General features: G+C 34.1%; 3 protein-coding genes across 6 annotated transcripts; all 3 read left to right on the top strand.

The window, feature by feature from the left end:
• The first annotated feature begins 25,153 nt into the window (after positions 1–25,153).
• LOC121981435 (probable polygalacturonase At1g80170) lies at positions 25,154–30,834 on the top strand. 2 transcript variants are annotated; one of them, XM_042533951.1, is made up of 10 exons: positions 25,154–25,292; positions 25,541–25,680; positions 26,390–26,518; positions 27,516–27,686; positions 27,767–27,787; positions 28,395–28,602; positions 28,963–29,044; positions 29,131–29,239; positions 29,359–29,475; positions 30,215–30,833. In XM_042533951.1, exons 2-10 carry the CDS (start codon positions 25,579–25,581, stop codon positions 30,512–30,514), a joined length of 1,239 nt encoding a protein of 412 aa, XP_042389885.1. In that variant the 5' UTR covers positions 25,154–25,292; positions 25,541–25,578; the 3' UTR covers positions 30,515–30,833. The 2 variants fall into 2 exon arrangements, with proteins under 2 accessions (XP_042389885.1, XP_042389884.1); XM_042533950.1 differs by lacking the exon at positions 25,154–25,292 and having other exon boundaries at positions 25,309–25,680; positions 30,215–30,834.
• Positions 30,835–37,134: 6,300 nt separating this feature from the next.
• LOC121981434 (mitochondrial intermediate peptidase, mitochondrial-like) lies at positions 37,135–72,129 on the top strand. Of its 3 annotated transcripts, none has more exons than XR_006111814.1 (14): positions 37,135–37,466; positions 37,544–37,625; positions 37,716–37,768; positions 37,851–37,905; positions 46,246–46,384; positions 46,470–46,524; positions 48,635–48,851; positions 54,078–54,173; positions 55,026–55,145; positions 55,223–55,348; positions 56,401–56,556; positions 60,461–60,558; positions 71,840–71,965; positions 72,058–72,108. XR_006111814.1 is itself a non-coding variant. In XM_042533949.1 (14 exons), the coding sequence occupies exons 1-14, from the start codon at positions 37,270–37,272 to the stop codon at positions 72,127–72,129; spliced, it is 1,611 nt and encodes a 536-aa protein (XP_042389883.1). In that variant the 5' UTR covers positions 37,136–37,269. The 3 variants fall into 3 exon arrangements, 1 of the variants encoding a protein (XP_042389883.1); XR_006111813.1 differs by having other exon boundaries at positions 37,136–37,466; positions 60,461–60,577; positions 71,868–71,965; positions 72,058–72,128; XM_042533949.1 differs by having other exon boundaries at positions 37,136–37,466; positions 60,461–60,577; positions 72,058–72,129.
• Positions 72,130–82,390: 10,261 nt separating this feature from the next.
• On the top strand, positions 82,391–118,007 carry LOC121981433 (ubiquitin carboxyl-terminal hydrolase 9-like). Its single transcript, XM_042533948.1, has 13 exons — positions 82,391–82,769; positions 84,844–85,068; positions 86,019–86,163; positions 94,677–94,736; positions 94,831–94,926; positions 96,176–96,574; positions 96,683–96,823; positions 100,386–100,556; positions 113,915–114,172; positions 114,251–114,399; positions 116,156–116,722; positions 116,804–117,080; positions 117,454–118,007. The coding sequence occupies exons 1-13, from the start codon at positions 82,621–82,623 to the stop codon at positions 117,598–117,600; spliced, it is 2,784 nt and encodes a 927-aa protein (XP_042389882.1). The 5' UTR covers positions 82,391–82,620; the 3' UTR covers positions 117,601–118,007.
• The last annotated feature ends 8,288 nt before the right edge of the window (positions 118,008–126,295 follow it).

Here is a 126,295-nt window from a genome sequence, read left to right as displayed (position 1 = left end):
CACTTTAGAGGGAAAGTCAGAGGGCGCCAACGTCTTTCGGCAAAGCTCTTAAGATGTTTAAATTGAAAGCAAAAGCAAAGTAACGATTATCATTACGAGTGGGAGAGATTCCAAACCTATAGATGATGCATTGATGCTCATATATAAATTTTTATAGATGCAAGCGAAGTAAGAAAACGGTGAAGATCGTGACTGGATCTTATGTGAAAATTGGGGATGTTCTAATTGTTTCAGTTATTTTTCAATCTAATTATCATTAATGATGATACCACTCACTGCTTGAAAATTGTTGGCATAAGCATAGAGCTCAAAAGACCGAGCTATATGGAGGGCTCAGGAGACTGAGCCAGACAGAGAGCTCGGATGGTTGAGCCAGATAAGGAGCTTGAGAGGTCAAGTTGGTCGAAGAGTTTAAGAATTAATCCCCAAGTAGAGAGTTGTACTGAACTAATCCAAAACGTCATGAAGTAAATAATTATATTAAAAAAGTGATTATATTCATCCCAATATCTCTTACAGTCCATCTTCAAATTATGTGAAAGAAGATAAATTATAATATCAACTTTATAATCGACCGTCAAATGATTAAGGGGTGAAAAAAAAATTTTCCTGAGGGCATATCCGTCGGAAATTGATCACTACCTCAAGGACAAATGCAGGAATGAAGGTGGGTTGGGCTGATATTTAATTCCTATACATTAGAAATTTAGAGATCATAGTGAAAGACTTGGCCATTGACATGGTGTTAAAGAGAGTGATGCCAATGGTGAGGTAGAGGCAGTCGATCCACAAGCACGACGTGAGGTCGTGCTCGAGCATCTCGCGCAGGATATCAAGCCATAGTTGCTTGTCTCCAACATATATGTAACTTGTAATGATACGCCGATGTGGAGGATACGTTGATTCGATCATGACAGCCACAACCGAAGGTGGCCATGTCGATGACTATGCCTATGAGGGAGAGGGTCTGGCCACGAAGAGAGTGGTCCCGTGCAGTGAGATGGTGGGAGCAATACTACGTAGTATGTGGAAGAGAATAAAAAGAAAAGAGAGAAGTAAATAAAATTTTTTATATAAAATTTTCAACTCATTTTAAATATATTGAATCAAACTTAATTTGTTTTAGTCATAACCATCAAATAAAGTCTAAATTAATCCAGATTTGAACTAACATAATCTTTATCTATGCACTTACTCAATAGATTTTATTTGATCACAATTTAATTTTAATTCAACACCTTCACTTCCTATTCGATTTATACTTAACAAAATTTATATAGATGATAATACAAAAGGGTTGGATTATAGTTTTGGATAGCCATACACATGCATCCATCCCCATGAAAGGACAATATCAGAAGAAGTTCGAAGAGGCTACCCACTTGGAAGGAAATAAAAATAAAAGAGTGGAGAAAATATATTTTCTTAAAACGTTATTAACTCGTATTAAATCAATGGAACCGATTTAATTCAATTAAATTGGGTCGGCCATAACTTTGTTAAAACAAATTCAAATCAACTTTGATTTGAGCCAACATACTTCTTATCTTTGCACCTACTCAATGAATTATATTTAACCCTAATTCAACTTTAAAGCAGTATTTTCATTTTGTGTTCGGTGATTCAATTTATTTATTAAATACGATATTTGATTAATAGTTAACAATAAATAATTATGAAAATTTTAAAAAATAATTTTAATAATGATCTCATATTAGAATTCAATATCTATTATTTAATTATTAATTTAAATTTTGATTAAATTTCTAACAGCTTGCCACGTGAGGGCTAACCTATAGCCTAGGACAACCCTCATGTGGCTTCATCTCTACCCTGCCTTATCCTAGTAAATCTGTCACCATCTGACCAACTAGACATCCCGTGAAAACTCTTGAATTAAACAATGTAAGTATGACTTGCTTGCTTAGAATGAATTAATTAATATCATGGGGTATCATTAGTCCCCCCACTCCTCCTCGTGTCAAGTACTAGATTCAACTTGCCCTCGAGGCAATGGTGCAGTGACAGTGTATTTTCATAGTTTTCTAGGTATCTAACGATCGAGTTCCAAGCTTGGTGAATTAACAAATGAATTTTTCTTAATGGACGGTTGACTTAACGCTGGTGGACTAATGGGTTATCCATTGTGAGTATTTCTCAATTTATTCTAGTGATCGATGACAAACTTCTATGGAATTGGATCAATCATCTTAGGATTAGTCGGCGTAAACTGGATACCTGATGCTAACTACCTTGATTCAATTGCCCCAGGGCTACATTGTAGCGATTAGGCTTTTCAAGTGGTTAATTAGATATCCAAGGTTTGAATCTTAACTAAGGCGCACTGTAGGGATTTCTCTCTAGTGGGATGACAAACTTAAGAAAGTTTGCCATTTGGATGAACATCCGCGAGTTGGTCATAGATCATTCTACCTTAATTCTCTTTGCTTTACTCAGTATCATCCATGGCTATGGTGGCTACCATAGGATGGTCATGGTTCTTGCTACTTGCTCCAATTGATGCTCCACTGACAAATTTAACTTCTTGGATGATCCATGGTCATGGAACTCTCCATGAGCTAGCAATAGATCATTATGTCATGTGTTTCCTCAAATTTGTCATCTCCAAGCATGTGTCAATGTTAAGATCTTCACTTTTTGTCAATATAAACCACATACTGCAATTTTCCAAATTAAAAAGATAAAATGAATACAAATGCTAAAATTTTACATAAAATATGCTCATGAAATGCAATAAATATATGCTAAATAAAATAAAAAAATATGTGCATAGTTCAGACACATCATACACCTAAGGGATCGTAAAGGATGAGGGGCATTAGAGACAACGATACCTTGGTAGAAGATGCAAGCAAGCGAGAAGATGACATGGGAAGAGAGCTGACCGACTTGATACATCCAAGATACGAGGAGCTACAAAAGAATACTCTGGTGGAGTGAAGACACATGGATAGTGAGCTGGAAGAGTTTAGTGCATCCGAAAGATGAAAACCCATGAGGAAACGTAGAGGTAAGCTGGTGAGATGAGTTGAGCAACTTGAACTCGGGATGGGAGTAGACTCAACCATAGGCTGACTTAAGCATAGTCGTCTGAGTCAGAAGGTTTAGGCGATCAAAATAAGAGTTTCGGTAGATCTGATCTTCTAGTTGATCGAACTAGTCGGTTTGGTCAACCTATTCACAATTTATCCATTATCTATTTAGCATGATATCATTGGATTCAGATTGAGCGATCGAAAGCCACATGGAAGCTGATCCAACAACGTAGATCAGATGTAAGCAATATCAGACGACCGGTGTGCAAGATCAAGTGATCAGATGCCACATAGGATGCAATCTAGAATAGTGATCCTAACTTTTCAGGTTTCAGTCGATATAAAGGGTAATCAGGCAATAAGAAATATGCCATGTCAGCAACAAGGCTAAGTGAAGACCTCCTCGTGGAAGAGATCAACCTACCATGTTAGTTGTTTTTGATCAATCAATAAGACTTTTCGATCGATCGAACATGCCACGTCAATACTTGACCAGAGACTATAAAAAGGAGGCGAGGAGCTCGTGATCTCAACACCACACAACTACGATAAAAGTTGCATTCAAAGTTTATTATTTTTCTTTCCTCCGTGTATCTTGTTCTTAAATATCATAAGAAGTTTCTCTACCTCTAGCAAAGAGGAGAAGGATAGTGAACAAGCAACATGTACATAATGTTGATAGTTCTAAAGCATGAAAAATACATAAACACAACAACTATAAACTCACAGTGATCTCCCGTAGTAGATCTTGATCTTCACTTTTCGTACAAAGATGAAAAAAACTTATAGTGATGTTTGGAGTGTTAGGATGTATACTAAAAGCCTAGCTTTTGGTATAAACATTTATCTAGAAATAAGAATCACATTGGTCAAATGTCTACATTTATGATAAATGTAGTTGTTCAATTAATTTATATTGTAGATAACATGGTGTGTGGTGTCACACACAGAAGATCATGTTATTGGTTCCTTATAAATTATAAACAGTAGCTCACGACCAAGATGGAAAGGAACAAACCATTGGAAGGTCGTAGTGTAATTAGGTATTAGTTTATCTTAACTATATAATTACACTAGTACACTTAGAGTGTATTGAGTAGGACCATTTGAGGTCGTTCCTTTTATACTGACTTTATGAAGGAACAAAGACCTCAGTTATTATGGAAGTGTGTGCTCTTAATCCTAATATAATAACAAGCACATATATTTGATATTTATTTCTTTAATTTATCAATGGGTGAGATTTAGTTCGATGAATCAATAAGCCCGATAAGTTGGGAAATGATATCACTTATAGTGTGCGTTGTTGATTATAGAAGGAAACTGTGTCCTAGTGATCTAGGTTGAGAATGTCCCCAAGAGGAGCTCATAAGGATTGTCATGTTAAACCTTGCAGGTGGACTTAGTCCGACATGACGATGAAGTTGAATGGTACTACTCTTGGATCTAGATATTAATTAAGTGAGTTGTCAGTAACTTACTTAATTAGTGGACATTTGTTATCTTAAACACAGGGAGACTAACACACTCATAATAAGAAGGAGCCCAAAATGTAATTTGGGATTGGTGCGGTAGTTCAATAATAGTTCTTTAGTGGAATGAATTATTATTGATGAAATTAAGTTGTGTGTTCGGGGCGAACACGGGATGCTTAATTTCATCGGGAGACCAAAACCAATTCCTCCTCTCGGTCCCTATCGTAGCCTCTTAATTATAGAGTACTATACCCACCTATACCCACCTTCTTACCCATCCTATAGGGGCCGGCCAAGCTAGCTTGGAGACCAAGCTAGGGCCGGCCATGGGTATGTTCATGGGTGAATTCATGTGGCTGTCCCTATTAAAATAAAAGGAATTTTAATTTTAAAATTTTTCTTATGTGGATAATATAATTTAAAAGAGAGTTTAAAAATTTAAATCCTTCCTTTTATAAGATTCTACAAAAGATTAAGAGAAGAGTTAAAATCTCTTTCCTTATTTGTAGATTAAAAGGTTGATTTTAATTTTGGTAAAAACTTTCCTTTTAATTATATTCATGATTTAAAAGAAAGTTTAAAAATTAAAAATTCTCTTTTATTAGTTTCTACAAAAGATTAAGAAAAGATTTAATATCTTTCCTTATTTGTAGATTGAAAGGAGATTTTAATTTTTAGAGATAACTTTCCTTTTTGGAAATTATCCACATGTTTAAAAGAAAGATTTTAATTTATAAAATTTCTTTTTATTAACCAATCATGAAGGGATTAAAATTATTGGAAAATTTTTTATAAATTTCTAGAAACAAATTAGGAAGTTTTAATTTTTGTTTTAATTAAAACTCTCCTTGTTTTGGGGAGAAGAGTGGCCGGCCATTATTTTAATGAGAAGAAAATTATTTTTTAATTAAAATAAATTTTCCTTTTCATGGCAAAAGAATTAAGGAAGTTTTTATTAAAATTTCCTTATTTGCCAAGACCAAGGATTATAAAAGAGGGGGTAGAGGTGCCTTCATGGAGTACAACTCTATTATTTTTCTCCCTCTTTTCTTCCTTGGTGTGGCCGACCCTTCCCTTTCTCTTCTCTCCATCTTTGTGGCCGAAACCTTCTTTTCTCTTGGAGATCAAGTGGTGGCCGGATCTTAGCTTGGAGAAGAAGGAGAGAAAGCTTGCATCCCTTGGAGCTTGGTTGGTGGAAAAGGATCTTCTTCCTTTGAAAGTCTTGCTTGGCCGAAACTTGAAGGAAAGAAGAAGAAGGTGGTTTGGTGGTTCTCGTCTCGGAAGATCGTTGCCCACACAACGTCCGGGATTAGAAGAGGAATACGGTAGAAGATCAAGAGGTTTTTCTAAAAGATATAACTAGTATTTTTCCTTTCCGCATCATACTAGTTATTTTTGGAAATAAATACCAAATACAAGAGGCTTACGATTCTAGTATTTCGAATATATTTTTTTCGATGTTGTGTTCTTTTGTTTTTTTTTTCTTTTCCTTGTGATTTGATTGTTCTTTTCGGTTAACCTAAATTTATTTTAGGAAATTAAATATTAGCTTTCTATAAAAGGTTTTGTCTAGTCGGTGGTGGTTGCTCCCATATCCAAGAAGGCCATGTGCCTCGCCACGTCAGTACTGGGAACCAATTATGGAAATTAATATTTAATGGAATTAATAACTTAAGGTGATTTGGGTCGAACGTGTTAAGTTCCGCAGGAGATCCAAGTCAAAACCTAAAAGAACAAATAGATTAAGTTTTGGATCAAACGTGTAAAGTTCCGCAGGCGATCCAAAATTTAATTTAAAAGAACACGTGGTAGCTAGGAAAAAGTTCAGACCTTTGTACAAAATTTTTGTACAGTGGAACCTCTAGGCTTTCCGAGTAGCAACCAACATGGAGAAGAAGATCAGAGAAGATATCAAAGAATAACTTGCCATCGGAAGAACGATCACGAACGAATAGGAAAGCTCTTCAAGATTCCACGAGCCAAATCCTTTTCTATTGGATGTTCTCCTCTTACATCTTGTACACACGGACTAACCCTGCACAAAGACCTTTCATGTATAGGACAAACTCTTTCTCTTAGACTTTGCGCAAACCTTGCACACAGCAAGCCCCCCTTTTCTTTTTTGGATTGGATGCATATATATTAGAGGAAGGTGACTCTTCCTCTTATTTTATTAATAAAGGAATTAAATGGGCTAGAAGATGAAGGGGAAGGGGTGCCCTTTCATCTTCTTAACTCCAACATCTTCAACTTATCCAAGTTAATTTATAAAGGTCATCTAGTCACAAAGACCATATAAATCACATAGACTATATTGTAATCAAGTCACAAAGACCAGAGCAAAACACTAGTTAATCACAAAGACCAAATAAGAACTAGTTAGTCACAAAGACCAAATAAAAACATCCAATCCATAGTTTAGGGAAAATGGTTCGTGCGACAACAAGCACATTGAACAATTATTATTAAGAAGATTGTTACACCTTACACAGATGCTCTATAGAATGAATCAGAGAATTCTCATAATGGCACATAGCCTCTCTCCTGACGGTACATATCCATTATCGAGGAAACATCCAATCTCTCAATGACACACAACTACTATCTTAGAGATATCTATGTTTTACTAGTTACTCAGATTAAATAATTTTATTTACATCAATATAAGCATCTCTAATCCTTCATAATGACTATTATGTCAAGAACATATTATGTTGGGACCGAAAGATGTCCATATATTTCCACAATGACATGATATTGTCCACTATAGGCCTAAACCCTTATACCTTTGCTCTTGGGCTCTCCCCAAAGGCCTCATGCCAATGGAGATATCTTACATCCTTTTAACCCCATGATCTTTCCCAAATTTTTTTAATGTGGGACTTTGATTGAACCCCCAACAATCCTCCCCTTAAACGAAAGACCACAATGACTCTCATGGTTCGGGACTCCTCGCGAGCATCTGATCACCTGACTTGCTCTGGGCTTCCTCGCAAGCATCCGCACCCGGTCACCTTGACCTACTCCAGGTCTCCCCGCGAGCATTCGATCACCTTGACCTTCTTCGGGCCTTCCTGCGAGCATCCGGTCACCTTGACCTACTCGCCTCCCCGAAAGTATTTTGTCACCTTGACCTGCTCCAAGCCTCCCTGCAAGCATCCAGTCATACTGACATGCTCCGGGCCTCCCCGCAACCCCAACATATTCCATATTCAATATTCACAATCATTTCTATACATAACAAAAATGGGTCGGTCATTGAATAACATCAAAAGATCTAAATATATTTAATTTTTCTTTTTAGTTAGAATTTATTCATTCTAATCAGTTGTTTTCCTAATTATGCTCTATAGACTGAATCATCCATAGCCAATAGAAATCATGCTAAAGTAGCTGACACTAATTATAACTTCAAATAGACAGCTAAATAGTCACTTAGGGTAAAATTGAGATTAACTTATAATCTCAAGGGTCTCACACAGTAAAGAAGCAGAGATCCATTCTCCTACTGTCTTTCTTGTCATCATAGCACATATGGTATGAATCACATGTTATGATGTTATTCTCTTTACTAAAAAGAGTGCATATTTTTTTCAAATTTTAACATCGTACATATTTCAATCTAGACATATCTAATATCTAATCCTAAATTCAACATATGAATTCTAATATGACCTTAAGCAGATTCAGTAAATAGTGGATGCATTTACTCCGATCATTATATAAATGATCTCATCTTGACACAATTATCAAAGCGATCTTAACTTATATGTATGTTTCTATTCACAGCTACATAAGCTATCCCATAAGTAACAGTCTTACCTCTATTTATACTTAACAAATAGAGATGATTACTCAAATGAGTGGACTAATCCCAACCTGCCAGCATGTTCATCGAGACTTTAATCAAAATATAACAACATATACACCGAATAGATCATGACATTTTACAACATGCTACATTTTACGAAGTCACAAAGACTTCTCATATCCTTGAAATGACTCTTTAATTAATGACTTAGTAAAAGAATCTGCAAGCATAGTATGTGCAGGGATATACTCAAGAATTATCATTTTCTTATCCACAATTTCCCTTACAAAATTATACTTAATTCTATATACTTGCCTTTGCTGTGATATTTGGGATCCTCAGCTTGACTGTTATAGTACACTGTAAAAGAACTCCCACTGTCCTCAGTAATTTTCAAATGCTTCAGGAACTTTTTCAACTAGACAGATTCTTGCACAACTGATGCCTAAGCCACACAACTTCCATTGTCAATAAGGCTACACAAGCCTAGCCATATAGCTTCTATTATCGACAAGGCTACACAAGCCAAGCCACACAACTTTCATTGTCGACAAGGCTACATAAGCCTGCCTTTTGCTATTCCATGAGATGGCGCCACCATTCGGCTAGAAGGTATATCCAGATGTGGATTTTTTGTCATCAAAGTCTCCTAGCCAAACTGTATTTATGTAGTCACTCCGGCTTATCTTAGATCCTTAAAAACAGATACATAATCTATTGTCATTTTAAGGTATTTTAATATCCTCTTCACTGCTTTCCAGTGTCTCGATCTTGGATTTAACTAGAAATGTCTAACCAAGCCAACACCATAGCTTATATCAGAACGAGCACACAACAGAGTGTACATCAAACTACCAATAAAACGGGCATATGGTATTAACTTTATTTTGGCTATTTCTTCAGGAGTTTTGGAATACAATGTTGCAATCCGACATATTAAAGTATTGTAGCATCTTAGCGATATAAGTCTCTTGAGACAAACCCAAAAGTCTTTTTGATCGATCTTTCATGATCTTCACTCTTAAGATGTACTCAGCTTCTCTTTAAAAATAATACCCTTCATTTAGGTATATCCTTTTACAACTAGTTGATCTTTGTATCGATTAATCGATCTATTTATTTTCCTCTTGATTTTGAGAATCAACTTATTCCCAATAGTCCTTCGGCCCAAAAGAAGATCGACTAAATCCAAAACTTAATTCTTTTTTATTGACTTCATTTTCTCATCCATTACAACTAATATTTTTTCTCTAACTGAACATCCTAATGCTTCCTTAACCATTCGAGGTTCATTGCATTAACTGAGAGTGTTATTAATGCCTTTATTTTTAATATCAAACTATTTTTGAGGTTTAATCTTATAAACACTTCTTCGTAAGTTGGGTTGTTGAGAAGTCAACTTATGACTTGGCAAATCACTCACACAGACTAGACTCAGGAATCTCGTTTGACACCTTTCTTGTTGATAATATCTCATCCTCCTAAAAAAAATGAACACTTTTATCAACATCATCTCTGGTTGAGAACTCTATTTCGAGAAAAGTCGCATCTAGCAAATCTATTTCGGAGAAGGTTCCATCTAGTTGCTCACATATGAAAACATAATCTTTGGAGGTCTCATGATATCTAATAAAGATATATTTCTTACCCCTAGATATCAATTTTCCATACTTGTGAGAACTATCATGAACATAAGCAGTTGACCCACAGGGTCTCAGATTGCTTAATCTGATTTTTTTGCCTATCCAACATTCATATGGGGTGGATGGAACTGACTTTAAATGTATTTTGTTAAGTATATAGGCCGCAACTAATAATGCATTTCTCCAATAGGAGATCGACAAATTACTCTACGTCATCATAGACCTAACCATATCTAGAAGAGTTATATTTCTTCTTTCGGCAACCTCATTTTGCTGTAGAGTTCCTAGGATTGTTAGTTTTCTAATAATCCCTTAATCATTATATATTGTCTTGAACTAATCAGACAAATATTCTCTTTTACGATCAGTACATAAGGTTTTAACCTTATGTTCCAATTGATTCTCAATCTTATTCAAATAATGATTAAAGCAATCTAATGCTTTTGATTTATGAGAAATCAAATACACATGACCAAAATGAAAGAAATCATCAATAAATCTAATAAAATAGGAAGTTCTATGTCTAGCATTCAAATTCATTGGACAACAAATATCCGAATGAATGAATTATAATGATGATTTAGCTCTTATAGTCTTACCAAATGATTTCCTAGTTATTTTTCAACAAGACAATACCTACATATAGACAAGTAAATCTTAGCCCGAGTGTCCAATAGACCCTTTCTAGCCAATCGATTTATACATTCTTGCCCTATGTGTCCTAATCTAACATGTCAAACCTCATTAGTTATATCTACATTACTAGTTAAAGTAATATTTAAAAAATAACCCTTAATAGTACAATTGACAGTTGGTTTTACATTACGAACCATAAAATTATTTGATAAAAAAAAACATATCCGATTGACACTGAGTCAATCTTAAGTTCAACACTCTGCTATAAAAATTAATATAGTACCCTAAATCAAGAAGACCTGTAATGAAAATAAAATTTTATTGAATATAAGGAGCATATTGGACATCATGTAGAAATAAAATATTACCAACACGAAGGTTGAGTTTGCAAGTGTTAACTCCTTTGACTTTAACTCTTGCATTGTTTTCTACATAGATCCATTTATTGCCAGTTGGTACCCATCGATACTCTATAAATATAACTCATTCCTGAGCTACATGGTTGGTTGCTCCCGAATGTATAATCCACAAAGGATAAGAATCAGCTAACAATATTGAGCTAGCAACAAAATACTTAGGAAAAGAAGACACACTTGCATTATTTTAATCTGGTCTTCTTTTCTTTCTTCTTGATTGGGCCTTGTCCCACAATAATAATTTCTTTCTTATTTCCCTTCCTCTTCTTGAACCATTTCTTTTTCTTGGATCTAGATGATCCAATAGAACCAATAACACATAGGTCAGTCCAGAAATCCTTGCGGATTCAACTCTCTCCGCCTCCAATTTTACACGGAGTGAGACGTTAATAAAAGTCAATACTCTCACTGTGAGTTAGGGTCTGCTTCATGATCTCCCTAAAACCTAGAAGGGAACGAATAATTGCTTGAATATATTGTTTATCAGTCAACTCATGACCAACAGTTTTAAGCTCCCGAATCATGTTCGACATCTCCCTGAGGTATTAAACCATTGAAAGATTTGGATGCTTCTTATAGTTGTCAAACTTAATCATCAACTGTCGAAACTTGCTCAAACTTACTCCACTGTATTTCTCCTTAAGGACTACCTAGACTGCATAAGCCGTAAGATATGATTCATATTCAAAAACTAGGTCACCACCATTGAACTAATCAATATTCCCTTAGCAGTGGAGTCCTTCTTCTTCCATGCCTTATAGGCATCAAGATCTTGTCTGTTTTGTGTAGTGGGACCATCTACAAGTTCTTTCATAACCTATTTTATAGCTTCAAGAACTTCTTTTTCCTCAAGAACATATTATATCTTGAGCTGCTAGATTTTGTAATTATCCTCATATAATTTCTCTCTATTATTAAATCTAGCTATGATGTTCTTATTTGCCATGATCTAACATAAACAAACATATTATTTAATATTTAGTGTAATTCATATGCATGTAATTTATGATTAACTAAATGTTAATTTGAGTTTGTTTACCAAATCAAGTGATAACTATGTTTCCACTCATCATTTGTATGATCCAATCAAATCAACATTGATCAATATTATTACATACATTCCAACAAATGAACTAATTATTATTCTATCATAATTTCTTTAATTAAATAAACTAATCATTTAATAAAATAAATTAATCATTTATCATGTATCATGTAGAGCAATTAGCATATAAATGAACATATCATTCACATAAACATACTGTATATTGTTAACATATAGCAAATTGACATGAACTAAATGGACTAATAATGTTCATACATAATGACAGAAATAATAACAGAACTCTAACAAACTAGATAGGTTAACACCACTCCCACTAGGATAAACACTAGTGCAGTGGCCAATATAATCCCCTTTAATCTGGACTCATTTAAGGCAATCTCAGACAGACCAATTTTAAGATTTTTAATTTGATCTATCATCAAAACTGTTAGAGTGTATACTAAAAGTCTAGCTTTTTGTATAAACATTTAAGAATCACATTGGTCAAATTATCTACATTTACTGCTAAGTGTAGTTGTTCAATTAATTTATATTGTAGATAACATGGTGTGTGGTGTCACACACAAAAGATCGTGTTATCGCTTCTTTGTAAATTATAAACAGTAGCTCACGACTAAGATGGAAAGGAACAAACCATTGGAATAGTCGTAGTGTAATTAGGTATTAGTTTATCTTGACTAATAAATTACACTAAGTACACTCCAAGTGTATTGAGTAGGACCATTTAAGGTAAGTTCTTTTTATACTGATTTAATAAAAGAACAAGACCTTAGTTATTATGGAAGTGTGTGCTCTTAATCATAATATAATAACAAGCACATATATTTAGTATTTATTTCTTTGACTTATCAATGGGTGAGATTTAGCTCGATAAATCAATAAGCCCGATAAGTTGGAAATGATATTACTTATAGTGTGTGTTGTTACTTATAGTGTGTGTTGTTGATTATAGAAGGAAATTGTGTCCTAGTAATCTAGGTTGAGAATGTCCCCAAGAGGAGCTCATAAGGATTGTCATGTTAAACCCTACAGGTGGACTCAGTCCGACATGACGATGAGGTTGAGTGGTACTATTCTTGGACTAAGATATTAATTAAGTTGTCAGTAACTCATTTAATTAGTGGACATTAGACATCTTAAACACAGGGAGACTAACACACTCATAATAAGAAGGAGCCCAAAAATATAATTTGGGATTGGTGCGGTAGTTCAATAATAATTCTTTAGTGGTATGCATTATTATTGATAAAATTAAGTTGAGTGTTCAGGGCAAACACGGGAAGCTTAATTTCATCAGGAGACCAAAATCAATTCCTCCTCTCGGTCCCTATCGTAGCCTCTTGTATATAGAGATTTATACTCACCCATACCTACCTTTTTACCCACCTTAAGGTGGTCGGCCAAGCCTAGCTTGGAGCCCAAGCTAGGGCCGGCCAAACCAAGGTGTGAGGTGGTCGGCCCTAGCTTGAGTCCAAGCTTGGTGTGGCCGGCCATAATTAATTAAAAGGATTTTATTTTTAAAAAATTTCTTATGTGGATTCCATGGTTTTAAAAGAGAGTTTAAAATTTAAATCTTTCCTTTTATATCTTTCTACAAAGGATTAAGAAAAGACTTGATATCTTTCCTTATTTGTAGATTGATAGGAAGATTTTAATTTTGATAAAACTTTCTTTTTTTGTAACCATGTTCATGATTTAAAAAGAGAGTTTAAAATTAAATATTTTCTTTTATAAGTTTCTACAAAAGATTAAGAAAAGATTTGATATTTTCCTTATTTGTAGATTGTAAGGAGATTTTAATTTTAAAGATAACTTTCCTTTTTGAAAATCATCCACATGTTTTAATAGAGAAATTTTAATTTATATATTTCATTTTATAACTAACCATGAAGGGATAAATTATTAGAGAAAATTTTATTTTAAAATTTCTGGAAACAAATTAGAAAGTTTTAATTCTTGTTAAAACTTTCCTTGATTGGGATTGTGAGGTGGCCGTCCATATGATTTAAGAAAAGAAATTTGATTTTAATTAATTAAATTTTCCTTTTCATGGCAAAGAAATTAAGGAAGGTTTTATTTAAATTTTCCTAATTTGCCAAGACCAAGGATTATAAAAGAGAGGGTAGGGTGCCTTCATGACTAACAACTCTATTCTATTTCTTCCTCTCTTTTCCTCCTTGGTGGTGGCCGACCCTATTGCTTTTCCCTCTTCCTTTTCTTTCTTCTTTATTGGCCGAACCTCATCATCTCTTAGAGCTTGAAGGTCGCCAGATTCTAGCTTGGGGAAGAAGGAGAGAAAGGAAGCATCCCTTGGAGCTTGGTGGTGGTGGTCGAATCTCATCTATCCTTGGAGTACTTGAGGTGGCCGGATTCTAGCTTGGAGAAGGAGAGAAAGGAAGCATCCCTTGAAGCTTGGTGGTGGTGGTCAAACCTCATCTATTCTTGGAGTACTTGAGGTGGCCGGATTCTAGCTTGGAGAAGAAGGAGAGAAAGGAAGCATCCCTTGGAGCTTGGTGGTGGTGGTCGAACCTCATCTATTCTTGGAGTACTTGTGGTGGCCGAACCTTGCATGGAGAAGAAGGCTTTGGATGGTTCTCATCTCGGTAGATCATTGCCCACACAACGTCCGGGATAAGAAGAGGAATAAGGTAGAAGATCAAGAGGTCGTTGCATACAAAGGAAGGTATAACTAGTAATTATTTTCTGCATCATACTAGTTTTTCTTTGTATGAATTCCAAACACAAGAGGCATTAGATTCTAGTTTTTTGAATTGTAATTCGAGTTTGTGTTTTTCTTTGTTTTTCGAATTTGTGATTCGATTGTTCTTTTTGGTTAAACCTAGAGTTATATAAGGAAATTAAATATTAGCTTTCCTTAAAAGGCTTTGTCTAGGCGGTGGTGGATGCTCCCATACCCAAGAAGGCCATGTGCCTTGCCATGCAGTCCTGGAAGCCAATTTTGGAAATTAATATTTAATTGAATTTATAACATAGGTTGATTTGGATCAATAGTGTTAAGTTCCGCTTGCGATCTAAGTCTAAACCATTAAGAACAAATAAGTTAAATTTGAAATCAATAATGTTAAGTTTCATTTGCTATTCTTAATTTAACTTCTAAAGAATACAATAGGTTGTTTAGGAAAAGGTTCGACACTTGTACAAAATTTTTGTACAGTGGAACCGGTACGATCCTCCTAGGACCAACTAGGGCTGTGCAAAAAAATCGACAAACCGAAAATCGAACCGGAATCGGTAGCTTACCGGTTCTGGTTTACCGGTTAATCGGTTAACCGGTTTTAACCGATTTTAACCGGTTCCGGTTAACCGATTTACCGATTGGTTCTCGGTTTTGGATTTTTTTTATCGGTTTAATCGGTAAATCGATAAAACTGGAATACTCGTGAGGATTACATAGCGAGCCATGAACTAAACTATGTGCAATGTTGTCCATAGCCTCAGCCTTAGTCATCAGACACACTACTATGTGTCAACATGGATGCCAATCAACATTACGTTGGTTACTCAGTATGAGATAACAGCAGTAATCATTGTTTTCAACATTATTCACACAATTGATATTATCTAGTTATATGATTTCAACTATACAGTGATAATAATAATTTAAATTTGCATGTGTAAAACTAAACATCAGCAATATCTCTAGTATGCCAATGATGACGACTGAAGCATAAAAAAAAGCTAAAAATATATAATACGATTGAAGAAAGCATCAGGAGTTTCAGAGGGAGGAGACTGGTGCAAATAAAGTGGTGTTTGAAACAAGTTGCATGGATCTTCACTAAGTACACTTACCCAAGCCCAATAGCCCAATAGTCTTTATCGATTCTCGGTTGGAACCGGTTAACCGACCGGAACCGGTTCAACCGAAACCGGTAGAACCGGTAAGATACCGGTCGGTTAATCGGTTTTAAATAAATCATAGTAAACCGAAATTAATCGGAACCGATAAATCGGTTAACTGACCGGTTGAACAGGCCTGGGACCAACCAACAAAAACTTCTTCAGAATCCTCCTCAGATTCTTTAGAATTCTCCTCTGGATTCTTCTCAAATTCTTCAAGATCTTTCTCTAGGAACTCATGGTGAAATAGTTCCACACACAACTATGTATATAAGATTTTCCCTTCGGAGAGCCTCTATATCTGGTGTACTACCACCTTTGGATTCTTCGATAGTAAATGAATCAAACGTCCAGATCCTGTAATTATTCAGGATTAGAAACTCTTCTTGTTTGAGTTTCCAGGACTGGTAATCATCCATCTCATCTATAAATTGAAATTAAATAAGTTAGTATAAAACCGGCTTAATTCAATTTATACAGGCATAGAATAAATATTATTAATCAAGAAAAATAAATCTTCTTGATTTTCAGGAGTCTAAATAAACTGACCCATTTGATCGGTCAATTGAGAATCCATATCTTGAGCTTTGTCCATTGTCCTTATTAGAACTAATCTAATGGGATTGGGTTATCTTATCTATATTCTGTTATTGTTTAATCTAAGTCCATTTAAGCCAATCTCAGACTTATTGATCAAACTCTAGTTCATTTGATCAAACCAATTCCAATGGATTAAGTCTGACCTATTAGAATAAATCTAATATATTTGATCAAAGCTAACCCAATAAAATAATCTGGTCATTTGATTTTATTTGGTCCAAGCCCAATAATCAACCCAAATTGATTCTGATTTGGATCAAACTGGTTTGTTTAAACGAACTAATGGTTTGAACTAAATATGTGCCTATTTTGAACTATAATTGTCTGATTAAATTAAACCAACATGGTCAGTCCAGTTCAGTGAACTAGATCCAATATAAGTCTGACCAAAAAAATTAAACTCATCCCAATTTGATTAGCTGGGGCCTATTTAATCAAACCGGTCCATTTTATTCAATCTAAAAATCAAACTGGATTGATTTAGACCAAACATTGGTTAAACCAACCAATGGTTTGAACTAAACTCGATCCAATTCATGTGAACTAAACCCATTATTACCCATGATCAAATTTGGCCCAATCGTGCTTTCAATCCAAGCCCAAAGCCTAATTAATTGAAACATTATTGTATAAAGTTCAATTCCAATTAATTGAACCTTATTTCCAATTAATTGTAACATGTATTAATTAACAAAAACTAATATTTTTTTTTTACATGTGTTACCTTCATTTATAAAAGAAACGCTAACAATCATTTATTTTTGTTTGCATGTAGGTAGAGAAAACAAAAAATAACTCTCGGATTCTTTTTGTTTTCTTTACTTATGCTAAACCTCACCCTTTTCTGTTCTTCTCCACCGCCATCACCTCCATTTCATTCGTCGACCCATAATCGAAGGACTAACCCCCCTGATCATACACGAATCAAAACAGAGACAAACTTTGTGGGTATATGCTGTTGGGCTCAGGGTTCAGCGATGATGGTAGATCGCGACACATTCGCAATCTTGCCTTTTGATGGCAGCTCCGTCAACGATTTCTTTGGGGATAAACATGTGCATTCTATTCAAACAAATCTAAGGTATATTTGCACAAATTTCTTGGCTTATCATTTTAGGCATTTCAATTTAACAGATCTACGTGTACACTGCCTACATGCACAGATCTATATTTGTGATCTTTATGCTTTCAAGGTAAGAGATCATATAGCAAGCAAAAAGATTCATCATGCATTCTTAGAACTAAGGCAACACTCTGATACCAATGTTGATAGTTCTAAAGCATGAAAAATACATAAATATAAAAACTGTAAAATTCACAGTGATCTCCCGTAGTAGATCTTGATCTTCGCTTTTCATACAAAAATGGAAAAAAAAAACTTATAGTGATGTTCGGAGAAGAAGATTGGAGAAGATATCAAAGAATAACTTGACATTGAAAGAATGATCATAAACGAATTGGAAAGCTCTTCAAGATTCCACGAGCCAAATCCCTCTCTAATAGATGTTCTCCTCTTACAATCTTGTGCACACGGACAAACCTTGCACAGAGATCTTTCATGTATGGGGCGAACACTTTCTCTTAGACTTTGCACAAACCTTGCACACAGCAAGCACCCGCAAGCCCCTTTTCTTCTTTGGCTTGGACACATATATATTAGAGGAAGTAGGAGTGTTAAAAATGAACTCGACCCCGACGACCCAACCCGAGTCGACCCGAAAAAAATCAGGTTCGGGTTAGGCATTTTCGGGTTCGGGTCGGGTTCGGGTTCTAGTTGGAGGGTTGGAGAGTTAAAAAATTTCGGGTTGGGTTGGGTTGGGTTCGGGTTGACACGGATTGACTTAAATATAGGGTTTTGTGGGTTTTTTTGGGATTAAATCAAATTTTATTTTAAAAATTTAGATATTTTTATGTATATTAATATCATGTTTGTATGATAATGAAGAAGTATTGAGATAAAAGTGAAGAATTATAGGGAAAATAGCCCAAAAAAGTCATTTTGAATCGGTTTTTTGGGTTATATGAGTCGGGTTCGGGTTGATCGGGTTCGGGTTTAGGTGTTTTGGGTTGAACTCGGGTTCAGGTCGAGTTCGGGTTGGGTTAAAAAAAAATTAACCCGACCCAATCAGACTCAATCCACCCGAATTGACACCCCTAAGAGGAAAAATTAAATGGGCTAAAAGATGAAGGAGAAAGGGTGCCCTTTCATCTTCTTAATTCCAACACGTAAGCTTTGGGTGCAACACCCTAAAGGTTGTGAACCAAGAAAATAATCATGTTCATCTTTCTTTATATTTGTTATTTATTCTACTTAATGCGTGTCTTTACTAAGCAATTATCAAATGATAAAAAAATCATTTTATTTACATGTATTCCCCTTTCTAGCGTGTTTGTCGTACTCTTGAAATAGTATTTTGAAATGTAGGCTTTATACTAGTTATACAATCATCTATGATCCACTTGAAAATATTAAAGCAGGTAATACTGAATCTGGGGCGACAACCTACCTTGTAGAAGTTTTTCACTAGTCGTCAGGGTAAATCGAGAAGTGCTCACGATCAACGGCCCAGAAACCTAGCATTTCGTGGTTGCACGTACCATTTGGAGGAAAAACCCCGCAAATGTTGTAAGTCCCTTGCGGCCGGTAAGAGGAGGGTAAATTGCCTTGCACAATATAAAACAGCAAACACCTTTGTCAACGAATAGGGCCTTTTTAATTACACACTTAAACAAAATATAAAGGAATTAAAGAAAGGTACGAGACACAAATTTTTACTTAATTTGCAATCAGAGGATTGATATTCCAAGGAAAGTCGGCTTAGTAGAAAAATCTCCTTCTCGAACAAAACGTTGAAGGCGAAGAAGCCTCGTACATGAAAATGACACTCGAAAATGAAAGACAGAAAGAATACTTGAAGTACAAAGTGTGTCATTCGAAAAGGAAAAGACCAGGGCTCTATTTATAGTCCACTGGTCGAAAACAACCGTTTGTTAACGTGGCACATTCCGAGTGCCCCCGATGTGGCAAATCTCATCTTCTCACAAATGGCTACGCACTAGGTGCAGGATAAAATTTTATCCTACTCCGGGCGCCCAGACCCTTGTTGATCTGATCCACAACGCTGAAGAGGTCGAGGCGCCCCAGATGACACCAAACTGGTCTGAGCGCCCGGACTAGAGTCAACTCAAGGTTGACTTTCTGTTTGGGCTTTCGTTATAGCTCTGTGTTGCTTGGGTGATTTTGACCATCCGAAATAGGGCTTACCCGAACTCCTTTTTCGGTCTTCTCGAGCAATCTTCCATTCCGTCTTCTCATCCCTCGGAAATGTTGCGTCTTTTCTTCTTGTCTGCCAGCGTACTCTTTTGCAGCACCTCATCTATTGGAAGCACTGAGCCATTTAACTCTCTCCCATGTCATCCTTCTCGCTAGCTGCGCCTTTCTCTCGACTTCCTAGCCTCCTAAATTCCTTCACACTTAAACACAAGGCATTAAAAGACAAAAAAAACTTAACTTGACTTGATTGATCGCATCAAAACTACCACGGGGCACTTATAATATTTTCCTTTTTGATGTGTGTAACCCAAGTTAAGTTAGGGTAAATCAAAACAAATAACATTAAAATAATAAGTACATAATAACATTTAAAAAAAATATACCCTCCCCCTAGACTTAATCTCTAATTCTTCCCCTTAGATCACATTAAAAGTAGAGGAAATCTTGAAAAATAAATTTAAAATAAATCTGAAATAATTTCTAAGGAGAAAATTTACTAAGAATCAGAAAAAATTATGAACTCTTAAATTTTGAAAATATGAACTTTTATGATAACTTAACTTGACTTGATTGATCGCATCAAAACTACCACGGGGCACTTATAATATTTTCCTTTTTGATGTGTGTAACCCAAGTTAAGTTAGGGTAAATCAAAACAAATAACATTAAAATAATAAGTACATAATAACATTTAAAAAAAATATACCCTCCCCCTAGACTTAATCTCTAATTCTTCCCCTTAGATCACATTAAAAGTAGAGGAAATCTTGAAAAATAAATTTAAAATAAATCTGAAATAATTTCTAAGGAGAAAATTTACTAAGAATCAGAAAAAATTATGAACTCTTAAATTTTGAAAATATGAACTTTTATGATTTATACGGCAATTTTTTAAGAAATTATTTAAAATTATTTAAAATTTCTAAAAAATTTTATAGCAGTTAAACAGACATATCCAAAGCTGTGATAAATTGTTTTCAAAAATTAAAAATAATTTAAGCGGTAATAGATTATTTTCTACAACAAGATGTAGTTTCTTAAAAAAATACTTACAAATATTTTCTAAGCTCAAAATATCTTATAGATTTTTTAAGAATGTAATAGAGCAAGTATTTTTGTAAAAAAAATTAAAAATTAAACCTTCGAGAATTTTGAATATTAAAATTAGTATTTTTATAAAAAAATTCATAGAAAATTCAATAATGGTAAAATAAATCTGAAAATATTTTATTGGACAGAGAACATGATAAATTTTCACATAAAAATAAAGTTTATAAAAATACTCTGAAAAAGTATTTTTAAATTGAAAAAATATAATTTTTGTTTAAAAAAATCATAAAAATTAATTAAACTGTCAAAAAAAATTAAAATTTTTTCTACAAAGAAGTAATGAACTCTTCTTTCTAAAAAAAAATTAAGATCAGATTAATTTCAACTAGAAATTAACTACACAATATATTAGACAATTCTAAGCAAAAATAATATTAAATCAAATTAAAAGTAAGACATGCATAAAAATTTAATTTAAACATGATTTTAGAACTCAATATAGGTTCCTATCTATTGGATTAATTAGAAATTTTTTGAAACATATTTTGGTGATAATTTTCTAATTTAGCCCTTATTATATCTAAAATACCAATTAAGTACTTGATAATTTCTAAAAGTAATAAAATTCGAACATGTAAAATTCTTGAAATTTTCTATTTGTTCTTTCAATTTTGTATTTTCTATTTTTATTTTATCGAAATCTTCTAGCCGATATGATTTTGCTAAAGTTCCTTTTAGCTCTTTATTTTCTATTAATACTTTTTTATTGTCATTTTCTAATTGACAGGAATTTTTGGATAATATTTTAATAAACTTATAAAGCTGGTCAGGAGGTAGAGACCATATTTGATTTATCTCGTCGATCCTTTTATCTAAAGCTTCCCCTGTAGTGATGTTTCCTTCAACGTTGTTCCCCCTTCTTCGATGCCCTTGATGCTCTTCTCGGATGAGCGTGCTTCATCATCTCCTTTGTGATTTGCCATAAGCGCAAGTCCGGCGTAGGCTTCAATCTTTGATTCTGATGACTTTTCGTCTCATGTTACTTTTAGGTTCTTGTGGTTTTTTTGGGTCGGTCTTTTTTTCTTGTTCTTGTCCTTGTTCTTCAGTTTTGGGCAGTTGTCTTTGACATGCCCTTCTTCATTACAATGATAACACTTCACTTTCCTTTTTCTTCTTTTGGCATGCACTTGATTGAACTTATTAGCTTTAAAAAATCTTTTAAACCTCCTTACCATGAATGTCGTTTCGTCATCATTGAGAGATGTTTCAGAGTCTGGTTTGTCCATTTTTGCTTTTAATGCAATATTTTACTTTGGTTTTTTCTTTGGATCTGCACATCTAGACTCATGAATTTCAAATGTAGAAAATAGCTCTTTTAAATTATTTACTTCTAAATCTCTAGGGATGTGATATGCATCTACTAGAGTTGACCATTCAGGTATTCTAGGAAATGCGTTAAGCGCATACCTTAGTAAATCTCGGTTGGTTTCCTTTTCTCCGAGATTCGTGAGTTCGGTGACTAGCTCCCTTAGTTTGGCGTGCAGTTGAGGAACTATTTCACCTCCCTTTAGTCACAGATTCGTCAGTTGATTTTGAAGAAGATCTCTTCTAGCAAGCTTGGCTTCGGAGGATCCTTCGTGAAGCTCCAAGAATTTTTTCCAGAGGTCTTTTGCAGACTTGTAGACTTCGATTATATTTACCTCTTGTGATGACAGCACACTTAGCAGATGGAATTCTGCTTTCCTATTGGCCATAAACACAGTTTGTTCCTTCTTTGTCCAGCTTTCTTCTTTCTTTAACTTGTCGTTGCTGTCGGTAGGTACTACAAAACCATTTTTTAAGATAAGAAATATATCAAAATCAGTTTTGAAATAAACCTCCATTTTCTTCTTCCAGTGTACGAAGTCTCCTTCGAACTTCGGTGGGTGGATGATTGTTCCAGTCATCGTCTTTTGTGCTTTATTCGACGGTTAGTTATTCTAAAGCGATTGAGCTCTGATACCAATTGTAGATCCCTTATCGTCGATAAGAGGGGGGGGGGGGGGGGGGGGGGGAATTGCCCTACACAATATAAAACATCAAACACCTTTCTCAACCAATAAGATTTTTTCAATTATACACTTAAACAAAATATAAAGGAATTAAAAAAAGTTACGAGACATACAAATTTTTACTTGGTTTGTAATCAGAGGATTGTTATTCTAAGAAAAGTGGGCTCAATAGAAAAATCTCCTTCTCGAACAAAACGTCGGAGGCGGAGAAACCTCGTACACGAAAATGATACTCGGAAATGAAAGACAGAAAGAATACTGGAAGTACAAAGTGTGTTACTCGAAAAGGAGAAGATCAGGGCTATATTTATAATCCACTAACTGAAAATGACCGTTTGCTAACATGGCAAAGTCTGGGCGCCCCCAAGTGGAAAATCTCATCTTCTCGCAAACGACTACGCAATGGGTGAGGGATAAAATTTTATCTCGCTCCGAGTGCTCGGACCCGCTCCGGGTGCTCAAATCCGCTTCGGGCGCCCGAACCCTTGCTGATCTGATCCACAACACCGAAGAGGTCGAGGCACCCCGGATGGCACCAAACTGGTTTGGGCACCCGGAATAGCTCTAGGCGATCGGACCAAAGTCAACTTAAGGTTGACTTTCTGTCCGGGTTTCCACTCCGGCTCAGCTCACTTGGGTGATCTCGACCATCTGGAATATGGCTCACCCGAATCCATATTCCGACATTCTCGAGCAATTTTCTGCTTCGGCTTCTCGTCACTCGAAAACACCACAAGTTCCTTCTCGTCCGCTAGCATACTCTTCCGCAGCATCTTGTCCTTCGGACGCACCGAGCCCGTCGACTCTCTCCCATGTCGTTCTTCTCGTTAATTGCGTTTTTCGCTCGACTTCCTGTGCTCCTAAGTTCTTATACACTTAGACACAAGACATCAAAAGATAACAAGATCTAACTTGACTTGGTTGATTACATCAAAACTACCATGGAGTACTTACAAATGCGTCGTAGCTGGGGATCAAACTGCGGGTACATGAGTGATAACTTGACACCCTCTCGCTGCATTGTAGCCCCAGGTAAAAAAAAAAATTGAACCAGGTAACACCAAACTTAGGGAGACCGACTCAACCCTAAGGAAGTTTCTCACCTGCTATTAGAGTAAATCGGGAAGCGCTCGCAACAGGCAACCCAGAAGCTTAGCATCCTGTGATTGTGTCCCATAAGGAAAAATTCATACAAATACATAGTAGTTGAGGATCGAATCACGAGTATCCGAGTGATAATTTGGCACCCCTCCACTACACCGTAACCTCGGGGCTTCACACAAATCTATAATGCACTTGACCTCAATTGGAAGAAGGATGAATAATGTCCCAAGGGGTGCTAATTTTAAGACCAGGGGTCAATTATCTCTCTTCACATAATCAATCTAAGAATGAACAATGGAAAAATCTGAAATAAACATAATCAATTTTTTCCCGCAGGGAAAGAGGAGGGATGAATAATTGGGTCAGATGATTTTTTTTTTAATTAAAAAAATAAACAATGAAGGTATATCTTTGCATAAATGTTAAAGAGTACGCAAAGACATAAAAATTAATGCTAATATAATTATTTAACTTGCTTCAACCTCTATTCTAAAAATTATTTAGCAAATGTATTTTTTTCCAATTTATATATCTATTCTTTAAATTATTTACAACTATAAATACATAGTATATGTTTTCTATCATTGAATTGGACCATTAAGCTTGCACACTGTTCGGACGTTGAGTCAGGTTTCAGGCGGTTGGGACTAACTAGGAAACCCAAAATTGACCCTTCGTCTTAAACACTGATCAACATTCACTCTGACATGGCGCATCGGAAGCGCGGCTTTTCCGCCGTCTCTCCTCTTCGTCTACTTCATCTTACACACTCTTCCATTAGGGCACGAAATGCGTGGTGTCGGAGTTCCTATGGTGTCGACTGTGCCATTCGTTTGCGCTGCCGCCTGCCGCTCCTTTGGTTCATCGCCACCGACATCTTTTCCGACGACACCTCAAGCCCCCAACCATCTGTCGCCGCCTTATACTCCTCCATCGCAAGGTACCGGAGTAAAGAAGAAGGAAGCCATGACAGCTATGGCTATGAATCTACGATTGACGCCAAAAAGTGGTGCAAGAGGAAACCACACCTGTATCCCATTATTACCGGGAAAACATATCATGGATCTTTGCTTATCCTGGAGCAGGAGGTGGTGGAGGAGGAGTAAAGCATACATTTGAGGTGTGGAATGTCAGCCGCTAATTCTCTTATACTTCAAGTCACAAGGAGACCGCCATCATGATTGTCTTCCAACCTTCGAAGCCAAGCCAAGATTTTTTTCTACTGCGAAGGCATGAGAGCTCTTCCATGGTTTGCCTTTTTTCTTGAAAGTAACTTTCTCTTTTTGCCTCGTATGGTCTCTTGGTTTATATTAGACCACTAAACTCCAGTTATTTATTGCGTGGTTTGAATTGCCGATCAAATTCCTAAGAGCATGGAGAAAATACTAGGCTTATTTACTCTTCTAATTATTCCTTTGTTGATAATAAATGTGAGCTGTAGCGGAGAGGAGAGTTCCTCTCCTCAGAGCATCAACCTTTGGTTTGATGGTTATGCAGAAGAAGAGCAGGAATATGGAGGAGAACTTCAGGATGAAATGGATTCATTTCTGATGCTCAAAAGTGAAAAGGGGGCACGCATTCCTGTGAACGTTGATAGCTTTGGAGCTGTTGGTGATGGACTAGCAGATGACACTCAGGTGGAGCTGCACCAGCTAGTAAAACTAGTTCTTGCATTAGCATCTTTCGCTTGAAAAATTACTTTGACATCCGGTTGATATATTCTGGGGCAAAAACTGGACATTTTTATTCTATTTTTTGAGCATTCTACATACTTAGTTTGCATCATTTTTGGAAATCTATTTTTATCATTGGAATGCATCTATAATTTATACTTCTCATAGGAACTTCTCAATAATTGAAACTGTTTAAAGTCACCACTATCTAATTTGATGTTTAATGCTGCGATTTTGTCTATCATTTGGCATAAGTTCCCACGGCTCTATGAATATTTCCAATAATTTTCTAGATTTAGTAACTAACCAATTTAAAAGGTCATTTTCAAACTTGTTTATGCACATATTGTCACTATTACAAAAAAAAAAAAAAAAATTGTGAGAGATCTATCATATTAACATAGCATCTGCTTGATAGATTTGTCCGGCTAAATTCATTTCCCAATGTGGTTAAAGATTTTCATTAATGGGTTATAGAAATTGTAGGTTCAGCGCTTCAGCAACTATATTTTCACTTTGAATTCTGCAGATTTCAAGACTCAGTGATATTCAGTGCAACTGATTTTGGAAGTCCCTCTACTGTTCTAGCATAATATAATATTATTTGATTGTTGCACCATTGATTCGGTTTCCTTGCATTTAATATCTTTTTTATTTCTAAAACTTATGCTAGGCATTTCAAAATGCTTGGGATGTGGCATGCTCTTTGAAGGATGCAGTTTTCCTAGTGCCAGAGAACCGTCGTTATAAGGTTAATGCCACAAAATTTGTAGGACCTTGTGAGAGAAATCTAATTATCCAGGTACTAATTCTACTTCTATTTGGCACCTGGCAAGGCATACATAATATTATACTTAAGTCTATATTTTCACATTAGTACTGAATGGTACTAGATGAACTAACCAAACATATTTACAATAAACCTGTTAATCGATTATATTCACATGTTAAATTGTAGTGAAAAATTTTAAAAACTGAAGGTTTTAAGATAATAGGACTAAAACTAAATTGATGATGAAACAATATAGTTTAGTAACAAGAAAAAAAATTAATGAAATAATAAAGATGGATGGACTTAAAATTCATGTAACTAAGAGCTTTAGATATCTTAGGACTATTGTTCATTGTAAAAGAGATATTGATGAAATTTTTATTAATGTGATAAAGAGTAGGTGGTCTAAATCAAGAGGAGCTTTTGGAGTCATGTCATCATCATGTTCCCTTACGCTAAAAGTAAAATTTTATATATAATTGTGGTATGACACACCATACTTTATGGATGTTTGTGTTGAGTTGTTAAGAGTCAACACGATGCTAAAATAAATATGTGGATTTAGTAGATAGGATAAAGGAAAAAACATTAATATTCAAGAACAATTGGGTATAGCTTCAATAGATGATCAAAAGTGAAAATATGTTGACATCGTCTTGTTATGTCCAAAGGCGACATAAATTATATCGTTAAAAGAGTAGAATCAACTAGAGTGGAAGATATATAAGATAGAAAGGGACAAAAGAAATCAATAATCCAGGAAATAAAAATAGCTTAATAAATTTTAATATTTCTAATATAATTGCATAGAGTTTAATGAAGGGATGAGATTCGTGTAGCTAACTCCAAATAGTTGTGACAAGCATGGCTTGATGATGATGATGTGAATTTCCAAAACATAGACTTTTTGTTTTTGTAATTTCTATCATGCTGTATGAACAATTAACTTTTATTTCTAAAGTCATTTAAAATGTATGACGTACAACTTATCTGCCTGAGATATCATGGCATATATATAATTGATCAGGTGAGTGGGATAATAGTAGCACCAGAAGAGCCCGATGATTGGAATCCCAAATACTCAAAAATTTGGCTTTCTTTCTCCAAGCTAAATGGAGTCAAGATTCAGGGAGGTGGCATAATTGATGGTTCTGGTAGCAAATGGTGGGCCACTTCCTGCAAAATCAACAAAAAAAATGTATGAATATCTAATATGTCTGAATATTTTGTCTTTTACTTTATCCTCAAATCTCATTTAAGTTTTTTCTCTATTTGCAGCCATGCAAAGGGGCTCCTACGGTAAGATTTATGTGTATGCAAATATTTACTAGCTTGATATTTCATCAAAATAAGATGCAGACCTAGGACATATATTGTTAGTAAAGCCTTTTATTGGCCAAGGGTCTTGTCGACCAAGATGTTTTCATCAAAAACTCACTAGAGGTTAAATGGTTTACCGTATTCCTCAATACCTTTACTATTTTCAAGTCAGATTCTGATGAATGATTGATCAACCTTTAGGCAGCGATGAGTGGGTTATGGAGTATGTGTTATGGGAATCTTCAGTTCAGGATATCTTTAACATCCCAACTTAATTATGCTTGCAATTGAACTACACAAACTAATTATCATTTATACATTTCAAAATTTTCAAATTAGTAATACAAGAAAAAAAAATTGTGATATGGTAACATTTTAGAAATACCATCAACAAGGCAAACAATATCATGAATTTTAATTCCTGATATTCATTGCAAGTCTTGTCATGGCCCATGCTGGGAAAAATATTTAGCAATGCTTTCTTTGACGACTATGAAAATGTGACAAACAAGTTCATTTTGCTAACTTCCGTAAAAAGATACATTTGTGTACTTGTTTATCATATTGATAATTGCTGATGTTACAGGCAGTTACAATTGATTCAAGCTCTGGGATAAGGGTGAAAGACCTCACTATCCAGTTTGCTCAGCAGATGCACTTCACAATATCCCGTTCTGAAGCCATAAGAATATCTGGAGTGCACATAAACGCCCCATCAGATAGCCCCAATACAGATGGTATTCACATTACTGATTCAACTAACGTTGCCATCCAGAATTGCCACATTGGAACAGGTACATGACTAATATATGAAATAGATGTACATTAATCATCCTTCAGAAGTAACAGGCATATTTGCATTCATTTTTGTTTCTTGAGAAGGAGTTATTGAGAAAGGTTTACTAAGGAGAAGAATAAGAGACAAAACAAATATTTCTAAATGTCAAACTCATTGAAGATCAATTATATATCTTGTTTATTCAATGAGAAAATTAATGAAGAGATAGAGGAAAGAAGAGTATTCTATATGACATTTTTTGACAAAAAATGCTTATGAAACGTCACTATCATTGTGGTGGTTTTAGAGAAGAAAAGAACAGTGAAGTACATGTAGGATAATGCACTTACTATTGATCATTCTATTGGTCAAATAGGGGATGATTGTATTTCAATTGTGAACGCCAGCAAAAATATCAAGATGAAAAGCATTCAATGTGGGCCAGGGCATGGAATCAGGTACCTCAAGTATCAGGCATTTTAAGAATCATCTGCATGTTTGTAAGAACAATGTGAGATTTCTTTCTGTTGAATGCCTTTGTTAGCATAGGAAGCCTTGGGAAGGACAATTCAACGGGCATAGTTACAGGTGTTGTCTTGGACATGGCAAAACTTACTGGCACTAAAAATGGTGTAAGAATAAAGACCTGGCAAGTAAGTACCTTTGAAATTTCCTTGATGTTCAGTGTGACCTTTTTCTTCAAATAAAGGTTACCTAGAAAGGACATGGATACTCTGGAAAGTTGATTGAAATATGTGATATTTTTGTACAGGGAGGATCAGGATATGTTAAGGCAGTACGCTTTGAAAACGTGGAGATGATTGATGTTGAGAATCCAATAATCATAGACCAGTTCTACTGTGATTCACCAACCACTTGCATGAATCATGTAAGAAGCTTTTTTCTATTTTACAGTTTTGTGCATTAGAAAATTTTCAAATGAAGAAAGAATGATTTTCAACACTTGGCTGTAGCATTTTCGGCAGCTATGTAGTCTCTAGGACTTAAAAGCAAAGAATAATAATATCAGTAGTACTACAAAACTACAGATCTTGCACTAAGTAGTTCTGATTAGCTATTTTCTAACACAGCTTGATTAAGTAGTTTTGAACATAATATGCATATAAGGACATAAAGAAATTGGTTCAATAATGCTTGTCAACATTGTAAGAATGCATGTTTCCAAGCTCATAATTTTTCATAAAAGCATATTGTTTAATATATTCATAAATGTGTGTGTACCTTGGTTAATCCTTTAGTTTATCAACATTAACAGCAGATACTTGTGGCATTATTCTTCTGATATTGTATTAGTGGTGTATAAGTTTGATCATTTAGATAGTTCTGAACTTTTAGTTTGGAAGATGATAAGTCACTCTAGTTATCATAATCACTCTGGTAGTAATATCATTTGGCGATTTTAATTTCCTAAATGAAACAATTTCAATATCCTGATTATACAGTTAATTAAATGACTTCTCAAGTTATCCAAAGTTTGACAAGGATGTTTAGTTCTATTGATAACAAACTAGGATTTGTAGTTGAATTTTTTCTCTACATCCAGTAACATTAGTTTGCTAAATTCAAAATCAAGTGTGTATATATGTATATTTTCTTTATCTTTTCAGACATCAGCTGTGAAGATAAGTCAAGTCATCTATAGAAACATAAGAGGGACGTCCAGAAGTCCTAATGCGATGAAATTTGCATGCAGCGATACTGTACCTTGCAGCAACATTGTACTGAACAACATCAACTTGGAGAGAGAGAATGGCATAGCAGAAACCTTCTGCAATTGTGCGATTGGATTTGATTATGGGGTTGTGCTGCCTAAAGCAGATTGCCTGAAGTCTTCTAGCTGTGGTGGAACTCAGGAAGATAACCAGAAGCAGAAGCATGATCCTATTCCTACCCACACAGAGCTATGAACTTCACGTCTTTCTCAAGACAAATCAAGATGAGATTCCTGCATGCTGCTAGTTAAAGAAGTGATAAAGCCTTTTTAAGATATTATATAAGCTTGTCTACACAATCAACTAAGAAACTAAAATATACTCGAGTAGCAGAAATAGAATAGCTTGTGAAAAGGATTTGTAGTGTGTGTCCTAGCATTATGTATATGAATGCTTCCGGACTTTATAATCACTGGTTGTCCTTACTTTAAAATTGAATTTGTATGGTTACAGTTTCTCTCAGAAATGCTTCTTGTACTGTGTTTGGAAACACACTGCGACCATATACTGCAGAATTATACTTCATATCAAAACTGATGGAACTGATTGATCAATGCTGAAATCATTGTCTCGCTGATTGAACGATACTGGATCTATTCTATCTCATTTTACTAATACAGACACGTTTGCAACTCAGAAGAGATGATCAAATGCTCAGTTGCCTTAATTAGTATTTCCTCTCCTGCTATGGTGCGTTGCTACCAAAATCTGTGCTTGAAAAGGAAACAGCATGGACACGGGCTCCCTTCTGGGAGCTGGTTGTAATGCTTCTATACAGCTAGAAGCAAACTCTTCACTTACCACCCCCAAGAGCTCCCAATGATTTTGGCGCCCTACGGTCACTTTGTGGACGTGTTGCCTTTGATGTCTTGAACGAGGGCATATGGAGAATGCTCGCATGAATTTTTCACCAACTATCTATAACTTCCTGGGGAAAGGTCGTTTGTTAGGACAGTGGTGCATGTTTGGCCCTTGCCAAAATGCTTCCTGCTAACAAATAATAGTGAGATGGCTGAGGAAATTGATAACATGCTGGCTGGGCTCGGATACAAAGGCATCTCTTCATTGTGTTAGATAGCCATAGTTTGATGGATCTCCTGAGCTTATTGGACCATTCGTCAATAGCCACAAGTAAGGTTCTTGTGTAGTCCTCAGCAAGTCGTACTGGGATGATTTAGCTAAGTTAAAATATGTTGATGTTTGTGGCATGTAAATTTGTGACCCTTTTTCATGGAATCCTTATGTTGAAATTCTACTTGTGTATTGATGTGCCAGAAAATTGCCGCCGCGCTAGATGCTGAAGTAGATGTCTTCGTTAGGAGATGGAGGTAGCCCTATAGGCAAAAAAAAAAAAAAGGCATTAGAGGGCGCTAAGGGTCATCCCGACGAAATACAAAGCATGTGCTTAGATATTTATAAGCGTGAGAGGACATAAAAATCTATGGAGGTCATGGAAAAGTAGGGACAAGATCATGAAAAAGCGGGACAATTTTTTTCATTAATCCCCTTAATATCTATCCCATTCATGTCAACTATGATTATGAGAAATTGACCCATATTTATTCTGGTTCGTTGAGCTTAGTTAGAAGAACTCGATCGAATTGGATGACTTGGCCAATGGTGACTCAACTTAGAGTGCTCAATAACTTAGATTAGCGTGGACTGACTCAGCCTAGTGACTTGACTCGGTGACTCTGCTAGATTGTGGTGGGGTCACATATGCGTGTCTTGCTAATCTAGATTGGGATTGACGTCGACAATACATGTATAATTTGAGATCACTTTTATGGTATTAGATTGTTTTGCAGAAATATTAACTATCTAAAAACTATGATTTCAACTTGGAAAACCTTATCGAATATGATTCATAAGGTTACAGATTCATTATACACACCAGAGCTCTCTATGACAATGCTATGCAAAAACAAACAAAATCCCTGAGCACATAAAAGTTATTATTTCAGTCATTATGCTTGCAGTGAATGAAGAATGTTAGTTCGAATTAAGAAGGAATTGGGATCTCTAAGCTAAAGGTGTCAAAGGAGCTGAGCTACTTAGAAATTGGTGTGATCCAACATAGTTTAGGTCATGCCCAATAACACTTGCCCAATATGACTTGTCAAGGGGGCCGAGATACCTAGAAACTTGACCAATCTAACATGTATTAGGTCGTTCCTAGTATGAATTGCCAAATATTGGGTTGTGCGTGATATGGCCTTCTAAAGAAATAGGTTCTATTATGTCAGGTGTAGCTAGGAATCGAACCGTGGATGCTTGAAAAATTACATGGGTGCCCTATCATTGCACCATATCTCAAGGGCAGACTAGAATTAAAGTTGGTGTGATTGACAATGGTCAAGATTAATCATGATTTAGAATTTTTAATGTTTAAACAATATGTTTGATGTTGAAGAGGTCAAGATTGATAAGATATTTGACAATGTAAGAAATTCAAATAGATTGAGGTTGATTAGATATTTAATATTGGTTGAAATTCAATAGATGTTGAAAATATTGAGAGTCCAATAGAGAATTGACAAGAAAAAAAAGACTAAATAGGTTAGGGTAAACTAGACACTTGATAATGATGAAATTCAACCGGTGTTGGCAGATGAAGTTTTAACATGTCAAGTGGGGCTAAATGTTAGGTAGATAATAAAAATTCAGACATGTCATGGAGGGACTAGATATCTGATAGTGATGAAAATCCTAATAAATTAAGATGGATTAGATATTAGGTAAACAAGTGGAAGTGCAAGTAAGTTGTGGAGGACTATTACTTGGTAGTGATGAAATTTTAGCAAATCAAGTGTGATTGAAGTCCTAGAAGAATAAATTTTAGGCATGCATAGGAATTTCTAACTAACTCTATATAGACGAAATGAACAAAGCAAAGTCCACAAGTATCTATTCACCCCTCTAGTCACTACCACCTATAATCCTACAAGTGATATTAGAACGAGACTACTATTTAAAGACTAATCACTAAGGGAACACATAAGACTAGAAAAATCAAAGTTGATGGAGTTTGAAGATGAACTCAGCTATGCCACCTGAGTTCCATCAACCTTCAAATTAGGAGGCTTCTCCTAATGGAAGGCAAATGGAAACCCTTTTTCAAATGAATTTAGAAAATCAGTTTGCCTTGGAGCATTTTAAAGTATCAAGAGACAAGAAGGGAAGGCCACTCAAGAGAAACAAGCAGATGCAAGAGCAACTACAAAGATTCGAGGAAAAGGAGAAGGTAATCAAAATTTTGATTAATATAATGCTAACGATGTCTTCTATAAAATAAGTAAATACAAGGACACACATAATTTATGGACAAAGTTAACAAAATTAATGAGAATCCATCATCAACACAAAAGAGAAAGAAGTGTCTAAAAGAGGAAAACCCTGTCCAAGAATGTGACAACTCGGATGTTGAAAGATACCCAACATTCTAGGTGAAAAAGAGGAAACATCATTCTGCACGATGAAGCACTCTCGAAAAGCTAGTATTTTTCTCCTTCTCAATCAACTATTGAAGATGGAGAAACATCTTACAACACAAGGATGACAAGTGAAAGAAAAGGCTTCAAATAGCTTTTTCCAACTCTATTTCACTAAACTTCAAGTCTCATTGAAATCTTCTTCCTCTCGTTGAAAGCTAGGTCGCCAATCAATTGATTGATCTATATCATCAGTTGACTATTTTGCTCAATTTGATCATTGTCAAGTACCAATGGATCATTTCAGTCTTCCATCCTTGATATCAGTCCACTAAAAATTTATCATCATTGATCGCTCAATTAGTGAATCGAATAGAGCTTTTTATTCATTGTCTCCGTGACATCAATTATCTAGCTAGTCAATTATTATACTAGTTGACCATCAAACTCTAGACCTCTAATTAACTTGGAATTTTGGGTTTCCCAACCATTAATCAACTAGTGTCCAATATCATTCAGTTGGTGTCTAATGCCAGTTGATTCGACACCTTAATTATGACCACTTCTAAGTTTGAGTTTGATTATATTGAGTTCCACCCTCACCCTTGCTATATGTCATTCAATATTCATCGCTCACACAAGAATTTTATCATCTATAGGCTCCATTTGCTATGCATGATAGGATAGGATTAGGTTGATTATGATAGGATTAAAGGCAGCATAAATAATTCCTCTCGAGGGCATGGTATTATGAATCTCGCCCTTAATCATCCATAATCCTACCTCTAATCAACTCTACCAAACGCTTGATTAAAAACTTTTTGAAAATATAATCTCATCCTATCATGCATACCAAACAAAGCCTATAGGTTGATTGCACCCCTTGACTATTTCCCATCAGGATACTCAATCCTTTAAATGCGTATAAGCCCTCAACTCCTCCACATGGTATCCTTCATTTCTTGACCTATGTATTCTCTCTTCGTTGGCTATGACCTCGCTACTCCTTGATACTCCTAGTCCTATGATCTCTCAGTCACCTTGTGAAACCTACTCCAATCTCTTTAGACTTTGGGTTACCGAGCCTCTAACTTGGCCACACCAAATCATCTCTTTAGAGATGTTCGAATCACCATCTTAGTTATTCTTGTCCTACGGTCCTTGGATGTCCAATGCCATCATTCTATGATTTGTATAGACCACCAAGCCACTGAGCATGCCACCTTGTCCACGTCAAGTCCTCATTTATTCTCATTGAACATGAGCTCGCCAAACTCTGTGAGTTCCTTCAAGTCCCTACATAGTCAAATATACATATAAAATACAGTAACAAAGATTTAACTAAATCCTTTGTCAAAATATCAAAATTCAAAATTACACCAGATCGCTTGGGGCATGATTGCACCAATAGAGAGCTACTGCTTTGTAAACTTCCCTAAGGTTGAGATTGTGAGAGACTTGCTTCATCACTTGTTGTGAAGGAGCAATTGATAGGATATTGATCTAAAGTGACTCACCTAATGAGTTGTAGGCTACGAAGTGTGAACATTATCTTTTTTATATTTTTATTGCACAATGTACTTAATACAATTAACCAACTTCAACATGAGCACATATGCCATAACTATTGTTTGATTTGTCATTGTGTTTTGTAAAATGTTTTTTTTAGAATTAAACTATTCACCGTTCCCCTCTTACTATACTAAATCACATTTCAACCTTTTTTTTAGATTGACCCTTGATTATACAAACCACGCATGGATTTCTAGAATCTCAAGGAAGATATTCATGGCAAGGCATTACCTATTTAAACATCTATAAAGAGATCTATTGTGAGACATTGTCTATTTAATCAATGGAGTGCCAAATATTTTTGGCCATAGTATTTGATGACCTTTATGTAATATAAATTGTAAATAGTAATGCCTAGCAATGAACGCATTCATGGAAGTTTAAATATGCAATATCTTACAGCGGATATATTTTTTGAAGGCTTAAAGAGTCGGATGATCTTGTTTTGTTTTTACTATATTTAATTCATCAAATACTTACCCACTATAATTATTTTGTGGACCAATAATATTTAGATATATAATGTCTTGTTGTAAATCTTTTTTTTTGTTAAAATTTTAAAGTTTAAAGTATATATATGATATTGTTAACATTTTTACTATATATTCTATAAACTATTTACTTTTTGTGTTAAGTAGAGGTCTTATAAAATCTATTTTTTATTATTAATGAAAATAACACTCTACACCACCAGCTCTCTTTGAAAAATGATAGGGTTGTCTTCAAATTTAGTGTTTGTTATTATTATTTCCTATCATATGTATTAAATACAATGTTAGATGGATTTGATATATTCAATAATATATATATTGTAGTAGTTATGGTTTCTTAACTACTACAATGTTATAATTACTATAATATAGACTTATTTTGTTCAACAATATTCACATTGTAATAGCTATAATTCCATAACTATCACAATAGATACTTATCTTATTCAATAATATTTCCGTTGTAGTAATTACGAACTATAACTGTTATAATTATCATAACAACTATGAAATCGTCATTATAATATGAACTTATCTTATTCATACAACTGGTTGATGAGATTGGGTAGTAAAAGAAATAATATGTGAACACTGTATTGGAGGATAATTGAATAATTACACATGAGCGGTTGATGAGGTGGACGTCCTTTTAATTAAAAATAAAAAGATATATCTTTTAAATTAAAATAAAAAAGGTGTTCTTTAATTAAAATAAAAAAGAGATGTTTTTATAGGATTCACAAAAAAAAAAAATATCCTTCCAATTTTTGGCCAATAATTTTTATATGATATTAGTAGATATATTTTTTTACAATAAATGTCTCATCATTGCTCATAGGTAAGGATTTGATAGATTAAAATAATTATTTTAAATTAATAAGAAATATCTTTAATATTATATTTCTTTCACAAATTTAATAATACTTCTATATATTTAAAAGAATACATTTTTATTTTTAAAAATAATTAATTTTATAAAAAATTTAAATAAATTATAATAAAAAATGACTACTTCATCTAGGTGTCCGTCTTTTCCAAATTATATATATAAAAAAGATAAATTATAAAATCAACTTCTAAAAAAATTTAAATAAATGAACAAAATTTAAATAAATAAACAGGGGGACGAAGATGGTTAAGTGTGCATTTTAAGTTTAAATAAACATATTTTAGAGTAGTTAGGAGTAAAAAAGTGATAATGCTCCTAGACAACCAATATCATCGGCCTCAGTCAAATAAATCATAGAACATTTTTAATCTAACACACTGATTCTTTACCTCGAACTATTAACACCAACATTTAACCGGGCGTGCGGCGGATGTGCATTTTGGAATTTAGAAACCGGAAGGAATTTCTGAAGTGCCTCACTCCAAACGACTGCAATAGTGCACTATCTAGCAGGAAACTCCTGGCGGTGGCGAGTGGTGAGTGGCGAGTGCAAAACGCCGTCTTCTGATGTTTCGTGCCCTAACAACCCGCCGACGTGTTGCCACCCGCCTCTTTTCCTCCTCTCGAACTTCCTCAGGTGGCATCTGCTTCGCTACTTCGTCTGCCGATGCTGTCGCCGTTGGTGCCGAGACGGGTCTTTATGGCCTCGATGTACTCAAGACCGCCAAAGGCTTCCGTCGATTCGTCGACGAGGCTATCAGTCGGTAAGAGAAATCCAGATGCTCGAAAAGGAAATACTCGTTCCTAGTAATTTCCTAAACTGTTAACACCTCGTCTTTAGATCCGGAGAGCTCGTCTCCTACATCTCTCAGTTGCCACCTTCGATGGAGGTTATCCGGGCAATGGACGAAATCTCTGATACCGTTAATCTCTATCTCATTTCTTATTTATTTGTTTGTGTTTTTGTTTCTCGTATCTCAGAAGGCTTCATGTGTTCCTTTGATTTATCATAGGTCTGCTCGGTTATTGATTCCGCAGAACTGTGTCGGAACACCCATCCTGACAGGTGGTTGAACACTTTCTTTTGTTTTCATCCTTTTTAAAGATATTCTTTCTTTGACTTACATTTGTACAATTGTGCTTTTTAGGGAATATGTGGAGGAAGCAAACAAGGCATCAATGAGAATAAATGAATATCTCCATGTGAGTCTAAACTGTTATTTCCTTCATTGATCCATTTCTATTTAGATTTTGTGGTGAATATAAATGTGGTTTATACCTCTGCGCAATCAATCTATCATTTGTTTAAAATGCACTCTATGCGACCAGATATGTGTATGCTGTTGCACCTTATCAGGTGTAAACCCTTGAATGGTAGATATTTTCTACCAGAGTGTAGAATGAACGCCTGCATCATTCAACTATAACCCATACATAAGGATCTGAAGGATGACATTGGCACAAAAGACCATATGTTACATGCTGGATCATTAATAACAAACAGCTAAACCACATGATCTGAAGATTCTCTGTCACAACATCAATGATCCTAACCACAAACCCATCACGGACAAATTATATCTTTCAATTCCTTATAAAACATGACATGCTGCAATACAAGTCTCATCATTCACATCCATAGATAAAAAATTACAAGATTGTCATAATTCGAACTATGGTAACAATGTCGGAGTGATTACTTGATATCGACCTATGTTAACTCCTTCTAGCTAGAACAACTATTGAGCAATATGCTTGTATTTGAGGCAAAGAAAAAGGAAAATCAGCACAAATGTTACCTATGATTAATCAATATGGTAGGGGAAATGTATGCCAAATGTCTAATGCTCATGCACCATTAACTATATATATGCCACAAAATTCATAACCATGTGTATTATGCACCCTAAATGTAGAGTTTGATCAATAATGCTCTCTTTACTCAAAAGTGTGGATTGAACTTGAAGACGAAAAGGAATCCAAGGTGGAGAAAAATTCCTAAGGAAAAGGAAATGAAAAAGGAAAAGAAGAAAAATAACAAGGAAAGGGAAAAAAATGGCAGATTTCGATGAGTTCGCGGTTACCTTGTGGAACCTCGCGGTTGTGAGCAAGGTAGCCTGCGGTGCAAGCGAGACCACCCATGGCAGCGAGCTGCCTCTCTCGTGGCCATGAACTACCTCTCTCGCAACCACGAGCTGCCTTGTGGTGCGGTGGGAGATTTGAGTGAGACACGAGCTTGACAAGGAAGGGAAGGAAAGTTCATTTTGCGGAATTATGGGTGGATGAAAAATTGCTCAAATCCATGGAAGTTTTTTTAATTTGTCTGCGGATCCAAGAACATGGTTAACCCATCTGCTAAAGTAATAATAGAAGTATAGGTACGTGATTGAAAAGTTTAAAACAAATTTGAATTATGTGTCATATGATCTGTAGCATCAGAATCTGTAACCCATTTGGGGATGAGGAAAAAGATTTTAACGATTTTTGGTATTGAGAGAATTTAGCATATTCATCAATAGAGATCATGACAAACTTCTTCTCAACCATATCACCAAATAGCAACAAGAACAAAAGAAATCATAACTAAATCCTAAATACCAAAGAAACTCGAAACCTATTGTGTAAAAAAAAAAGTCTCTCACCTAAATAGATGTTGACTCAACAAGGTATGTGAAGATATTGTATGGAGCAGCGTGAACGGAATAGTGACAATCAAAAAGATTTCTAGTAATAAACATACTTTCACATGTCGCCGCATGAGACTAGATCAGAAAACTCGTAACGATGTGTGTGGCTCACACATGGAGATTTCGATGACTGGAATATAAGCAATGACAAATTAGTGTTTCCTCCTAGGCCAACGATGGCTAATGGAAGAGAAGAATTGTCAACATTGATCAATAATGAAAGATAAGAGGAGCCTGGGGTTTAGAATGATAGCTAGGGTTTGGAATGATGGCTAGGATTTGCTCTAATAATATGCTAAGAAATTATAAAGGAATTTAAAATATATATTAATTTTATTCATCAATTTCATATATATATATATATATATAGAGAGAGAGAGAGAGAGAGAGAGAGACTTAATTAAATCCCTACAATCAAGAAATTATATCCCTACAATCAAAGTTAACTATATCCCTATATTTCCTATTTTTATTTATATAATCTATAAATTACCCAAATAAGATACATTAAAGAGGAATGCAATGTGGTAAAGGATCAACAAATAAAGGAGCGATTGAAGAGGTATTTTCATCAATATTTTAATAAAGATTTAGTTGGCCAACTTAGTTTAAGAAATTTAAGTGGGGTAGAAGAGTATACAATTTTAAATTTTTATGGGAGATATCAAATTTTTAAGCTGAAACAGGTGTTAAATGAGATTAAAAAATAAAAAAATGATGGGACCAGATGATATTCCAAATTTCCAATAAAGGTATATATTGAATTGCTTATGAAGTTATTCAAAAATGAAGAAAATGAAGGGTAATTACTTTAGTCATTTGTATAAAAATAAAGGAGATTTACAAAATAAGCATTAAGCTAATGAGTCATATCATCAAAATTTGGAAAATAGTGATAGAAAAAAAATAAAGAGAACAAGGTATCGAAAATCAATTTGGATTCTTACCTAAAAGGTCGATGATAGATGTTATACATCTCCTGGAACAAGTGATTGAAAAGAATTAAAAAAAGAAGCAAGAATTACACATTATATTTATTGACCTAGAAAAAATTTATGATAGACTCTCGAGAGAAATTATTTAGACAATTCTAGAAAAGAAATGTTTAGTGTAGCATATATTGAAACAATTAAGAATATGTCTGATATAATAACAAGAGTAAATGCTACAAGTAGATTAACTAAAATTGTTTATATAAAAATAGGGCAATCAACTCTAAGTGCATATCTTTTTGTACTATTTATGAATGAACTCACTCGACACATTTAAGATACATTATCATGATGCATCTTATTTGTAAGTGATATTGTTTTAATCGATGAGACATGTAAATAAGTCAATGCTAAGGTTGAATCTAGATGGGAGACATTGAAAGTTAAAGATTTTAGGCTTGAGTTAATATAAAATATACTCTAAAACTTAAATGGAAGTTTCACAAAATGATAGTCACACTTGCTATGTTATATGGCGTTGGACATTAGCCTATAAAGCGAGCGTAAGTGTAGAAGATGAGAGTCGAGATAAAGATATTAAGGTGAATGTGCTAACATGTGGATGAACAAATAAGACATGAGAATACTAGAGAAAATATCAAAGTTGCACGTACTGAAGGAAAAATTCGAGAGGCACGTTTAAGATGATATGAATTTATATTTAGCGACTAATAAATGTCCTAGTTAGGCTATATGAGATCATGATAAATATGCACATTAATTGAGGAAAAAAGAGACCAAAGAATACTTGGTTAGCAACGATAAAACATGATTAAATGTATTTAAATACAAATGAAAATATACTAGGGGATTGAGCCAGAAGGCATAAAAGGATCTATATAGCCGACCCCACTTAATGGGATAAAATTTGATTGTTGTTGTTGTCGTAACTATTTGCAAGCTTCAAATTCTCAGGTCGTGTCAAAGTTTTGATCTTTGTTAGAACGATATAGTTTAGGAGATGAATAAGAAAAAGGAAATAAAACAACACATACTCAAGTTCCAACTCTATGGCGTTTGGAATAATACAATTTTAACAATATCTTGTATGAGCACAAGTTAAAAGAAATAACAACATCATATTATCTCATGTCAAGACATGTATTCTAGCATGTCAAAAGGTATCAAGTCTTGGCATGACACAATACTTATTGACATGATTAACACAGCGGCAGGAGACATTACCTATATACTGTATCGAGTTTCAATAATTTATCGAAATAATCCATCATCTTCTATCAATGTAATTTGTAGTTACCAAAGGCGAGATACTAAGCCTTATCCCACTAGGTGGAGTTAGAGAGAAATGCAACAACAAGAAATAAAAGAGTGCTTGTGTGCTAGGATATACAATACAAACCTCGAATAGACATCTTTGTGCTTGGTAGTTGAGGGGGAGATAAGATTGTTGCCTACGGTTCAAAGTCAAAGGTCATCATGAAAATATAGGTTACGGTTGATGGGTAAGGATGAGATGAGTTTGTCTACTAAGGTATGTAGTCTTAGCCGAGGAGGTTGTTAGTGTTAGTAGTTAGGAATAGGGAGAGAATGTGTCTAATACGGAAGGCCAATGATGTTGTAAAGGATTGATGATATAAGATGAAGTGTGAATGATGAGAAGAGTTTGCCAAACAAGATTGATGTCGAGAGTGAGATGAGGGTAAATCTAGGGTGGGAATGACAATGCATTCTTAGGCGCTGATCAATGAGGGAGATCTTGATGCAAGTTATGTGGTATAAGATGGTGAAATGGAGATTTATTAATTGTTTTTAAATTCAGTATTACCATACCAATACCTAGTTTTATGGTCTTGCTTTTTATTTTTTATATTCTTATTTCAGCTAGATTCTTTTATGTATCCATTTGTGTGGCATTGACATTGATATGTAGATAAGGTGTTAGATTTGCATATGGTTCTATTTCATTTTTGCATTGAGGAAAATTGAGGACAACAAATGATGGAAGGCTAGGTGTGGTTACCCATCTATTGGCTACCTCTCAAGATAGTTGGATTTTCAATCTATCATTTGTAATAGTTTATTTAATAATTTCAGTTAACCATGTTTAAGGTTGCACTGGAACTGTTGGATTATCAAGGTTCATAATTTTTTCCATAGTAATTACCTTTATGCCCACTTTACTTGGAGGTGAGGACGAGAGAAAGGATACATTGCATATCCTTTCCTCTAGTTACCTATTGTAAAATAATGGACAGAACTTTTCACAAGGGTGACCTTGCAATCTTTATAAAATTTCCAATTCCTCTTCTTAACCATAAGAAACTTAATTTGTGACTCATTATAATTAAGTATTCTCCTAATTATTCTATTTATTATCTTCATTGCTTTGATGGTGAGCATTTCTACATTTTATATTCCAAATATGATGTAATCAATATTACTTTGGTTCTGTTATTATCCAATTTAGGGTGTGAGAACTCTTGTATATTTAATACTACATCCAAATTCTTATGGAGATATAATGGTCCTTGTTAAGACATTGCAATCGAAAGCTGCTATGTGTTCATTTCAAAGAACAATCTAACATTAGTGTAATAGTTTGATGGATTGATACATAACGTTTGCCTATGTTTTAACGTTGGCTGACAACCTAATGCAATCCTCTTTTATTTGGGCTTGGAACCCGCCATGGTAGAGTTTATTCACCATGGGCAGAGTCGAAGCTTGCAAACAATTACTTCTTAATATAAGATAATTAGTGGAATAACCACAACACCCAACACATTTATTTAAGTGGGGTCGCCTATAATTAATGGAAGTTTAAAAGAAAATAACAACTTTTTTTTCTCTCTACTGTTAGTATAATAGGCAAGTGAGAAAAGTAGATGTACAAAAAGAAAACTTTACAAGAGCTAGGCATAGTTGATTTTGAGCTCTTTGAGGTGTTGAAAACTCTTTTATGATATAGAGAATGAGAAAATTTAAATGTAATTTTTGTTATATTTGAAGGTCTTATTGTACCCAATTTAATACATAAGCTAGTCTTAGCCTTAGATTTGTAAATAAGGAAACTCAAATGAGTTTTTTTGCTTGACTTCAGATCAACTCAAATAATCTTAAATCATTCCATTCTTTTGAAATGCAGATATAGAAACCTTATTAGTCAACAATTATTTGCTAGGTTTTAAATGCCAACTCAATTGACTGAGGAGCTCTCTAGTTGATTGCCCAAACTTTTAGTTGGCTCAAATCTTTTCCAATTGATTCCAATGACTATGATAGTAAGCTTATCCTCCAATGTATAATTTTCCACTAATTGAAGATCTCTATAGTTCCCTATTTTAAATTAGTTGATTGCTTATTCCACTCACTATCTTCTACAACTTAATCTTTCAATCGATTAGAGTAAAAAAAAGAACATTGTATATCTGATCAGCATTTTCATTGTTGACTCCTCGACTCGTGAGTTCACTCAATACTTTAATTGACTGTGAACGACTTTTAGTGTATTAAATATACTCGATGATCTTGGCTTAACTTGAGGCATTGTTGAAACATAAACAATGATGCAAAACCTACTTTCTTTGGTCATTTCAAGTCTTCAATGTTGTCGTTGCTTCAAGGATTCTTCTCATGATCCTTTTGGTCCCTTAGATGTATTGAGCCCTTCATGCTTGCTCTACGTTGACCTTTGCCTTGCCTTCGGGTTCATCTCATTATGGGCCTCCAAGTTATCAAACTACTAACCAACTTAACCACGTGAGCCCAACTTGACTCAATTTAGTCATAGTCTTTCCCTCTCCATGAGAAACCTGCTAGCGCCTGGTTGACCTCTACCTTTTGGTTCAACAATCTTTCAATCTCCATGTGCAATCTATTAAGCCCATGCACACTTGACCTATAGATCAAGTGCAGTAGCAAGGCGCCTTCTCAGTTCCAGGCATCTAAGGACCGAGTCCTAGCTTCGGCAAATTAATGGATGGATTTCTCTTAATTGACGATTAACCTAAGAATGTTGGGATGATGAGTTGTCCGTTGCGAGCGCTTTTCGATTTATCCTGGTGCTGGTGGGCAACTTCCGTGGGGCCGGACTGGTCACCAGGATTAGTCGGCGTAAGTTGGATAATGCCAACTATAAAAAAGACACAAGAAGACCTATTTAAAATCTTCGTGAACCACATCAAAACAACTAATCAAAGCTAATCACTTGGGACATGATTGCACTAATAGGTTTGAATATTTTAGAGAACCGAGAGAGAAGATGCATGCACCATGAGAACTTAATTAGAATTATGTTGCCCCCAGGGCGTAGCGCAAATGGTGGACACATGACATCTCTAGCATAATGGTCAGGGGTCAATTCTCAGGAACTGATGACCTGGGTTTTACCCTACCATGCGCCTAACGCCTGTGTACCTGCATTATCTCTCTCAATATCCATGGGGCCGGCACTAGGGAGCCGTTAATGTAGCGGATCTATATATTTTTTTGAATTAGAATTAGGTTAATTGAACAATCAATCATTAGAATTCAAGAAACCCTGCAATGACAATAAGAATGTGGAATCACTACTCGTAACTTGGGAGCTTGGCCCACACCTTGTTGGTTCCTTGATAGATGTTCTCAACCGTGAAGTGTTTTCTCCAATCTCTATGGAGGATGTGCTCAATTGAGGATGTGTTCATTTTTTTGGCATTGGCTGCTGACGTCCTTTGGTCAAAGACTGTTGAGGAAGAATATGCCTTGAACATGTTTGGATGCTTGAAGAGATGATGAAGCACCGTGTTAAAGAGAAAGCAATAGCAGCCATTTTTTTAGCCCTAAAATTCTGTTTGAGTGATTCTTTTTTTTTTTTTTTAAATTGTTGATAGGGGTTTAAGTCCAAGTGTTTATTCTGTTCATAAATCATCATTCAAGTGCTTCATGTTGAATTGGTTCAGTTTGTGTTAAATCAAACCGATTCTTCACCCACTCTGATTAATCCATATTGTTCAAACTGTTTGAAGTTCATAACCATTGGAATCGTGGGATTCAAATATTGAATCATTTGAGCTAAACCTTGCAAGCTCATCTCATTCTCAACTATTATCTAAATTGACCATCTCACCCTTATCCATAGTTACTTACCCTAGTCAACAGTTTCATCTCATCTTCATGATCACTCCATATACTGCAACCTTGGCCAAGAAACATCAACCCTTGACACCAATTATGAATGCCAAACCTTAATAGTTTCACACCATCTCTCAACACTGCACCATATGATTGTTTGCATGACCACCCAATTAAAGTCATAGGATCACATGACCACCTAATCATTCTCTATCAAGCTACATGATGCTCTTATTATGTTCTTCACATCCTTCCATTATATTTTCTGTTAAACTTCTGTAAATTTCTTGGTTATATTCATAGGTATGACTTCTTTAATTTGTTCTAGTTTTCCTAAATTCTTATTTTTTTTCTGAATGACAATTTAATGCTTGGATTTTATTTCCATTTTTCTTCCTTCTACAACAACGACCAATTGTGAGTTCCAACAACTCCACTTCTCAACAGAACCATATTTTCATATGTACTTATATTAGTCAAATAATTTTACTTACATCTTTCCCCAGCATTCACAAATTAAGTCTTTATCTATTTCTTGAGCCTTTTGTTTTAACCATTTTATTTCTTGTGAGAACATTATGTTTTTTTTTTCTTTTAATTCTCATATTTACCAAATCTAATCATTCCTAAGAGTTTTCTTACATTTGAAGTTCCTAAACAATGTTCAATCTATCTAACATACTAACTTCAACTATAATCATTATGCCATCATATTAAATCTGTCATTGCAAGAATCTTTTTACAAGTTTTGCCTTTTCGTACTCCAGTAATGTGCCTGCTATTGCTTGTAGTTCCTAAATACAAATAATAGTTTGTACACTGCAATAGTGAAAGTTGAGCATGGAGGTGCTCTACATACGGAAGAAGCTCAAAGGGCAGCACATGCCTTGCGTGTTGACTTTGAAAATGGTGGCATCCATCTTTCTGACGGTAATTAATCTTCGACTGATTACTTTTTCTTGCTATCTATTTGTCTATTTTGCTTGCTTATGATTTTATGTTTCATTTATTGTAGAGAAACTGCGACGAATCAATAAATTGAAAATAGAGATAGCTAAGTTGGGTAAAGAGTATGCATCATCCACTTGCTTTCTCCTATTAATATTATTCTGTCAGAGATTTCTAAATTCTATAGTTGTTTCTGGAGCTTGATTTATGTATCTTATGCACAAATCTCTGTCTCACATAAGATAAAAAGTAGATGTTTGAACTTTGAAGCAGGTAAGTTAGTCATAGATGAGGAGACCCACAGCAAACTTCAAGAATGTGTATCCTACATAGATTCTTGGATGAACACACTTGAAGTTCAAGAATATGCTGCTATAGTGAAACTGAGCCAAACTTGCCTGCTTATCATCTGGATTCCTGGCACATAAGTGATGCCATCATTTATATATGTGTATGTGCATGAAGCCATGTGCTGGCAAATAGTACAACATGAGCAGATGCCCTAAAAATGCCCTTAAGTTTTATAAAAAGTGAAGATAAGGCCTTTTTATAGAATGAGCTGTCCAATACTCGGTTCCCATTCAGCTCTCAAACCATTTTTTGGCGGTTGAACATGGTTCTAAAGGTAAAATTTGAACTGTGCTTTGTATGGCATCTTAATAGGCATATTTAAGAGAGAAGGCCTTACTAGGGCCTTTAAAGCAATAAGGACCTTTTTAGGGTAATCACCCCTGAAACATCAAATCATAAATGCCAATTATGTTGGTTTGCCTCAACTATTTTGTTGATTTGACACAGATCCTTAGTTCATTGGATTTGATATTTCTGACTTTTAATTATTCTGATATACTCCTTTTATAAGAATTAACATTGGCCATTAATCATTAACATTATACAGGTGAAAGGGGAATCATGAGGAATGGAGTGTATATCCTTTTAAATCTAAGATATAACTTAGTAGCTATGCATTTTGAGTTGGGCATTTTCTTCTCTATGAGTCAAATGAGTTCTAAATCATCCATCCTCTTCTCCTCTGTATCTAGTATCTCCATGCCTAGCACCTTCCTGCAGATAGTGCCAATCTAGCATGGATAAAATTATAACAGATTTAGGAGTTTCTTGGCCTCTTGTGCTAGCTTGAACCTTGGTTGGAGAGAGAGAGAGGGGAGGGGGCTGATTTAGGAAGAATTTGGGTGCGGTATAGGTGTGGGTTATACCTAAGAGTTGGGATAAACTGCAAGGAGCTTGGTCAAAGTGGGTTGTATTGGCCGAGGGGCAAACGACAAAGTCAAAGTGAACCAGAATGGCATTGATTTAGGTATCCTAAGAATTGCGATGAGGTGGGGATAAATTATATGGGGTTGGTTACACAGGGCGGAGAGAACTTAGAAATTAGAAGGCTGCAAGTATAGACTGAAATGGCGATGTTGATTGGCTGTTGCCATGAAATTGACCAGAGCAGTGCTATTGTATCTTAGTCTAAAGAAGGGCTCTTGCCTCCTTTTATAGGCCTTAGAGTGAGTAGAGTGAGGGCCCACCTATTTGCAATGTTCTATGCAACGTCTCCCTGTTAGCTTTAGTTTTCACATGTTAATTAATTTGATCTGATACATGAGAATTCCCATTGGTTAATTCGAAGGGCTTCACACGAATCAAACTCTGTTCACATTGTTGATCTCAAAGTACATGTATCAATCATATGGTGATTCCTAGAACTAGTGGGTAAAATTGCCCACACCATTTTCCATTATCTTAGGTTCCAAAGGCCTATATGCACAATGGTTTTTTGAAATTTATTCATTTGCTAGAACAATGGTTTTCCATTATCTTCCTTTGATCTCTGCACTAATAGAACAATGACTACTAAACAAAAGGCTAACATTTTACTGGTCTTGAACCAATTGATTGTGGTTTCTCTATGAAAAGTGGTTATAACTCTAATACCATGTGGAGGCAGTATATAAAATTTAAGGAAAAGTATGAGGACTAATTCTACTTGGTGTTCTATTAGTTTTTGCTTGTGACTAGGTTCTTCTGATTAGTTACCTTGGAACTCAAGTTTCTGCATCTCATTATTTACAGGATCATCACTTTCAATATAGTTTCATGCTAATGGTGAATAAGTTGTGCTCTTCATTTTTGTGCACTTGGAAAAAAATTGTCTACTTTTTTAGTTTCATATTTTGTTCGAACTTGTTGCCAGATAATATCTTGTATATATGTTCTTTTCAGGTTCAATGAAAACATTATACTTGATCCAGGTTCTGTTGACATATTTCCAGCTTCACGCATACCTAAAAATATTCAACATCTTTGTAGAACCATATATAGGCCAGTTCCTTCAGATGGATCTTCTAAATCATGGATTACAAGAAAAGAGAAGGGCTATCGAATCACTACAGACTCCAGTACTTTATCCTCAATTTTGAAATGGGTGTCAGATGCTGGGGTATCTTCCCATTTGGACTTGAATCAATAAATTAGTGTTTTTTGCATTCTATCTATACTCAAAAAATGTGAAGTCCTAGCTTCTCTATGCTTGTTTACTAGTTTCTCTATGCTTTACTCTAGAATTTCTTATATATATTGTGTCAAGTGATATTGAACATAATATACTAGTTGTTTCTCTTTTATATTATTGATAAAAGAGCAGCTCGGTGCATGAAGTTCCCCGTCAATGCGGGGTCATGAGGAAGCGTCTATTGTACGCTTTGGGACGCCGGATGTATCTATTGATCAGTTTGGAAAGAACTGCGAAGAAAGGCTGTCACGCCCCTGAGGAGTCCCCGTCCGAAGAAATTTCGGCAGCATCTCTCCTGTACGGCGGACAATCTGAAACTTTACTACATCACCATATACCTCAGCCACATGCGGCTGGAATAATAACAATAATAAACAAACAATAACACAGTCATCCACGTAGTTTATATCAATTTCAGCCTCTGGTTGACACAACCACGCAGTTTAATAGTAAACAAACTGAATAGTGATAATATGACTCAAAAACAACCCTACTCAACTACACTCATAAAGCACAAAACCGATGTCCTACTCCACTATACTCATAAAGCTCAAATCCGACAATCGAATCAACTTACCTCTTTTGCCGTCTAGGAAGGCATATAGTAAAACAAATCTAATTAAAAACCCATCGACAAGTATAATCCATGCAAGCTCCAAGTATCAAAACAAAACAAGTCTAAACATAGTCTAGTACATAAAGCCAAAAGATAATAAACATCCTCGTGGGCTGCAGGGGACTAGCAACTAGAACTCTCTCATGACAGCATCAACCTGAAAATAGTAAATATCCATGGGGTGAGTCAACTCCTCAGCGGGTAACAACTGATATACATAGTAAGGAAATAATATCTAGCACTAATCATGCGTACAGTCTCCTGACGTAATAAAGGTAAATGCAAACTGAAATAAACAGGAGAATACTGTACTAACCAGGACCTGGTACAAAGATAAACAGTCCGAGAGGTATAGAAATCCTGTATGCATGTCAAGCATGGGCATCCAACCAATATGCAGCAAATAAATGCAGCAAACACAATCACAAGAAATAAATGCATCAATGCGTATGATGCCAATGATGCGTCCTGGTCACCCCTGACGCCAGTCAACCATCTCACACACAATGGTGAGACCGAGTGGGTAGGGTTGTGACAACCTTGCACTCTGTCGTCACTGCTCCTGATGAGTGACCGAGTGGACGGGATGCTGTCGGAGTACACCTATCCTCCTATCCCAAATCATAATGGGAGAGCGCAATACTCTCATCTCCCGGTACACGATGACGGGGAGGAATCTCTGCCGGCTACCACGCTGCGTCACACTACCCATGAGCGGACCAACGAAGCCAAACAAAGTCCCTGCTGCAACACACTCTGCCTGAATCGACCACTAACCCATAAGTGGTGGTGTGTGCAGATCCATGTAACTTGCGATGTGCTCAACAATAATGGAGCGGGACATCGCACAGCATGCAATCATGCGAATGGTGCATGACACTAACCATGGAAATATCTTGAGCTAATCCATATATATATAGAAGGTGCACCTTAGGTCAATGAATCAAATCAAAGGTACACAGATAAGACAAGGTATAAAACCTAGGTCCTGAACATGGTGCAGCATGGTATATCACTACCCCCTATAAGCATGTATGAGCAGGTAAGAAATAACATGAGATGCAAAACAAGTATCAACCAAGCATGTAACAAGTATCGGGTAGTGACTAACCGAAACAGATAAGAAACATAATTATTGCAATTTGTTAAATTCACTACTATGCATATCAAACGACATAAAGTCAGAAGTACCCGCCTCCAAATAACAAGATCCAAATCGATCCAAATCCGACGTCGAGATGCTCGTCTCGCGTCAAAGTCCTGTGATATAATATTTAGTTTAGTTAATCCTATCATGCATCCATTAACTAAACTAAATCCTAATCCATTGATCAATTAGGGTTAACTTCATTAAACTTAACCCTTCCCTTATTCAATTGATCAGATCTATATATAACCAACCTACTCAAATAAACTCGAATATATATTTTATTCTTAACCTTTCCTAGTTCAAATCCTGAGCATGCTGCTACAAATAAATCTTCCATTCCTTACCTCACTTCACAGCCGCTGCGGAAACCAGGAGCTGCTGGAAGGAACTTCTGCCGGAAATTCCCACAGAACAAAACCTTGCCTCCCTGGAATCAACCGGATCCAGAAGACAAGATTAGAATCCAACACAATAACCTATCACCAACACAAGTTTAATTTGAACTCCTTACCACAGATGAGTGTTAACAGTGCAAGGACCAACTATGGCACAGATCCGTTGTCGCGTGGAAGCAAGGGAGAAGGCACCGACTCAATCTGGTGGCGCCGGACCAAACTAGGGTTTGTAGGTGGCACGACAGAACTTGGTGATCGGCACCCTCCCTATCCCCGGCGATCTAAGCACGGGTCGCTGTGAGGAGGGCTCGGCTCTGATGAGAGGAGATCGGGGAATTAGGGCACGGTGTGGAGGTGGCCGGCGCTATCCTGTGCGGCGACGACGCTCTGCAAAGGAAGAGGGCGTCGGCGGTGTGGCTTAGATCTACGGCACAACGGTCGGCGCTCGGGAGAAGTGAGGAAGAGAGGAAAGGGGATCGACAACCCTCGGCCGCGGCTTTAATCGCGAGGAAAACCGTCGCATGTGACAGTTAGGGCACGCAAGGGGACGGCGACTCGGCGCGAGGAGGAGGCGTCGGCGCGAGGAGAAGGGTTGGGTGAGGGGCTCGGGCACGCGGGTGAGAATGAGAGAAAAAGAAAAAGAAAAGGAAAAGGAAAAAGGAAATAAAACTTTTCCTCATTAAAACAGGGTAGCCTAAACAGGCTTTCCCGGGACCCAAATTTTATCCCCGTTAATTCGTCCATACGAGCTCCGAAAAATTCCCGAAAAATTTCCAAAAATTCCGAAAAATTCCATTATTAATATTCGCCTATTTTCGGTATTTTACAAAGGCTGAGGACTTCGGATGACGCTGATGAACAGGCAGGACCAGCACGGGTGGACGGCGCTGATGGACGCCGGAGAAGATGCTGATGATGTCGGAGAGTAGGTTGGAATGCAGGGTGCGTTGTGCCAACCCAAGCTAGATTTGACGACACCTGTGAGAGCTTGTCGCAGCGAGGGAGGCGCGACAAGGGAGGGAGAAGATATTGCAGAGGCCGCGGAGTCGCGGGCGATGGCAACAACGACGTGGTCCTGGGTGGAGAAGATTATGCGTTGACACGGAAGGGGGCTGTGGGGCGCGATCTCGGAGGTGGTGGAGAGCGCGGCGAGGCAGATCTCGTCGAGCGAGCAAACTAGAGCACGAAGGCAGCGCTGAGGCAGATCTCGCCGAGCGAGCGGCGGAGGCGACGTGTGAAGAAGGGCGGATTTCCTGGATCTCCTTGGAGGCGACGGGAGGAGAGGACACAACGCCGGTAGCTTGTGTTGTGGCAGTGTTTCGTGCGATGGAACAGCGCCGCAGACGCACAGGAGAAAGGGAACGGGGAACGAGGATGACGGCAGAAAAATTAGGGTTTTCTTAGGAAATTAGGGTTTGCTTTAACTTGACTCTGATACCATGTTAAAAGGAAAACAAAATCTCGTGTCTTGGATACCATGAGTTAGTATTTTTATAGGAAAAAAGATATACAACATAATTACAAAAATACCCCTATATGTTTACATATTCTAACAAATTTAAATATAATATTTTACATCTAAAATTATAAAATTTTAAATCAATTTATTTTTTGGTTCACATAAAATGTTTTTGAGTTTCATATATTTTACTGAAAACATCTTAAACCTCAAATTTAACTTTGTCAAGTTCATATCAAGTTTCATATATTTAATTTCTAAAATTTTAAACATAATATTTTACATCCTAAGATTAGAAACTTTTGAATCTTTTTATTTTTTGTCCACCTGAGAATTATGGTTATGTTGAAGAAACAATATTATTCACTGCATCCAAAAGAGATTTTTATTTAGATTTTATCAAATAAATTATTAACAAGGTGATATTTGATGGTCTATTATTAAATGCTCAAATAAATTTTAAACAATTACATAGACTAATAAAAATATCAATTAATTTCAAACAAAACTACATCATCAAGACTGAAAACTTCTTGGGCTTAGGCTTTCAAATCTGAAATTGCTCTAATTTTGTAGAATTTAAAAATAAAACACGCAAGGATTAGAGAAAATTTCTTTTTCTGTTTCATGGTTTTCTGTAAAAAATTGAATAAACTATGCATAAATTATCATAAAACAAAAGAAATATAACTAAAGCTAAAAATTAAACTAAAGGTTACAAACTTTTTTAATTCTAAAAATCGAGAGTATTAAATCAGTCAACAAATAAATAAAAGAATGAATATATATTAACAATATAATATCAAAATTATATTGTTATGACATGATATGAAGATTGTAAACCTTGATTCCAAATGACAGTTTTTTCACTTCTTCCACTTATCGTTTTGTGAGATAATAATTTTAGCTAATTTTGCCCAATTCTGATTTTGCTTTTGGTTGTTGTACTCCATATTTGATTCCAAATGACAATTTTTTTCACATCTTTTATCTTTTTGTGAGATAATGTTTTAGCTGTTTTTGGCCAATTTTAATTTTGTCAACTTGAACTAGTTGGTATGGTTGTTATTTAGTGAAACAATTGTCTGATTCCAATCTGTTGTGACTTTTTAACATGTGATTGCCAATTGATGAAAATTTTCAGTGATACTCAAGAGTCTCCATTTGGCTTAGCTTGTGAATTTATGTTGATTTTGCATGTCGGTACATAAGTAACTAAACTTCATCTAAATTGTTTACAAATTAGCAAAAGCAACATGAGGCCCTCTAATGACTATATTTTTTTCTTGTTCAGCTCTAGGTAATCTGGGGCTACTTTAAATAATGTTTTACTGTGAAGATCCTTGTTCATATCTTTGCTTTGTCCCCTTCGTTGAGTTTCTCATGCATGGTTTCGTTAGATGATGATTCTCTTTCCAACATTAATTTTTAACTGAGTTTCTTCAAATAATCTCTACATTCTTATAATAAGAGCTACTGAATAATGAATGCCCATCTAAGCCAGTCAAATAACTCATTTTCTCAAACTATTCAGGTAAGAAAACAATCATACATGAAGGGAAATTCCATGCCACATGCAAATCTTGATGTTCTCAATAAACTTATAAATGCTCGTCATGAACTGGCACAGGTACTTCTATTTCGGTGTTCTAATTATTGCAATTCTTTGCTACTATAGCCAAATAATTTAACTAGATTTCATTTGTTAATCATTTAAACCTTAACACTTAGTAGTATTCTTTTGGCAATCAATATGGTAACAAATTCTTGTATACTATTTTGTTGTTACTTTCGTTGATATCATTATGAAAAATTGTTTAATTTTCATCTTTATTGGTTGAAAGGTCACAATTGCAGCAAATCCATTGTTTTTCACTAGAGAAAATATGTATTTCAATTCAAAGAACGAGACTATAACTCTTGCCTTCAGTTTCCAGAAAAAGCTAAAACTCTTGCAAATCATAATGACCTTAATCCAAATTCAAACCTGCCAATGATTGGCAAAGAAACACTGAGAATTCATTATTTGCTCACACTTCTCTGCCATAACTCTCAAGGACATTTAACAATGCTAAACAATACACTCGAATACAAACATTTTCACCAAAATATCCTTCAATTTTCTAAGGAACAATTCTTTAGCATACAAACACCTACCAATATCTACCTATTTATTCTTCTGGCTTTCCATGGCACAGCATTTCACTCAGAAATGAATCATCACCAGATTATTGATTTCCTCTAAAGGTCAAAATTCTCCAGAATACTTTTGTAATAATCTATCCCAAAGAAATGTTTGTTATAAATTATGATTTTCTTGTTCATGTAAACTTTGTTACTGGGTTGTTAGATGATTTCCATGTTTCCTTATTTTGGGAAAATTTCCCAATCTATTATTCTACTTGTTAGCTCAGTCTATCTTGTTCTATCTTTCCTTTGGTGCTTGATCTTTGTTATTCTAACTTTCTAGTGGTTCATTTAGATAATGGAATATAAATCTTATGCTGACTTTGCAATTCGTCCTAACATGGCTGGGTCACCTGACGTTGCTATGTCATTTTTGCTTGATTTGAGCAAACATGTGAGATGCAAAGCTGATGAGGTATGTTGATGACATAAGGAGTTCATTTCCTTTTAAATGCTGGCGATTAACTTGTAGTTTTGATGTATCTCATTTAGGAGTTCAATGTAATACGAGAATGCAAGAGACAATACTTGAATGACAGAAATGCAGATTTGGAGCCATGGGATGAGGCATACTTTGTAGGAATGGTGAAATCTTCTGCATACAGCTTGGACTCGTCAGTATGTTAAATTACCTCAGATAATAGCTTTTGAGATTTCATTCTTTCTAAATCTTTTAGGCCATCTTCCTATGATGGAAGGAAACAACAGCAGAAGCTATACTGGGGAAATGTTTCCCAGGCAACCTTCCATGACAATGGAGGTAGATAACACGGGGAGAATTATCCCCCCTGCAGCTGCAGTGCAGGCTTCGTTTACCACTTAAATTAGCCAGAATGCCACAAGTTGTGTGGAAGCCTTCCCAATTCAATAATTTTTTTTTAAGTTTTTATAATCTTGTTTTCAAACTGTTTGTTGTCTTTAAACAAATAATTTTGAAATTAAAGTTTCTCTCCACCCTTCCTTCTTTCTAAGGACATTGTGAAAAGGGAAACACACCTTTTCTTTCTCCCAAGGAAATAATACTAGTAATATTTTCCTCCATCATCCTTCTTTCCACCTCAGGTCCTTGCCTCATAGTCATAGGAAAGTCTTCTTTCACCAGAAACTTTCATTATTATATTTTCATTTTTCTGACACTTAGGTATTTCCCAAAGAATGTTATAATGTTTCTGAAAGATATTTTATTTCCTGGAAACTTTTTCAATTATATCTTAGTAGTTTTAATTTTTCCAGAACTAATGGAAAATGAAAAGAAAAATAAAAAAGTAAAAAAAATGGTCTTCATCTTTTGGATTTCTCTACAATATAATTTATTTCTTACACAGGATGTTTGAACTTGCCTATATATATATAAATTACTATCAAACTCATTTTTCATGAATAAACTTCCATTTCTTTGGAAAAATAAATGGAAAAATGATAAAACTATTCATAATAGATATTACAATTTTTTGAAACTAGCTTCATGTGTAAGGATAATCCGTTGAAGGTGGCAACAGTTCATTCTGCTTTTACCTTTAAGGTAATTTTTATTTATTACCCTTGAGATAGAGTGCCATATTATATGTGATTTTATTTTATTTTTTTAACACTTAGAAGGATAAAATTTGGGATAATTATGCATTTTTCCATCTGCATTCTAGTGTTGATCTGTTTGGTCATTGGTGCAGGTCATTGCATCATATTTCTCATTGTCTCGGTGCCTTGAGGGATTGAAAATGTTAGTTGAATCGTTATTTGGGGCAACATTTTGCCAAGTTCCAATGATGCCAGGGGAATGCTGGCATCCAGATGTAGTGAAGCTATCTCTTCATCATCCTCAGGAGGTATGTATAGCTCCATCTATGCTTCTTTTGATACTCCAAAACTTTTAAGAGCAAGGATCTGTAATTGGTTGGGAAACTTTTCTATTTTCTAATTTCATTTATAAAATATAATTCAAAAATTGAAAGAGAAATAAAATAAATATCTAGAATTGATTTTTCTTGACACATTTGAAAGTGAATGATGAGATAATATTTATTTTTTTAAAAATAAATGCATGTTTTGAGAACTACTAATTGAAAGTAAAAAATTTCCACGAACCAAGTTTGAGATTTATGCTCTCATTTCTTTGGAGTAATAAACATCTTCTAATTCCATTCCCGAACTTGTTCTAATTCAGTCCTTCAAAAGATGGTTTGATGTCTCTTACTAGTACTAAGGTCACTCCAATCTCCTTTCTATATTTTACTAGTATACCAACTGGTGTACCTTTACCAGTGCCCTGTAGGAAGAACAGTTTTTTTCTTAGTGGTGAGCAAGGTTTAAAATCTCGTCCCATGCCGAGATTTCAATTCCATACCGGAACAATACGGTTTCGGTATTGTATCGTGCCATGTCAATACGATTTCGGTATTTTATTTATTTATATATAGTAATTATTAGATAAATATATTTATTGTGTATAATTTAAAAATAAGTTATATATTAATTTTAATCTAATTTATTAGAATTGTTTTTAATTTTTTTTTATTTTTTTAAAATTTTAAAATTAAATTTAAATAGTAAAATTAATTTTCAAAATATTAATTTATAAAATTTATTATTTTTTAAAAATTTTAAATATATTTACTGTGAACAAATATAAAATAATTAAAAAAATGTCAGATTATTAATCTGATTTATTAGAATTTTTTAAATATAATATTTTAAAATAAAATTTAAATAAATAAAATTAATTTTTAAATATTAATTAATAAAATTTATTAATTTTTTAAAAATTTTAAATATATTTACAGTAAAAAAATACAAAATAATTAAAAAAATCAGATTATTAATCTGATTTATTAGAATTTTTTTAAATTTTTTTTAGAATTTTTAAATAAAATTTAAATCAGTAAAATTATTTTTCAAAATATTAATTAATAAAATTTATTATTATTATTTTTAAAATTTTAAATATATTTATATTTTGTTGGGATAATTTAATTAGGTTTTATAAAAGCCTCTTCGAGATATCACATTTAAGTTGGGAAATGTTTGAATTAATTAAATCAAAATATTTAATTTTTAACACTGTCTTCATGGCAGCTTGTCCGGTGGCGCTTGAGCGTCGCAAGACACCTCTCGGGTGTCGTCGGAGGAGTCTCGTGCTTCCTTCGGAGCTGGACTCCTCCGGTGTAGCCTGCGAGGCGTGCGAGGCGTCTGGGACGACAAGTGCACGATTTCTTATGTCATGTGACGCTCCTGATGACGCATGATGAAATTGTCGTTCGTCGGGTGTCGGTTTCGGTGCGCGGGCAGAATGGTAAGTTTCACCCATTCCACCCAGCACGAAATAAAAATTTGAACACTGGTGGTGAGTACTACCCAGGCTGATGTGATTAGTGTCTAAATCTATAAATAGTCGTCTACTTTCTTTAAACTTTTGTGCTACGATCATGTTTGTGCTGTAGGTTCTATGATTTATGTTGATCTATCATGCTTAGTGACTTATAATTAATGAGATGTGTGGTTGGGTGTGGATCAACAAAGAGGGAAGGGGACAAGGGGATGCAGAAGAACAATGAAAATTCATTAAGAAAAAAGATTTTTCATTGTTTCTCTCCCTTGCCCTCCTCTCTTCACTCTTATGCAAGATCCAGAGTAAACATGCCAAAGAATTCTTGTTAAAAATTGTGTTTTGACATTGAAAAATTTGTAATTTCTAATGTCACTGATTTGAATCGCGTTGGACCCTTGATATTTCATTGGATCACAAGCCTGTGGAACCATTGTTCTAGGAGACACTCGAGTCATGGTGCAAAGTAGTATGAAGAGAACTCATAGAACTGAAATTGGAATTGAACCACATAGAGCACTCATAAACATATTGGTCCAGAATAGGCAATCTAGTGTTTAAATCTGCTGCATCCTTTTTCACCGATTATGCCCACTTCCCTGTGTACCATGTTGGCAATTTGAATGCATGGAATTGATAAATATGGATGAAGGTTTATCATCATCGAGAATGCAATTGATGATGTTCATGTGAAACAAATATTCCATGAATATTTGTTTCCATTTTGAACTCTATTTTTTCTCTCATTATTTTAATAGATTTTAAAAATATTGTAACAAGCACTTTCATATGGATTAAGGATGCTATCTCCATAATCTTTGTAGAGGCCTATGACAACGGGAAAATGAGGCAAAGGAGGTTGATAATGGAAATCAACAAAGATCTATTGTTTAGATTTACTAGCTGCAGGACTGGGAGCCAAAAGTGAAACTGTGGGAGTCATAATACCTATGGAATCCAGTTATACATTTTAACACACAATATAGCAATGTAGATTATGCCAGTTTTGTAAATGATGCATGCAACATGTAATTAATATCTAGAGGTCCACTTAACAATTGCATATTAAAACAAATATTTAAGTTAGCGGTTATAAGTTTCATATTGGTACATAAAAAATTTAATTGAATGTTCCTCTCTAGGAAAAAATTCAAGACACAGTACCGTGGTGCATGTTGTTTGCAGATAATATTATTTTGGTAAATGAGACACGTGAAGGAGTAAATGCTAAGCTAGAATCTTGGAGGGAAACACTAGAAGGGAAAGGTTTTAAGCTTAGTAGATTAAAGACAGAATATATGGAATTTAAGTTTAGCAATATTAGAAGTAATGAAACAATTGTTAAGATAGGAGAGGACGAGTTGCCCGGAACCGAGAGATTTAAATATTTAAGATTATTTTTACAAAATGATGGAGGGATTGAGAGAGATGTCTTACATAGAATACAAGCAGGATGAGTGCAATGGAGTGGAGCGTCGGGTGTTTTATGTGACCGTAAAGTACCTCTTAAATTTAAAGGTAAGTTCTATAAAACCGCAATTAGACCTGCTATGTTATATGGAGCTGAATGTTGGGCTATGACTCGAGCACATGAGCAGAAGATGAGAGTTGCAGAGATGAGGATGTTAAGGTGGATGTGTGGACATACGAAGATGGACAAAATAAGAAATGAGAGCATTAGAGAGAAAGTCGGAGTTGCATCTATTGAGGACAAACTCCGAGAGACACGTTTAAGATGGTACGGACATGCACTTAGACGACCAATAAATGTTCCAGTTAGGTGATGAGAAACTATGATAAACATGCATATCAAACGAGGAAGAGGAAGACCAAAAAAGACTTGGTTAGCAACAATAAAACAAGATAAAATTTATTTAAATATAGATGATGATATAATAGGAGATAGAGCTCAATGGCGTAAAAGGATTCATACAGCCAACCCCACCTAGTGGGAAAAGACTTGGTTGTTGTTGTTGTTCCTCTCTAGGAAAACAATCATCAAATTAGATCTATGCTCACCTGGCAGTTCAAAAGAACTGCCTAAATGGATAGCATTTTACATTTAGTCCCTTCTTTAAAGTTCCTAGGTGGCCACATATGTGATCGCATAAAGCACTTTTTAAAACCTTGTTTTTTCACATTGATTGGCATATACTAATTTTTTTCTCTACTATTTTATGGTTTGCATGTAATATGCCTATGTCTTCTTCCTAATGGCACAAATGATATTGCATGCCAACTTGCATGCTATAGAAGTTGAACACCTATAGTTTTCTCCAAGTTTGAAAAGAAATTGAGCATTGTCTCTTCAAAGTTCTATTTACTTGCAAAATAAATGTTTTGATTTCTTCACCAATTATATGTACGTTTCCATATAAAATATTTCAAATCCTGTTTTTTTGTCTCAGGGTGGTTTAGGTTTCATGTATCTGGATCTTTATTCCAGGAAGGGCAAATATTCTGGCTGTGCACACTTTGCTATAAGAGGAGGGCGCCTGATATCCAAGTCAGAATACCAGCTTCCTGTATGGATGGATATTTCTTTTTTCGTTTTCTATAAATTTCAACTACTTGGATATTCTATTGTTCTCTTCAACTTAACCAACAGAAGAAGGAAGATTTGATCTCTTGGATTAGCAAAATGTGATCTTGCTGATTTGTCATTTTGTACCACTTGTTCTGAAAAAGTAATCAATTAAATATAATTTTTATAGCTCTACCAAGCTTATTGTTATGTACTGTGGCCTTCTCCACAAACAATAGTCCACGTCCAATCTTTGCTTGGACTGCTAATTGTGCACTGACCATATCAACTAGTATGGTTTAGTATTCAGATATCTAGGGATCAACCTTCAAATAATTATGCTTGGCTTGGATCAGAACATAGCATAGGCAGTAATTTAGATATTTACATCCGTTTCTGATCCACCAAACTTGGACATTTGCTCAGAATTGAATATAATTAATAGTTAAACATAAATATTTAGACTGGCATATAACTAGTTGAAATCAAGGTTTAAAATTTCGACCCGTGCCGAGGTTTCGGTTTCAGACCGGAATGATACGGTTTCGGTATCGTATCGTGCCGTGCCGATATAGTTTCGGTATTTTTTTTTATTTATATATAATAGTTATAAGATAAATATAATTATGGTCTATATCAAGGTTTAAAATTTCGACCCGTGCCGAGGTTTCGGTCTCAGACCGGAACGATACGGTTTCGGTATCGTATCGTACCGTGCCGATACAGTTTCGGTATTTTTTTATTTATCTATAGTAATTATAAGATAAATATGTTTATGATGTATATAAAAATAAATTGTATATTGATTTATTATAAGTTCTCAATTATTGAATAATTTAATATTATTAGAAAAAATAATTAAAAATAATTTTATTTAAATAGAATTGATATATCAATCATTTAAATTAAAATGGAAGTATCTATAATAATATAATAATAATAATAATAATAATATAAATTAATACAAGATATTATTTTATATTAATAATAATTATATAAATTAATTATTTATTCATTTAATTAATTATTAATTAAATAATATATATTTTAAATAGCAAAAAATATCATGTAAATTTTTTTTAAAAAAAAATATCAGAGTATAAATATAATTTATTAGAATTCTTTTAAAAAAATTAGAATTTTTAAATTTTTTTTAGAATTTTTAAAATTTTTTTAGAATTTTTAAAATTTTTTTAGAATTTTTAAAATTTTTTTAAAAATTTAAATGAAATTTAAAATGATAAAGAAAATATTAGAATATAAATAAGAATTATTATATTTTAAAAAATTTTTAAATTAAATTTACAATATTATTTTTTTTCAGAATATTAATTAATAAAATTTATTAAATTTATTTTAATTTTAAATATATTTTTTATATATTTTATTAGGATAATTTAATTAGGGTTTATAAAAGCCTCTTTGAAATAACCCATATCCTCCTTAGGAATTGTTTAATTTAATTAATTAAATAAAATAAATAAATATTAAAAAAAGAAAGAAAAAAATCGCGCTTACGCGAGATCGCCCCGATCATCGCGGGCGATCCCGCAGGCGGTGTCCGGCGGCGCCGGAAGCGTCGCCGGACGCCTCCGGCGGCGCCGGAAGGGTCGCCGGAAGAGTCCGGCGATGCTGCCAGCATCGCCGAAAGCTTTCGGCGACGCCTTCGGCGACGCCGAAGGCGCCGCCGAAGGCGTCACGCGCGACGCCTTTGGTGCCGAAGGCGTCGCGGGACGCCACCGGAGGCGTCCCGCCACTCCTCCGGCGCCGACGGAGGCGTCCCGCGTCTCCTCCGGCGCTGCCGAGACAGGGACGCCTCCCGTGCCGGTTTCGGCCGCCCGGCGGAACGGTAAAAACCGCCCGTGCCGGGCGGCACGAAACGGCATTTCATACCTTGGTCTATATATAAAAATAAGTTGTATATTGATTTTGTATAAATTTTCAATTATTGAACCATTTAACATTGTTAGAAAAATAATTAAAAATAGTTTTATTTAAATAAAATTGATAGATCAATAATTCGAATTAAATGGATCTATCTATAGTAATAAGTATAAAAATTAATATAAGATATTACTTTATATATAATAATAACTATATAAATTAACTATTTATTTATTTATTTATTTATTAAATAATATATATTTTAAATAGTAAAAAATATCAAGTAAAAAAAATATAAAATAATAAAAAAATATCAGAATATAAATCTGTGCAGTTAGCTGCAACAATTGAGTTTTGGACTACACTGTGTGCTTCTCAAGAGTTATATGCATATTTATATAGTCTTTTGATTCAATTCAATATTGAGGTGCAACATGTGAAAGCCAAGATTGAGTTAAACTTGATGGGGTTGAATGTGTACAAGTATTTTACTTTTGGAGTTCATTTCAACCCAAGATTTAAGGAGTCTCAGTTTATGATTAGATCGATATGATTTCGGTACCATATTGTGTAATACTGATATGATTTTGATACTTTCTTAAATATAAAAAAATATTAATTAAAAAATATTTTTATTAATATTTGATTGCTATAGATGCTATTACCACCCTAACCCTGAACCCTAAATAAAAATAGTCATAAACCCTAAACTAAGATGAAATAAAATTAGGAGAAAGAAAAAGAAGGAATTTTTTTTTTTAAAAAAAATGCAGGCCGCCTACCAAGTGAGCCCGCTGTGAGTGGCCTTGTGATCATGCGGAGGCCTTTGCGTATCCTCCACGTGGAATGAAATCCTATATGGTTCAATATCACAAATTAAGTTTCAAACAATTACTTGGGAGTGGAATGAAAGTCCTATTACAAATTAAATTTGTCTTTTTTTATATATTAGTAGATAATCTCACGATATTGAAGAAAAATATCTTGTGTTTATATTCTATGCTGATGATATTGTGCTAACTGGCGATTATAAAATGATTAACTTGGAGTTCCACTTATACAGAAACTTTTGGAACCAAAGATTTCAATTTTGAGTAGAACCAAAATTTAAAGCATCATTTTATATCAAGATTCAGTGTGACATTTATAATGGTACATTTTTGGCACCATGCATCGCTCACATTGGGCACATTAACATGCTTCACTACACTCCATTATCAACTCAGTCGGTTCTAATTTTATAATCTTTTGTTCCACTTAGTTTGTTTATTTGTAAATGCAAACCAATAGTAAGTACAAAGTCAATTGAATTAAAAATTTGAAACAATGAAAATAAAAAAAGTATCTCGATTGCCTAATATACATTCCTAATATTGTGCATTGGATGAGAACTTTAGTTCTATAGCTCCTTCTGAGATTAATTCATGATATTTTAAGACACATCAAATAATGCTCTCCAAATATTTAGAATTAGAATGAATCTTCATTAATCATGAGTTGGACTTTGTTTGACATAATTAAAACTGGAACAAGTATATGTATAGAATATAAGAATGTATTTTAATTTCTTTAACTAATGGTGTTTTGGTTGGTGCATCTCTTTCCCTCCCCATTCTTTTAAATTTAACATTTTGATTAGTCTTTTTTATCCTGATGATAAAAAATGCAATAGGACGATTTTTGATATTTTGGTTTCTTATCTGAAAGATCAACCATAGATGCTAATTATTTTAATAAAACAAAAAACAAAAAACACAAAGAAGGATTTTTCTTATGATTTTGAATTGACTAAGAATATACCTGCAATAAAGTACCTAGACAACTACTATTTTAGCTTTTATAGAAGAAAGTAATGTAGTTATATTAATGTAATAAAGATATATGTATTAGAATTTATTATTAGTGCTAGACATGGAGTATTACAAATTATTTTCAATAGTTGTACATTTACATCAAGTTTTAAGTCAAAGTTTCAATAATTTTACATTAATGCTTGATGAATTATGTAATCATATATAAGATATACTTTCTTTGTATTCGCTATATATAGATGATTTGGTGATGAGATCGTAATTAGATTAAATTTAAAACATGATTTCTGTAGAGAAATTAGAAGCCAAAGGTTTTAATATAAACAAAAAAAATGGATATATGAAATGAAATTTTTTAATTACAAAAACTAATGAATGGAATAGTTAAGATGCATGGAAATGAAATCTTTGAAAGTAAGACTTATAGACAACTTAAATTTATTATTGAAAAAATTAAAATATTTATAAAGACATTATTCAAACTAGAAAAAAAAATTGAACACAATGGACTGTTTGGAGTCTTATGTGATTATCCTACCTTGTTCAGGTGAGGAAAAAAATCTTAAAGGACTCGTATGACTAGGGGTGTAATCGAGCCGAGCCGAGCCGAAGTCTTGGATGTTTGAGTTTGACTCGTTTATAATTGAGTTGAGCTCGAGCTTTATTTAACGAATATATTCATGGCTCACGAGCTTATTCGAGCTTTTATTGAGCCTAAACAAGCTTAATAAATATAAATTATAAATTTAAATATTCATTAAAAACTAAATTCTATATTTTAAAAAAATTATAATATTCTTGTTAAAATTTATAATTTTATTCTAATAAATAAATTTAATATATTTGTCTATGTTTTTCATAAGTAGAGTGTAAAATCTATAAATTCAATATCAAAACTATTATTTTTTTTTTATTTAAAAGTTGATTTATGAGCTTAACGAACATGTTCATGAGCTAACGAGCCGAATATTGTGAAGCTTGAGCTTGATTTGTTTATCTTAACGAGTCTCATTAAACGAGCTCAAATGAGCTTTTATCGAATCGAGCTTCGAATAGCTCACGAGCGGCTTGACTCATTTACACCCCTACGTATGACCCTCTATTCTTTATGGATGAGAGTGTTAGGCTATTACAAAACAATATAAATAAATAGTTAATGAAATAAAGACTAGAATGACAAGATAGATATATGGAGATATTAGAAAGGATAAATAGTAAAATACTAATATGTAACAACGATTTGGGGTATATCTAATAAATGATAAAAAGTAGCCCGGTGCACCAAGCTCCTACCAATGCGGGGTTCCAAAGAAGGGTTAGACCATATTGGGACTATTGGACACAACTTTATCCTGGCAATAGACTATTTTCACGACTTGAATCTATGACCTCTAGGTCACACATCAGTAACTTTACTATTACGCCAAGGCGCCCCTTCTAATAAATGATAACATGGTACAAAATATGCCAAGATAATACAAACATGTTTAAGGGTTATCAATATATTTTGTATCATAAAAAGAAGTTAAATTTATTAGAGTGGAATGTAAAAAAGTTAAGAGGAAGACCAAAGAAACATTAGTGACAACAACAATAATCAAACCTTTATCCCACTAAGTGAGGTTAGCTATATGAATTCTCCTATATCATTAAGCTTGATCCCTACTATATCATCATTTAATTTAAATGAATTTTATGCTGGTTTCATTGCTAACCAAGTTTTGTTTTTGGTCTCTCTAACTCTATTAATGGTGGCAAAAGACAATTTGCTCACCCCAGTGCTTCTGCCAGTCCGTACAGGACAATACAGAAGAGGTAAATTACGAGTGGCTACTAACCTTGGGCAGTTGAATAGTGCATGGGGGAGGGCAGACACTCGGCTACTAGTCGGGATTTGACCCCAGACCTCATGGTGGCAACACCATCATGCGCTAGCCAACTACCTATCCTGAGGGGACTCTCTAACTCTATTAATGTGCATATTGGTTATGGTCTACCATTGCCTAAATGGGACATTTTTTGGTCGCATTTGTTTACATGAATAATATCTTTTAAATGGGTTATAACCCATTCCAATATTCATAAATATTTTAAATATGTCTCTTATAGTTTTTCTTCAATTGGTGCAATCCTAATTTTTTTTCTAACGTTCTCATTTCGCATTTAATCCATCCTCGTATGTGCGCTTATTCACCTTAACCTCCTCATATTGCGATTTTCATTTTTCGCGCATGTGCTCATTTCATAGCCCAACATTCAATTCTATATAATATTGAAGTTCTAATTGTCATTTTTTAAAACCTTTTTTAAGCTTTAAAGACACCTTACACTGACAAAGAGCACTTGATGCTCTCCATTTCAACAATCTTGGTAAAATATCTATATTAACCTCTCTATTATTTTGCAAAAACGAACCTGGATACTTAAAGCTCTTAGTTATAGGTAACTCGTCATCTCCTATCTTAACAATTATCTTGATACGTCTATTATTACTAACTTGTATTCTATATATTCTGTCTTTACTCTACTAAGTCAACTTTACTTCAGTGTTTCCCTTCAAGATTCGAGCTTAGCATTTACTTTTTCACATATTTCATCAATCAAAACAATATCATCTATAAACATGCACCATGATAATGTGTTTTAGATGTGTCTAGTAAGTTCATTCATAATTAGTGTAAGAAAGATATGAGCTTAAAAGCTAATTCTTTTGTAACTTTATTTTTATAGGAAACATTTCAGTTAATCCTCTTGAGTCTTCACTCTTATTTCAACATTCTTATACATATCTTTAATTATTTCAATATACGCTACATTAATTTTGTTATAAGCTTTTTCGAGGTCAATAAATACTATGTGTAAGTCTTGCTTCTTTTCTTATATTTTTCAATCAGTTGTCTTAGAAGATGTAGGTGTTCTATTGTCGACCTCGCAAACAAATGTAAATTGATTTTTGATCTCCTTAACTTTTTTTTTATTACTCTTTCCCATAGCTTAATACCCCTATATTTCATATAATTTTGTACATCTCTTTTGTTTTTACTCGGACTAGAGTACTTACCCTCCCCTAATCATACATTTTTATTTCTAATATTAGGTGGAATATCTTTTTAAGTTTTTAGGATCCTACTTTCCTAGCATTTTCATACCTCTATCGGAATATCATTTGGTCCACCCGTGTTTTTATTTTGTATCCTATTTAACGTTTGTTTTATTTTTTTTAAATTCTCCAATAAAAATTTAAATTTCTGTACTATAACTTACTTAAGTTTTCTAAGCTAAGTTAGTCACCTAGACAGTTGATGAAAATACTTCTTCTATCGCTTATTTATTTACTCATCCTTCACGAGTACCCTAAGTGTTCAAAAACTTCATTCTTAGTTTCACTACTATTTTCTTGACTTTTTTCTTTTCTACTATATATTTTTTAAAGTTTTTTTTAATCATTTTTACAAATCTATAGTAATTTATAGGTTGTTTCTTTAATCACTTTCTCTTGTACTTCTTTATTCTCTACCACTAAGATTCTTTGTTTGTAGTATTTGTCCTCTTGACTCATCGAGTAGGCTCTTGGCCACTGTTTTTAACTTTAATGTCAACTTATCCCATGTCGTATTATAGTCATCATGTATTTCTTCTAATATTTGTACTTCTACTCTCTCCTTAAAGATACTTTGCTTCCTATCCTTTAACTTCCATCACTTGATGAGCCATGTATATTTTTCTTTCAGAAATACTATGCTCGAGGCATATATTTAATTACATAAACCTATGTTGGGTGATTTTTTTTTAAGGGATGACCAAACAATCTTTATAAATTTTTGTATCCTGCTTCTGGACCATAAGAGAATCATTTTTCAACACGTTGTTCCACTTCTAAATGTAACCAGGTGCTCTCTCTTTTTGAAAAATATATTACAACAACAACCAAGCCTTACCCTATTAGGTGGGGTCGGCTATATGGATCCTTTTACGCTATTGGGCTTTATCCCCTACTATATTATTATCTATATTTAAATAAATTTTATCTTATTTTATTGTTGTTAATGAAGTCGTTTTTGTCCTTCCTCATTTGATGTGCGTATTTGTTATAGTTTCACATTGCGTAGAGTATTTATTAGTCATCTAAATATATGTCCGTATCATCTTAAACGTATTTCTCGAAGTTTTTCCTTAATAGATACAACTCCGACTTTCTCTCTAATGCTCTCATTTCTTATTCTGTCCATTTTTGTATGTCTACATCCATCTTAACATCCTCATCTTTGCAACTTTCATCTTTTGCTCATGTGCTCGAGCCATAGCACAATATTTGATGTCATATAACATAACAGTTCTAATCGCCATTTTATAGAACTTCCCTTTAAGTTTTAGAGGTACTTCACAATAACATAAAACACCTAACGCTCTCCTTTATTTTAACCATCCTACTTGTATTCTTTGCAAGACATCTCTCTCAATCTCTTTTACAAAAATGATCCTAAATACTTAAAGCTCTTAGATAACTCGTCATCTCCTATCTTAACAATTATCTCATTATGTCTAATATTGCTAAACTTAAATTCCATATATTCTATCTTTACTCTACTATGCCTAAAACTTTTTACTTTTAGTGTTTCTCACTAAGATTCTAGTTTAACATTTACTTTATTATGTGTCTCATTTACCGAAACACTATCATCTACAAATAACATGCACCATGATATTGTGTCTTGAATATGAGTTCGTCCATAATTAGTGTAAAAAGATAAGGACTTAGAGTTGATTCTTGATGTAGTCGTATTTTTATTGAAAATGCTTCGGTTAATCCGCCTGAAGTCTTTACTCTAATCGTTACATCTTCATACATATTTTTAATTAGTTCAATATATATTACGTTAAAGTCTCTCTTTTCTAAAATTCTCTATATTATTTCTCTTAGCACTCTATCATAATAACATGCGTAGACTTTGTTTTTGCTCCCGATACTTTGCAATTAGTTACCTAAGAAGATGTATAAACTTCTATTGTCAACCTTCCATGCATGAACCCAAATTGATTTTCATCACCATGATCTCCCTCCATAATTTTTTTTCTATTACTCTTTCTCAAAGTTTCATGGTATGACTCATTAGTTTAATACCCTTATAGTTTGCACAATTTTGTACGTCTCCCTTGTTCTTATATAAGAGAACTGGAGTATTTACTCATCGTTATCTAACATTTTTTTTTATTTTCAATATCATGTTAAATAATTTTGTAAGTCATTCAATAACTTGTTTCTCTAAACACTTTCATGCCTCAATCAAAATATCATCTGGTCCAACGGCTTTTCCATTGTACATCCCTTTTAAAACTTGTTATACTTTTAAAGTTTGAATTATATGATAAAAATTTAAATTTCTATACTTATTTGACCTGCTTAAATTACTTAAGTTAAGTTGATCACCTAAACTTTCATTAAAAAGTTAATGAAAATAAATCTCGTCTTCCTTTCTCTCACTTTAACTATTTTATAAATGTCTCTTTCCCCTTCTTTAAAAGTTTTACTCTTTACTTTATTCACTATTTTCTTAGCCTCTTTCTTTGCTATTATATATATTTTTTAAAGTTTTCCTCGTTTTTAGAAATATATAATTCCTTATAAGCTATTCGTTTTTTCCCTTCACTTTCTCCTTAAAAATGCATTAGCAATATTATAAATATATTTTTTAAATTTTTTCTCATTTTTACAAATATATAATTCCTTATAAGATATTCGTTTTTTCCCTTCACTTTCTCCTTAAAAATGCATTAGCAATATTATAAATTGATATGCTATCGCAAAATCCAATATAACTTTTCCTTCTTCATTTCTTATTCCAAAACTGTAGCCCTAATGCTCCTTATCATATTTCTCATTTCTTATTCCTACATGCTCATTTAAATCTCCTCCTATTAAAATTATCTTGTTTGTCGAATATTTTTATATACTTTCTCATCTAGGTCTTTCCAAAATCTATGTTTATTGTCTTTATCTAATCCTGCTTTTGATGCAAATATGTTAATTGCATTAATGCTTTTTTTCTACTATTATTTTGAGAGCTAAAATCCAATCTCTCTTTCTAACTATTACTATTTCGTCTCTTAACGAATTATCTACAACAATTCTTATTCCATTTCTCGTTTGATTTTTTCTTGTGTATCATAACTTATAACCTCAGTTCTTTATCCTCCTTGCTTAATTCTTTTCCTAATCATTGTGTTCCTATATTTCATATTCCAAATATGAGACAATTAGTATTCCTATTATGTTTGTTTTTATCCAATCGAAGTTATGAAAACTCTTGCATATTTAATACCACTAAATTCTCATAGAGATATAGTAGTCTTTGTTAAGATGCTGTAATTAGATCTGCAACACGTTTCTTTCACGGAACAACCAAAGAACATTAGTCAATGCTATAAAATGATTTAATTAGTTTTAATATTCCTATTTATATCCTTGCACAACGGTTAGAGGGATAAGATTTATGATGAACACACTTGGATGATGAATTTTAAACGATGAAGTCTTAATAATGATTTTATTCTAATAACTGAAATATTAATAATACTAGAAAATGTTGTCTTGAAAAATCTTATGTAATTTTTGCACGCCCTTTAGGCTAAAACAATTTTAAAATTATGAAGTCTTAAATATTATGATCCACCATATTCTATGGACTAGTGTATTGGGCTTTTAAAATTAATATAGGAAAAACAATGAAAATGCATAATTGCATATGTTGTTGATACTGGGAAAGAAAAAATAAGAAAAATACTCTTATATGATAGCTATGAGGTAAAACTTCATTAATAATAAAATAAGAGACAATAGGTTACATCAAAAGTGAGAGTGAGAGTGTTTAAGATGGACAAGATGGATACAGAAGAAATGAGAACATTAGAAAGTCATAGTTACACCCCCAATTAAGCGATGTGAGAGCAAGGAGACTAAAGAAACTTGGTTAGCAACAATAAAATAATATGAAATTCATTTAAATATGGATGAGGTTATAGTAGGATGTCGAGCCAATAGTATAGGAGGATCCCAATAGCAACCTCACTTAGTCCGATAAAGGCGATAAAGGCTTGGTTGTTGTATTTATAAAAATGATTAAAAGTTTATTTGGTAGCCTTTCACAATATTCATAAGGTCATGTAGTCAACCCTAAATAGTTGGGACAAACAAGCCTAGAGGATGATGATTCGATCCATTAGAACAAGCTGAGTTAGTGTACCTAATTATATTCCTCCGTGCTAGCTGCTTTTTTGATGGGTCATTGATCTGTTGATTAATTAATTAGGAGTTTGGTGGCTCATTTGCCCTTTTCTGAAATCTACGTTTCAGATTGCCTTTAAATGGACCTGTTAATTTCTTTAATCAGGCGTATTATTCTCCTAGCCTGAACAGTTTTGGTTACCAGCAAGGAAGCATTTGCTCATGTTTGGAAGATTTAACGATAACATCTACTTAAGCTACTCTTTGAATCTATAGCACTTGATAGGAATTTTTTTTTTATTGAATTATTGCTGAATTTTTAACTGTGAAGTAATTGTTGTTACAGGTTGTTGCTTTGGTTTGTGATTTCATAGGTTCACCTGGATCATTAACTTCAAGGCTCAACCACTATGAGGTTGAAACTCTTTTTCACGAGTTTGGTCATGCTCTTCATTCTCTTCTCTCGAGAACGGTACTTAAAATTGGTCAACTTTTACTTCACCTTATTCTTTGTTGTTGATACGTTCTTTATTTACATTGACATATCTAATTATTACTTCTCAGGATTATCAGCATTTCTCTGGTACCAGAGTTGTTCTTGATATTGCTGAGATACCTTCAATCCTTTTTGAGTAAGATAAAATTAGTCTTTTTGTTTGTTATGTTTGGTGCAATCGATCAGCCTTATCAGAGTAATGCTTTTTTTATGTGATTTGGACTAGACACTCAAATTATTGATTGTGGGTTTCAATATGCTAATTGGTGTTGAAGACGAATATAATCTTCATTGTTTATATATGTTGTTTATCTATGCGATCATGTAGTTTTATAATGTGCAAGAAGTACGAAGCTTTCAATATCTACAGAGAAATAGGATTTTACATGTGTAGACATGATCATATCTATTAGAACTGTGAGGGATATAGCCTGATAGCTAAAGGAAGGTGAATAGCGTTTAACTTGCAAATGAGCTCTTATTCTTGTTAATGACTTAGCAAGGTCAATTAAAAATTATTAATGCAGCAAGAATAAAATAAGCAAGAATACCAATGCTAACAAGCCGATGTAAAGTGGTTCAAAACCCTTGTACCTACTCCACAACCTATGGCTCTTCAGCAAGTCACTTCCGAAAACTCACTAGCTTTTGCCCTTCTCAAATCTTTTTGAGGTGAAGAAACCTATCTTCTTCATAAGATGAGGAACAAATAAAGCTTAAGAGATTAAGGCTAAAGATTACACAAAGAGAGCTTAGGATATTAAGGCTAAAGATTACTCAAAGGGAGCTCAAACATAAGCCTTTGAATACTCTTCGTGGTCCTCCTTTTATAGCTTTCAAACATCTTCAGCTTCACTTTCTCTTCTATTGTTTTGTCGCCAATCAATTGACTGAATCCACCATCATTGATTGTTTTTTTTTATATGTTTCACTCTACTAACAATTATCTCAATTGATTTGGCTTCCGCTATTAGTCACTTGTTTTCCTGTGAACCTTAGATCATCATAGTATTGTCGCATATTATTGCCACTCAGCTTTGACAGAGTCAATGGCCACCTTAAACTTTTCAATTGAGTCATCAATGGACTGCCCATTTGACTTAGTCATAAACAAAAATATTCTATTAATTATGTCAACTGCCTAGTTGACTTACTCATTAGTCGACTGAATCCTACTCTTTAGTAGAATGGGTCATCGACCACGACCACTTAATGGTCAAGTCTTCACGTAAGTTGAGAATTACTATGAGTTGCAACAAGTCTATCTCAAGTCATTTAAGGGTTTACTTTATAGTACATTTCACGAAAATTGTCTTCCGTCAGGTTACTTGACCCTCTGATGCATTGAGCCCTCAGTTCGATCCATGTATTCTCCTTCACTTTTCACCTATATAACTTGCCGTTGAACCTCAATATCCGCATCTTGTGGTCCCTATCTCTTGTGTACCACAAGTCACCAAGTCAATCTCTAACCTTTGCATGGCAAATCTCTGAACGTATTCAATCAAGTTTCTACACAACTTCATGCACACATTCAATAAAAACAATTATTAACTTAAACCTTTTGCCCAAAGATCAAAATTCATGATCAAACTTAATCACTTACAGTATGATTGCACCAATAATCCTCTTTTTAATGTTTGATAATATATTTAATTTAGGAAAATTACAAAATAAATTGAGACCTAAACTAGCTTCCATAGACTTAAGAATTTTCTAAGAAGAGAATGATGCTCTAACTTAAACTTTTCCTCTTTTCCCCCCTAACAAAGATTACAATGTTGCACAATATAAACTTATGAAGTCATTAAGTTGTATTCCTAATCCTCCAAACATATCTAAAACGAATAAACAAGTCAACATGATCAAAATCAGCCTAAAAAGTTCATTGTTGAACTTTCTGCACAATTTTGCAATCATGTTTGTAAGTGTTTCTAACACGATAATTTTTCATGAAAATTCATCATAATTTTTAAATTTTGTACAAACATGAAAATCAATCAGAAGTTTCAATAATTATTAAGTCCCAAGTCTTTGTTTTGAGATCTAAATTTTGAAAATCATAACCCACCTTAAGTTTTTAAACATGAATTTATATTTTCGAAATAAATTTTTTAAGTATGTCCTAAAAGCCAAATGCATACTATCAATACATTTATCAATGCATTAATCTTCCCCATAGTTGGTCAATGATTACCATCTTAGATACTTATGGTTCATTAAAATGCATCACAACATTGTGAATCAATAACATCCTCCTAACATCTCATTTAATATTTATGTTCCTCAAATCAAGTTCAACCTGTGTTTTTTAACTGAAATGTAAATAAGATATTACTAACTTTGCTTTGTTATCTAGCAAAGTATTAAGTCAAGTATACTAGATAAGATTTTGTAAGACCTGATCAAATTTACTGAGTACTCTTTAGGTATCCATTTCCTATGTATCTTCTTTGTCTTATATTGCCCCTAGCAATCAGACAATGTTTTCTTTTCATTCTTAGATTCTTTGTATCCTAATCTATTCTTGCTAAAATTTACTCTTTGGCTACTTATTATCATGTTCAAGGATTTATAGCCTATGACAAAACTTTCTAGGGTTGTCCTTAAGCTATTTATTTATTTCTTCAACCCCTTGTTCTCTACTTCTAAATAAAGCAATTTATTATTATAAAGTAGTCTTGTAGTCCTTGTTTTAAAATCCCTACAAATTTTTTGAGATGCACATTATTTCTCTTAGGCATAATGATCTATTAAACTAGAAATTACATCTAATAATTAGATCTTCACCTCACTTAACTGATAAATTCTTTATATCCCCTTGACTTGAGCTATTGTTTTCTTTCTCAGATGGTGTTGAGAGTACTCCATCATTGTTGACAGGGAGGGCTAGGAAGGTTCTATTCTTAATTTCCTCCTCTTCCTTCAATGAGGAGTTATGATCCTACTTGTCTTACCATGTAGCCCTCTTCATGACTATTTGCTAAAGAAAGATTTTAATGAAGATTTTGGAATAAGACTTCTCTTCTTCTTATCCTTCCCCTTCTTGCTTACCATAAGAGCTACTTCTCTTTTCTAGGATTTTCTTCTTCCACCATTCCTTCACATTTAGATTCATGCGATTTCATTGTAGAAAGCAAATCTTCTAGTGTGCTTACCTCAAGGTTCCTTGATATGTAGAAAATGTCTACCTAAAGTCCATTAAGGTATCCTTGGCAAACCGTTCAAGATACTTAAAGAGTATCCGAATTTGACATTGTTTATCTAGTGTTCAACAAGGCATTAATGGGCTTCTTACACCTTGAATGTAGTTTGATCATGGTTTCTCCTTTCATTTTAAATCTATTGATTTCTGATCTCTAGGAGGTCACGGTTAGCTAACTTTGCCTCTCTAGTTACTTCGTAAGCTCCTTGGTGGAATTGTAAGTTCAAATGTGATGGATCTTATGTGTGGGAAACACACTAAGAAAATGATGCTCCATTTTTTGATTTTTTGTGCACTCGTTCCCTTGCTTCTTTCTCCATCTTTTTCCATCCATGATCTTGTTGTCAGCATCCCTTAACACTTCAAAACCATTTTGAATAATCAGAGTTATATTGAAATCCATTTGAAAAATGCCTTTATTGAGTGTTTCCACATATGGAATTCAACCTTGAGCTTTGGTGGATAGATGTTCAATCTGATCATTGATTCATTGGCAGTTAGTCCTCTAATAGCGACTTCACTACTTGTTAGGACCATGAGTGATTGACCAGACAAAAAGTCACTTTCTAGAGTTCGCTAGCTTTCTCCTTGGATTTTCTTTTGTGGTGGCAAAACCTTTTATAATCTTCTTTGCAAGATAAGGAACAAACTAGGCTTCCAATGTCTTCCGTGGTCCTTTTTTATATCATTCAATCATCTTCAACTTCAATTTCTGTTCTCTTATTTTGTCTAAGATCACTTGACAGGATCAACCATTAGTTGATTGGTTTTCTGATTGCTACAAGTTTCAACCTACCAACAACTACCTGAGTCGAGCGATTTCCACCATCAGTTTATTGATTTTCTATATAGCTTACCTTAGTTGAGTGGCTTCCACCGTCAATTGACTATGTTTCTATATAGCTCAGATCAGTGAGCCATTGTTACTCAGCTTTGTTAGGTCAACAACTACCCCCAACTTTTTAGCTAAGTCATTGGTGGACTGGATCATGCCATTATTCGACTTTAGTTTAGTTGATTAGATGATTGCCTAGTTGACTCAACCTCCAGTTGACTCAATCCTATTCTTCAATTGACCACGACTCCTAATGGTTGAGTTTTCGCCTAAGTTGAGAATGACCTTCCTCTCCTGGGTTACAAGTCTCTCAAGTTACTTAAGATTTTACCTTCTACAAGGTCATCCCATGTCAGGTTACTTAACACTCAGATGCATCGTACTCATTGTCATGTGGTCCGTTGGCATCCTTACCTGATTTTCAATGGACCTCATGTCATCAAGTCAATATTCAACCTTGGCCACACCAAGTTTCCTTGTGCATTTAACCAAATTCCCATGAATTCATACATGTTAGATTGCATAAAAAAAAGGGCAGCCCGGTGCACGAAGCTCTCGCCATACGAGATCCCGGAGAAGGATCTATTGTACGCAATCTTACCCTGCTTTTTTCAAGAGGCTATTTCTCAATGTCATAAAGCAATCATAATTTAAATTTTTTATCTCAATGTCAAAACCCATGATCGAGCCCGATCACATGATTGTGCCAACAAATTCTGTCATTTAATAAATCAGTAAAAGAGACAAAATCAAATTATTTCCTTTTATATTAATTGCATGATATAGTAATTGGGGGTGCAAAGGTACGGGGATGCCCGCGCGATGCTTATAAAAGGAAAAAAAATTACAAGGTCAATCAACTCTCAATTGTAAATAGGATAATCTAAATAAGATTCTTCAAAGCCTAATAAAATTACTCCATAATTTAATATATATTTTATTTATTTATTTTAATTTCAAAAATATATAATAAAAAATTTATTTATTCTATAGATACAGAAAGGGAGTCTTGGCACAACGATAGAGTTGTTGCCATGGGACTTGAAGGTTATGGATTCAAATCTCAAAATAGCCTCTTGTAAAATAGGGTAAGAATACGTACAATAAATTCTTCTTTAGAATCCTGCATTAATGGGAGTTTCGTGCATCGGGCGATCCTTTATTTACTATATAGAGACACAATGATTTATTATTCTTTTTTAAAAAATATTTTATTTTTATTTTTTATGTTTTTAATATTTAAATTTAAATTTTTATCTTTAACTAATATATTTATATTTAAAAAATATCGAAACCATATCGGTATGATATAGTATCAAAATCATATCGTTTCAGTCATAAATCGATACAGCTTGAGATTTTAAACCATGGATTTATTTTTTTTTTATTGTAAGTATGTGAATTGAAGACTCTTTGGTTGATTGGTTGATTTGAAAGTTTTGGCAAATACATAAATGTAACTAAGACGAACACAAACCTTAGACAGTTTCCTTCATAAATGCTTAGTCAAAGGTATGTGTTTGACTCAGGCGTTTACGTTAGAACAATGTGTTAAGTTATATGATGTGTCAAGTAGGTCAAGGTTGAGTTATATTAGGTGGTTGCCGAGGAAAAGTTCAACAACTATTGACAGTTGTACAATAGGTCTTGATAAAGGAAAAGCCCAACAAGTATTGGTAATGAAGGATATTTCGATAGATTAAGATTGACTGGATGTTTGGTAAGTGGAAGTCCATCAAATAATAGCAAGTGGAAGTTCAGTAGGATTCTTGTCAATCAAAACTTAATTTTACATTGGATATGAGCCTATTTTATAGAATCGATCCTATAAAAATTAAAAAACAACAAAACAATTAGGTCATACAATAATCATCATTGATGGACTATTTGATCTTATGAAAATCTAAAAACAACTAAACAATTAGGAAATACTATAATCATCATTAATTGACTATTAAAATGGATATATTAATAGATAACTCTAATTACTAAAAAAACTCAATTTAAAATTCAAATTTTATTATTGGTCAGTATTATTCTCCACATAAAAAAGAACTCACTCTGTCAAGTGGGGAGATCATGGTTTGTGACACCTCACAAAAAGATTTATAGTGTCGAGTGATGAATGAGGGTGCTTCTTTAGATGGATTCAATTGTTGTTTCTCTATTTATTCAAGTAACTCGTAGGGAAGACATCCAAGCTTTTTCTTGGTTATTCAAGCATTATTGATGGTCAAAAATGTTGTCAATGGACTAAGTACCTCTAAATGCAATGTTGTTTATATGCGTCTCCAAAATAAGGAAGTCTCTAAAACTCTCTATGTGATGTCATACATGGGCATTCCAAATGTCTCCAATCACAAAGTCAACCAAATCATAGTCGTTCCCATCATTGTGTGAAATATGGCTGTTACACACAAGCATCAACCAATTTGTTGTTCACACTGGGCTAATGATTTATAATAAAGGTGCATTCCCTGAAGAAATTCTAATCCGCCTAGTACACTTAATATATTTAACATTTAGCTTCTTTTGGAATTGGCTGAAATTTAGTGCTTTATGGTCTCAGTGTAAGATGTATTCATTAGGCAATAGATAGTAGCGCCAATGACTAAGGGCCTTGATGAAAGTTAAAATTCTTTATTCTCTGTCAAAATAACATTATCATATTTTGTTGTGTTATTTTGCTTAAAAAAAATGCAATTATACGACATTCTTTGCCCAGGGTTCCTCTTGTTCTTACCCAGATGTATTGTAGGACACCTTGGAAGGGTTAGAGAGAATAACATTGTCATATTTTGTTGAGTTTGCTAAAAAAAAACAATTATATGACATTCTTAGCTCAGAGTTCCTCTTATTCTTATCCCATATGTATTATAGGGCACCTTGAAAGGTTTGGAGAGGATAGGATGTCTAAAGACAAGGCCTTAATCATCCTTTCCATAATCTTCAATTCTTCATAAAGGTTGTGGAGGTAGATTTATTCCAAGAAAACTCCCCTTATGGGATATATAATGGTGCTAAAATCCTTAATAAAGTGTCTAGAGAAAATCACAAAGTTGTGAAAGCTTTAAGCCCCCTAAAGTGTAAAAGGTTTGGGTCATTATTGAATTTCTCTAGTTTTCTACATGTCTTTCAAAATGACCTCTACAAAGATGATAAACCCAAGAGATTTTGAAATCATAAGGAGCACTTCTTTAAATTGACAAACAGCTTTTCAATTGTAAGGGTCTCAAAGATGAAGCAAATTTGTTCTAGGTGGATGTGCATTTTATTGTAAATCAGTATCTTATCAAAGTAGACTATGAGGATAAGTTGTTTCATTACCTCATAAGAATAGTACGAAAGTTTGAAAACTCAAAGGACATCCAAAGGACATGACCAACGGTTCATACAATTCATCCATCTATTATTTTAAAAGTAGTCTTCCACTCATCGCATATCATAATTCTTACGCAAGTCAATCTTAGAGAAGCACTGAGCTCCCACTAATCAAGCATGTTGTCTTCCTATGAGAAAATTATTTAATGGTGATCTTGTTGATGGTACAATTGCCGATGAATATTCTCCAAAAGACATCCTTCTTAAGTGTCAATAAAGTAGGGATGACTCGAGGAGTTTTTGTAGTTCTTTGGCTTTCTTATTTAGTGTATCATGTTCTAAGGAGTTCATTTAGTAATGTGGTGGATCCAACAATTATCATCTCAAAGTCAAGTTTGCATGATAAATCATGCATAGGGATAGAGTTCATTAGGTAACTCTCTTAGAGTTATATATTGCAACTTGTTTAAAATCTTTTAGACTTGTAGGGAGATGTTTGGTGAGGTAGTAGCACTAATCATACCTATCATCATCACCAACTTTGTACCTCTTGTCTTATATCTGGACTGTGCAAGTAGGTGAAGAAGTTGCCTCAAAAGTTGACTTTGTTGTGGGTTGGGTTTTAGTCCAGGTTGATGCGTGCTAACCGCAAGTATGTGGTCGTCGTCAAGTAGTAAAATTATCATCCTCTAGCTATGTGGTGTTAACTACTAGTTTATGTGCAAAGGGAGGCTATCTAGATGAATCGAAATGAGATAATTATTATGAAAGCAAAGCAAGCTAAGAAAACGAAATGAAAAGCTGTGAGAAAATCACTTCTTGAGACAATCCTAGGTTTTGATTTCACCATGATGACCGTTGACAGTTTATTGTGATTTCCCTTGAAAACAATAATGATACATCGAAAACAAACTAAAGGATGCATCATCTACAAGATCTAGCTATCATCAATTATAAGGCAAAAACTGAAATTGAAACAATGGCTAATAATGGGCTGACTTGAATCCATCGCAATTGTCATTGGTCCTTGCTTGTCACCGTAGAGAATCTTGCAAGCGCAGCAAATGTCTTCTACATGGCAATAGTCTTAGACCTTCTCAATGGGGAAGAGGAGGAAAAAGAAGCTCTTGATTCCAAGATTCAAGATGCCCAAATCAAATCAAACTTCTTCCTTATATATATCAAGGCCCATTTTACATGGACCATCCACATTAAGCCCATTATTGTTAATGAACCGGGTTAATGGATCTACACATTTAATCCATATCCATTTAGTTTAAACCCCCCTTAATGCTTAAAGTATTAGATCACTTAATTGAGATTTAATTCTTTAAATACCAATCGTTGTGTGTTGTGATTAATCTCGTATTAGCTCATCTAATGGATACTTAATCCTTCATCCCTCTCTCACCTCAATGTTAGATGATGCTTGGTAGTTATCCTAAGGTAAGTGATGTTTCGTCTCGAAATATATCGATTTATCTACCCCAACACAACCCCTATTCTCATGACACTCGAATCACGATAGACCCATTAAGTTATGTGACAACCAATATTATCTTTGAGAGAGTTTGAACTACTTTTGTCAAACTCTCAAGTCTTCTATAGATCCGAGATTAAAGGTCACCCCTCAGTCCTTCCCCTTTTTCCTATTATATTCTAATGTATGGATGCTAATACATCAATAATGAAGCATGCTAAAACTAAATCAAGAATCAAACATATCATTCAATAAAAGAGAGAAATCAGAAACGCCAATTGTCAACTTAACATCGGGTTACTCTCTAATCCTAGAATTACGGAAACTACTCCATCACGATTGAGAAACAAACCATAAACATTAAAGAAAGCATTCTAAAATGGAAAACTAAGATCAAAGTGTAGAAAGAACTCGGTTGTAGATGTCATTGACGTCTTTGGATGATCTCCACGCGCTCTTCGATGGCTGAAATCTCTAGGCTCCTTGAATCTCTTGGAAAACATCTCTCCTTTTAGGGTCTTTTGTCACAAGAACCCTTTCATCCTCAAGCCGATGCCCCCTGGTTGCCTTTATAGCCTTTAAAATATTATAAAATTTCCTAAAATTCAGAGGGGTGCCACCAGCAACACCTAGCAATCCATGACTGTGGCAGGCACCACAGGCTGGTTTGGAATCGTACTGTGATGGTCTCGTCAAAAATCCAAGATGGACCACGACCGTGGCAACACGACCTCGACCTGGTCGTGGTTCTTCCTGCTGCTTCGGGTGATGTTCCAATGAGCCATCTAACTCCCTAGATTATCCATGGTCGTGGAATGTATCACAGTCTAGCCGTGGATCATGCTACAATGGATGCTCCTTTGGCTTTTTGTCTCCAAATATGCTCTAATGCCAAGATTTTAACGTCCTATCAACATAAATCACAAAGAGTAGTCATCTGAACTAAAAAGACAAAAATCGATGTCAAAGCTAGAAGTTAACCTAAATAATGCAGTAAATGCATGCTAAATAAGAACGAAAACATATGCATGATTCACACACATTAGAGATCCTTTGGGTTGGTTGAGTACAACCCAATATTTTTCTTATTATGATGGAAGAAATAGGTGTTTTCTCTTTCGTAAAGAGTAATTAAGAGATTTTAAAGGCAAGCTTGATTGAGAGTAATTAAGAGTAATTATGACATGGGCAAGGCTCATGGGTATAACATTGCACTATATTTTGTCACTACACAAGCTCATCTCAATAGGGACCAAAAATTGTTCTGTAAAAATAAGTGTTGTTTACCTAAGTTACACTTTGTGAAGATTTAGCTGTGGTTCAAATATTGCCTTAATTTTAGAAAGGGCTTGTGTGAAAAATAAATTTATGTGACTTCCATTGCCCGGATAAAGGAGGAAGGTTGTGCTAGGTTGTTAGCCAGTGTTAAAACTATAATAAATATTCAATGAATATATCCATTAAACTATTGCGCTAATGCTAGGTTGTTCCCCGGAAGGAAAGTGTTGCAGGGTTCGACTGTAACATCTCGGCAAGGATCGCTATATTTCTGGAACTCGGGTGTAGTTTCATTTCCGCACATCACATCTCACCGCGGATCGTTGAACAGAAAAAGGGGGGAGCTTGATTTCGGATCGCTCTCTCCCTTTTTCATAATCTTCGCGAACCTCCTCCTCGCCTTTTCCCCAGCGCGGCGAATTTAGATTTCTTGTAGTTTAGGGTTTCAGATCCCTTTTCTTCTCATTCTTCTTCCGATTCATTGCTCAACTAACTCTGCGTCGCCCACCGACATGACGATTCCTAATTCCGACGGTTTCTTCTCGGTGGCTAGCTGCTTACCCTGCACCCCTGAAGAAGAGAAAGAGACTATCAAAAAACTATTGAGAACCTCCGAAGCCAGTATCAAGGAAGGTGATCTGAACTACCTCGTTTCCCAAAGGTGAACATCTACATTCTCGCTTTTTTTCATTTTCTGATGGAATGCCATTTATAGTCCTTGTTGACCAATCCAACCTAATTTATCACACTTTTAATGTCTGATAGCTTGTGCTGCCTTTTACCTGGGCTTTGAACTTATTTTATAGGTTTTGAATAGGACGGTGCCATTTCCCCCTGATTTTGGATCTTTTCTTTATTCAACCTTCTGGTCCAGCATATTCTCCCATTTTCATTTTTTGGATGACTATTACTGAGCTTTTTCCATTTACAAATACTTAAAATGATGGTATGACTAATATGAATCTTATGCTATATGGGTAAGGCTTAAAGCGAACCAAGTCAAGCTTCAAGATTGTTCATTTGTCTTACTGAACTTGTTCAAGCTTTATTATTAAAACTTTTATTAGAGCTCAACCGGAGCTCGAGCCCTCATTACCGAGGTCAATTGGAGACATTATTCTACTTTAAATTTACTGAAAAGGATGATCCAATAAGTAAACTTGATTATTTTCTCATTTTTAATATATTATAAATAATGTGAAATTATATAGTTCTTAAGAATAGTGTTGTAAATGGTGGCAAACGATTGTAGGGCAGTTAGTGACCGCCTATTGCTTTGGCGGCCTAGGCAGTAGAATTTGTTTACTATTTTTTACATAATATTAAAAATGATCATTATTCTTTATAATATTTAGTTTTAACAAAATATATTACTTAAAAAATTTAATTTAAATATTTAAAAATAAAAAATATAATTTTTTAATATATATATATATATAGTGCAACGGTAAAGTTGTTGCTTTGTGATCAAAAGGTCACGTGTTCGAATCCTGGAAGCAACCTCTTGCAAAAAACAGAGTAAGGCTGTGTACAATGGATCTTTCCCCGGGACACTGCATAGCGGGAGATTCGTGCACCGGACTGCCCTTTATATATATTAAATTAATGGGATAATTTTATTAGGATTTAATTAAGTCTATTTAAATTATCCCAATCATAGCTAGTAGTTGATTAAAATTATTAACTTAAAGTTATTTAATTAAACTCTAATTTACAACTTACTTACGCACTCTTTTTTGACCCGGAGACGAGTCCGACTCATCTTCGGGATCGTGCGACGAGTTCGGACGCATCGCTGGAACCGTGCAATGTGTTTGGCTTGTTGTTGGGCTTGAGCGACGCTTTTGGGCCCGTCGTTGGGCTCGCGGGATGCGCCTAGAGGTGCTGTCGGGCTTGCGCGACGAGTCCGGGCTTGTTGTCGGGCTCGAGCAACACTTTTGGGCCTGTCGTCGGGCTCGGACTACATGTCCAGTCTCGTGCGACGCATTTGGACTCCTTGTCGCGCCAGGCGACGCGTCCTGACATGTCGCGGTGGCGAAACGGCTCCAGCGGTGATGACGGTTCCTAGCGCGGCGGTGACGGAAGGAGGTGAATTACTGCCTAAAGCACCACCTCAAGTAAAGGTGGTGTAGTTGATGCCTGCCTCCCGCCTAGGCAGCCGCCTCGGCCGCCATTTAGAACACATTATGTATTTGATTAAAAAAGAAAAAAAAGATAATATCATAATGGGAAATTAGATAAGTTAATAAATATATTTTTGTTTATGAATTGTGGACAAACTTTGATTATGAATGTCAACAAGATGAGCTCACTAGCATTCAAGCTTGTTTGTTTAATTTTCTTTTATATATCAAACAAGCATGCAAGAGCTTTTATCAAGTTGAGTGTCAAACTTGTTTACAAACATCTTGTTCATTTATAACCCTTTCAATGGTAGTGTGAATTGTGGATTGTACACTGTCTATTAAGAATTATAAATAAAAGTTGTGTTTCTGAATTCTGATTGATACTGGACACAGCCCAAGATGGGCCCTTGGCTGATCTTGCAGATACTGGCTTGCATATAGCCAACCATCCAAAGTTCTAAGTCTTAATAACAAAATTACACATTTACACCTCTATAGGGTAAATTCAAAGTTGGTATTAATGAAATTATATTCCTTATATAATTATTATTTATGGATTTACTACTTGGCTGGTGTCTTAGAGGACCAACATATGGCTTGCTTTTGCAGATGGTGGATGGAATGGCAACAATATGTTGGTTTAGATCATTCTGATGTCAATTCCAGTCAGAGCGTTATTAGCATTCCTTTTAGACCTGGAGAGATTGATAATTCTTGTCTTGTATTGAATGAAGCATCAACACAAAGCAATGAACTGGATCTTAAAGAAGGCTTGCAGGAGGGGCAAGATTACATTTTAGTGCCACAAGAAGTTTGGAAGAAGCTTCTGGAATGGTAGTTTTACATTTTTGCTTGTTCCTTTCTGTGAAAAACTACTTTTGCTCACTGCCATCTGTGAACCAACGTCTGGCAAGATTACATTTTGCATTTTTTGCTTGTAAACTAGCGTCAAAGAGCAATCTGCATCTTCATGCAACTAGACATTTCTTGTTGATCACATAATGTATACATATATGTCTCTGAGATCCCACATTCACAGAAGCCTTATGCATGTACTCCTAGTCAATCTCCATAGAGGTATTTTAGATTATTGCTTGACCCATTGTTCTCATTAGTTAAATGATCATCAGATTACACTTTACAGAAGTTGTCAAAATTTCATCGGCTGCATATGTTGATTGTTCTTCAACTTTAGGAGTCTACTGCATTTGGCTCCTAATTTTAAACATTTCCTGTTACATCACTTAAACATATTTATCTTTTATTTCTCAAATATCCTCACGTGAAAAACTAGCTTTTGTTACCAAATACTTTAATTGAAGTTAATTTCATATTCAAGATATTGCTCTCAACGTTAGGGTAAGTAGGATTAGATATTTGTTTTCAGGCTATGTTAGACGTTTTAAATTTACTAGACCTCCATAAGGAATAGAAAAGGATCTCTAAGCATTTAGATATAATGACGATGACGCGGCTTTCAATTTTCATACTTGAGTACAAATTACAATTTACTTTGGTACATCTCGGGTGAGTATGCAAGCTTGTCATACCATGGTTTACCATGTTATAAGTTACTCTTCCATTGTCCCAATAGCTACTATGGTTATCCATAACACTGGTTCTTAATGTATTAATATCAGTTCTATATGTTCATGTTGATAGCTTATTGCAAACTTGTTTTACAATTTAATGTTAGATGGGTTAGTTTTAATATATGCCATTATGCGTTAAAATTTTATTTTGCTTTTTTATTTAGTAATATTGCTTTTTTATTATCGTAATAGGTACCATGGGGGACCAGAATTACCTAGAAAAGTAATATCTGAGGGTTACACTAATAAGAAGTTTAATGTAGAAGTCTACCCTCTTTGTTTGCAAGTTGTTGATGGAAGAGATATGTCAGAGAGAACTATAAAGATCAGTAGACAGGTACTTACTATTCAAAACAATATCATCTATTTTTTTTTTTTAATTTAGCACCTGTGATTAAAATCTCAAAATATGCCTGCTGACATCGTCAAGATATGCCAGTTGACTGTCACATGAGAAGCTGTAAAATCGTTAATATGCAAGTGCAACCTAATGCCTACCTTTGATTCGTTATGAGATGCTTCCTTTGTTGGTGTCTTCTGCAAGAAGCTCTCACTTTTCCAAATAGTTTGTTAAGCTCCTAATTAAGAACTCATATGAGAACCTATGATAGTTCCTTTGTTACATCACAAGAAGTTCCATGTTGGCTACTTCTCCTTCACATTGGTGATGCAAGAATCTTCATGCTGGCTCCTTTGTGCGACACCTCTCCTTTGTGTCAGAATCTTAGTTTCCACCCAACGCTTGCTCACATGTTGCGAGACACATTTCTCTAGCATGTCAAATGTTGGTAATATCACTCCACTCTAGGTAAGCTTCCTCATCTCCTACTCTTGTTCCTCTTCCTCTGCTTCTTACTCGTCTTTCCTATCTGTGACCAACACTATATGTTGGCACGAATTGAACTATCACAAAATAATTTCATTTTGGCTGAGGACAGATTCAGAATGAGATTTTAAACCTTGCATCTTACCATTTTCTTTAAGACTTATTGTTATTTTAATTATTAGGAAGCTCATGAACAAGATGCAGGTTTATTTTATATTTACTATGGAATATGTGGTCATAGAGCTACCATGTAGAAATGCATGCTTATATGTACCTTTGTACAAGTCAATATATCACATATATGCATGCACACATATTTTTATTTTGATCTCTGTTCTTACTTTTATGTCTACTCCATTAGATTGATGCTTTATGATACTATCTGTGTGTACATTAAGTACAGGCATTGGGCACAGGTGTTGGCCAAAATGTCCAACACAACTATATCTAAATTGTTTGTCATTAATTGGAATTACAGTGTCCATTTGAGGTGCAACAATGTTAATTAATGGGGAAACTTTTAATTTGCTAATTTTCAAATTAGGAAGGTTCGAACTTTATTACTTGTCAGTTGTAATTAGTACACCAAGAGAAAATAGGTAAATATATATTATTATCTTAGGGAATAAGTTATTTGGTAAATATGGTTTTTATTGTTATGTTTAATTAAGTCCTTTTAGTTAATAATGATAGGTTTATTTCTTTTCATGTTTCTTTTGGTTTTTTTGTAAATTTGTTTTTGGTTGAGGCCTTTAATAGACACCCCAATCCCTTATGTCAATTCATTTTTCAGTTAAATAAAATTTGAGTTTTGGTGAGCCATCGAGTCTTGGTTTTTTATGCTGCATGATTTGTTATCAAAGCACCAATCTGAAAACTTATAAGTGACCCCCTCTCTGGCTTTTGCATTGTAGCATCACATCAATGGCATATTAGAGAAGTCTTCTCTCCTGATTGCCCTGTCACTTAAAAAAGGTTATTAAGAGGCAGGTCCTGTTTTATGTTGTAATCTTGTATAAGACCTTAGATCACATCTAATATCTACAGAAAAACACACCTTATATACCAATTTAAGATCCCATTAAGGTCAGCTGGGATTTAGTGCAAGGTTAATTGGATCCCTTGCAAGATAGACTTATAAATTGCAAGAAAGTAGAGAATTGCTCTTTCCCTCTAGTTGATCTAGTCTTGGAGGGAAGTGACTTCAACAATGTTTAGCATCATTTTAGTGTAATCACATTTTCTCCTTTTACAATTACTTTTTTTTAAAATTTATTGGTTAGTTTAAATTTTCAACATTAATTATTTTGCTCTCAAATCCTTGAATACCATCATATCTTAATCATAAAAAAAAAATAATAAAAAAATGATGATATAGATAGTTTCATTGCTTGTTCCCTAGTTTGAATATCTAAAAAAAATCTCAATTTTGTTATTATGCTTCTAGTTTCTCATATTACTTTACTTTATACGCATTATACTAGTTGAATTCTTGGGTTGACAATGATGAAAGAAAACACCATTATATGTTGGAATGAGGGTAGAAATATATACTTGTATTCTTGAAAGGTTAGACAATTTTACTGATTTTGAAGAATATTATATCCTACATACACATATAACTCAATGATAACATACACTCTCATCAATAGAGAGAGGGAGAGGTTGTAGGTAAGTGGAGGGAACAACAATCTTCTGGAGAGAGAAGAGGAAGAGGGAAAGGAGTTACAATAGTAAAGAAGACTAAATTACAATTATCTACACCCACTATTGCTTGCCACTAATCATGTGGGCACAAGCCATCATTTATCCTATAATTTGAATCAAATTGTCCTTCACTCTTCCCTTGTTTTCACCTAACCCTTTGCTTCCCATTTAGGCCATTTTTATACAAGGAAAGGAAACACAGATAGAAGTAAGGTCTTAAATTTTTTTTCTTAGCATTACTTCCCTTCATTTTTGTCATTGTAAAAAGAGAGATGGAAGGAAAATACCATAAAATCTTTCCTTATTTCCTCTATATTTCTTTCGTTTGTTTGGGCAGAAATCTCATTTCATGTGCAACACATGCAATACAACAGCAGTCAAATCTTTATTCCATTATGTGGGGTCGACTATATGGATCCTCCTATGCTATTCGACTTAATCCCCTATTATATCATCATTTATAATTTTATCTTGTTTTATCATTTCCAATCAAGTTTTTTTTAATTTTCTTTTTCTATTTATGTGTGTATTTGTCATGGTATCATATCGCCTAACTAAAAATCATTTATTAGGCGCCTAAATACGTGCCCACACTATTTTAAATGTATCTCTCGAAGTTTTTCCACAATAGACACAATCTCAATTTTTTTTTTAATGTTCTCGTTTCTTATAGTGTCTATCCTCGTATGTCCACACATCAACTTTTACAATTTCATCTATGTGATTCTTATCTTTTGTTCGTGTGCTTACTTCATACCTTAATATTCAGCTCCATATAATATATCATGTCTAATTGCAATTTTATAAAATTTCCTTTTAAATTTTAGAAGTATCTTTCGATCACAAAGTCACCGGACATCATCTTTCATCTCAACCATCCTACTTGTATCATATGTGAAACATCTCCATCTCAATCCTTTTGTAAAAACAATCCTAGATTTTTAAAACTCTCAGTTATAGGTAACTTATCATCTCCTAGCTTAGCATTTGCCTTGCTACGTCTAATACTATCAAATTTAAATTTCATATATTTTGTCTTTTCTCTACTAAGTCAATGGAGTTCAAATATAACTTTAAAAATTTGAAAGTATTCTTTCTTCTCAAAGCTATTTTTGATTTGTGTTTTTTCTTCGGGTTTAACAATCTAAATTTATCTTCTTTTCCTTCTTTTTAAAGAAGTGGTTAGTTGGAAAACTCTATTCCTTTCCATCTTTCTCTAATAATTTTTATGATTTGTTTGTTTGTTCTCTTTGTCTTCCTAGTTGTTTCTTTTCTTGTAGGAAACTTAGAGACGTCTTCTTCCTCCTCCCCCACTTTAACACCACCATCCCTTTCTTGCTACTGGTGATGACACCATAAAAAATCTATCAGTAAATGGTGCCTCTCACTCTTTGTTGTTAACCTTGAATTCCATGACCTTACCAAGAATGAGAGGAGCTGCTATTCCCACCACATCAAATGCATTGCCTTCGAGAACTTTATCTCCTTCCTCGTTATCAAAGGCCTTAATAACGCCTTCTTGTTTGTAATGTACTATCGGAAAACCTTTTTCTCTATATTTTCCATTAGTTGTCTTATTGAATATGTTGCATCGAACATATAGTGTTTGTTGATCTCTTAGACATGAAACTGAATTCATTTTTAAAATGGTTGCCTTATCTTATTATCCTTTTAATTACTTTTTTTCCAAAGTTTTATAGTATGACTCAACAGCATGATGCCTCCATAATTTGAACAACACATTTTTATTCTTGTTAATAGTTACTGCTATGAACAGATTGATGATTCCTAAATTTATTATAATTTTCAAGATGTAAAAAACCAAATTATTCATAGAATGTTCATCAAATAGTTTATAAAATATTTTTTTTCCCTTTATTACTCTAAAGGGAAAATTTGATTGTTTTTCAGTCAATTCATCAGTAAATTTGATTGTTTTTCATCTCGTATACATCTAGCTTTTGCATTCCTATAGTTATCTTTCTCTCGGTTTCCTGATTATCATAAAGTATCTAAACTTTTTCTTTTAGTTAACTCCTTTTTTACCTATTTAAAATTATGTTTATTTTTACAATTTTCTAAGCTTTGAAACAAACTACCACCAACTCTTCTTTTATAGTTTACTGCTACTTTTAGACTCTCCTAAAGTTGATCTCACTATGTTCTTGATTTTTTTAGTCATCATAATCCACATTACATCAATATTATAATATTCTTCATTCAAAACTGTTTTATTGTTTAATCTTTTTAAAGTCATATTATCATTTGTAAATTCTGCCTTCTAGTTATAGAAATAAATATTTTCTTCTTACATCTGAGATTTATATCTAAGATCATCAGTTGGTGTTGCTAAGTTAATCATTAATAGTCCTAATTCTATTTTCCTTGGAATTTTCGAAGATTTTATTTCCTTATAATTTTATACATAATTTTATTTACAAGAAGAAAATCTAAAATGCTTATCTCTCTTCCCAAAACAAGCATTAACAATCACAGAATCATAAGATGTAAATCTAAAATTGCACCATTCTCTTTGTTTCACTCAATTCAAAATTTCGATATGCATCTTTGTATATCTAAATCTCTCAAGAGTATTTTTTTTAGTCATAGGTGAAGCATAAATGATCTTGTCTAGGTTTTCTTATAGTTCTCTTTAATTGGATAGTTCAATTCCATTAAAGGGGCATGGCACTTATAATATTTAATTTCATAAAATCATTTTTGCACAATAATTCTATTTTTAAATCTTTTAACTTTGACATCTTTATCCTTATAATTCTTAAGCAACAAGATATTTTTTTTAAAATTTTTTTAAAACTTTTCTAGTATACTAAATTTTTAACTTAGATTATGTTTAAGGATTTGTTCCAAAATCTCAGATTCTCTCTAGAATGGTATAATTTCAGTACTATATTATCCTATCTGGGAGGTGCTAGTTCTTCTAATGTGGAGGAAACTTTATTGAAAGTTTTAAGTCATGGAAGGAGCTTGCAGCTCAGAAGTGGATTGTGAAAGGTGTTCAGGCTTGGCAAAGAGTTGTAGTAAACTCGTGACGAAGGTAAAAAACACTTGTGATGAAGCAAAGTCCTTATAGATGGAGAAGGCCTTATAGAGCTTGCACTAAGATGAAAGGTTCAGATGGAGCTCACAATGAAGGTGGAACTATGGAATGACTTATTTGCATGCATATAAGGTTATTAGAACTTCTTGTGTGTAGATCAATGAGTGAAACAAATTTTTTTACTATTGACAGATACAACTTGAGATTTAAAAACATGAATAATTGTTTCTCTAACTTTGTTCAACCTATTTCCCTAGAAGTTTATTATTATTATTTTTCTCTAATTCTAGTCCTTTTCTTGAAAGTGCTTGAATATTCGAGGTTCTATCCTAATCTTATATTCATGAACTAGCTTCTTTACCCTCATCGACCAACAAAATAATGTGAGAACACTTATTTTATAACCCAATTAAGCACTTATTTTATTAGGTTTTCATTATTTTCCTCTCCTCTCCACTTTTTCCTCCCAATTATACAAAGGCAAATAATTTTCCTTGGTATTACATGCTCAACTTCCTAGGCAACAATGCCCTCTTGCTTGTTTTCATCTAACGTTTTTCCTTCTTCAGCCTTCGTCTTGTTTGATTCAAGAATCCCAACTTGACGGGAACAAGTCTATGTGCATGCCACTATGGACATATTTTTATTCAAGTTAACTTTGTATACTTGGTCCATGTGTGCCAAATAGAACCTGGCTACCATGTGTGAAATGGAAACTTGTCAAAAGCAAGCTCAATAAAGAGAAAGATATTGTTGATCCCCCAAGTTTCAAAAAGAGTATGTAGCAGAAATGTTGATAACTCACTTCACATAATGGTATATTTGAAGCATATGTGGTTAATATTAAAGATATTTAAAATTGTTATATCAATAAAATAACCAAACTAGTTACTCTGATATAAGCTTGTTAGTGCATGCAATTCATAATTGTAGAAAATATATATTAATTGCACAATGCAAAACACATGAATATAACAATCAATTCATAATGATAATATAACATAGACCATATATTTATATAGAAGTAATATGCATACAATTAAATATGAAAGGGTTTATCACTTGCAAAAATAAATATTTAAGTTAATGTTATCTAAAAAAAATTGGTCCACATGAATCAAATAAGGTCCTTCTAGTTTCACATGTAGCCCACATATGAAATATGTGTCCATATGTGGTTGCTGTCCGGTTCTTTCAAAATCCACCAAGGTGGCCACGCATGTGTTCAAAAGCAGTGTATTTTTAAAACCATAGTTGATTTAAATCCATTGAAGGAGAGCCTTAGTGCAATGGTTAAATTGTTGCGGTGTAACCCGGTGGTCATGGTTCGAGTCACGGAAACAACCTTTTGCAATGCAAGGTAAGACTGTGCATAATAGATCCTTTCTCGGGACCCATATTAGCAGGAACTTTGTACATCGTGCTACATCGTGCTGCCCTTTTTTAGTTGATTCAAATCCATTGATTACAAAACAATCACTGCAAAGTTGATCAAAGCAATTAATAAGTTTTTATTAGATTCCTACCTAGATGCCAAATTTAGCCAAGTGCAAACAGTTAACAATATACAAGAGGGGAATGAGATGGCTTTGGACACCAGAATTTGGATAAAGCATGATGCAACAGTCTAGAGCAACCAATTGTCCTGCATAATACTATTGTTATCAAAACTTGTCTCATGGCTGTTCTGCTTGTACCATATTTCACCATTTCTAGCAATGAAGTGAGGCCTTTGCCATTACACAGAAAAATAGGAGCGAATCTTCATGACTTGAAGTTATGCACACAAGTGATTGATTGATCAACCTTGATGCTTGTACTGGAGCATCACTTATTAACAGTAATGCTGCAAGCTTGCAATTAGTTGATCACAGCTGAGTTTTATCTTTAAAGCTTTGACTAAGCAAGTTGAACTCAAGTATGATTTTCTATTTCGAACCTCTTTCCTCTTCAGTTTGCTGTGGGGAGCCTTGCACACCTAAGATTTACCTACAGAAAAAGTAAATCCCAGCAGTTCTCATATAATTTTCCTTATATTTGTGAATGACCAAGTCTTCTATGAAAAATAAGTTAAATTTTACTGTACAATTTTGTAAAAAAATTAACAACAAATATTCTTTTATTTGTTTTTAAAGGCTGATTTTTTTTTTTTAATTTCACTATTTAAAAATTGGGAACTAATTTTTCCATTTGCAAATTTTAAGTTTGATATCACAAGTCAAAACCATTAGTCAACTCTGTATCTTTTATGAGGGATTTTTGGTCGTTATATATAAATTCTAGAAGTTCTTTGTGAGAAAAAATTTTCAAATATAATCAGTCATTTTTTTTTTCAAATGTTATTTTTCCTCAAATGAAGTGGGTATTAACAATTATGAGATTATGACGTGTATTTTAAATATCATCTGCCCTCTTTACTTTTCACACTAGATGTACAGTTAGCGACCATAAACTATTCCATATATCTCAAGTGTTCCCCCAAAAATAGTTTGATTTGAAAATACATTTAAGAATTACTTTAGTGGCCTGCCCATTTTTTCATGGTATGGTAAAGGTTTTTATTTAATGCAACACTTTAATCTCTATATTAAATCAGAAGCGGCAGCTAGAAAGGAATGCCAAAGCACATAATATGCAAGATATGAGGTTGTTCTGTCTATAGCTAGTAATACAAGTGTTCCTATTTAGATTATATGTGATCTTGCTGATGCTATAATCATCCAAATGAATTACAGATTGGCACATGAATGCATTCCAGTTTAGGCAAAGTTTCACTTTCAATTTACTGTCTATCATAAAGTAAAAGAAGATATCTCTATTTAGATTTGTAGATATTTGAATTTTGTGATGTTACAATCATCCAAGGGAGTTGCAGCACACATGAATGCAAACATATTTAGAGAAAAATCTCAAGTTCAGTGTTAATAGAACTAGAACTTTCTCTGGCTTCTATGGACAGAATGTAAATGGCAGCTTTATTGAGATAACCAATTAATCAATTTTTTCCTTGTTAGTTGTCATCTGTATAAACTAGGTTGTTCTTGCAGAACATATTTTTGGGGTGCGTGTTTGGAGGAAAATTGTCACGAAGTCACATCTTGTATAAACTAGGTTTTCTTGCAGAACATATTTTTGCGGTGCGTGCTTGGGGGAAAATTGTGACAAAGTCACATCTTGTATAAACTAGGTTGTCCTTGCAGAACATATTTTTGGGGTGCTGACTCTTATTACACAATTTTCCTATGCTCAATTTCAGGCTTCAGTTCTTGAGCTTTATACAATGATATGCATGGTTTTTCAGCTGGAGCATGAGAAGGTATGCCCTCCAAATTTGGACTTGTTTATATTTGTACAATGTTAATCTCTGTAGCTTATATCTCAGTTCATTATTTTATTTTCTTTTTCTCAAGGTTTGCATATGGGACTATTTCAACAACTGTAAGAATCAACCGCTGACAAAATTTAGTCAGACTCTTGAGGAAGCTCAGTTGTATATGAACCATAAGGTGGGAATGTTACTTTTATATACTTTTCGTGATTATCATATCTTAGTTGACATTGTTCAATTGTTTATATGTAACAATGTGGTTATCTTTGGTTGTGGAAATAATGATTGTTTCTATTTCTAATTATGAAGTTCTGTGATGTAATTTATGAAGCTGGAGCTGCTAAAGCATGCACCACTATGCAAATTAGCTTTGCAGTGCATTCATTCATTCTTTTATTTGTTTGTTCGTTTGTTTGTCCATTTCTTGTCTTAGGGTTTTAGAATTATTGACATACATCTGGAGCTGTTGCTAGGCAGCACTTTATCTGTAAATTATCTTACTGGGATAAGATTTCCATCAGTTGATTTTTATTCTGCATTTATTGCCATGTCAAGAGTGCCCAAGGAATTGACACTTTGAGTTCTCTGGATAGAAGCCAGTTAGCTCAACAAGAAAGGGGCTTGCTGGTGTTGCACAACGTCTTAGGGTTAAATTCTGCCTTCATCGCTTACTTATGAAAAAAAGGCATTCTACTTACATTCCGGGTATGACTGTATAAAGAGTGCCTGACTAACCTTGATTTTCAGAGATGCACTGGACTTTGCCTTTTTTTTTCCGAAACAATGCAATTTATTTTATCCGACAGTCCAAGGTGTACTCCTCATAGTTGACTAGTTAATATGAAGTCTAATAAGCTCCACCTCTCTTCAAAATGGTATCAGGCATTTGGTCATGATTACCATCCAAGGGCATGCTGAAGTTAGGATGGAACACACTTATAGTTCTATGTTGATCAGTGCAGTTGCTCTGGTGTCTATAATTTCAAGTTGCCCCTCTCCTTCTTAGTGATTAGTGATTAGTCATTGAAGAATACTATGAGACAGTATGATCTTGGATTTCTATCTTTAATTGTTGATTTGGGGACTATCATTCTGGATGTCATCTTTATAGATTTCTGTGTGAATGTTTGCTAGATCTATTCTTATGCTGTGCAAGAAGATTCTTCCTTGCTTACATCAAAGGTTTCTTAGAATGCTGAATGGTTATTGGTCTTTATTTCTCTTTTAAGATAATTCTACATGTTTTTAATCTATTTTTTAAATTTATGTCCTATGCTATTTGATGATAGCTCAGTCATTATCTCCTCATTTTATTCTCTAGTGCCTTGGTTCAATATGATTGTATTAATAGCTAAATTCAGACATGACTGATATTTGTGCCATATGAAAGTTTTAATCAATGCCTTTTTTCCCCTGAATGTACATAGGTTCTGTTGGAGATTCAAGATGATAATAGTCACTGCTCCAGTGGAACTTTAAGTTCAACTGGAAATGAATTGGCATTGGTTCCATTGGAACCATCAAGGTCATCCATTACTATTGCTGGTGGTCCTACAATATCTAACAGCTATTCAACTGGATTTTGCTCCAATTTACTACATGGGAGTAATTATAACACTTCATTGCATGATTCTGAGGACAATGATGATGCTTCAAATAGCGGATCGAAAGTTGATGGACAAGGACTGACAGGACTGCATAATCTAGGGAACACATGTTTCATGAACAGCGCTCTTCAGTGTTTAGTGCATACTCCTCCTCTTGTCAATTATTTTCTACAAGATTACAGTGAGGAGATAAACAAGGAAAATCCCTTGGGAATGCAAGTATGTGGCTTGCTATTTTTAGATAATTACTTCCACAAGTTGTCAATGCATATAAATTATTAAATTGATTGCCCCATGCACATTCTAACACTTGTTGTGAGCCAACAGGGCGAACTTGCAATTGTTTTTGGAGAATTACTAAGGAAATTGTGGTCAGCTGGACGCACATCTTTAGCTCCACGTGCATTTAAGGCAAAGCTTGCTCGGTTTGCTCCACAATTTAGCGGTTATAACCAACATGATTCTCAGGTTGGTGTTACATTGTTATAATTATAGATCTGGTTGTCTGTTCAATGTTACCAAGGGAATACTTTTAATTTGAACTCTTATTTGTGATTTGAGATACACATTTTAATCATATGTATTTATGGAGAAAAATGTCCAATCAATCCGTTCAAAAGGTGTTTCCAAGTGGCATGGGTCAATCCACTATATGACATATAGGTAGGTGAGGCAATATGAAATCCGCATGAAAAATATTTATATTGATTAAAAATTAAAATAACTAAGATATATATAGCAACAAACAATATTGATCAATCAAATATAACTTTATAAGTAAACATACTACAAAAAGGAAACACATTATTTCTAATTCTACATTGCAAGAGGAAAAAAACTAACAATTGAAAGATATTGTTATGATAAATTAGCTTACCAAAACATGATGCAAATATATATAGGTAATCTCTCCTCTATTCCCTATGCCGATTGCATCAATGAGTATTATTTCATGCCAACACTTGACACCTTAGTACTCTACGACATGTCAAGATGAATTCAAGGAATGAGTGTTGCTTTTTTTTTACCTTATTCTCTAAAATTCTATTTTTTAATTTCTAGAATTATGTTATTAAGATAAGTTAATTGAAGAAGATTATAAAATTAAACTTTTATGATTCTAGTTTAAAGCACATTAAAATAAATATTGTTATAATTAATCACTATTATATATATATATATATTATGTTATAAATAAATAATTATAAGTTATACTAAACTATTAGGATGTAGATATATATGCATATATAAAATTATTTATTGATAACTATTAGTAAATAGTACTCTTAATTATCAATAATTATTAACAATATAATCATAAATAAATAAATAAATAATTATAATTATTGATTATAATATAAAATAGCGGTTAGACCTACTATGTATATGGAACTGAATGTTTGCTATGAAGCGAACACATTAGTAAAAGATGAGAGTTGCAGAGATGAGGATATTAAGGTGGATATGCGGACATACAAAAATGGATAGAAGACATGATGGCAATGGTAATAATGATAAAATTCATTCAAATATAGATCGATATAGTAGGAGATCAAGCCCAATGACATAAAAAAAATCCATATAGCTGATCCCACTTAGTGGGATAAAAGATTGATTTGTGTTGTATTGATTATAATATAAAGAAATTATTAGTAAATTTTAATTAAAAAAAGGATAGCCTGTGCACGAAGCTGGTCTTGGGAAGCGTTTGTTGTACTCAGCCTTATCCTGCATTGTGCATTGCATGAGGCTATTTCAGCGATTTGAACCATGACCTCTAGGTCACACGACAATAGCTTTACCTTTGCGCCAAAGCTCCCTTCTATTAGTAAATTTTAATTACAAGGAAATAATTAATTTATAAGCTATAGAAGCCTATGCTAAGTAAAAGTTAATCATAAGTGACAAATAAAAATTCAATGACTTAGCAATATATAACTTATCATTATTTGATTTCATTATGAATAACTTATTAGGATATTAAGTTATAATTATTTTGACAAGTTCTATACCGTTTCAGTCAAAAGATTAAAACTCGACATTTCAAACTTGATTTAATTACTAATTGATGTAGTGAAAGAGGATTGGATAGTAAAACTTATCTAAATTCATCTTGGTGCGTACACATGCTGAAACATGTCAAGTACCGATACAATATAAATATAATCTAATTCAATTGACCATCTCTTATATTTTATAAGTAAATAAGCTAGATGAAATTATATTAAAAGAACAAAACTAATTTTTTAGAAACATCTTAGCATGCTCCAATGCGTGTCAAAGCTTGCTAGTGTTAGCACACCATGGTACTGAAATCATGCTGTTCCAACTAGGGACCAAAATTTTAATGTGGAATTGTACTTTAAACCTTGCTCCTAAGTACACAATTGTCTTCTCTTCATTTCTTCATCTCCTTTCTCCACCTCCAGTACCATGCATCAACACTTCAACATGATACTAAAAGACCCAAACTATGCCATAGTTCACTATTTCCAATTTTATTGTTTTGGTTAAAGATGGACACTGCAATTAGGGTTTGAGATTTCAAACCTTGATCTAAAGTAGTTCTTAAGCGAACACTTATAACTACAATTTCACAATCATAATATTAGTCTTCATGAGGAAGAGAAAAATCATTAAAACCAATCCTTGTTAATAAGTTCCTCATCATTACTCCTAACTCTCTTAGAATTAATTTCGTCGTCTTTATTTTCTTTACTTGTTGAGGGACAAACAAACCCAGAGCTCCTTTCCCAAGATAGCTCATTAGCTCTTTGAACTTCTACAACTACATCCATTGTCAAGCTTGATCTGTAATACTTCTAAATCTTTATTCATAAATTTTCTAGAACTTATGGCATCTATCCTCGGTTTTCTACTTTAAATTTGACTTAAATTGGACATATGCTAGATCATCTTCTTAAGTAGTCTTTTGCTCTTCTTTGTATGCATCTACAATAAATATTCATTTGTTGATTAATATTTAGTGTAACAAAATTATGCAAGATGTAATCAGTTTGAAGTTGTTAAATGATTTATTAAATTTGCCCTTCCGAAAACATTCTAATGCTTCTCACACAATTTGGAACTACATATTAGATTAAGAATCTCAATTACTATTATATTATCTATAAAATTAATAGATAATGCTAGTAGTTCAATTCAAAATGAGTATACTAAATATTTAAGTAATTCATATTGATTTAGTAATACATGAACTAATATCTTCATCATGCTTTGGTCTTTGTCACATATTTAATTCTAGTGTAATTGCATTGTTAATCACCCTAAATTCCATTCTTATCACATTATCTTGAATAGTAAGATTAAGAAAGAACTGATTGTAGTTAATATGCCATCAATGATAGCACTATCAAGCTCTTCCTGCATGGAAAGTTGTAAGTGATTGAGTAATAAGCAAGCAGTTGGTCATCATCGATTTTTCTTTCGTTTATTATCAATGGGATTTTGCATGTCTTTTAAGAGGATTCCACATTTTTAAAGTAGCCATTTATCCTTTTTAGTATTCTTTGTGTAACTATGCATGGTTGGCTTTTTATCTTAAAAACCCTTAATAATTTCAATAATGGTAAAAAAATACCTTGATTGTAAAATTGACTCCATTGGAAAATTGTGTATGTGAGAATAACCTTACCTTCATAAAACCATCAGACGGTATCTGAGTGAAATTTCATTCTTGAAACTATTTTAGGAATTGTGTTCTGAGAACCCATACTTGCTTTAGTTCTCTGTTCATTTTTGTATGGTTTTAGATGAATTGGCCTACATACATGTAAGGAGTTAGTCTGATGGGCATAAGGAAATGAGAAACAAGAGAAACCATAACACCCTTGATTTGTAGTCGAGGAATGAGCAATGCTTTTTTTTTTTTTCTAGTTTTAAAAAATTATTTTCAGTTCATTTTTTGACTGTTAGCTTTTTGACATGACTGTTACTAGTACATTGGTAGACTAGAGCTTGATGCTATTTTTGTTTTAAGCTACCATTTGGTTTGATCTTTTGTACCAAGGAACTTCTTGCTTTTCTATTGGATGGGTTGCATGAAGATTTGAACCGTGTAAGAAGTAAGCCTTACATAGAAGCAAAAGATGCAGATGGCCGTCCTGATGTGGAATTTGCAGAAGAGTGTTGGAAAAATCACAAATCTCGAAATGACTCCATAATTGTGGATGTTTGCCAGGTGAGATTATTTTGTTTCACTGTTAGTTGCATTCAGATCTTTTTATAGATATTTTTCAACTACCTGTTCACATTAGTGTAGCCATCATATTGAAAAATGGTTCATGTGGCTGTATATACATATGTACCTGTTTCACCACATCACATGTGTGCATGCATATATGCAAACACTGAAACATCACTTCAATCTCTAATTAGCTCATTAACCAAACTAATTTATTAGTTTTAAGATCTGAGTATCTTTTAGAATAGGCTAGACATGAACTGATTTATTTTTCTAGTTTTTATGTAATACTATTGAAGCATAAACCATTGACAAAAGCACCCTTTATTGAAAAGGATGAAACCTCAAGAGCCTGCACTTTTATCATGTTTATTTGGGATTTGGATGCGGTCTGGAGAGCTAATGGGCTAGAAGCTCCATTTCACTAAGGAGGGTAAACATTATTAGGAATTTAATAGGATTTTACATTTTAAGGTCACCTATTTTTATACATCTGTCATTGATGCAGTTTCTTGCATAAGGATTCCAAATTTTGCAATTTTTTGTGCTCAATCGGGTTCAGATTATATTATTAAAATTTTTATTAGGTTTTTAATACTTGTTATATATATATATATATATATATATATATGTTCTTATTGTGTTTATTGTGACTGCATATGCACGTTGTAACTCCAATGTAAGCCTTACACTCATACATTTTTAAAATCTTATATTTAATTGTTTTCAGATGTATTTTTGAATTGTTACTACATTCGATATTTGGGTTAGTTGTATTAAATTTGCTATGGCCTGCATGATCAAAATTTGCATATGATCTTTCTTGTGTAGAATTGCTATATTTTTATTTTTTATATTTATAAGAGAAATCTTTCAAACCAACTTTCTTGAATTTGTGACTAGCTTTCTATTGCTCCAATTGTTTATATATCTATGATGCATATACTATGAACCTTGTATTCATATTTCATACTACTTGAGAAGTTAAACTCTTATTAAAAATATATATGATAGTGGATGTCAACGATTTAAATTGTGTCATGCCGGTTGGCATGTGCATAATTTGTCATTTTGTTCGCTGATCGACATTGATACCGTACCAACTTTCTGACGGTCGCGACGAACTTACAGTGATCGCGACCCCTACGACCTCACAACAACCTCTATAGGGTTGCAGAGGTGTCGCGACCCCCACGACGACCTACGCGGGGGCACGACACTCGCTACAGAAGTCGCAATTTTTTTATTTTAGAGGTTGAGTTTTTTATTTTTAAATAGGTATTTCTTTTCCCTATTAATTTTTTTCCTTCTTAATTTTTTTCTTCTTTTATCCATTAATTTTTTATCTTCCTTACTATTTTGTTCTCTTTTATTTATTTTTTTTCTTCCATCATAATAAACAAAGAGAAAAAACCTTGGAAAAATAAAATCTTAAAATTTTTTAAAGGTAATTATCCTTTTCCCTTCTTTATCCATCCACTGGATAAATATAGAAAAAAAACTTTTTAAAGAAATAAATTTTTGAGAAAGATAAACAAATTAAATATAATATAAATTCTAATTTTATAAACTATATTACTACTAATAAATTAAATTATTTTATATATAAATTGAATTTAATTTAAAATTGATCAAAATAAATCTAAATTAAATATAACTTAAACCTTTTTGATGGACGAGAGTTAATTGAAAACGATTTTGCTCAATAAAAATAAAATATTTTACGATATAATATTAAAATTTAAACTCAACATCTCAAATATAAGTTAATAATAAGCATCTATAATTATCAAATATTAATAAAAATATTTTTAATTAATATATTTATATTTAAAAAAGTATCAAAATTGTATCAACACGACATTTGAGGGTAAACGAATCGAATGGAGTTGAATAATATGAAAATATTGATATTTGAGTTTGACCTCGAACAATATATATGATTCAAATTTGATTCGAAGCTCGAAAATATAAATAATTTTGGCTCAAGCTCTGTTTGAAATAAAATTTGAGCTAGAGTTTGGTTCAAATTGTTTGAACCTTGATTCCAACAAAATCGAAGTATAGTTTGGAATGACTTGAATTCGATAATTTCGAATATGAATTAAATATTTTTCGGGCCTGCTCGAAAAGCTCGTAATCAAGCTCAATTCGTTGCATGATATGATACCAAAACTGTATCGTTTAGGTCATATACTGAAACTTCGGCATGATTGTAGTAGCACTGAAGAAACATAGGTCACATATGTGATAGTATCTTCTCCACAGCAACACAGCTATAGCCCATGCATTGGCGGCAATAATAACCCTTTTTTTTTTTTGTAATTTGGTCATTTGATAGAATGACACGAAGCTGCATCAAAATAGAAGCGACATTAATTTCATTTGATTTTTTTCTCATTGTAATTCTCTCTTTATGTACTTTTGGTGCTCATTCCTCTCCAAAAACAATGGAACAACAAATTTTTATGCTACTCAAAGTTATGCAATCTTTTAATCTCAAATTTTGGTCTGTCATAGTGCATGTCATAAACATTTTTTTTTTTTGAAGCACTATAATTGACTCTCTCTTGTGGCAATCTTCTCATTTGGAAATCAGTAATGTTAGCCTATGCTGTCTTGTAAATCCTGAATTTCTTCATCTTTAGTGCACCATGTTACAAAACAATACTTACAAAACAGCAAACAGCAGCAGCAGAAGCAGATCAGACAATGATGCAGGTCATATCTAGTATTCAGAGTTTGCCAGCTCTGATGAAGGGTGATTGCATTTGGTTGCCGACTAGCGTCAAATAAAGACAATGTCATTATGGATTCATCAAATTATTATGCTAATGCTAGATTGTCCTTCGGAAGGAACACGTAGGATTTGATTGCAATGTCTTGAAAAAGACCCCATATCTCCATGAGAACTTGGTGTAATGTTAAATATGTAAGAGTTCTCATACTCTAGATTAGATAAAAATGGAAATTATTGGAATATTGATTATTTTACCTATCAAACATGGAACATTGATAGGCAAAGAACATAGGTGTTAAGTTATGCTACATAGGCAAGAGTAAAATGAGAAAGTAGTTAGGAATGAAGATAGGATTATAATTCTTAAGATAATGACTGCAAAAGTATATGTTAATATAATTAATATATATGTACCTCAAGTAAGATTAGATGAAGACACCAAATATAGATTTTTAGAAGACCTATATGAAGTAGTATAAATTTTTTGACAAATGAGATATTTTTAATAAGAGAAGATTTAAATGGACATTTAGAAATAAGAAACGAGGAATATGATAGGGTGCATAAAGGTTATGGTTTTGGACCAAGAAATAAAGATGGAAAAGCTATATTGGATTTCGTGATTGTTTATGAATTTATAAAAGCTAATGCGTTTTTCAAGAAGAGAGAAAAACACTTGAGTATGTTCAAAAGTGGAATTATAAATCATAAATTGACTTTCTTATGATTAGAAAGAGGGATTGAAAAATTTATAAAGATTGAAAACTCAATCCATGTCAAAAACTTAACCACCCAACATAGGATAATAGTGTTTAATCACGCCTCTGTATCAATAGAAGGAAAACTTGCACGACTCTTAGGATTAAGTGGTAGAATTAAAGGATGGAAAACAAAGTATCGTTAAAGAGAGGGTTGGAGCATAAGTGTTAGGAGAAATACATGGCAAGTCGACTACGACATTGGCGAAAAGCGTACTCAGTGAGTCAAGAGGATGGGTACAACCAAATAAAGAATCTTGGTGGTGGAATGAGGAAATATAGGAGAAAGTAGGAAAAAAAACTTGTAAGTTACTATACACTTGTAACTACGAAGAAAACTTAAAAAGTATGAAGTAGTCAAGAAAGAGGGCAAAAAAGTAGTGAAATTAAGAATGAAACTTTCGAATGCTTGTATCAACAGCTTGATACAAAATAAGGGGAACGAGACATCTATACAATAACTAAAGCGAGAGAGAGAGAAAAAAAAGCGATTTTACTTAAATAAGATGTATTAAAAATGAATCCAATAAAGTACTAGTAAGGATGAGGAAATAAAGGAATGATTGAAGAGATATTTTTATTAATTTTTTAATAAAGTTTTAGATGATCAACTTAACTTAGGAAACTTAGTTAGAGGAGTATAAAAATTTAAATTTTTTTTTTGGAGAATTTAAACTTTAGAAGTAAAACAAATATTAAATGGTATGGATATGATATCTCAATAGAAGTATGAAAATGCCTAAGAAAGTAGGGTATTGAATGACTTACGAAATTATTCATCCTAATATTGAAAATAAAATGTCTGAGAGGATAAGTACTCTAATCCCTCTATATAAAAATAAATGAGACATACAAAATTATGCAAATTATAAGGATATTTAAGTTAATGAGTTATATCATGAAACCTTCTGAAAGAGTGATAAGAAAAATGATTAAGGAAGGTAACTAAGGACACCAAAAATTAGTTTGGATTCATATTTGAAGGACTGATGATAGAAGTTATATATCTTCTCAGATAAATGAATGAAAGTATCAAGAAAAGAAGCAAGACTTGTACATGCTAAGTACGTACCTTTTTACACTAGCCATGAATGAACTCACTAGGCACATTTAAGATACGCTAACATGATGCATATTGTTTGCTGAACATTGTTTTAGTTGATAAAACTCGTGAAAGAGTAAATGCTAAGTTTGAATCGTGGTGAGAAACATTGGAAGTAAAAGATTTTAAGTTTAGTAGAGTAAATATAGAATATATATGAATATAAATTTGGTTGTAGACGTAGCAAGACAATTTTTAAAATACTAGATGATGAATTGCTGTAACTCAGGGTTCTAAGCTCAAATACGAGTATCTAGGAATGCTTATGCAAAATGATAGAGGGGTTGATAGAGATGTTTTATATAAGATACAAATAGGATGGTTGAAATGGAGGACGTTGTTCTTTGAAATCATAAAGTATCTCTTAACCTTAAAGGGAAGTTTTTTATTTGCTATGCTATACGTGCATGTTGGACTATGAAGTGAGCATACAAGCAAAAAATAAGAATTGTAGAAATGAGGATGTTAGGGTAAATGTGCGAACATACGAGGATGAACAAATAAAAAATGAGAATATTAGTGAGAAAATATACCTATTGAGAGAAAACTCCGAGAGACGTGCTTAAGATAGTATGAACACATATTTTGGCGTCTAATAATACTCTAATTAGGCAATGTGAGACCACACCAAATATGCACATTAATAGAGGAAAAAGAAGATCAAAGAAGGCTTGATTAACAACCATAAAATATAATAAAGTTTATTTAAATATAGATGAGGATATAATAGCTGATCGAGTCTAATAACGTAGGGGGATCTATATAGCTAATCCCACTAGCATAACTAGATACACGTATGTTAGAGAAACGAATACAGGTAGTAGTTGGAGCTCTGAACTAATTGATCACTAGATAATACATCAAAATTTTATGAATAGGAAGGTTGTTAGCATGTTGTACTTCAATCAATGGGCTTTCATGGATTTACTGATTACTTAATTTAATACTTGTAAACAGGGTTTGAAATGTCGTTCCGTGCCGCCCGGCACGGACAGTTTTTACCGTTCCGCCTAGCGGCCGAAATCGGCATGGGAGGCGTCCCCGTCTCGGCGGCGTCGGAGGAGACGTGGGACGCCTCTGGCGGCGTCCCGCGGCACCTTCGGCACTGAAGCCGTCGTGCGCGACGCCTTCTGCACTGGGTTGTTAAAGGCGCGCCCGAGGCGCGCCCGAGGCGCTAGGCGCACAAGGCGCTGGGAAGAACGCCTCTTCCCACGCGAGGCGGGCGCTGTTCGCCAGGCGCGCGCCTAGGCGCGCCTCGTGCGCCTTTGCACGTCAACGAAGGCGCAATCAAGGCGCGATCAAGGCACCGTGATCGATCGTGAGCAGATATGGATTTTAAACCAAAAAAAACATTCCAAATCAACGTCATTTGGAATTAGGGCACGGGAAATAGGAGAAGAAAACGCAGGAAGGTGGAAGAGAACGCAGGAAGGGAGGAAGAAACCTGAACCCTTTTTCATCCGTCGCCGTCGCGCCATCGCTGAGGAAGAAACCCAAGTCCATCGCTGTCGCGCCATCGCTGAGGAAGAAATCCAAGTATGTTTTCCTTCTTTTTTCCTGTTTTTTCTGTTCTTCACTTCGTCTTCTTCGTCTCTTCTTCTTCTTTTTCGTCTGTCATCATCTTCTTCTCTTCTTCTCTTCGCTTCTTCTCTTCATTTCTTTTTCTTCTTCGTTTCTATATCTTTTTTTCTTCTGCAGTTCTTTCTCTTCTTTTCTTTGTGTTGCTGCTGTACAGTTCGTGTTTTGCTTTGCTGTGTTGCTGCTGTCCAGTTTCGTGTTCTGCTTTGCTGAGCTGCTGTCCAGTTCGTGTTCTGCTTTGTTGTGATTCTGTCCAGTTCGTGTTCTGCTGTGCTACTGTCCGGTTTTGTTTGATTTTGGTTTTCTGTTTTTTAATTTTTGCAGGTTGTGTGTTTGCTTACTGCTGTTCGGTTTTTAAATTTTGTTGCTGTGCTGCTGTTCGTTTTGGTGCTGCTGTTTTTTAATTTTTGCAGGTTGCATTTTTACTTTCTAGTTCCTACTGCTGTCCAGTTTTTTAATTTTGTTGCTGTGATGCTGTTCGTATTGGTGCTGCTGTCTGTTGTCCGATATTTCATTTTTTTACTGTTTTTTTATTTTTGTTTGTCTTGTTTTGCTTTTTGTTTTTTTACTATTGCTGATACTGTACAGTGTACAGTACTTTTCTATTGCTGGTACCATATTAATTTTATTTTATTTTTAATTTTTCAGATTATTTTCTTGTTCAATTATCATGGAAGGTAGTAGTGATACTCCAACATATATATCAAAAGATCCGGGATGGAATTATTTTCAAAGAGTTAATCCGGATAATAAAAATGATTTAATTTGTAACTTTTGTCAAAAAGTTACAAAAGGGGGTATTTATCGTGCAAAACAACATCTTGTTGGGGGGTTTCGAAATACTACGACTTGCAAAAAATGTCCACCTCATGTACGTGAAGAAATTAAAAATTTCATGGAGAAAAAGGCAGAGAAAAGTAATCTTTCTCAACTTGCGACATTGGACTTTGAGGATGTAGACCCTCTTGGTGATGATATTGATATGGATAATATTGGAGCTAAAGGTGTGCCGCCTATAAGTACAAGTACAAGTTCTAGATCAGTGAATATGCAAAAAAGGCCCAGACAAATAGGTCCAATGGATACGTATTTTGCTCCTAATGTACAAAAAATTGTTGAAAGTAAAAGCATATTACGGTAGTATTTACAGAATGGGCCAAGTATGGTTGTAGTTTGATGGCAGATGGGTGGACAGACAAAAGGCAGAGAACATTGATTAATTTTTTAGTGAATTCTCCTAAAGGTTCAGTTTTCATCGAATCGGTTGATGCTTCTGATTATGCAAAAACTGGAGAGAAAATATTTCAGTTGCTTGATCGATTTGTGGAGCGTGTAGGAGAAGTAAATGTTGTTCAAGTTGTTACAGATAGTGCAAGTAACAATGTGCTTGCTGGTAAGAATCTATTTAATTCTTTCTTATCAATATGCTTTTTCTTATATATGTTAAATTTATCTACTTTTCTAACTTCGTTTGTAGGAAAATTATTAGAAGCAAAAAGGCCACACTTGTATTGGACTCCTTGTGCTGCTCACTGCGTTGACTTGATCTTAGAAGATATAGGGAAATTGCCTGATTTTAAAGCAACATTGAAGAAGGCAATGAGTGTGAATGCTTACATTTATGTTCGCCCCGGCATGGTAAATATGTTGAGGCAATTCACAAGACAAAAAGAGCTTTGTCGGGCAGGTGTCACAAGATTTGCTACAGCTTTTCTTACTCTTGAAAGGATGCACATACAGAAGCAAAATTTAAGAAAAATGTTCATTTCAAAAGATTGGACAGAAAGTAAATGGGCAAAAGAAGCGGCGGGGAAGAAGGTAGCTAAAATTATCATGACACTTAGATTTTGGAGCAGTATTGTGCATATTTTAAAAATATATGACCCTTTAGTCCGTGTTCTGAGACTGGTTGATGGCGAAAGAAAACCTGCAATGGGCTATATTTATGAGGCTATGGATAGGGCAAAAGAAACAATTATGAAGGCCTTCAAGGAGAAAGAAGAGAAATACAAAGAAGTGTTTGAGATCATTGATGTGAGATGGGAATGTCAACTTCATCGACCTTTACATGCTGCAGGGCATTATTTGAATCCAGCATATTTTTATTCATACACAGATTCAAATATCTGTGGAGAAGTGGTGAATGGTTTGCTTGAAACTATTGAGGGATTGGTTTCAAGCGCTGCCGAGCAAGATAAAATCACTACCCGGCTCTCTATATATATCGAAAGGCAGAAGGGCTATTTGGAAGGAATGTGGCAATTAGACATAGAAGAACATTATCTCCAACAGAATGAGGGGAATGCTATGGAGCAAATACCCTAGAATTCTAAAAGTTTGCTATTAAAGTGCTTAACCTCACTTGTAGTACTTGTAGCCTCACTTATAGAAATGAAAATATCCTTTGTTATTTTATTATACTTATTGTGATTTTTGACATTTTGTAGATTCACAGCAAAAAAAGGAATAGGCTAGCTCAGCACGCTTAAATGATTTGGTATTTGTGAAATACAGTCGTGCCTTAAAACTTCGGTATGACGCATATATTGATGATAGTAATGAATGGTTGATGGGTAGAATGGATGGAGAAAGTGATAATGAAGAAGATGAGTTGGTTTTTGAAGGTGATGACTTGACATGGGATGTCGTTGCTAGGGCTAGTGGAGCTGAAGAGCCTGAATATTGTACTAGAGGAAGAAATATTGCAACCATGACCTCTAGTTCAAATGCTAGGCCTAAACAAGTCGAGAAGGGAAATGCATCTTCCTCTATGAGACACTCATCTCTAAGATTTAGAGATGAAGAAGAAGAAGAAGAAATTGAATTTGAAGAAGATGAAGATAACGAAGAAGAAGAATACAATGAGGATGATCTTGAGCTTGATGATTAATTTTACTTATTACACTTGTTTTGATGGACTTTGTTAGTTTAAATTAGAAAGTTGAAACTTGAAAGTTTGAAACTTTTATTAATTTTATCATGGTGTTGTTTTGCTTGTTATATTTGATATTGATGTGTGTGGAATATTAATAGTTATCATATTTGACATAGTATATGAGTGTGGCAATAGTCTGGTAATCATCAACCTCATGTTCAAGAGGCGCGCGCCTCGGGCTATAGGAGCTTTTTGCTCCTCGGTGCGCCTCGCGCCTCTAACAACACTGCTTCTGCAATGCCGAAGGCGTCTGGCAGGGTCGCCGGATGCCCCCCGCGAGATCGCGATGATCGATCGCGGGCGCGATCTCGCGTACTGCGTTCGCGATTTTTTTTTTTTTTCTGTCTGTAATAATTATTTATTTTATTTAATTAATTTAAACAATTCCTAAGGAGGATGTGTGATATTTCGAAGAGGCTTTTATAAACCTAGTTAAAGTATCTTAATAAAATATATAAAAATATATTTAAAATTAAAATAAATTAAATAAATTTTATTAATTAATATTCTGAAAAAATAATATTTTAAATTTCATTTAAAAATTTTAAAAAATAATATCTTGTATTAATTATTATAATAGATATTTCCATTTTAATTTGAATTATTGATATATCAATTCTATTTAAATAAAATTATTTTTAATTATTTTTTCTAACAATATTAAATTATTCAATAATTGAGAACTTATAATAAATCAATATACAACTTATTTTTATATACTCAATAAACATATTTATCTTATCATTATTATAGATAAATAAAAAATACCGAAACTGTATCGGCACGGTACGATACGATACCGAAACCGTATCGTTCCGGTCTGAGACCGAAACCTCGGCACGGGTCGAAATTTTAAACCTTGCTTGTAAATATAGTTATTTAATATTCTATAGTCATACATCGTATTGTATGTTTGTTGTAGTCAATCCTCATTATATGTCAAGTGAATAATTATTTGAAAATAGAACATATTTAAGTTAATTTGGGTATATTGAGAGGGTTTAATCAAGGTTTAAAATTTCGACCTATGTCGAGGATTCGGTCTTAGATCGAAACGATACGGTTTCGGTACCGTATCATGCCGTGCTGATATAGTTTCGGTATTTTAAAAATAAAAAATAGATTAATTAAAAACTAAAATATTTAACATAAATATTTTAAAAATAAACAATATAAAAAATAATCTTTAAAAAAAAGAAAAATATGAAAATAGATAAATAAATAAATAAATAAAAATTTTATTATAATTTTTAAATTAAAATTAATGAAATATAAAATTAATTAGATAATTTTATTAGGGTTTAATAAAATCTCTTTAGATTGTCTTTATCATAACTAGGAGTTGATTAAAATAATTAACCTAAGTTAAATTAAAAAAATTTGAAATCCGACACCACTCGCGAGCCTGCACGACTTCAGCGCTGTCACGGGGTTGTGCAACCAACCATGGCCGCAGGGATTGCGTGACTCTCTCAACGTGATTGCGTTGGCCTTGCGACCCCTCTGCAGCGACCGCAGGTCATACAATGCCTCCATGGTGACAGTGGAAGGATTATGTGACCCCTCCATTGCTGTTGCAAGGTCGAGCGAACCCTTTGTTGTGACCACGGGTCGCGCAACACGTTGCACCTATCGCGGGTCTGGCGCAACACGAGATGTTTCGCCCGTTTCGTCCGTCTTGGCACAACACTTTAAATCATGTGTTTAATTTCATCTCCCTTGATATGAGTGCAAACCCAAGGTGACACATGCAAAGTGAAGTGTTAACTTTGGCCCCTACTAATTGCTCTTAGTTCCATTGGTGTGGCTATGGTTGTGATTGATGTTAGTATTGGTATTGGGATGCAATGATTAAAATATCTGTAACCATCATGATGGTGAAATTGAAATCATTGAGATAAAATAGAAAAAAATAAATGATTTCATATAATGATAAATTATGTTCAGTGACAAGAAAAAGATGTGACTATTAGATATCATAGTATTAATAATATTTTATTGTAAATGATAAATAATATAGCTAATAAAATTAGATATGTAATATGACATTTAATCATGATATATAGACAATAGCATACAATTGAATCACTAGGTTAATAACATTATATTATTTTTATTATTTGTTTAGGTTATAATTTAGGAAAATATTAAATAATATATATATATATATATATATATATATATATATATTATGTAACACCCTAATTTAGTCTCATGATTAGCTGTGGGTTAAGGTAGAAGCTTTATAACCTTTAAAGAGTTTTCTACTATTAACTCATGTTTAAAAATTTTACACCAATGGTTGAGCCTATCACGGTAATGCACTAGATGTGCAGGTTGTGACATAATAAACTATTAGTAAATAACAAACCATATCTATTAATGTGAAATCAATAAATAATAAAATTGTATTACAATAAATAATTTTTATATTTATTATAAAAAATTTAAAATATTAGATGATTAATTTTTATGTAATAAATTTAGAATTTTATTGAATATTCATATTGTAGGGTTTAGTTGGGATTCAAATATTATTGATTGAGAAAAAAGGAGTGATAGACACTTTGTTTAGCTAACAGTGAATCTTGAACAAGTTGACAATTGATTTTGACAAATTTTGAGGTGATGAGTTATTTAAGTGATTACTCAATAGAGCGAAGAAGACTCTTCCCATCTTATGCACATTTGCTAGCATTCAATAAGGCATTGGCTAAAAGTTGGGTAGGTTGCCCCATTGTCAAAATCAATCTAATTGGCCAAGTTTCAAAAAAATCTCATCTTTTTCCACTTTGATTTTGGCCAAAATTCAATCATATTAATCTATTGTCTAATTAATGTAACATGTCTTAGCAATTTCTTTGAATTTCTATGTTCTTAAACTTCTCCATTGATCTTTGTTAGATGAGTTGGCTAGTGCATGGGGTGTTGCCACCATGAGGTTTGAGGGTCAATTCCTGGCTAGTAGCTAGGTTTCTATCCTCCCCCATGCACTGGTCACTGCTAAGGCTAGTAGCCATCACGATTTACCTCCCTTCACATAACCTAGGGGCGGGCTGTGAGGGATGCCTGGGGTGATTGTTATCACCTTTTGCCACCTTGATAGCAATTTATAGTCTGATTTTAAATTCTACTGATACAAGTTCATTAGTAGATTGTCTCTTTATATCTTACATATCTTACTTTCTTGGTTGTACTTGACAAATGTATAACAATATGGTCAGAGAAAATTTTCTGTGCTTTGTATTCTTACTCGTACGCAATACAGATAAAGCAAGATTTATATATAGTCTAAGTTTTTAGAGTTAGGAAACTATATAATACATAAAGACTATTATCATTGCATATTCTCCTTTTGCACTTGTATATGCTTGTGGCTACAAACTGTTAGTGTGTCAAGAAGCTAAGTATTTTTTTTTTTCTGACATGGACTTTTTTGATCCCCGTGAAATTGTATGGCATAACTTGAAAATTATGGAGATGTGCCTCATTTTGAAGGGGAGCCTTAGCACAATGGTAAAGTTGTTGCCACGTGATCTAGAGGTCACGGTTTAAGTCTCGGAAACAACCTCTTGCAAAGCAGGAGTAGGGTAAGATTGCGTACAATAGAACCATCTTCGGGACCCCGCATTGGTGGGAGCTTTGTGCACCGGGCTGTCCTTTATATATATATATATATATATAATGTTTAATTTTCGGAAGTATTTACTCTTTCATTTGCAAGTGTGTAGCAATTTCATTATTATTATTATTATTTGATAGATTGCAGTTTTTTTTTTTTTTGGAGAAAGGTAAATATATATAGCTGTCAAACTGACATACAATCAATGAAGATCCACAGTGCAGTTCTGTTTTCATTGTATATACATATCCACATATCATGGTTTGAAATACAACCATGGCCTCACTTAATATGGTTGGTATTTACTAGTCAAATTAGGGACCTGGTATATGGACCTCATAATTTAGGTGGTCCACAGTTAACTTATTTTTTTATTGTTCCTATACTCTACATATACTCTGTATGTTCTTAATTTTTTTTTGTTAATTATTTTCCTTTTAAATAGTTATTCATTATTTTAATCTCAAATTGGTATGGTGTCAGAACCATTTTGGTCTAATGTGTCCTCAAGATAATGTCATATTCATATTTTTTGGATTCTAGTACACTTATCCAATTATTAGTGAGCTAAAACCTGCATTCTTACATAAACTTATTATTTGAGTTAATGGTGGATTCAGGGCCAATACAAATCAACATTGGTCTGCCCAGTCTGCAGCAAAGTTTCTGTGATGTTTGACCCCTTTATGTATTTGTCGCTTCCACTACCTTCAACTGTTTCTAGAACAATGACCGTGACTGTGTTCAGTGGTGATGGGAGTTCTCTTCCAATGCCTTTCACCGTAACAGTGCCAAAAAATGGATGTTGCAGAGACCTAATTCAAGCACTGGGCACTGCTTCATGCCTAAAACAATCTGAGACATTATTGCTTGCGGAGGTAAACTGTGTCTATGGTCATTTCTGTCTTGAATAATATTTATAACTGATTGATAATATTGTTTTGCATATTTTTCAGATTTATGGGCACCGCATATTTCGCTATTTTGATAAACTTTCTGAGCCATTATCTAATATAAAAGATGAGGATCATATTGTTGCATACACAGTTCCTATACACCATGGCCAATTGCAGAAGCTAGAGATTCTTCATACTAGAGAAGAAGGGTATGATATTAGACTCTGCGTGTTTTTGTTTTTTTATCAATGTTATCTACGCTATCCACGTGCATACTTATTTTTCCTGTCTATGGATCTGATCATTTTTAGCCTTCAAACCTTTTCCTGAAAGACAAAGCAACACTAATTTATTAATTATAAATCTAAATGACTACAGAAATATAAAGAAAGAGCACTCATTACTTGTAGCATGTTTTATGAAAACATGAGAAACCATTATTACCTTCAATGACAACCCAGTTAACAGTTTCTCAGAACATAGCTGTTATACTGATATCTTCTTGACTTGGAAGACACAGAGGGGTTTGAATTCTTACTAGAATTAAATTGCTTGACAACAACAAAACACATTTAACGGAGTGCTTGGATCCTATGTTTGCAACTTCAATGGCCCTCAGCTTTATAATAACATGCAACTAAAAGAATCATTTTTTAAATATTTTTCGGACAAACCAAAATCTAACAACTTATTTGAATATCAGTTGGCATGATGAGACAGTTTACACTTTTATTAAATGGTGGAAAAAGAGCTGTTGTCTGCAGCCATCGTTAACATCATTTCTATTCTCCCAAAACTACAAGGAATCTAGCATTTTTCTAATCCAATGTATCTTCTCACCCTCATAAGCAAGTATCTTTGTGTATTTGTTTGTATGAAAGTATCAAATACGGAATGCCTTCAATTGAGAATCTTTACTTACTAAGTACTGTTTTGTTTAGAAGACAGTTATAGGGAGCCTGGGGCATAAATGGACCAGGAGGAATAAGTTGAACCAGTTTGTTGTAGGGAAAACCACTGACCAACACGTTATCCCTGTAAAAATCAAGCTGAATGGTAGTGTTCTAGCAATAATTTTCCACTATATGCAACATCAAATACCTTCATTATCCTTTCCAGCCATCTCCTCTTTCTAATTTTATCTAAACCCCCTTTGGCTTGGGGCAGTACTTTTATGGCTGCTCATGTGCTGTAAATGGTGTACAGAAGAGTATGGTGGGGTTAGTTAGAACTTGTGAGCCTCGGAGGCAGAGTAGTTGCTATGGCTGCTCATGTTCTTATAAAGTGACTGATAGAAGGCCCTGTTGCAGTGGCGTTAAAGAGTAAACAACCTTATATTGATGTGTATCTCTTGGAATGGGCAATAGTAGTACATTCTACATAGGGGTCAAGCAAAACAACAGTGAAATTGTCCAATTCACACTAGTTTTGGCACTCAATAATTGTGTGCTATGAAATTATCTGTATCATGCCTCACAACTTATTGCATCTACTTGAGAACTCATGGTACTAGACTGAGATTCTTATGTCTGTAGGTCTATTGAAGCAGAATTTGTAAGGTATAATAGTTACTTTTCTTCTAAATTTTATAGTCTTTACATGACTTCTAAAAAGCATTTTATTGCATAGTTCTTGGAATTATTGAACTGAAACTCCTTATGATGAGATGTAGATATCTTTGCAATTAGATTAATTGGCTACTTAATAAGGAACTTGGTTACTTTGCAAATGTGATGTCTAAAGTTCTTGGGTATTTCTTGTTGATTTCTGTCACTTCCCTAAAAGGGAAATCTTTAAGTTTGTTGAACTTATTTCATTTTCGAACCACCTTCTTTCATTCCATGCATACAGGCTATTTAAATTCAAGTCCAACTTTTAGCTGATTATTGTTCTTCTCAAAATTTACAATTAATTGGACTGTTTTTTTCAAGGATTTTTAGCTGATTCAACATGCTTCTTTGTTAGATTCTTATCAGAACCTCAATATAATGCCCATGTGAAGGTTTTTGGAACACCACTGGTTACATTTTTCTCATTGAATTCAAAAACTGGATTGGATATCCATTCTGCTGTTTGTTCTCTACTTGCACCACTGTTGCGAGCAAATATGATGCCTTCTAGTACTGGAGTCAAAACCGGAAAAGAGAATGAATGTGGACCAAGCTTGGATGCTATTGTGCTTTCAGATAATGGAATTCACTGCTCAAAAGAGAACTTGTTGAACAGCCAAATGGAACTAGAAGATACCAGTAATTGTTTCCCTGCCCTTCAACTTGCCTTAGAAGATGGGAAAGTCATTGTTCCAACCACAGTTGATGTTGTTCAGAATACTTGCTCAGGATCTTCCTTGAAGATAATGATGGGCTGGTCAGACAAACTACATGGAATATATGATTTTCATTTCCTTGAGAATCTACCTGAAGTGTTCAAATCTGGTTTCATGTTGAAGAAAACACGACAAGAAGCAGTCACTTTATATTCGTGCTTGGAAGCATTCTTAAAGGAAGAACCTCTAGGGCCTGATGATATGTGGTTGGTTCTCTTCCTGCATTAAACATTGATAGTACTATTAATGGTTTTCTGAATAGGAAATTTACACTCTTTTTGTATTAGGTACTGCCCCAAGTGCAAGGAACATAGGCAAGCAACTAAGAAGCTTGATTTATGGAAATTACCAGATATTTTGGTTGTTCACTTGAAACGATTTTCCTACAGCCGATTCATGAAAAACAAACTTGATACATTTGTGAATTTTCCTGTTCACAATCTTGATTTGACCAAATATGTTCAGCAAAAGATTGGTATTCCACAGTCTTTTATCTATGAACTCTATGCAGTAAGCAATCACTATGGAGGCTTAGGTGGAGGTCACTACTCTGCTTATGCTAAGGTCAGTTACTTTTCTTCCATTAGCAAGATAAAAGATATTGCAGGAGCTCTAGACTAGTAAATTAAATAATTCATTTCCATTAAGAAACATCATGGTTCTCAAAGATCATAACTCTGTTCAGCTTGCATTCTTATCAAAAGTTGAGGTGTTAGAATTGCAAATCCATTTTTATAGTGTTCTTTCAGGACTGTACTGATTACTCCTTCATCATCCACAAAGAGTGTACAATGCAGTTTGTTGGTATACACAACTAGAGCATCTTAACTAGCACTCATAGCAATACAACAAACAATTTATTTACATTTCTTCGAACAAATTTTACTCCACTTGTTTGACTTCTGTTCATTATATATATATATATTTTTCCCAACAGCTAATTGAAGAAGACAGCTGGTACCATTTCGATGATAGTCATGTTTCCTCTGTAAAGGAAGAAGAAATCAAGACATCAGCAGCTTACGTCCTATTTTATCAGAGAGTAAGATGTGATTCCAGTACAAGTGGCAAAAAGATTAACTAGAACAGATTCAGCTTTGTAAAATCTATTTCAAGTGGCAATCTATTTGGCTTTTTTTTATCATGATTCTTTCAACCTCAAAGTGGAAAACTACCATGGCTCTACCTTCACTGAAAAAAATGTGAGTAATATGGGCCATATGGAAGGTGGTTTTGTTCATTAGTTCTCTTCCACTGCATATCACATCCATCAAGAAGCGTTTTTTTGCATATAGCAGATTCTGCAATTTGTGGAAGGGACGAGATCAACTTTTTACATTTTAGAAATTTTGGAAGTATGAAATGATAATCTTAATCTTATACGAGTTAAGAATCATTTTGAATTTGGATATCATAGAAGTTTTCATCTGTTGTTGTTGCCATTGCTTTGTTCAGTATCTAAGAAAATTGTGCCATCACACCATTTTGTCAGAGGATGACCATTTCCCTGAATGTCTTTAGTAACTCAACTTTGCCTTGTTCATGCTATAGGCAATGACTCTCTAAACATAGAAGTAATTTTCTTTATTAACAGAAAAGAAAAGACGGACAGTTGATATTTTTGCATAAAATGACCCAGGAAAAGAATTGTCTTGTTGCAATTAATTTATGTAATAGGCATTAATGGTTATCGAACTAATTTCCATTTTGATCACTCATTTTATATTTGAGATTTGTTGCGGTGGCTAGTGTTATTTCCTATCCACCAATTGAATAAGCTACTTAATGCTAGGAGTGTTTCCGGGACTATGGTGTTGTGGTAGGACATCTAAGTTGTCTTCCATATATTCACGGTTCGAACCTTAATTACGGTGTATTTATAGACAACGCTTATTCCAAGCAGAATAATAACTACTATGATATCCGTTTCTATTTATTCTCTCTATTTATGTGATTCTAAGAATCTACTTTATTGTTAAACGAAATGCCATATGAAAGTTAGACAATTTGATAGATATTTTGCGCCTTACTATGATGATCTAATTGATTGCCTTAATTACTCAAATAGGATCGTCACAGATTAGTTCATGAAGGATCCTCCAGTGCTGGGCAACAGCAAGTTGGATGCATATCTAAATCTAAATTTGTTTAATTAATATCTGCTTTATTCTATTAAATCTTTAAAGTCACTCTTGTATTTAGGTCATCGGAAATCTATAAATGGTAGTGATTTTTATCATTTCATTCATTAAAATTGAGTTATGCTACTGTGGTTTAAGAATTCAAATGCCCAAGTTCTCATTGCTATTTAGCACTAAAAAAATTTAGAAAATTTTAAAACATAAAATAAATCGAAAATATAGTGGCAAACCAATCCAAGCATCTGTGTAGATGAAAATGTATTTGCAACAATCGTTGAATAGAGAAATTTTTATTGTCACTCACTTTATGAACTCTTTATTTTGCCTTTATATTTTTAAAATATTATATTTGACCTACGTTTGGTTGGATGTAATGTAATCTTGCGTGTAATATAATTAAATTTGTAATGTAATGTAATGTAATCTTGATTACATTACTACGTTTGGTAATGTAATGTATGTAATCCATTACCTTTTGTAATCTAGATTATATTATATTACAAGTTTAAAATTAAACTAAACAAAATAATCGACCTTGATTACACCCTACCAAACGTAGTCTTAAAATTTTCGAAATAAAACTAAAGCATCGCCTGCAATTTATTTTCCGTTGATCAGCCCTCAACCTAACCACCATCTCGTCTTCCATACAAATAAGTATTAATTGCCGCACGTGCTATGCACGTACTGATAATTATGAATATTCTCGACCATTCAAATTGACTGCTGAATTTAGGCTACGTGCATTTATTTTTTTCCTACTGCAATACTAAATAAAAAATCATAATTGAAAAAAATAAATATCTTCATAGCTTTACAATGAAGATCATGTTCCCTGCTCTCCTTCCAAGCACAACCATCAATTTAGGAGTACGCATTTGCACGGATGGTGCTTTTTTTTATTTTCTAATCATTGGTCCCAGTTTTAATAGATAATTTTTTTTAACAGACGATTGATATAAGAATATTGGACTGATGGACCGTCCGTTAAGAGTGTTTCCTAATTTATCATGGTGAGCTTGGTTAGAACTTGGTTTGAGCTTGGTTCGTTTAGATGTTATCAAGCTCTCAATTCAAATTTGTTTGATTGTTTGAAACTTTTAATTGTTTGATTGGTTATTAAGATTAATAATTTAAATTTTTTTTTTTTAATTTTATTGTTTATTTAGCATATTGAAAATAATTTTATTAATAAATATTGTTCGTGAACATTGTTCACGGACGTTGTTCACGAACATTGTTCACGAACATATCACAACTCATAAAAAAATAAAATAAAATACCCTACTGTCTTTCATGACAACCATCAATTTAGGATATAGTTTATCAACATATAGTGTGGAATGAAATTGATATATTGGGCAATGCCTGATCAACCAACATAAAACATCCCCATTCAACTAGCAACACTATGGGAATATTCCCGATTGGGTACATTTTCTATCAGAGTATACTGTATGAAAATATCCCTCAGCAAAAATACTATGAGAACATACCTGACGAGGAACATTCTCAATTAGTCAACACACGTTATGGGAACATTCTTGGTTGTGAATATCCTCGTTCAGCCAGTAATACTATGAGAACATTCTCGACTGGTAACATCCTGGCTCCCCAATCGGGAATATCCACGCTCAACCATTCCATGTTGTAAGAACATCCTCGATTGAGAACATCTCTGTGCTCCGTATAATTACCCTCCCAGGCGGATAGTCATCTGCCCTCTCTTTTGGCACACCCTAATAAGTAGTTGACAAAGCTACAACTGCTAGTAATCGCTATCGAAACCTGTCAGAACTACAACCGTCAATACCTAATGTAGATAAGCCTAATAAGGATGGAAGGCGTACATATCCTGTGATCCAAGCTAATAGAGACACAAACTTGTGACTCATGTTGATGCTCGGATGGCCATGGGTATATGAGGGCAGGTGACACCAGGAACAGGTATGCCTTTCGATTCCCTACTCTTAATTCTCTCAATCGAGGGCAGAACTGATTTGATCGTCAAAGGAGTTTCGTTGGCGCCCTCTCACCAATATTAATGTGCAAGTGTCAAGGCAGTCGAAACACAGAGACGATCAATTTTACCGGTCAGAACCCATGAGAAGGAGAGCAGCCACATCATTTTTTGACAGTCTATAGGAAATTAGAGTGATGGCATCAAAGATGGTGAGCAATTGGAGAACTCAAATTGGGACTGTAAATGAACCAAGCGTTAATGAATAAGCTTGGTGTTTGACTTAGTAAGAGCTTGTTTATGTTCGTTCAATAAATATAATAATGTTCGTGAACAATGTTCATGAACCATATTTATTAATAAAACTATTTTCAATATGCTAAATAAACAATAAAATAAAATAAATAAATAAATTTAGATTATCAATCTTAATAACCAATCAAACAATTAAAAACTTCAAACAATCAAACAAGCTTGAATTGAGAGCTTGATAACATTTAAATGAACCAAGCTCAAACCAAGCTCAAGCCAAACTCGAACCAAGCTCAAGCCAAGCTTGAATTGAGAGCTTGATTTTTTTTTTTCAAACAAGCTCAAGCTTATAAAAAATAAACCAAGCCAACATTGAACACTCATTTCAAAAGCTTGGTTCATTTTAAGCTCGACTCGGTTATCTTATCAAACAAGCTTGAACAACCCAAAGCTTGGCTCGGCTCCGCTCGTTTACAACCCTAGAAACATGTAATGCTATTGGAGGGGAGGAGATGGCATTCCGTGGGATCTCTATTGGAAATAGTTGTTGGTCCTATTTCGTTAGGGCAACTTACTCAGGTCGTCATACTGGAGGAGGTATTTTGGCGGGTATCAAGCATCCTCGTTGATAGAAGTGGAAGCGTAAGTGTCGGTGCCGATGATGTTGCTTCAAGATCGCACCATCTATGGTGGTAAAAGGTGAATATGTTCGCCTTCAGCGCTCCCGTCAACTTGTCCCAGGATCAACACGGAGGAGATAAATCACGGGTGACTATTAGTATTTGAAATAATGACTAACACATAAGGAAGACATTTACCTCGACTTTATCGACAAAGAACCCACCATCCATAGTTCATAAAAGATGGTGGCTTACCCTTCCATTCCAAGAGGGGTCCTAGAACTCTAGAAGCCAGATGAAGCCTCCATCCCAGAGAGTGGCCATGTGTAGGTCATGTGTCATTTGCTCTTACGATCTTGGAGGAAGAATTGGTGATCGATTTCCGACCACCACAGGTGGAGAAATATAATGGTATCCTCTTATACCAATATTAAGAGGGAGTCTAAGTGTTGGGTAACTACTCTAGTCGAACCTGCCCATTTAGCACTTTGAACTTGATTTCATCTGGCCCTTTGAGGAATTCTCGACTTTGTTTTTACACCACTTCTTTGGCAGAAAAAAGTACCCACAAATAGGACCGGATCTTTTGGTTCCCTTGTCCTAGTCCGCTCGTGGACCGGGACAAGGGAATTGGTGGGAGACAGATTATGTGAATTGGTCCCCTATCAATACGAATTGGTCCAGTTTTTACAGATCAGAGGATCCCCCAACAAACACCCTTAAGCTTATTAAATTTGAAGCAAAAAGGACAGGAGTCCCTATGAGAATATACACAAAGATTTAATTATTAGACATGGTGTTCCTTTGGTCACCCTAGAAATCTTGACCAATGTCTTTTCCTAAGGATTTAGGGAAGGTGAATTCTTTCAATGACTCACTAAGAGACCTCAGGATTACGATGAGCTACTCAGATGGGAGGAGAAATATATCAATGTGGAAGTGATGTGCATGTATTGTAAGTATACAGTCGTCATCAAATAATAAAATATCATACGTCCATTAGGATTATCACACCTTAAGGATATACTTATTCGATAAATTGAATGGTACTCACTAGTAACAATGTGAGAATGACTAGCAACATAAATTAGTTCACTCAACTAAGTATCAATGTCATAAGTAAAAATATTACTAAATTACTAAATGCATATAATGATATATGTATCCATGTTCAGATAGCCAAAACTAAATGAAATCAACACTGTTACTAATTTAAGAAATCTCAAAGGTTCGATATGAAAAGAGAAGCAATAAAAAAAAAAACAAACCAAAGCCATGACAGTAGAAAACACCAAAACTGTTCGATATCAAGTGGGGCCGACAAGTAGTGATCTCTAAGCCAATGCAAGGGTAGTTAACATGTCCTCTATTTGTTAACCTGAAAGTCACAGGAAAAAGATAGTGAATACAAATTACTCAGTGAATATATAGAAAGATAATATATGAGCTACATAATATAAGGAGATCAAAGAAAATAGTATCAAGTAATGTTACTTGTTAACATAAATTATATATATATATACACACACACATATACAGAAATGATATGTTGTCCGACTCTTCGTGCATGGCCATGAGCGACGCGCATACGTGGTGTTGCCAGCTCGATTTCTTTGAAAAAAAAATATTCTATTTATTCTCTCTCCTTCCGCCTTCTGTTCAAACAACGACGAAGGAATTTTTCCAAATCTAAATTTCCCTCGCTCTCTCTATCGCTCTCACTCCTTTTGTTGTCGTCTTCCGTCGCATCTCGCTCCTGCTGGGAAAGCAAAGCAAAGACACTGCAAGCTAAGCGTATGTTTCAATCGCATGCTTGTTCTCGAGCTGGCTGGAAGCTCCCTAAATTGCCACCGAACACATAGCCGACTCTGGTTTGCTTACCACCCATCTCTATTCTCAATCGTAAGCTTTTCCACTCCATTGTCTGTTTTTCAACTTTGTACAATATTTTGTAGCTTTGATATATCCTACAACATACAAGTCCTAACTCCTTTCTTACCAGTTTTTGCTTATATAAATTGCAAAGAACTTTTCAAACATTAATTCCCACATTTCATAACCAATGATAATTCATTTTATTTTAAGTTATAATTCATGTACGTGATCCTAATATATATTAGAAGGATTTATGCTACAACGTACAAGGCCGACGCCTGCTACAACGCCTGTAGCCACTTGGACAGTTAGCTGCTACACGTTGTAGCAGCTAAATGTCCAAGTAGCTACTACAACGTGTAGCAACTAACTATCCAAGTAGCTGCTACACGTTGTAGCAGCTATTTAGTAAGTCATTTCATTTTAAATTATAATTCTCTCTATTCCTAATATATATTATTTATATACGATTCTAAATGATCTATTTAATTAATATAGGGGAAAACATATGTTATCTTTATTGGACGTATACAAGCTAATCATTTTCATGACCCTATACACTAGTTCTTTGAGAGTAAATATGATGCAATAAGAGCTTTTGAAGCCTACAACATACTATCTTACAATGTTAATAATCTTGTATTTGATAAAATTTAATTTTGCTAGTTATATAATTTACAGCAAACTTGCCAATTTGGGGAGCTTCAATTTTTCATATTTTATTTGATGGTAAGTCGTTTCAATTTTAGTTGTAATTCCTTCTAATCTTAATATATATTATTAGGATTTATGCTACAGCGTAAAATCTCTATACTAGCTACTACAACATGTAGCAGCTACTTCGACAGCTAGTTTCTACACATGGTAGCAGCTACTTCGTCAGCTAACTGCTACAATGTTGTAGCACTACTTCGATGGTTTGTTCTATAATGTAGTAGCAGCTTCTTCAACGGCTAGCTGCTACAACAGCTACTTCAACGACTATTGCTACAACGTTGTAGTAGCTACTTGGATGATTAGTTGGTACAATGTTGTAGCAGCTACTTCGATGACTAGCTGTTACAACGTTGTAGAAGCTACTTCAACGACTACTGTTACAATATTGTAGCAGCTATGTTGACACTCCAAACAACCCTTTCTTTTCATTTTTTTGTTATATAATTTGTAGGAAACTTGCCAAACATTATTTTCCACAAACCATTCGATGGTAAGTCTTTTCAATTTAAGTTGTAATTCCCTCTAATCCTAATATATATTATCATGCACAGCCGAAGAAAGCGAAGTTATATTGTGCAATTACCGTTTGCCCTCATCAGCCAATGTTTTAACCCCTAAACTAGGCATGCGAGAAATATTTGAAATATTTTCATTGAAAGTAGATCGATGTCCGACGGTGTCTTCGTCAATCAACCTCACTGTGATGACTTGTTTCTCCTCCGAAGCTTCGCCTCTATCATAAGTATTTCGTTAAGCTTTAATGTTTTGATTATTCTCCTCTTGTTTAGGGGTTTGATTTTTTAGGGTTTTGATTCTTCTCCTAGCTACTACAATGGTGTTTAATGTTTATAGGTCTTTAGATTGAAGATTTACTTTCAGGGAATAAATGTTTTAAAAAGGGGTTGTAACATTATAGCAGCTACTTGACAGTAAGTGCTACAACGTAGTTAAACCCTAATGACTGATAAAACATGGTTAAATCCTATAGTCCCTATTGGTTTCTCATTATTATAGCAGCTGCTTGATCATAAATGTTACAATGTGATAATTAGCCATGTTGTAACAACTACTAATTATAGTAGCTAGGAGAAATTATAGACATTGTAATGTATCATATTAAAGTTAAAAAATAACAGTGTAATGTATTATATTATGGTTGAAAACTAACGACATTATAATGAAGCTAAATTATTATCACTAAGATCTGATATATTTGTTTGACAGGATTAAATGGCGAGCTAGAGAACTTTTGCTTTCCGTGCATATTGTAAGAAAGTGCATTAGAAAAATAATTACCTCACTTCAAGGGGTTTTTTATCATCACTAGACATAAACGACTGACAGATGGAGTTGATAAATGGAAGCCCATTTGCTTGGGCCATAGCCATGCCTAAAATTGTAAATATCCGAAGCCTTATACAAAATATGTTTGACAATTTGGGCGTTGAAGCCAAATGTTTCATCTTTCATAATAAGGAGATTAACTTCACAAGGAAAGATATTTCACTGATTCTAGAACTCCCAGACCAAGGTGACAAAGTAAATTTGCAGCAGCATACAGCCGCCACCTCTCTATTTCTTCAACACTTCAGTAATGTGGAGTGTGTTGGATCGAGTCGCACATGAGGAGGGGGGGGGGGGTGAATCATGTGGTTTTGAAAAACTGGTCTTTTTCATTTTTAAGAATTCAGCACGTAGTGGAAAACTACGAGAAAAGACGGAAATAGAAAAGCAAGTAAAAGAACATGCATTTGGTTTTACTTGGTTCGGAGTCTTTGACGACTCCTACTCCAAGACCCAGGATTATAGAAGGAATCTATATCCTAATTATTTAGGTTAATGATGTCCTCTCGAGGAGCTTATAAGCATTATCATATAAACCCTACAAGTGGACTTAGTCCGGCATGATAATAAAGTTGAGTGGTACTACTCTTGGAATCAGATGTTAATTAATTGAGTTGTCAGTAACTCATTTAATTAATGGACATACGATATCTTAAACACAAGGAGATTAACATACTCATAATAAGAAGGAACCTATATTATAATATGGGATTGGTGCGCTAGTTCAATAATAACCCTTTAATGATATGAGTTATTATTGATGGACTTGGGTTGGGTGTTCGGGCCGAACACAGGAAGTCCAAGCCCATCAAGAGGTCAAAACCAATTCCTCCTCTAGGTCCCTGTTGTAGCCTCTATATAAAGCCTCGC

The sequence above is a fragment of the Zingiber officinale genome, chromosome 5A, assembly GCF_018446385.1.
Source record: "Zingiber officinale cultivar Zhangliang chromosome 5A, Zo_v1.1, whole genome shotgun sequence".
NCBI lineage: Eukaryota > Viridiplantae > Streptophyta > Magnoliopsida > Zingiberales > Zingiberaceae > Zingiber > Zingiber officinale.
This window is presented reverse-complemented; position numbering and strand designations above follow the sequence as displayed.

Bases quoted from the DNA above. Each gene is read 5' to 3' on its own strand.
- LOC121981435 (XM_042533950.1), top strand. From the start codon at position 25,417: ATGGAGAAAATACTAGGCTTATTTACTCTTCTAATTATTCCTTTGTTG. The intron at 28,603-28,962 runs GTACATGACTAA...TTGGTCAAATAG, and splicing joins GAATTGCCACATTGGAACAG to GGGATGATTGTATTTCAATT. The intron at 29,240-29,358 runs GTAAGTACCTTT...ATTTTTGTACAG, and splicing joins TAAGAATAAAGACCTGGCAA to GGAGGATCAGGATATGTTAA.
- LOC121981434 (XM_042533949.1), top strand. From the start codon at position 37,270: ATGTTTCGTGCCCTAACAACCCGCCGACGTGTTGCCACCCGCCTCTTT. The intron at 37,467-37,543 runs GTAAGAGAAATC...CCTCGTCTTTAG, and splicing joins GTCGACGAGGCTATCAGTCG to ATCCGGAGAGCTCGTCTCCT. The intron at 60,578-71,839 runs GTATGGATGGAT...TTGTTGTTACAG, and splicing joins AGTCAGAATACCAGCTTCCT to GTTGTTGCTTTGGTTTGTGA.
- LOC121981433 (XM_042533948.1), top strand. From the start codon at position 82,621: ATGACGATTCCTAATTCCGACGGTTTCTTCTCGGTGGCTAGCTGCTTA. The intron at 82,770-84,843 runs GTGAACATCTAC...TTGCTTTTGCAG, and splicing joins AACTACCTCGTTTCCCAAAG to ATGGTGGATGGAATGGCAAC. The intron at 100,557-113,914 runs GTGAGATTATTT...TGGTGGATTCAG, and splicing joins TAATTGTGGATGTTTGCCAG to GGCCAATACAAATCAACATT.